Source organism: Rhamphochromis sp. 'chilingali', assembly GCF_963969265.1.
Source record: "Rhamphochromis sp. 'chilingali' genome assembly, chromosome: 5".
NCBI lineage: Eukaryota > Metazoa > Chordata > Actinopteri > Cichliformes > Cichlidae > Rhamphochromis > Rhamphochromis sp. 'chilingali'.
The window spans coordinates 32,553,538-32,697,716 of NC_137932.1; the positions used below are offsets into that span (position 1 = coordinate 32,553,538).

The 144,179-nt window shown below is 40.4% G+C and overlaps 5 protein-coding genes and 1 long non-coding RNA gene across 7 annotated transcripts; 4 read left to right on the forward strand and 2 right to left on the reverse strand.

The window, feature by feature from the left end:
• Positions 1–18,699: 18,699 nt before the first annotated feature.
• Positions 18,700–98,449, reverse strand: cdk19 (cyclin dependent kinase 19). The gene is made up of 13 exons (XM_080882374.1): positions 97,992–98,449; positions 91,564–91,639; positions 38,764–38,874; positions 38,305–38,445; positions 29,681–29,738; positions 27,240–27,371; positions 25,730–25,873; positions 25,574–25,643; positions 25,411–25,483; positions 24,897–24,994; positions 24,734–24,812; positions 21,379–21,621; positions 18,700–19,347 (listed from the first exon to the last, which is right to left on the reverse strand). The coding sequence occupies exons 1-13, from the start codon at positions 98,117–98,119 to the stop codon at positions 19,222–19,224; spliced, it is 1,479 nt and encodes a 492-aa protein (XP_080738500.1). The 5' UTR covers positions 98,120–98,449; the 3' UTR covers positions 18,700–19,221.
• Positions 67,788–72,218, forward strand: LOC308396526. 2 transcript variants are annotated; one of them, XR_013971588.1, is made up of 5 exons: positions 67,788–68,104; positions 68,802–68,867; positions 69,218–69,373; positions 69,826–69,918; positions 70,216–72,218. It is a non-coding gene; the product is annotated as an uncharacterized lncRNA (long non-coding RNA). The 2 variants fall into 2 exon arrangements; XR_013971589.1 differs by lacking the exon at positions 67,788–68,104 and adding an exon at positions 68,113–68,260.
• Positions 98,450–99,883: 1,434 nt separating the features above from the next.
• amd1 (adenosylmethionine decarboxylase 1) lies at positions 99,884–110,029 on the forward strand. Its single transcript, XM_080883271.1, has 9 exons — positions 99,884–100,221; positions 103,715–103,801; positions 104,400–104,526; positions 104,640–104,742; positions 106,295–106,337; positions 106,595–106,739; positions 106,826–106,918; positions 106,998–107,153; positions 107,492–110,029. Exons 1-9 carry the CDS (start codon positions 100,112–100,114, stop codon positions 107,636–107,638), a joined length of 1,011 nt encoding a protein of 336 aa, XP_080739397.1. The 5' UTR covers positions 99,884–100,111; the 3' UTR covers positions 107,639–110,029.
• Positions 110,030–112,376: 2,347 nt separating this feature from the next.
• Positions 112,377–119,893, forward strand: rpf2 (ribosome production factor 2 homolog). Its single transcript, XM_080883153.1, has 10 exons — positions 112,377–112,511; positions 113,410–113,542; positions 115,223–115,260; positions 116,266–116,305; positions 116,387–116,468; positions 116,746–116,822; positions 117,930–118,029; positions 118,714–118,816; positions 118,896–119,040; positions 119,559–119,893. Exons 1-10 carry the CDS (start codon positions 112,489–112,491, stop codon positions 119,742–119,744), a joined length of 927 nt encoding a protein of 308 aa, XP_080739279.1. The 5' UTR covers positions 112,377–112,488; the 3' UTR covers positions 119,745–119,893.
• A 6,705-nt stretch (positions 119,894–126,598) lies between these two features.
• Positions 126,599–132,564, forward strand: LOC308397594 (G2/M phase-specific E3 ubiquitin-protein ligase-like; the record flags this gene model as incomplete). Its single annotated transcript, XM_080883567.1, has 7 exons — positions 126,599–126,738; positions 130,197–130,292; positions 130,520–130,812; positions 131,104–131,327; positions 131,610–131,810; positions 131,925–132,115; positions 132,368–132,564. The coding sequence occupies 6 exons, from the start codon at positions 126,599–126,601 to the stop codon at positions 132,063–132,065; spliced, it is 1,095 nt and encodes a 364-aa protein (XP_080739693.1). The 3' UTR covers positions 132,066–132,115; positions 132,368–132,564.
• A 320-nt stretch (positions 132,565–132,884) lies between these two features.
• LOC308396884 (uncharacterized protein) lies at positions 132,885–135,336 on the reverse strand. Its single transcript, XM_080882518.1, has 3 exons — positions 135,091–135,336; positions 134,840–134,902; positions 132,885–134,488 (listed from the first exon to the last, which is right to left on the reverse strand). The coding sequence occupies exons 1-3, from the start codon at positions 135,190–135,192 to the stop codon at positions 133,376–133,378; spliced, it is 1,278 nt and encodes a 425-aa protein (XP_080738644.1). The 5' UTR covers positions 135,193–135,336; the 3' UTR covers positions 132,885–133,375.
• Between the last annotated feature and the right edge of the window lie 8,843 nt (positions 135,337–144,179).

Genomic DNA, 144,179 nt, shown 5'->3' on the forward strand with positions numbered 1-144,179 from the left:
TCATATGGTTTCCAGAACTGGTTTTTCATTTTAGTTTAGTAATTGTTGTTTAGAATGTAAAAATGTAGTTAAGTTTTCATTAGCTTCAGTAATTTGAGTCTTTTAACATTATAATATAGAGGGTATAAAAAAAGGTTTCAGTTTTTAGTCTATGTATGTTGGATAGAAAGAACTTGTGAGCCATGTATTGAGTGCTTGGGTAGAAAAGCACTATAATAAGAACCAGTCAGTTTGACCTTTTTTCTAATTTAAAAGTTTGCACCCACTTCTATTTAGTTAGTCATGATGTTTTTCACCGTGCCTGAAAACCATAAGCAGGTGTCCCTTGTAATCCTTCTTTTAGAACATAATTAACGTGGACCACATCTCACACAGTGTGAGCGAGAAAACAGACGCTTGTGGGAACTCGTGTGAAAAAGCACTGTGTATTTGTTCCTCAGCGAACTGGGCGGAAACATATGGCGTCTCGTGTGTCGGCGTAGCACAATGACTCACTCACTCACTCACTCACTCACACACACACACACACACACACACACACACACACACACACACACACACAAATTGTAGCCCCAGCTATCTCACACACACTGTGACCCCTTGACTCTGGGTCTGAAGCCCGGAGAGAAGAAATCCCCTCCAGTGGGAGAAGCAAACTGACAGCACAGTGCAGCCTCTTATCCTCTCTGTCCACTGCTCTCGTAGCTTTACACAATGCCTTCTACACTTTGAGATAAGCTGGTGGTAAACGGGGGGCTTTGTGTCAGGCAAGTGAATCAGCAAGAAAAATAAAAGGAGGAGAATCGAAATTCTTGAGAAGTCCCAGTGAATTCATGTGGTGAATGTGGCTTCAGTTTATTCCTTCTCCAGTTCTCCAAGCTGCCTAAGAAGTCGAAGGAACTTATAAACTCTCCTGCACACACTTCCCTCTACATACACACACTACACCAGTTCCATTTCCCTACATGTGTATATGCTGACACATATTACAAGAATGACAATGCATTTTTTTAGTCTTTTATTTTTTTTTAAGTAAGGCAAGCTTTGCACCTAACGGGCACCCAGCTGAGAGAAATCCACTATAGCAGCCGGTCTCACTCCTCAGATAGGCTTTTTGGAGCAAGAAAGCCGGCCACCCACAATCTTGGCATGGAACATGGACCGTTTGTCACGGTCTGAGGACAGCTTGTCATGGGTCAGTGGTTTAGATTTAGCCGCGCAGTAGGTCTCCAGCAATTATTCCCCTCTTAAGCAAACGTCTGTGCTTGTCCACCGGACATACAGGGAGGGCTATGCAGCAGCTCCAGCACCGACCAGTTCGACACAGTGTCATTAGGGACAGGGGGAACTGAGAGAGCGGGAAGCCGTCCCATTCTCAGATGTACAAATGTGACTTATGAAATTGCAAGTCTGAGCATCACGCTTGGATCACACTGAGGTTAAAATCAGCACAGATGCAATTATATGTTAAATACATGAGTCTATACCTTCAATCCACGCTGGTAGAAACGTATATTATATCTACTTCTTACATGATCATAAAGAGTACCTATTATGTTCATTTTATCAAATACATATTTTCTGTCTTTGATTCTGCTGGTAGCTCTGCAAGTAGCTTTGCATATTACATAGTTTCAAATAATCCTTATTTATCTTTCTCTGGTCTCAGTGCAGCCCCTCAGTTTATCATCTGTCTGTAACAACGTCATGGTTCTGCTTCTTTGACCCACTGTTTTATGTTTTTGGACTTTCAAGTTCAGTTTACTGTTAAATATCTTCTGTTTGATTCTTAGTTTGCTTATTGTTTAGGTTTTCACCTTCTGTGTTTTCAATCTTGAGGGTTTACTTCCAGTTACTGTTGTGTTTATTGTATTCCCTCTGTGTATGTCCTCAGTGTTTCCTGCCTTTCCTCTCAGTCTCAGTTCCCCCATGTTTAGTTTAGTTCTGTGCCTGCTTCCCACTTCCTGCTTTATTCTGCTGCCATTTGTCTCTTGTGTATTATGTTTAGCTTTACTTCCTCCCCTGGTCCACTCTGTCGATCATCCACACCACAAGTTTCCCCAGCAGTCTCTTTGTGGTCCCTTGGATTTTGTAGTTTTAATTCTTGGACTGTGACTTGGATTTATGTTAGGATTTATTTTTTTTATTTTTAATTTTTTTTTTTTTTTTTGGGGGGGGGGGGGGGGGGGGGGGGGTTATTAGCCAAAGGGAAAAAAAAAATCTCACTTTTGTTTTTCAACACCGTCATTGCGTTATGCATTCTAGCCCCTCATTCCTCACTGTCCACATAGTGACAGCTGGGTTGTTTTAGCTCCCTTTCCAATACCTTTATGCCAACTTTCTCTGTATTTGTGGCCCTTTATTAACAGAACATTTAAACAGCAGGTGGTTGCTTATCTGAGATGACAATTTTAGGGAAAACCAAACTCAGTGACATCATAGAGAGCCAAGAATAGAAAAAAAATGTCAACATATGCTGAGCTCATTATTTGAAACTGTACAAAGATATGACCAAAAATGAGGAAAAGCAGAATCTATCCCTTTTTTTGTACCTCTGATTTTTTTTTTATTAATTTTTTCAATTTCTCTAATAGAACACAGACTAAGACACAGTGAACCTATTTACAGTCTGGGCAATCACAGAGAAAAATATATAAATAGAATAGGTCCTTTTTAACATTTTGTGACACTTACCTTCAAGAAACTTTCAGTTGTAATAAATCTCAAGGTTAGAATGTGTGCATAGGCCTTTTAGCCTGGGCCTGACAGTTTAAATGCCTCTCACAGTACTCTTTCAGTATCTTGAGGTACATTTACTGAAATTACAGCTGTGTCAAGAAGCGTTGTGTGCAGGCAGGGGATGAGGACTCAAACGCAGACTTTACAAAGGCAAAAATGGGAACTCAAAAACACTGCATTATTGCAGGCTCAGAAATAATACAAAACCATGTCAAACCTAAACTGGGAGAATTCTAAGTGTACTGGGAGACACTGGGAGACACACAGCATGAGGGACAACACAACACTCACTCAGAGAAACACAGGGCTTAAATACACTGGGAAATAACAAGGGGAATGAGACACAGGAGGGGAGCACAGCTGGGAGAAATCAGACATAATGAGCCCAAAGGGAAGCGAAACTCAATACATTCGCGTAGGACACAGACCTTCAAAGTAAAACAGGAAATGTAACACAGATGCGGACTGACTAGGGGAGACAGAGCAACAAAGAAACACAGACACCAACATAAAGGAGGCACAGAGGGCAGCTACTAAACACTCAGAAAACTAAACAGAATACAAGAGACCCAAACACGCTACTGTAACGCATTACAATAACGCGTTACTGCCCATCTCTGGTCATAATACAAAAACCCTGAGACACAAGAAACTCAAAACACTGGGCCATGAGATCCAGGATCCTGACAAGCTGGAGATTTTGTACTTTTATGTAATATCTAAATCTGATGTGAATCTGAATAGACTCGTTTTTAGGGGGGCACTACCAGATAAGCCCAAGTACCCTTTGATCAACCCTATTAATCATGTTCAAGTGTTTTCAAACTGGATGAATAATGCAGTCAGTGGTTTCAAGCTGGAAAGAGATAAATGGAAGTATTAGCCTACTTGTAGCAAGGAATACAAGAAATATTAAAAAGTCTCTTTAGCCGAGATGCAAACCAGACAAGTCTTGAGCCAGAATGCCCCACACACTCCTTGAATCTATCGGCTCTTGCTAGAAGTAAACTTCTGAATCTGACAAAACAAGGGAGCTACTATTACGCTTGTAACACTGTGTGTGCTATTATATGCATGAAAATCTGTAAAAGAAGCTTAATAAGAATAAAGGAACTGAGTGATAACAACACAAACACAGTGTGGGCCTGTTTTGAGCAGAATGGACAATTTATTTCTGAGAGGCAATTGAAATGTCAAGGTCTGTGGAGTGTAAGCATCAAGTTGTGGTTGGGGGCTGCCCTGAAAGCAGACTGGGAGTGAGTAGTCTGATGGCAGAGGTCCAGGCACCGATCTCCTACCCATAAGGTCAAACTGACACTATGTGGATGAGTGCAGTACTCTCCAGCCAGAATTGAAGTGGATAGAAAGGACATGCAGCTCACACTTTTGTTGAGGCAGGGCTAAATGATCGCTATTAGGCTGATTATATTAGAAAAAGATTAGACTAGAAAAAGCACAGTGGCACGGTGATTAGCACTGTTGCCTACACCAATGTGATTCCACCACCTGACCTGCCTTTTCTGTGTGGAGTTTGCATGTTCTCCCCATGTTTGCGTGGGTTCTCTCCGGGTACTCCAGCTTCCTCCCACAGTCCAAAGACATGCAGTTAGTGGGGTTAGATTAACTGGTAACTCTAAATTGCCCATAGGTGTGAATGTGAGTGTGAATCATTATCTCTTTCTATGTGTTAGCCCTGTGACAGACTGGCGACCTTTCCAGGGTGTATCCTGCCTCTCGCCATATGGGATAGGCTCCAGCCCCCCTTGCGACCGTGACAAAGATAAGCACAAGAGAATGGATGGATGGAAGATTTTCAATCCACCCGAGAAATCTTCATTATGGAAGCTTTCTCACCTGTATATAGCAAACGTGCTAGCAGTGTGGCTCAATAGAGCCTATGTTCGCTGCACCACTATGGTCCAGATAACTGAGGCCCATGACCCTCTTAGGGACACTCCCAATAGGGCTTAAAATCTGAGACTCTCCACCAATTGCTTTTAGAACTAAAGAAGCTTCTCGGATGAGAGGTGAAATGTCTTCACAAAACTTCAAGTCCAGACACTTTTCTTTCCAAGCTCCTTAGATTACCAGCATGAGGCTAACACGCGTGTAGTTTTCAATCCTGCACTCCCAAATCCTAGATCATACCCAAAACCTCATGATTATCAGTGCCAAGTTTTATCCACTGACTGTATATAAAAGATGGTCATAGCCAGCACAACATCAGCCATTTGTTAGTAAAGTCCTGTTGTGCACTTTCATTATCACATCTTGGCAAATATTACAAGCGAAGTGTCTTGATGCATGCTCAATCATCCAGGTAAGTAAATCCCAAAAAGTTGATTCTGTTCATCTGGACGTAGCATTTTCAGTGGGAAAATGTTTTGTCACTCATCCAAGTAACTTGGTTTCCCCAACCTTATAAACAGCACATTTGCACAATGACTGAAACTAGCACCACTGAATGAACAATGGGCTGTGAGGTCAGTTTCTTGATCATTAATATGTAAATTGTCTTGACCATTGATCAACAGCAAATGATCAAAGACCATTGATTAATCGTCAATGGATGTTCTTCTGCTTCCCTGGCTGCTCTGTCTGGGGGATGATGTTCGCTCTGTGTTGTTCATTGGGCTAGTTTCAGTCATTGTGCAAATGTGCTGTTTATAAGGTTGGGGAAACCTGCAGCCAGCTGAGACTGAAGAAGTCACTTGGATGAGTGACGAAACGTTGCTTATGCTGAAGAGGCAGAAGGAAAATTATCAGACACTGAGACAGTCCAGAGCCTGTAGGAATAATCACCAGACAAGAATATGATGACAGAGGAATCTTCAGCAAGTGGGCGTGGCTGGTGCTGTCCAACTCTTCATTGTTGGTTGTCTGCCTTTCTCTCTCTCCAGCCACTTGGCACTTGTGATACCTGTTCTTCCCAGATGTGCTGTTGTTCCTTTGTAGTTGAGAGTACAACCTGAATGGATCTTGCTAGTTTCTGGGATCTTGAGTGGAGAACAGGCCATTCATTCCTTCGACCTCTGCTTCTTTCTCATACCTCTTCAGCCTAGTGGCCAAAGGTGTGAGCCTTTGTTTTGCAGTTTCCAGAGCTTCAGTTATGAACACCTTGCTGTACCTCTTATTCATCCGGGACCCGTCTCTCATGACTCTTCTACTCCTCAATTAACTGACACATCATTGTGGGCTTCCCTGATTTTGGTTTCAAGTCACGTTTTCCACAGGGGACTTTCTCTACATGCATCCTAGACCTTATACCCAAGTGCTATATCAGCCTACCATCAGTTGTCATGCTGTAAAGTAGGGTATTTTAGCATGGGAATCTATGGTAGTTGACTTGCTTTTAAAGCCAGCCTCATGTGGGGCACTAGAGGAACTGCACTTTTTGTCACTAAAAGACCAAAAAAGAAGGAAGGACAAACAAATTGTAATAATTTAGGAGAAGGTAAGAATAACTTGGTGACTTCATGAGAATATAAAGCTGTGTGACATGGCAGTAAGGGAACGTTTTGATTTTGAGGGATTTTGCTGCTTTGGATACAAGGTTCACTCTATCCATTCTCTCTCTGTGGCTCCCCACCCTCAGTCGGCTGGTGAAAGTGCAAACACTGTGTCCACTAAGGAGAGGAGAAGGAGGAGTACACCAAGACAGCAGTCTAACATCCCATGCCAGGCAGTGAGCCAGTCAGCATAAAGTCAGAATTGCCAATGCTCACTTCTAACCCAAAGTAAGCTCTGTTGCCTTAAAAATACAAACAAATCAGGTGTGAATCCAGTTCAGTGCTATATTTAAATTTATGCATGTTATAATCCCGGGTTGACTAAAACCAACCAACAAATTTGAAATGAAACGAAAACAGCTACTCATATTTGAAGTTGTGTTTTGCTGTATGATATGTAAAACATTTTGTTTTCATGGTGGTGCCTGTCTGATATCGCCAGCATACTTAGACAACAGGTTCATCCTGTTCACTGGAATTCGTACTAAAGGGACCCGTGCGTTAAAAGTGTCTTGTTCAGCAGAAACTAGGGCTGCATAGAAATATTGTAAAATTGTCATATTTTCAGTGAAAAATTGCCACCAGTCTGAATGAAAACCTGCCAATTAATTGATAAAATCAATGTGTAAATTTGAGAAGTTGTCATCCCCCCAAAGAGAATGGGAAATTCTGGGGATTTCTTTGTATGTGGAAGCCAAGCAAAGGGAAGCCATTTAGAATTGGGCATTTAGAGAGGTGGGCTTAGAGAAATAGGAGTTAAATTTGCTTGTTTTATGCTGTATCCCTTTTACCTCAAACGTCGGACATCAGAGCTGGAAACAATATCCCTCCCGAGTTCACCTTGTTCAGTAGTAGTAGTTGGAAAGCAAGTTAAACAGGCTTTGTTTTCTGCCTTAGCAAGGCAGAGGCATTCAACCATCAGTAGTGATACAAAGGAATGCTTGTTCACAGAGCATGGTCTGTGTGTGGCTTTTTTAGGGAGTCACAAATACAGTACTCTGGTACAGTATAAGTTTTGCAGTTTCATTAGTGTTTATGTGCACTGGTGCCGTCTTGGATTTTTGACTTTTTCTAAGTAAATGTAAGAAACCTGGATTGATTGGCATTCCAGTTGAAAATTTCAGCTTGGAACTCTTGATTTCCAACCTCCTACTTTAAACACAGAATTTGACCAGCCACTAGAGCAGGTGTGGGCAAACTTTTTGGCTCAGTATATAACTTGCCTTCGTGCTTGATTCCTGGATGGTAGTTTGTTGGATAAAGGTGTTTTGCTGAACCTGCAAACTAGCTGCTAATCTCTGAGCGGTAGTCGTGTGTTCTTGTGTCAACTGGTTGTTAGCATAATTAGCATGCTTGGTGGAAAAGTGACGGCTCATGTTGTATTCCTTTAAGACCGCAATGGTTTCTTGGCAAATACAGACATACGGCCTTTAACCAAACTTCTGTGAAAAGGTAATTAGTTGTCCATTCCTTGTTAAACACTCTGCACTCACTGTCGACTTTTCTTTTCTTTCGCCCACTTATTGTTGCAGATAGGTTCAGAGTAGTAGCAGAGTAACAACAGAGAGTAGCCCGGGCTATTGGTGGTACAGTTTTCAATTTTGACAGCGCAAATGAGTACTTAATTACAGTAACTTCATACTCCATGCCCCGCCCCGCAACTTCATGGCTTGAGACATGGATGAGACACACCAAACTTCAGCGGGCCGGAATAAAAAGATCAAAAGGCCGGAGGTGGCCCGTGGGTCATAGTTTGCCCACCCCTGCTCTAGAGGTCAAAAATGAAGTCACCATGGTAGTGACAAAGTGACTGCAGTTCCTCGAAATGCTGTTACGAATGGCTTGCTCTCAAGTAGATTCCCATGTTAAAACGCCCAACTTTACAGGTTTTGGCCTCTAAGGATAGCGTGCCCCTTTATTACAATCGTACATGGCAAACTCACCTGTTTAACCTTTATTAATACTTAAAGGTGGCAATGTGGCTTTCACTAACAAGCGACAGCTGTTACATACTGCCACATTCAGAGGTACATCGATACCTCTGAGCCCGGGGCCTTGTGTTTAACACCCCTAGTCTAGAAGCATTGGCGTGAGGTTAAAAGACACTGTGGCACTCCGCAATTAAAGGAACTCTCTCCCACCCTCCCACTAATGAGGATTAGACACAGTACGCACTATCAACCTGGAAAACAGCTTGCAAGACACAGAAGACAACTAACTAGCAAAGTAACACAGGAATAAAGTATACATTATTATTATTATTATTATTATTAAATAACAATAACAAGTAAATAAGGGGTCACATGGGGAAAAGACAAGAGTGGAAAGTAGTCAAATCAAATATAAGCAGTAACTGTAACTACAACTAAAGACTAAAAATAGTAAAAAAAAAAAAAAAGATGAGAATGTAAACAACAGGCAAATTATGAGTATAAAAGTATAAAATATTTATTAGTAAACAGAATATGTGGTTCTGTGAAAGAGCAAAAACACAAAACTCCATTACAATGTTGGGTCAAAAACAAAAAATAGTAATAAAAAGACAAATCTAAAATAAAAAAGTGGCTCTGCAAACTTGTGGGTAATATAATATATATAACCAACTGAAAATGTAAAAGCTGATCTAAATGTTATATATTATCAGTTAAAACACTGGTCTAAACTTAGCCACAGGGAGGCCAGTGCACTTCTAGTACCACTCCGAAGACAGGATAAATGGGCTGACAAAGAGAGTTTTAGAACATGAGTTTGAAATCAAAGGGGTGATGAGGAGGGGTTGGGTAGGTATGGTGTTAAGGAGATGTGGAAAGAAGAATGGAAATGGCTGTGGTGAATACATACTTCACGAAAAAGATGCAGTGTGAAAGTGATAAGAGACTCAAAGCTTTTGTTGGGAGAATGTAGCTAGGAAGGTTTACGAGATAGTACTGAGACCTGGCATGATGTATAACTTGGAAACAACAGCGCTAACAAAGGGGTGGTAGAGTTGAAGATTTTCATCGGAAGTAAGTAGGATGGACAGGACTAGAAATGAGTACATCAGCAGACAGCTCAGACTGAGTGGTTTAGAGACGACGTTAGAGAGGCAGGATGAGATGGTTTGTACATGTGCACAGGAGAGATGCTGAATATATTGGACAAAGGATGTGAAGGAGGACATGCAGAGGGTTGGTGTGACAGAGGAGATTACTTATAGATATACTTTCATTATTACAAACTGGGTACATCTATTTATATAAGCGATCACCTGTCTAAAAACATGCCAGAAATTAGAAGAACATTGAAGAACCTCTTCTAGCACACATGGTTTATTGGCCAGGTTTCACCATCTCACCGGACTTTCCTTTTGGCTTAGGCGTGTTCTGTTAAACGCTTATTTGATGCCAGGCCACGCTGTACATCAGTTATATTTACAGCACGCAATGTCTGTCACAGCAAGTTTTGTCATACTCTGTCAGTTGCATGTACATACAAGTCGTTGTCGGTGCTATTGAACAGAATCACTACCAAACCAAAGCTCCTGATAGTTTTAATTAGACCAAAGCATTTCTTCCTAAACTGAGTACAATCCCTTAGATAGCAGTTGCAAATTCTGAGAATTTATGCTGAGGTCCAGGGTCAGTTTGAACCCTGCCCGTGGTAGGGTTTAAACTGGAAGCTACACGTGTGGGATGAGTTTGCTCTTTAGTTGCTATTGCAGCACCTGAAGTAGGAAATGGGGCCATCTGTGTTAACACGTTCTGCTGAGTTCTCTCTGAGCCAAGTCATAAATTTCCCTCAAGTGGTAGCAGTAACACCGCAGGCTGATCTGTCAATCCAGCGCCTCTGCCAGAACTCGTGCAGCTGATGCCAAGTCTCAGCTTGTCTGCAGTGGTTTTACACCAGCAGCCTGTAAGGAGAACTGAATGTAGTGCTTACTTGACGCATCCTTTGGAATGTCTTGTTGGTTGGTACAAGTGTTTAGATCAGCCAAAGACATTCGCTCCAGTGTGTGTAACCCTATAACACCAGCAGGGATAGTAATTAGGACAGGCTGACTTTCTGCAGTCCATCCAGTCTTTACTTCTCCATAAATCAGACTAAAATATACTTTATCACTTTATGCTAGCACCCATCACCGCTGACATTTGCACACTATTGGCTCTTTGGCAGGATGCTTTGCAGGTACGGTATTGTCCAAAAGTCTTGAGCAACATGTGCAAACATACATGGAAATACAGAAGCCAAAAACAGAGTTTGTACAGTTCTAATACGCATAGAAGTCAATATTCGATGCAACCATCTTTATTCTTCAACACAGCTCCAACTCTTAGGCAGGCTATTCTTTAATTTCCATTTACCACACTGGTAAATGTAAGGTCCTTATATAGGAGCAACTTAGGGTTCAGCAGACTGGAAAAGCCAGGGATGAAATCAACCACCAACTGCACCAACCTTCAAGTTAGTAGATGACCTTCCCTGCCTCCTGATCCGCAGTCAACCCACTGCTTCAATGTTGTTGAGGTCCAGATTTTGGGGAACCCAACCCAGGACTGACAAAGGGCTGTTGTATGTGTTTTTCTATCCAGGTATGCTTTTACTGCATTGGCAGTAAGTTTAGGATCAATACCAAGATATGCCAAGTTTAACGCTAATATCTCTGGGAATCACCTTGTTGGTGGAAAAATACAGTTTTATACTTGTTATCGTTGGCATTTTTATAGTTTCAACTGAAGAAATAGGAACAAACTTGTGTGTTTTTGTGGCAGGCTGAGATTTAAAATCTTTGCTCAGTTGTCTGTTAAGTGTAGGTACAACACTGATTCATCCCAGGATTTCCTGCTCTCTACCAGAAAATCCTGAAAGAAAGGTGTTGGAGTGGCCTAGTCAAAGTCCAGATTTAAATCTGACTGAGATGCTTTAGCATGACTTTAAACCATCCACTCATGCTCAATAACTCTCGAGCAGTTCTGCAAAGAAGAGTGGGCCATAATTCCTCCACAGTGATGCGAAAGACTCATTGCCAGTTATCACAAACACTCGATAGCAGTTTTTGCTGCCAAAGCTGGCGCAACCAGTTTTTAGGTTTAGGGAGTAATTAATTACTTTTTCACACCCAGCCAGGTAGTAAATCAATAATCATCATTAAAACAGCAGGGAGTTTGAAATAACCATGCCTATTTGTGTCCTGAAGTGATGATGGTCAGCTGGGACAGGCACACATTCAAAGAATCAACATCCTAAACAGATTATAGCATAAAATAAGCAGATTATAATAAGACCGTTATGGTCCTATCTCTTATCATTTCCCTTTAATGAGAACAACGTCCAAACCATTGACTCATGCTGTTATTCAATATATGGGATGTTGGAATAAAAAAAATGATTAAATAATCAAATCCTTGATGGATGCACAACTTTGTGAACTGGAAAAACTCTAGGTCTTGTAATGACTAAGTCACTTAGGTTTATGAATATTGAGTACTGACATTAGGAATAGTCTGAAAATGATTCAGCAGCACATTAAACAGACACCCTCGGGTGCCGCCAAGTGGTGAATACTAACAGCTGCAACGTTGCTGCCCTGTCAAGCAGCAACTCTCCCAACAACTGCACAACGAAACAGATTCAGACAAAAGAGGCTTTTATTATAATAGAGGATATAAAATAAATATACATGACTTCTTCTCATTTAACAGTCATTTGTACAGTGAAATTTGGACAAGTTTGCTAAAAGCAGCTAAATAAATTTTTACTTTTTCGGATTTTCGCTTTTTCGCCGACCTATTGCTGCTTTATCTATAAACACTATGAAAAGACAATACCATTTAGGCCATATGTATATTTCAAACTCACGCTCACACGCACTCACGTAATACAGATAGAATGTCAAAAATGGACAGACACCCCAATCTGCAAAGCATTACTCTGATGTGGCTCGGGTGGGGGGGGTGGGGGGAGGTACTTTTTGTAAATACCCATTTTCAAAAACATTATAAACCTTCAAAAATGAGCTAAAGCTTTCAACAGGATGTGAAGAAACAGCTGCCATGAAAACATCTATGCAAGGTGTTAAAGAGATAACAAATGAAGTTCAACTAGGACCGTGCCGTACTTCCTTGCAATACCAATTTGTACCACAAGGTGGCGCAGCAAGTCAGTGTCACCTTAACTTAACCACCAGGCAAGTAATTATAAGCACATTCTTATTTACAATGGCGACCTGGGCAAAGAAAAGCCTCTTGAAAAAAAAAAGGTGATTTTTATTGAAAGCTTTAGTCAAAATTTGCAGATGGTAATTACAAAAAAGGTTTTTAAATAACAGTTACTTTTCTGCTTCCTCTCTAATCCCCCCCCCCACAATGGGACAGAGTGTCAGTGGAAACATTTTGTGATTTTTATGCCAATTTCTTTTCTTTTTAAAAAAAAAAGGCAAATGGCATCACTTCTTTCAACTCTGCAGATGGAGCGTCTGTCCGCCTGTACAAAGTGTTGCGAGAGCGACAGTAAGTGCTTATGTTCTCCATTGGAAAAAGACAGGCACATGCAATACTATCAAAAAAGAGGCGATGTGAGAGGACGGGCAGCCTAGAGGTGCACTAGATTTTATAAAAGCGTTGTACAAGTAAGTGTCCTTCCACACACACACACACACACACACACACACACACACACACACACACACACACACACACACACACACACACACACACACACACACCTACCTTCTAACTTTCATAGCACTGCCAGAAGTTTAGTGTCTAAAGCGAGACATTAAAAAACATTAAATACCATATTTTTTATTTACCACTAGATATTTTAGCAACGACAGTGCATTAGAAGACAATTACTATATCTCAATGAGAAGTCCTTAAAATGTTTTTTATGTACAGCATTTCAAAACATAACTGCGCTTCAGTAATGTGTGAGGACGATATCTATGAGCAGAGAAAACAACAGCCAATCCTGCATCAGGATTCTTTGCAGTCAAATCAAATAGATACTTAGCTGCTAACAATATGCTACATAGTAACAAGAAAAATAAAAGACTGACAGAGGAAGTGTGAAAATACAAAATTAAAACCCCATGACAAGTTTAGCTGATGAAATTTAAAAAAGAAAAAAAAGGCACCATCCACTCAAACTAAAACGTGGACCGTTAGTTATCATTCCTGTAAGTAAGGACAGCAACACTGTGGAACCAAAGCCAGTGAGCGATCACAGGCGTCGGCGTCACCTTCATTCTACTGTACAGTGAGGTGGTGTGAACACATTCAGTAACTAGACGTTCATTCCACGTGAGCTTATTTATGAAGAGGAAACAACCAGGAGCAGGAGAACTATGGTCTAGCGAAGGCGGGTCTGTCTGACAGAGGTCCCTTTCTATAGCTACTATAGTTAAGGCAGAGGAAATTCAAACATGGGTATTATTAATACATGTATGGAAAAAATAAATATGATTGTATACTATTCATATATATATGCATTTCTTTACAATAATTCTTTTAGAGTACATTTTAAAATGCTGTGGGGGGAAAAGGACATAAATGAGAGCTGTCTTGGTCTACTGTACTCAGTATTTCACAAGAAAGGAATACACATCACCCAATAAAATATAATAAAACCTGTCAACTGCAAAACCTAGAAACAGGTAAAAGCTTTAGTCTGGGATTTCTTTGCATAGGAGTTTGTCTTTTGCTGGAGCCTCGTGCTCATTAGTAATACTTGTGACACCTCGTTTGTGTGGAGAGAGAAATGTACAACAAAGAGTCTCAACATATCCTCACTGCTACTCACTTCAACTTCAAATACACACAGTAACGGGAGGCCAAAACCTTTGAATAACTGCTGGTTTAGATCCCTACTGTGTGCCACTGACCTCCCCCCCCAACCAGTGGATCTGTCTGCCAGTCTGTCAGAAAACAGTAGAAGTAAAGATGAACTAAAGACACGGAGTGCAAAAAGCTACTTCATCTGGACATTTCAGGTACAGGTGCATTCCTTTAAGTTTCTCTTTAAAGCTGCTATAATCAAGATTTTTAGATAAGCAAAAGCTTCAATGACCATGCTTCCCATTAAAGGGGCCACAAAGTGATGGATCCAGAAAGAATTATAAACAGTTTTATGGAATACTCAAAGACCTTTGAACTGTTTTGGTTTATTTTCATTTAAAAAAAAAAAAAAAAAGGCTGCTTGCATGTTTTTCTCCATGTTCGTTACCAAGGAATGGCAACATGTCCATTTTTTAACATGCAGCAAAAGCAACTCAGCAACACTAATGCCAGTGTGCCTTTTATGTGCACATTTTTCATACTAGCCTGGCAACAGGAAGGTGTAACCATTGACATGCTGACTGACTGCTAGCTTTCCAAGCTCCTCAGACTGCTGCTTGTTATGGTTTTTCAGCTAAGACACTCTCCGCAGACATGGTTTGGAAGGTGAAAGACATTTTGCTCATCTAATCACCTTCCAAATTTCTTGAAAGATTCATAGGGAGGTGTTACATGTTGCTTTATGTCCTCCTGCCCCAAGAGACCAAAAATATCAATTACTGCAGCTTTAAATGAGTTTAAAACATAAAGGACCCTGCCTTTGTGTCATGTAAACACTGAACAGTTCAGAATCGCTTAGCATGAAGAAAAAAAAAAGGCATAACTGGGAGATTTTTCTATGGGCTTTAGAAACAGGACACACATGCTCTGAGCGGCTTGTTTTTAAAAATGGCTGTGGGGAAAAAACCCACAAACTAAATTTGCAGTTTTTCCACATTTACATAATTTTAATAAATGCAGTTTAGAATAAACTAAATAAATAAAATAAAACTAAATACTATAATAAACAAAGTTATCTGAATCTAATTACTATATTTTTTAATTGAAAAAATTAACCTGGGTCTTTCTGGTTAGGGGTAGGTTTAGGTTAATCCAGCTGTTTTATGGATTTTGGTCTATTTAGCATGCTCACATTCTTCAGAAACCAAAGATATTGTGCCAAACGGGCAACAGTCCATAAAACCTCTAAAACTCTAAGCTCTGTAACTCTATACGGGTTATCAAAGACCTGTGGGACATTAACTGACATTATATCTTTGAATTTTGAAAAAGGTTTGATTTTAAACAGTATCCATATCTCATCTCATCAGATAATGTATGCACTAAAAATGTAGATAGTGGCCATTTACAGAAACAACCACACACTCAGATTATGCATGTCCTGTTTTAAATGAAAAACCCAGCAGTATGTAAATTTTCACACTTTTTTCACATTGTGGACAATTTTGACTAAAACTGTGACAAACCTACAACACTAGAAAGGACTTTCTCTTGTTTAAGAATCAACAATATTTTTTAAAAACATGATTTCAAACATATTTTAGGTCAAAATTTGACATGAATCCTGTTACAAGATCCATCCAGATGCACTTTGCTTTAAATAAGCATAATTTAGCAGAACAAAATAAGCAGAACTGAGACTACCCACCTATCTGCAGTTAGTATCAATGCATGAAACATAAAGCCTTAAAAAAGTTCTATTCAGTGGTAAAATTCTAATGATGTTGCTAATGTAACGCGGGTGGGTACTTTTAAGCATCAGTGAACCATAACTGGACACAGAAATACAATTATTTTCATTATACACACATATCTTGCATGTTCTGATTAATAAAAAAAATCCCTAACACCATTATCTATTTGTACTATTACAGCTTTGATAAGGACAGAGGTCCAGTTCTCTTTCCAGCCACAAGGTGTCAGTGTTTCCTAATTAAACTGCAGGTCACACGTGCAATAAACACAATGTCTCTTTTCCTCTGTATGGGGGCAAATGCAGTTAGTCAAATAACTGGGTGCATTCTTTAACACAGCATGCAGGGTGGTCATTCATGATGGAGCAAGTTGTCAGGAGGATATGAAAAGAGAAGACTTGCTCTTACTGTTGTATTGTTAGTATTATAACCCGTAAAATTAATACTAGAAATGCTTTTAGCAAAGTTTACTGTAAGTATCAAAGGTAAACATACCGTATGAACTAGTTCATAGTGTTACATACTGTGTAGGTAGCATTTTTTTTTAACAATATATTGTGGTGCAGATAATAATCTGCATAATAATTTTAACTAGTCCATGCTGCGCATTGCCACTTCTAACAGTGAAAAACAGCCTCAAAGACAATTTTGTATGTGAACAGATCCCTAATAACTTTTCTGTAAACGCCTGAAAGAAATTCTGAAAAGGAAAATCCCCATATAAAAAAAAATCAGATTTTCAAAAATACTGAAGACAAATTGGTTTGTGTTTAAAAAAATAAGATATGATCAATATGATCTTCTGAAATGTAATGAAGTATTACTTGAAAAAGAAGACTTTGTGCTTAAGGAAGAAAAACAGATTTGTGGTAATGCAGCCATTATGTTTTGCTCATTACCAAGAGTTAGATAAAAACACTGATATCACACTCATGTCTGCAGCAAAATTTAAAAATGTTACTACCAGCCCATCAGTTTAGCTTAGCATAAAAACTGGAAATAGGGGGAAACAACTAGCCTGGATCTTTTTTTATTTTATTTTTGTTATTAGTATTATTGTATTTATTTATTACAGGCTACAAGCACATTTTAGCTCATAAGTTAGCATGTTATACATCACTAGTTTGACCTACACAAAACACTGAAGTTTAAAGTGTCATACAGATAAGTTGTTCTAAGAAGTAGTTTAAAAAAATAAATAGTAAACGTATTAAAATGTCCACATATAACATCATTAGCTTAAAAAAAAACAAAACCCATGAGCTTAAGAAAAGCTGTTATCCTCTAATAGCCCCATGCTAGCTCTCCTTTAGTGTTTCCAGGATTTATGCTAGGCTAAGCTAATTAGCTACCAGGAATGGCTCTACACTAAAGATACAGGCAATGTTGAGAATTATATTGATTATAATAGTAATATAGTGGTAATAATAGTAGTTGGCAGGTTGCGCTACTAACAATGTAATACATATATTGTGACATTTATTGTGACTTTTTCACTTTCTACATTTCGGAAGAACAATTTTGCTGAATTTCTAGCACTGAAAGGCATTCATGTCTCACAACTTGGCTTGGTACCACCCACATGATAGACTCAGGTTGCACAGAGCAACATACATTGATTTGACTAGGATGAAAAGCGTTGTCAAAAACACCAGTCAGAACTTGGGTGAAGGGGTCCCAAATGACTGGAGGGTGTCTCAGTACAGACACAGGCTCCATTGAGATTGACATTCATATTTGACCCAACAGTTTTGCTGTCCCTTGTTCATAACGATATTAAAAAAAAGGCAATTCCTGCACAGGGAACAGGAGTACGGCAACCCTGGGAGTGTTATACACTACAAAACTTATTTAATTGACATATATACTATATTCAACACTGTGCTCTGACTAGAGAACTACTAGTCAGAACACAGAGGGTGGGAGTGAGCATATCAACCTGGTCATTTAAGTCTCAGCGAGAAACTAGAGTGTTTCCCTCACAGCTTCTTCAATTGTAGCACTTATTAAATGTCCTTCATTTCACTTTTCTCACAAGTTGATTCATTAATTCAAAATGAACTCAGACATACAACGGGTTGTATACACTGGATATAAAAATGTAAATAAGTTGCTCATACCTCCATGCATGTACTAAAGAAAGCACCCATTGTCTTTGAATGTACCCCAGTCTCTACCTGCATACTCAGTGTGGCACCGCAAGGGTGATATGGAAGAGGGCGAGCCTCACATTTGTTCCAGCTCTTTGCAGATCGGTTCAGTGGTCAGTGCAGTTCTAGTAAGTAAAAGGATAAACAACATGCATAAAAAACATACTGTACACACACACACGTGCACACGCTCATACACGCCCACGGGACAACAGAGATAACAATAAAATCTTAAAAAAAAAACAATCTGACATCAGGCAGTAACAGTCTCAAGAAGCATATGTCGGAGGGGGGGAAGCGTACTGTTTAGCTGCCCTGTACGATTATGCGCATCTTCAGAAACCTTAAATGTTTCAAGGGTCCAAAATAACACAGGTGTCACAGCAAAGTGAAAACCAGCGAACAAGAACGCACTCCGGAGCTGCCGGCCACCAACAAGAGGTGTCAAAACCTCCCGAAGACACTGCCATCACAGAAAGCAAAGCTCAGCTGTTAAATGGTTCTTACTTCTAAAAGTGATGGCGTGATCACATTATACAGAAGCTGTAAAAAGACAACTGCTTTTCTTACATTCCAAATCCAAATCTAGATAAACACTTCTAAATATAGAAACCCTATAATATCAAGATTTAAGTTAATTGTTTTTATATTTCCCTGCAATGACATCAGCTTAAAAGCTGAGGTTTTTTTTCTTTGTAGAAACTTTTTTCTTAAAAGGTTGGGTTTAGCTCAAACTTTAGCTTATCGTCATTTGATTATCCGTGATAATTATACACTAGAGATGACAGTAAAGTTGCCTCACATCTGATCGCTTCTGTATGTAACAATATTTATAATGACAAGTTAAACTTGAAAAGTCTAGCAAACGAGCAGGAGAAAAAAAACTCAAATAGAAAAAGGTGCTATATAATATACTTGAACACAGCTGCGATTCTTCCTGGTGAGGAACGTTGTGTTTGTAAGTGCCACGGTTCTGAGTCTGTGTGTGAGACGCCTTGACATCTATCTTACACCTTTTTTTTCCCCAGTCGATTTAAAAGTGTTTCAACGCGCCGATGAGGCAGAATTTGTTTTCTCATTGGATTTCGTTTGGTTCCTATGTTCATCAGCCTTCGTGTTACAGTGCCGCTGAAGGCTGTCGGGCGAAAGGTCAAAGGTGAGGGCAGTTTGAAAAGAAGGATGACTGGAGTTGGAATGATGTAATGAAGGGACAAGGGTCCAACCGGGACACGGGAGCCGTGGAGCTGAGGTTGTTGAGGGTTGGCTGAAGACAAGGAGGAGCTTGACTCCTCTGCTGGTTAGGGAGTGACAAGGATCCTCAGTAACGGTGGGTCTGGTGGGAGTACTGGGAGCTCTGCTGGGTTGATGATGAGTATCCCATGGTGCTCTGGGGTTGAGTGGAACCTTGGACATTGCTTTGGTAACCAAGGCGGGAGCCAGAGTGCTGAAAGAGAGAGAGAAGTGGAGACGCAGTCGCTAAATCACCAGACTTCTTATTAGCAAACATTCAAACGGTGACTCTGGAGGTGTGCAAAATATTGTGTTTTTAAGGCTACATCCAGACATTGCGCTAATGAGCGCGACTTCCTTCCAGATTCAGTTGTCTGCAGCTAATTAACCTTTCCTCATAAGCTGTTTTCCACATGGATTTCAAAAAATTGGGATTATGATATTTCCCTGTGTGTTCAGTGGCTCTGGGATTATTTCACTAGTAATGAAAAAAAAAAGTCTCATTTACACGCTTGGAGACATGGACTGTAAAAAGTACTGGTGCTGAAATTTCAACGATCTGGATATTGCTTTGAGAATCTGAGACCTCAACTGTTTGCATGCCTCCATATCACAGTTGTGGGTTCTTGGCTACACTGTTCTAGATTAGGGAAATGATCGGTGGGTGGTGCATGATGGAATATATGTGGATAGAGATCAATAAAGGGAAAAAGTAGGACACTGACAGTAGCAGCTATAGCCACACTCGTGATGTGTCTGACCACTGCGACAGTTTATTTATACATCAACTGAGGCCTGACAGCCACCAGCTGTGTCACTTGCAACTAGGCATATCTCTGTATGCAATATACTTGTGTGCCTCGCTGATACAGAAGCGGGAGAGGTCAAAGTGGTCACTTAGATCACACCGTGCTCTGTTAAGTACTGACACATGATCTCCCTGCTCCTGCGGTCATGTAACGCTCAAACCTGAGCTAACCCCATACGTTGCTGATTAGTCGCTGATCACATTTATTTTCTGCAGCAGTCGGGTTCTCCTTGAAAGTCAAAATATGTCATATGCCAAACTTTGGCATCCAGCTTTACTTCATCACAGGCCGAGAGCTGTTGTCTCTTTGGCCTCGTGATAAGAGCTGAGCCGGCGATACAGGAGGCGCCTGAGCAGAAAACAAAAGCTCACAGGCTCCATTGTGATTTGATATCAGCTCTGTACAGTCCTTATCATTTAAACAACATCTTGTTGTTGTCTGGTATCTGAGTGTTTGAGTATACATTTTTTAGCCTGCAGCCCCCTGTAAGCATTCTCAGCCCAACAACATGTTGGTTCATGTCTTAATACGTTTAGATTTCCCTATCCTAACTGCCTAACGCAGGTTTTTTTCCTTCTGAAGATCATGTCAGTTTCTTAAAGCACGTACTTGCAATCAAACTGAACTCAAACAGGAGTTTGGAGTGTCTCATTTTCAGTGCTGGAATGGTACATCCTGCTGTGGTCGACCTTTTATGCTTTTATATATATATTTTTCTTCACATATACTGTTACACTGTGGGATGTTCATATTAAACAAGCCTTCAACCTGCTCTAAACACTAGGTTTAAGACAGTTTTTTATGATCGTTTCAGGGTTCAGGTACTATGAGCACAGAAGCTGCACTCACCTTCCAATCAGGACACAGTTAGTTTGAAGGGACGAGGAAGACAGCTAAAACAGCTTGTTTCAGTCAGATGATAAACTCACGTTTGTGCCAGAATAACACTACAAAGGAGAACTTGGAACTCATGCACAGCTACTCATGCAACTAATAGAGTCCAAGAATGAAAGTCTGGAGCAGGAGATGATTATAATGGACTCATTTATCGGGCAATCGTGGCTCAAGAGTTGGGAGTTCGCCTTGTAATCGGAAGGTTGCCGGTTCAAGCCCTGGCTCGGACAGTCTTGGTCATTGTGTCCTTGGGCAAGACACTTCACCTATTGCCTACTGGTAGTGGTCAGAGGGCCCGGTGGCGCCAGTGTTCGGCAGCCTCGCCTCTGTCAGTGCACACCAGGGTGGCTGTGGCTACAATGTAGCTTGCCATCACCAGTGTGTGAATGTGTGTGTGACTGGATGTGTAAAGCGCTTTGGGGTCCTTAGGGACAAATACAGGCCATTTACCATTCATTTAATAGAGTTTTAAAGTACAGACAAATGAACAGTTTCACCAGAAAATGTTGGTGTTGGTGTTTGTTCTATAATATTGTACTGACCTGGTAATCTGACTGTAGCACCCCAGTGCCTGAGGAGGCCCCAGAGGGTCCGATCCGAGGTTTCTTGTTGGGTGGCCCCTGGTCCTGACCGTGCTGTAGCGCTGCAGTGGTGGCCCCCGTGGCTCCGGCGGTGCCGTTGGTTTGAGCAGAGCTCTGCTGGGAGGGGGCCTGCTGGGCTGCTGTCTGCTGCTGGTTCTGGGCCTGAGCCTGGCCAGTTGTCTGCTGGTGCTGCTGGGTCTGGTTCTGCACAAAGACACACAAAGCTGAAAGTGGGTCGGGATTTATGGAGTGGACTAAAAGCGAGTGTGTGGAATGATCTCGGGTTCTTGCTGAAAACAAGAAACCAAGATTTTGCTCTATTTTTAGCTGTAGGTTGTTCTTTTCTGCATCTGTGACCCACTTTCCCACTCAGATGACTGGATTGAAATGCAGCTCAACATGAGTTTAGAGTTTTAAGGACGCATTAAAAAAAACTTAAGTAGACCACAAGAAATGTTAACCTAATGAGCCAAAGGAAGGAAGGAAACGTATACTAACTCATCTGAGGATGAGACAGTAAGGATAGCTCATATTCTCTGTCTGTCTATATTGTTAATAAAGCAGCTATTACATATCTATTTCCATGTTTTGAGAATCTGTTGCCCATTTATGCTGCTGGCTCAGGCCCTAAAGCCCTAAGTCTGGTTTCAAGTTCAAAAATCGAGACCGCAATGACGGACCAAAATCATTGTTATGGTTTCTGCCAGCAGCCATACCCCAGAGATGCCCCAAATGGCCCTTGGATGTGGATGCGTGGCTGAGTTGAGGGAATGAGACACCCTGTGTGAACAGTTCAGTCCTTCCTCAGGTGATTATTAAATATGGTTCACAGAAATCTGCAGCCAGTTTCTGGTGCAAACATTCATTACGTTCTGGCTCATTATGTGGCAATTATGTGGTTTAAAATTTAGTCAAAATTTGAAATTTGGTGTAAAAATTTGACACAGTTGTGAATTTATCAGTTTATGGCTACAATTCAGGAATTCAGTGTGCAGAATGTTGACCTTCAAGCCACCACGGGGCTTTTAGGGTCGCAAAAATGCGCTGATGGGAGTGGAAAGTTCTGAGGCGATCCCCTAACAATCCGCTTGTTTGTATACAAAAATGAAGGCGGTCACATCAACAATGACCAGCATTCTACAAAGAACACGGCAGATTACAAGCATATGAGCTACCGTGAGAAAGTGAATAATGAGCATAGGCACAGGTTTCTTTCCAGAGACAGCATAACACCATGAAATCAGTCAGTAGGGACCCAGTGAAGAGTTGTAGGACACAGCCAAAGTTTGGCACTGCACTCACAGCTGTGACCCCTCCAGCGGCACAATTATCTTTCCTCCTTTCAATCCAAATAAATGACACCCCCTAAAACACCATCAAGCACAATTAAGACAAGCAGAAAATTCTGTGCCACAAACCTTGGTAAATCAAGTAACAAGTACTTTTCTTTGAAAAAAGAAAATAAAAACATCCCATGATCGGCTTACAGTGGGTTGAATTTGTCAGTTTGCTTACTTACAAACAAACAAACAGTCTCTAATTTTTATGGTTATTTCATTTTAACAGAGACAGAATATCAACCAAAAATCCAGAAAAGCTAGAAGCTGATTACATTTACATTTCCCTGAGTGAAATAAGTATTTGATCACCTAGAACCCAGCAGGATTTCCCATACATTGCACATGTCCCCGTGTGTCCACAGAATCAATGTCTTCCATTCCAGCTTCTCTGCCACCATGAACAAGAGCAAAGCAAAGATATCAGACTTGCACAAGGCTGTCACCAAGAAGCTTGGTGAGACAATGATAACTGTTGGTGCGATTTCTTTAAATGGAAGAAATATAAAATAATTTTCAGTCGTCCTCGATCTGGAGCGCCGTGCAAGATCACGCCTCATCAGGTGAGGATGAAAGATGGTGGATCAAAAATATCTGAAAAACTGCATTTAGTCAATATAATGGCAGATATAGTGGCTAGTGTATTTTAGTATGAATGTACAGCATGATGCGTAATCCTGCATGTAATTTCATAAAATCAGCAGCTTTCACTTCAGTCTGCAATCAGCAGTTTTGGTGTTGTACTGATTTGGAGCAGCCAAATTATTTTGTTTATGTTGTCTATTATTGATTGTGCATGTCCACACTTTATGCTGACAGGAAGTCCAACCAAAGCAGTGCAAGCCGAGCTCCTCAAACACTCTGTTCTCTGGTGTAAAGCTCAGATCTTTTCCTGCCAGCAGCTACCAATATGATGTAGGAACAGCGGTCACATGGAGCCATCGGCCTCTGCCTCAGTGCTCACTCTCTCATTAGATTTCACAACAAAAATCTTATCTTAATCTTAGCGCCTTTGAAAAAAGGCTGCGCTTTTTAAGCTACATGCAAAGCAACAATGAAACACAGAGCACAAGGACGGTCAGCCTCCTCATGCACTTCTGTACACCGTGTACAGTGTGTCCCTGCCTCTGGCAAAGTCGCCGCTAAATGCCTGCGCTGAGTTATTACACTGTAAAAATAACTCAAGGGACACTGTTGACTCAACTAAGATACTGCTTTCTAAGAACCAGTAGTACTATAACCTCATATCACTCCAGTAGATAACAATATCTGTTCTTTATGGCTGAAAGGGAAAGTGCCTGGACACATTTGGAGCTACCACTTGGAATAGCAATAGTACAATCCACTAGTGAAAAGCTGTACATTAAGACTTTATCAATTTAACAGTCCCCAAAATTTCTACAGAAAAAGCCTGAAAAATAAATGCAAGACTTTGTGAGGTGGGACAGCCGCGCATTAACCCATAAAATACACCAAAAACTGCCACATTAGACCCCATTGACAACTAACTTAAGATGGGACGTTAAGTGAACTGACACAATACCGATCGATGTTTTAGTTTCTGAAAATGTGACGGTACTTTTTTAACCATGCAGATACTGCAGGCAGTATATATACCAAGAAGGGTTGTCCAAATATCTATACTCTAGTGCTGAACATTAATATCAGCTTAGGTATTCGCACATTAGCAGTGCCACAAACTGTGCCGTCTTCACACGCAGCTTCGCACAGCACTGCTGCAGACAGGCGGGGACACAGCCCTTTCTCTCACTAACAGCTTAGCACATGAACAGTAGCACAACAAAGCATCTCAAAGACTGACATCCCAATCTTTATGAGGATGTTTCTGAGGTGTTAATGTAGCCATGTAACTATTAGCAATAACCTAAAAGCTGCATTCGCCGCCAGTGAAGTTATCTGTAAGGCAGCGGCTAGACTGCCTTACAGTCTAAGGCACAGGATAACTGGATAACACTTACCTTTTCTGTTTTCTCCTCTGGCTCGTCTTCATTAAGAAATTCTCGTTTGGGGTAGGGGATCTGACAGCCAGCAAACACACTAGAAGAAAACAGATGAAATTAGTGATTGAAGCACCAACACGATTGTGTTGATTAAAGTTTGCAAAAGTTTACTAAGGCTCACTCAGTGGTTGGTAATGGGTCCTCTAGGAAGTACGGGTCCTGCAGCGCCTGCTCTGATGTGATTCTTTTAGTCGGGTCCATTGTGAGGAGCTTTTGGAGCTGAAGGCAGAAAAATACACATGGTTACAAGATCTACACACACACACACACACACACACACACACACCTGATCAGTGTACGATAGGAAAATACAAAAAGGTGGGGGCTTCCTGATTAGTGGCCTTTCAAAATAAGACGATTTTATTAAGTAGTAATAGTATTAGTATACGTGTTTACATAGTTATACTGTGTGCACCTGCACCTCATTTGGGGAATAACAGCCCAGTCCATGACCCTTTAAAGTTTATTACTTTTAAGGTGAGTTTAATGGTTAATTAGTTAGCAGTTACAGTTAGGTTTGGTCACCAGGAAATGGACATAATGCCTCTAAAGTAACTGAACTAAGATATGTGTGTGTGTGTGTGTGTGTGTGTGTGTGTGTGTGTGTGTGTGTGTGTGTGTGTGTGTGCACTTACCAACAAGAACACCTTGCTGTCTGGTTTCACTTTATGCTTCTCCATGTATTTGATTAAGCTGCTGTTTGCATACCTGTTGGATGACAAATGACAGCATATGTGATATTTCATTTACAAGTCTACAAGCTCCCCAATTATAGAGGTCATTAGAGCGGCCACCCACGTCGTCCTCCTGAAGTCTTTTTGCAGTGTGGGGTACTCTGGCATCTTCCTGATGTCTTCCCAGTCTTTATCTGCGAAAGACACAAGCACGTGACTAAGTTAACACTTTTATCGATACACTAAACAATCTCTTGTATATGTGTGTGTGTGTGCAGACCTGCAGGGAAACCCATGACACTAAATATCCTGTCCAGCTGGTCGTGATGGAATGGGTTACTGGTCTTGATGTCTTCCTGGCGACAGTGAAAGATGGGCTCCGATGTTAGCAGCTCCGCAAAGATGCAGCCAATCGCCCAGATGTCTGAGGCACGCACACATGTAAACAGACAACACTTAGTCTCAGTATTGTGGAGATACACTAGCTACAATGGCTAAATCTTCCTGGATTACAGGAAGTCATTTTTTTCTGCTGGAATATTGATGTTAGTGTTACTGCTTAACTACCTGCATTGAAAATGCTACGTCCAGATGAACAGAATCAACCTTTTGGGATGATGTGACGTATTTATTTTTCTGTATAATGTTTATAATGTAGATTCTGCATTTCTCTGTAAGCGTGACCTACCTAAACAAAATTTCTTACCAATTCTGTTTTTTTCCTCATTATTAGAACTGACAGCATACACAACTGAAACTAAACAACTGTATGTTGCACAATTTTCTCTCACTGAAACAACTGAAAATGAAGTGTCCTGCTACTGGAAAGAGGTGCAAAAATGTAATGAACACAGGCTGCTGTATGCTCAGCTCTACCTGGCATGTTACCTTTCCAAACAAAAGAAAAAGAAATGTCAGTTACACGCATCATTTTTCCAGTATGTTTATAACTTCACCAGATAACCAAATATCGACAGTTTTCTCTTTTTCACTCATCGTCATAATTTTAGCCACGTTGCCTGAAATTAGAAAATGTCAGCTGGATGATTTAAGCATCTGTCTTTTCGTTGCAAACATTTTCATGGTGGTCGCTATTTTGGAGAACTTTTACACTCACGGTGAGGATCCTCCACAGTGGTTGTGACACAGTGGAGTGCATCTATTTGCTTGCGCTGCCCTGCACGTTTTGTGCATGCGTGAAATGGGCCGCCTCATAATCGGACACACGTGAGGCTGACCGGCCGGTCACCACACAGGGCGGAGAAAGCTGGAAAATCAGCTGATTCTATACTCTGGCCAGCTGATTGGTGCATGTCTGGGGTTTTTTTTTGTTTTTTTTCCATTTCCTTGTTGTACTGCATTATTTATTATGTATTTTCAAAGCCCGACTAGGAAGAGTTGTTGGCTCCTCTTTTAAACTTGTTTGAATTAAATGTTCTGTTTTTGTATGTCAAGACACTTACATGTTACGTGATGTGAATACAATGCAATGGTGAGTCATTGCTAACAGCCTAAGTCGACTTCCATTCAATGGACTGACGTGGGAAGATGTAAGATACTGAGATTATAATGGAACATGTGCTCCACGATTGATTTATTCTGATGATGTCCATGGATTACATGAGTACTTTGAACTTATCAGCTGTGCATGTAAACCAAGAGACCCTGCTTCTAAAATCACAGCTAATTCTGTCAACTAACACAAACCTGATGCAGTTAAGCAAACAGCCAGGGATCAAAGTCCTGCCTTGGTGCAGAGCATTACGTTTTTTTCCATCTGTGTGACTCACCAATAGCTTTGGTGTAGTGCCGGGCCCCCAGCAGCAGCTCCGGGGCCCTGTACCAGAACGTCACTACCACGGGGTCAAGGTCCGCCAGCGGCTTCAGCGGAGAGTTGAAGAGTCTGGCGAAACCCATGTCAGCTACAGAAGGTGCGAAAGAAGATAGACGCAGTTAGCAAACAAAGGCATTATCAGATAGAGATACGAATGCATGTTCAAGGCTGCTGTCAGAGCCACGGGTTCTAGACAGAACCTCGGGCGTCTCTCACACCGCAACTAAATATGAAACATCCACAACTGTAAAGCTGAACAAGGCAGGCTTTTAATGTCAAACCACATCTGTTCTACTTAGCATGAAAAGACAGTATTCTTTCCTTTTAGCAAAAAAATCCCTTGCTAAAATGGTAATGTGAGAAATAGAGCAATTTCCCACTGTTAAAAAAGTACCTTAACAGAAAACATAAAAGTTACACATAAATATTTAACTCTGCCTCATTCTAGTAAAGATTAACAGGAAACTGGCACAAACAGATTCTCTTCCTGTGTCTTTCTAACAGACAGCAGAATAAGGTACAGCTCCCCTAGAACCTGGTCAGTGGTCTGTGTATGGCTTTTAAATAGCCAGTCACAAACACACACCAGTGGCTGCAGAGATTACAAGTTTTCCTGCTGTTGCTGCTGTCATCTTGGATTGTGGAGTTGGGATTGGAAGGACTGCTATTGCAAATTGGAATTCCGACTTCCCACTTCGAATGGAGCACACCATTAAGCAAGATATGCTTCACTACCACCATGAGTGAGCAGTGTCCTTGGCTTATCAATCAAATGTGGTTAGTTTCAAAACACCAGCATTCTGTTGGTTTGAGTTACATCAGAGAAAACTTACAGTAAGGATAATCAAGCACCACAATAATGAGTGCACTCTGTCAGTGCGCCCCAGGGTGGCTGTGGCTACATTGTAGCTTGCCATCACCAGTGTGTGAATGTGTGTGTGAATGGGTGGATGACAGGTTGTGTAAAGCGCTTTGGGGTCCTCAGGGACTAGAAAAGCGCTATACAAATACAGGCCATAATATGGAACGTAAATCCATCCTTATCAAATTAGTCATGTTTAGATGGCAACAGCATGAGAAGAAGAAAATGTGACACTGTGTAGCTCAAATACAAATGACAGACTAAAGTCAGCCTATTCTGAATCAGCTTTATTTCCACTGGTGAAGTGGGGGACATGACCCCTCCACATTTTACATTCACCTCTGTAGCTGCCACTAAACCTGAGCAATCACCAAGAGCAAGAGTTCTGGGGTTTTTTTCAAGTCACATTTCTGGGATCTACAGAAGTGGGATTATAGTCTTATATGGATACCACAGATGGGTAGTCTTATTGTGCCAACTTCTATATGCGCAGTAAATAAATATGCTAATATTGGACAATGCTAATTGGACATTTCACTGTTTTTTTAATGACTTTAAAGATGCATTATACTGATCATAGAACTGATCACAGACTGTATGTATAAGATGGAGGTAGCATCTGAGTCTGAAAATGGAAAGCCTATACAGAAATCCTTTAAATCTGCATTCTTTGTAATGGCCAGTAGGGGGCAACTGGTTGGTTGTACAAAGAAGTTGATGGGAAAACACTTCTCGGCTGACCTCAGTAAACTCTGAGGTCATAGAATGAGTGAGATGAGATCATGATGAATAATGTGCTCAGTTGCCAGATTCAGGTCTTACTGAATATAATTAAAATGTTAATTAGAATTAAAAGTAAAACTTGTCACTGACACTGTTCTTGGATGAGCCTTGTACAGAGTTTTGCATTTGCCTACTAATGATACTAATGATGATGATGATTCATAATGAAACGTTCACAGAAAATACAACACTGACTGTAAAGCAATATCTACAGGAACAAGTAAGGCTGAAAAAGTTGTTCGCTTAACCAACGTGCATTCAAATACAATTATAATGAATGTGATTTCTGATACTTAGTTCACATTCTCCTAAAAAATGAATGAATGAAAGTTGGAAATGAATAAAATGAACATCCTGCTCCATGTAACTATTAAGATATTAAACATATTTATTAAACCACAGCAGCCTTGTGGCGTTCATTCAAGTAAAACTTTTACCAGCACCAGTTGCAAAGACTCTGGCTGCACTGGAACAACACTCTATGCTATTACTGGGAGTACGGGGTTTAAAAATAGATGCCAGCAATGCAGCATTACCCTTCAACACTCCCCTGGCCAGCTGGCTTATGCAACAGGACTGATCTGAGCTTCCTGTCAGCCTCTCTGGACAAGGTTAAACGTTGTAGCTATCAGACAATCAAACACGTCAACAACCTAATTGATCCACTTTCGTGCTGACACAAGTACCTAAAGGTTGTGTAAGTTTCAAATCAGTCAAGCAGTTTAAATGATGTTTTTTTAAATCTACTTTACCAATTTTAACTCTTCCTCGTTCGGGGCCTTCCCCCATCACCAGGATGTTAGCTGGTTTCTGTGGGAGAAAGAGACAGAACATTACGAGCTGTTGCGTATACTAAAAATCACTCTGTTTTTAACTTGGAAGTACAATAAATGTAAATGGTTCTAACACACAGTTGGACTGATAATACGTTCAGAATACCCGTGGTTCCCTTTGCAGAAACATGTTGAGTGGTTATTGACTGTCCTGTTTTTGTAATGAAGCACACAACCACATGACTATGTCAGTGAGCCATTTTCCGGGAGTGCACTTAAGCCAAGTGATCATACACCCAGGAATGGAGTCAAACACGCTCAAGCAGCTGGGTGTGTTCATCTGGTTTCCAGAGAGAAACTGGAACCACACAAGTTCCAAGAAGTAAAAGCTTTGTTAGCCAACCAAGCTGACTGCCGCCACTTATGTGGACACAAGCCATAGCCCAGCACATGCTGTGGCTTTTCAAATCACCCAATTGATATTGGTATTTAAAATCCTATATTAGTTGTTAGGCTGAGTACATTTCACAATAACAGGAGAACAGGTTGAGTTCTTTTTTGTTTTTAGGTCCAAGCCTTAAAAAACATCCTAGACCAACGATGTTAGGTAGTTCAGAAGCATTCATTTAGATGATGTTTAACCACCGTTTAACCACAAATGTTAAATTTTAGAACTGTGAGTCACTCACAAAAGTGCTGCAAGGTTCACTTTGGCAAAGAACAAATCATAAACAAATTAAATTAAAATACAATGAACAGGTGAGGAGAACTAAAACACGTGACGTGAAGTTTTTCACAGATATAGTCGTTTGATCCAAAACTGATTAGTCCTTCTCCTGACCACTTTCAAGTGATGAAATAGTGCGAACTGAACAAGAACACTGACTTCCTTTTTTAGATTTATTTTTGCCTTTGTTGATAGGGCAGCACAGAGAGTATTCCATTCAGTTTTATATATATATCTGGCACCAAATCCCAACAACAGTCACCACAAGGCACCTTATATTGTAAGGTAAAGACCCTACAATGATACAGAGAGAGCCCAGAGAAAGCACTTGGGCAAAAGTGGGAAAAAAGTATTTTTGTAAAGATGTTATTACTAAAGGCTACTAGAGTAGCTTTGCATGATTCACTTCTCGGAATAATCCCTAGTTATCTTATACTGGGCCTTGGTGCAGTCCTTCAGTTCATTCTCTGCTTGAAATAAGCTGATCTAGCCTAACTTTCTTTAAGGCTACACTCACTTTAAGCAACTTACTCACTTGTTGGCAAGTGGGCCTTCTGTGGGAGGCAACAAGTGCCATGTGCCACTGTTGATCATATTAGGGATATCCCCTCTATGATGTCACACAGTGCCAAGCATCTCCCAAACAGAAAATTAGGAGGCTGTTGGCTCACACACATTCAGACGTCAACATGTGAAACTGGTCCACTGTGTAAACAGTATATAGCTGGGATGGGAAATAGGGAAATATTAACCTATTACATTTTCACTTAGTAAATATAACAGTAGTTACTGCAGCACAGCAAACTAGACGCTCAACGTTGACATTTAATTAACAAATTGTTAATTTTATAGTGTTCACTGGATTTTTCTGAGCCTGTTGGCTGACGGCGGTTGCTTACTCCCCCAGCTGAAAATTAGATGGATCAGAGTGAAATTAGGAGGCCCCTAAAGCTGAATGGCCACCAATGCATACAACACCCTTCAGAGTCACAGGATGCATTGCTAAAATGAGTAATTAAAACAGCTTTGAATGCTGTTATCTGTGTTTTCCTCTTCAGAAAGGAATGTGGAGCATGAAGAAGTGTGGTTCAGGCTTTTGCCACAGGGCTCGCGGCACAGCATCTAGGACGCAACACATGAAGGCCGATGTATTTTTCTCACTGCTCTTCAGACCATTCGCTAACTCAACTTCTTGCATATAATTTGCAGTTGTAAGCACAGTGGTTTTAAGTCTCTGAATTACCAGAGGATATAAAATTCATCGGAAAACCTCTGTACGTTTTCTCAGAGGGCAAATAACATCAGTGGGCCCCTGTTTTTGAAGTTTACCTTGTCGTGCAGTAGGATGCAGTAATGCTTGTTGTCAAACTGTCTCCCTGGGTGTTTGAGTGAATGTGAACCCTCTGGCTTGGCAGACTCAGATCTGACTGGCAAACGTATTTTGTTGCCATAGAAACAGCACAAATAATGAGATCTGCTATTCATGCCCACAACATGACACCCCCACGATCGGCAAACACAAAGACAAGCGTCTCTTCAAAGGCCCGAGGAGTTCAGCCCCTCTTTCAAATTCTAAACAGACCTAAGTGAATTAATATGCCTAGCCTGAACGTACTCTTTTTTCTTTTTTTTACCTCTTGAATGTTCTGTAAAAGACCTGAGTGAGTGCCAGTGCCTTCAAAATGCAAAATGAGCATGCAAAAATGAAGTTTGATGTAAATAAGTTCACGTGTCTAATGGAAGGAAAAGCTGAAAAGTAGAAACATGAGTGCAAGAGGGACTGTTTCAAAGAGCAGCAGACCACAGTGATATAAGGAGATGTAATAAATTGATTGAAATATGCACCAAAGTTAGTGAAGCATGCACCAAATTCCTTTTCACACCCCCCATATTAAGATTTCCCTTCAAATGCAGCCAGTGAAATTAATCAGTTCCATTTGGACAGTTTCATAAATGGATCGGGAGCCAGGGGAAAATAAACACTCTCCGCCCCACAGAGGATCTGTAAACCCAGTCCTTAGGGACGTGGCCCTCTTTTACAAAATCATTTACATCTTTGTATCAAAAAGTAGGCCACTTCAGGAGCCAAACTTACACACTTACGTAACAGAGTGGGCAAGCTGATAAACAAGCTGAAGCGAAAGGTGACAGCCTACAGGACTCATCAACGACCAACTGTCCAGATAATGAAGCCCCTTTGAGCTATTAGTGCAGTATGCAGTAGTATTAAAGCATGCTTCATCCTTTCACGCAGCCAGTTGGTTGGTTCAACTCTCGTTCTGCTTTTCCTCAAGTAGCTGCTGTTTGTTTACAGTGTGTGGAGTGAGAGTACTCAACCCCTAGGAGCAGTGCTTGGCAACAGCGGGGAGGAAGAAGTCTCATTTAGCCAGAAGGGACCTCTGTCACAACCAGGGTTAGGGAGCACCAGGCAACCGTTTCGAATAGTTGTAGGGTGACGCAAAATACAAGGGGGAGGGAAAAAAGCACTGTATTAATACCAATGCTGCTACAATGAGATATTACTCAAGCTGACAAATCACCTGTAAACAGAGTGAATTAATAACACGCAGACTGCTGAAGCAAGGCAGCGATTAAATCTGTCATGAAAATATGAGGAAATTTGTTTGGTGATAAGGCATTAAGGCTGAACTTGGAGAATTCAAGCCTGACTCATGTTATCATTTACATCTAGACCACTGAGATAAGAGGAAATGCACGCCTGTCCAGGAAAACATTCAGGTCATCTAATTTTAAAAAAAGAACTTGACCCTTGAAAGTGAGCTTTATTAACCCCAGTCCAGTAACAACGCAACGTGAAGGGAAACCAGATGATCCGACGAGGATGTTTCTGGGATTTTGATTAAAAGAGGCCTTCAGTATAAAAAAAATTCCAGGAGTAATGTTAAAACTGAAATAAGAAAACACAGCTGAAACTGGGCTACGAACAGAACACTTCATGGTCCGGCTGTACCAAATGTCATATTTAACCAACATTGCTTTAAGTTTTTGTTAAATCCCTGTTGCCACAATTCCTTTCCCCTTATGTCTTATCCTTTCCTCCTCCACTGAGATTGGGACTAAGATGTGAGGACAGGAGTTGAGGATGTACAAGATTAGAAAAAGGGGGTAAAAACAACTAAGAACTACTGGAAACCACAGAGACCAGAACACAGAAAAGGAAATAATTGGTGTAGAGTTCTTAAGCTGAAAGTGCATCTGACCTACAGCAGACATTTGTTTAATCAGTGTGCATTCAACGAATAAGTCCTACCAATAGGAATCACCAATCAGACAGTCATGAAGCTCCTGTTTTAAAGAAATATGATCAGAAATTATCTTATGTTTGGATCATTTCCATCATATTTCAATACAGCAGAGCTAATTGCATGCTACTAGCAGCCCAGATATTTTGAAAATTCAGATCTGGCTCTAGTCAAACTCTCTTGCTTTTGGACACTTCTTAAAATCTTAAAAAGGTAAAACAACAATATCTTTCCATTATTAAAGAGTTTATATATGACACATAAACTGCAGAAATAAGTTAGTTTTAGTGCAAAACACAGATGCTGAGTACAGATTACATTGTTTTACTCGTGTCACTGGATTAAATACCTCTTGGTAATAATAGAAGTAAATGAAAACTAAAGCAAACTTCTCAGTGCAAGCACACACGGTTCACTTTCCCACTTTAGACACTGAAAAAAAAATGTGGTTGTGTAGAATTCCACGCCTTGCATGATGAGTTTCTTACAGCCACCCACCCAGTAATATGCATGTAGTATAGCACTGCTGGTTACTATAACAGATGACCTTCAGTAATACCCTAACACACACCACCCCTCTCTTAAGTGATTATTGGTACAGTCCATGGAAATGCATGCCTTTTGCTTTGGCTTGCAGAGTCAGGTTCTTGAATCAGCTATCTGTGCAGAGCGGTGGGCTTGACATCATCTTACATAAGACGGCAAGCACCTCTGATTGGGGGGTGGGGGGTGGGGGTGGACGACGACAGAGGAGTAACTGCAAGAGTAAATGGGGGATGGGCTTTGTGACAGTGCAATGCACAGTACATGGATGCTTTCCAGAGAGTCAGAGCATGCTACACTCAAGCACAAAGACATGCTTATGCAACAGCAGAACTATTGCAGCTGTTAAAGATACAGTGGGCAGGAAAACCGTTCCCTGTGTGGCACAATACATGTCTGCTCCTCCCCTCGCATGTATTCACAATACAGCTCATGGGAAGACTTTCACATCTACTTAGACAGCAGTAAGAGGCCTTGGGTAGATTTTTCCATAACGTAGCATCATGTTTGCTACGAGCAGTCTCTCTAATTTCAGTTGTTATTTCTCATGCCCGCGCAGAGACCCGACACAGAGCCAGGCACCTGCACAAAAGACGCTAATCTCACCGATGACAAGAGACAAGAATGAAATTTACGAGTGAGGTTATGTGGCAACAATGGCAGGAAGCCCTGGCAGAGAGACAGCAAAATAACGGCTGCAGCGAAAATAATCGAGGGGCCGGAAATGTTGGTGTGTAGATAAGACTGGTGTGACCTTAAGAGAGCCAAAACATCCACACAGCTACTGTAAGAGAATTCATATTGTGTATATTATGAACTTTGGTGCTTAAGGTTTCCACAAATTTACAAAGTGCTACAAAATAAAAGTCTGTACGAAACATCCTGACACGTTATTTTAAGAGCCTGTCTTTTACTGAAGACATGTTTCAGGCTCACAGAGTCAACATTAATGTTACTACTAACACTTGTGTTTTTCCTACTATGGCAACTGCTGTGAGCAACAGAGACTACTAAAGCCATGCTGGCACACTGTGAGTGCATGATTTGATGGAGGGTTGCTAGTTCAAACACACTACAGCACAGCGTATACTCGGCAGCTCTAACTGGTTGTTTCACCTTGTTTTATTTCTTGCTGCAGGCCTAATCAAGGGAACAAATAACGAAAACAATTGTAGTTTGCTGTTCTAACACCTGATTTATGCTTCAGCAGTAAGTCTACGCCATAATCTACAACGTAAGCTGATGTGCACCCTCATCAGGTTGTAGCACAACATTAGGTCGACGCAGCCCGCAGCTATTGTGATTGTCCTGTTCAGCAGTGGCGATTCTTCCTGTGCACTTCCAGCTACTTTTTCACTGCAGTGTTTTAATTTATCAGTAACAGAATAATAATTATCATCTCAGTAAAAGGAATTATAAGGTTATCGGTTCTTAGACTGTCACTACAATCAGCTGTGTCTCCAGCAGGGAAAAAGTGGCACAGTTTACATTACTTTTATTTTTATTACACTATAGAATGAGAGCGCGATGGCAAAGTGGAGACTGCTCCAGGACAGAAACAACTGCTAACACCTTACACCTGCACAGACAGCATGCTAACACTAAGTTAGCCAAGAGCCCAGAGTGGTGTTAAAGCTGAGTAAATGCTGACCCCAGCCCAGCACTGCGATAAAGTGAGCCGTCATTTGTGGCGAAATCAGCCACTGCTGAACTTCAAAGGGTAACAAACTGAAGCCTGTAGCCTCCATTTCTACCTGTTCATGTTTCTAAAATAGAATCACTCTGGTGATCGCTTTAAAGTGCTGGTTTTCATCTTTGCTCTGTGCTGTCGGCTTTGTTTTCATACCTAAATTCTAAGAAAAAAGATCATGAGTCTACTTATATAGGTAGATGAGGTGTTGGTGTGTGGGGCTGTAGCCTGTAGGTTTATATTGTTAAAGAGAGGGAAGAGAAATACCTCCAACATCCACGAAGCATGTAATGATTTGCATGAGTGTAACGTCACTGATATGCTGCTTAGAGATGGGGGCAACTCGCAAAGTGGAGCCAATGAGGATTGATAAGTGATATTGACAATGGAATCGGAATTGCTAAATTCCTATCAATTCCCATCCCTCCTTGTAAGGAGGAATTTAATACTACCGTGTTTTGTATTTTATCTAAATGGTCTGTTTCATAGGATTCACACAAAGAATCCTGAATTTTGTTGGAGTTGTTTGTTGTTGTTTTCTTTTCTTTCTTTCTTTTTTACCCCAGGGTCTTGTTTTTAAGGTGTGATTTATCTGACAACTGAGGCAAAGGCCACTGTATACAACATAACAGCAAATATGGCATGTTTCTGTTGAGTGAAGTGAGGGTGTGCAGGATTAATGCCGGACTAAGCAAACAGATGATGAAGTCAACTAGAGCAGAGGCTATGGATAGCTATAACCCTCAGCAAAGACACTATTCATAGATTTAATCCTGACTGGTAAAAAGGTTGGCCCGAACAAAAAGAAACATCAAAGGAGAAAAAAGCATGAATGAGGACAACAAACAGCTGCTGCAGTGGACAGTTTACAGCTTACATGCTGGGACCTTCTCATCATAGGTGCACATGAGTACGTCAGTGGGCTGTCCACAGTACAAACACATGTGAGGAGCCATAACATGACTGGCTGAGAACACAAACATTTATGGTCTCGTCACTGACGCATTTACAGCATCCAAACTGTAGAAACTTTTATAGATACCTTGTGGATCACCAACAGACTGAAATACCTACTTGATCCGTTCAGGTTTGCATAATGTGCTGTCAAGACACCACATGACTACAAAGGATCGTTTGGGATTACGTAAGAGTTGACAACCGGACATAAAGAAAACGGAACCCATAGACAGATGCTTGAACTGTTTGGGAGCTCTGCCCTTTGACTTCTGAACCTGATTTATCTAAAGCCAAAAGCTTAGCTAACTTTCGCTTAAACAGTGTAATCTCAGTGAGCCAGTCTTACCAGAGCATTATCTGGAAAAAGGACTCAGTGCAGCCCATCTGACGTCAAAGCAGCAATGGCAGTAATCAAATCAAAGTTTCACCACATAATCTGCTGTTTGGTTAATTATACTTTTTCATCCACAAGCAAAAGTGCACATGGTCCTCAGTGGTGAGTGACAGATGCAGGGAGGCAGAGAGAGGCAGGGGAGATGCACTTACAGATGGGCTGTGGGAGTTTGCAGTGCTGAGTCATATGTTGGAAATTGTTCCAGTTCTGCTTTTTCTTTCTTTAACATGTGACAGATCTGTTTTCTCAGAAGGTGCCTGGAGCCACGTTGACTGGTTCTTTTCGGTGGTACTAGCATAACAAAATTGTATCTCCAAACAGATTGTCAGAAATCAGGTAATATACACAGCGACCTCCCTTCAACCAAAGCCCTGTGGGAAAAGCGAGGAGAACAGAGTCTCACAGGAACCACGTGTGTGTTGGAACCAGGTTAAAGGGTAGACGGGAGTCAGAAAGCACTCAGAGTTCAGGTCATTGTGCTTCTTCCAACAAATAAAATCATCATAACACATCACACGAAGACATAACAACGAAAGGCAGTGAAATAACACAGCTCTGCTCGGTGGAATCGTTCCGTGGGAACGAGTTCTGTGAGCAGTAGATATAGTAGAGTGGACAGCCTTCAGATAAGAGGTTCAGATATTTTCTCCCTAAATTTTCATTCCTAACAGTAAGATAGTCACACTATTTTATTTTCATTTCCTAATTGTTATCTAACACCTGTTGCAGGAAGGTTTTACTTCCAGTATCAGTGGATTTTTAGCTTTTCAAACTGCTTAGCTTTAGTAGTTTGAGCAGTTTGAGTTTGTTTTTTTATTTATAAAAATACGTGGTGGTGGTGGGGTTCTTTGTTGTTTCAGATAAAAGAAGGAAGTATGTTATTATATTTAACTTCATACCTAGCATTTCCTTTCAGTTTCTCAATTTTAATAACCTTGGTTAATCACAATGCCTTTGGAAACATATGTATGGAGTGGGTAAGTGTCTGTAAAGGGAAATGAGAGCACTGAAGCTAATATAGCCACTCACCAGATCCCTGTGGAGCACCCAGTTGGCATGGAGGTAATGGATCCCATCCAGGATCTGATACAAGAGAGACTTCACCATCCCTCGGGGCAGCTGCATAGGCTTCTTATTGGCCTTGGAGGCGCGGTGGAACTTGATGATGTGCTGTGAAGCAAAGAAAGGGTTTGCCTCACTTATGCATGCCTCATCAGATGGAATAAACACAATATCTACAAAACCACCTCCAGTTGTCTCCTTTTCATACTTTCCCCAGAGCACCAAAAATATGAGTGAACAAATAAAACATTTGTAACAATCCAGAGACACTGCGGCTGCTGTTTATACACAATATTAACGGTTTAGGGCACAGTGCTGAATCTTAATGTAAACATCATTAGGTAACCGTTTCTGTAGCACGAGGTTTTCTGTCATTCATTAATCATATGAACAGTTCTTGCTAGAAGTAATGGCGCAGAGACTCACCCACAAGTCGTGTTCGGCGTAGTCAAAGAGGAGCCAGACCTTTCTGTCACTGTGGGACAGGAACACTTTCTGGAGGGCGATCACATTTGGGTGTTTCAGTTCTCGTAACAGCTGGAACACACAGTGGAAAGGTCTGATTAATGTTTGATGTCAGGTTTGTGCATCACATATGCTCATCTGATAACGATGTAACAAGTGGCGAAAAGCACAAAATCAAGAAATAAGAGCTGTCGTGACAGAAAAAAATGTTAACTTTTGCATCTTCAAGAAAACAGCAAAAAGGAGCCGGAGGAATAAAAGTAAAATGGTAGACAAGAACAAAGTGTCGCCTGTCCTCACACACCTTAAATAATCTTGAATTGCCCCCAAAAAAGACAAGGGATGATGGGTAATTACATTATCGTGCCCTTTAGACAGGCCCACGGGGGTGTTTCAGTCAGCGAATAGACTGAATTCAAACATGACTCTCACCTACAGGGTGAATTACTCATTAGTGCATGCTAACATAACTGTTTTTGTCATTCACCTCCATCACAAACAGAGAATAAAGTATTCAGATGCACACAGTGGCTGACCTGAAACCAAAAGGTAAATATCAAGGAAATGTACTGGGGAGTAAGACTAAACACTATGAGAACACATTTCTGCCATAAGTAGTTTTTTGTTTTTTGTTTTTTAAATCAAACACCTAAAAGGAGGTACAGCTTCAGCCCTCTAATTCACACTCCAAGAGTAACTAAGGCTGAGGCTAAAATACTTCACGGCTTTCAAACTGGGTCATACACTCACAGGGAAAAGCTCTAATTTCACAGAGAAACCACTAACACAAATCCACAGTTACACTGCTTTCTGAATAGGACTGTACTACTATTACCTTCTTAAGTCATCATATAAAGCATCTTCATTTAAAAAATTGCTATATAAATATATATATTAATATTTATATGGTCATGTGAAAAAGAATGTTGTCACAGGACTTCTTGCACATGATTGAACAGCAGAACCATCCTTTACAACATGGACGAATTTAACCCCACTCTCCTTTAAAACATTCCTTTAGTTCACTGCAGACTGCACGGTGGTGTTTAACAAGTCCTTTTCACATATCTGCACCTACAGCTTGTAGAATTTCAAAAATGTTTGTTTTGACACTTGCAGTCACAGTTTGTCCCATTTTCTGTTTCAGAGAATTACAAACATTTTAACAAGTTCCACTCACACACACACACACAGACACACTTGATACAGATTTCTCGAATGTAAAAAGATACAAAACTAATCTTTCATTCGTCTCTAGTTTGTACTGGACGTCTTCACATCACTTCACATGTATTTATATCCTTGTGGGGACATCTCATTTACATCATGCTTTCCCTAGCTGATTACCCTAACCATCAAAAATGAATGCCTAACCTTAAACATTTCCACATCATTCCATACCTAAACCCATTAACACCTGACCTGTCCAGAGGTTCAGTCAATGAGCTCGTCAATAGCTTCAATGCTAAAATGTTAAATGTTATGGACACAATAGCTCCCATTAAAGTGAAGGTTATCTCTGGAAGGAAAAAATCTCCATGGAGAAACTCCACACTGGTGAAAAATAAAAAAGGAGACTGTAGGAAAGCTGAGCGCAGATGGAGAAAAACAAATCTCCAGGTTCATTATGACATCTATAAAGAGAAACTTCACAACTATAATTTACAACTGAGGAGTGCAAGGAGGTCCTATTTCTCTGACATCATCACTAAAAACAGTCATAATGCTCAGGTCTTATTTTCTACAGTTGACACCGAAAAACTGTTTAAACACCATCAAACAGTTTCACCCTATTAACAGCAAAGACCTGGAGGACATCTTAGGTCAACTGAACTCCTCCTCTTGCTGTTTAGATGTCCTGCCAACAAGTTTTTTCAAAAAGGTCTCAAAGACTTTGGAGTCAGACCTGTTACTGATCGTCAACCTTTCTTTAATGTCAGGTGTGTTTCCAGAACCACTAAAAACTGCTGTAATTAAACCTATACTGAAAAAGGACAATCTTGACAAGACGCAAATGAACAACTACAGGCCGATCTCAAATCTCCCATTTTTAAGTAAGATCATTGAAAAAGCAGTTTCTCAACAGCTCAATTACTTCTTAAAACAGAATAACTGCAGGTTTTAGACAGAACCACAGCACTGAAACCGCTCTGACCAAAGTGTTTAATGACATATGTCTGAATACAGACAGTGGAAAAATGACAGTCTTAGTTTTATGTCTGTGAAGGTTCTCAGTCATCCAGGTCATTGTAGTCAAAGGAGCTTGCAAAGAAAAGCGTCTGGACTTCTTTAAGTTACTTGAAGACATTTCACCTCTCATCCGAGAAGCTTCTTCAGTTCTAAGGTCAAATGGTGGAGAGTCCCAGATATAAACCTAGTGGGAGTAACCCCCCACAGAGGGACAAAAGGACCCCCTGATGATCCTCCAATCGCCTGAGCCAAGGTGTGAAACTGGGTGTGGGTCCCAATCAGCCAGAGTTTCGGGTGAGTTCATTGTGAAATCTGGCCCCACCTTATCATGCGAATTCCTGAGATCAGATGGCCCAGGATGTGAGTGGGCGTTAAGGCGTCTGGGAAGGGAATTCAAAACTGGATTATAGATGGAAGAGAGTTGGTGTCGTAAACCACCGCCTCTTTTCAAAGATGGTCGCTCACAGTGGACATAGATGGCTTCTTTCACTCCTCTTTCAAACCATCTGTCCTCTCTGTCCAAAATGTGAACATTGGCATCCTCGAAAGAGTGTCCTTTATCCTTAATATGCAGACTTTAAGAACGCCCATTTAGGATAGCCGCACGTTTTGAGTGCGGCTATCAAAACGTGCACAACACAGAAGAGCCACCTCCACAGGACAAGACTCAGCAGTCCATCTGCATCTTAATACTCCCACTAGGTTTATATCTGGGACTCTCCACCATTTGACCTTAGAACTGAAGAAGCTTCTCGGATGAGAGGTGAAACGTCTTCAAGTAATTTAAAGAAGTCCAGATGCTTTTCTTTGCAAGTCTTAGTTTTACTGGATCTCAGTGCAGAATTTGATACAGTTGACCACAACATATTACTCGACTGGAGAACTGGGCAGGTCTTTCAGGAACTGTACTAAACTGGTTCAAAACATACTTAGAAAACAGGAAATACTTTGTATCAATAGGTAACTTCACATCTGAGCAGACAAGTATCGCATGAGGAGTTCCCCAAGGTTCCATCTTGGGACCCCTTCTGTTTAACATTTACATGCTCCCACTGGCACAGATTATAAAGAACAACAAAATAAACTATCATAGCATAACTATGCAGATGACACACAAATATATATCACAATGTCACCAGGAGACCGAGGCCCTGTACAGGCTCTTGATAAATGCATTGAGGAAATTAATGACTGGTTGTGCCACAGTTTTCTCCAGCTAAACAAAAACAAAACTGAAGTAATAGTCTTTGGTGCCAAAGAAAAACAATTACAGGTCACCAGAGCACTTCAATCTATACACCTAAAAACCACAAACCAGGCGAGAAATTTGGGTGTAGTGATGGATGCAGACCTAAACGTAGAAAAACACATTAAGACAATAACAAAATCGGCTTACTATCACCTCAAGAATATATCACGGATAAAAGATCTGATGTCTCAACAGGACCTGGAAAAACTAGTCTATGAATTCATCTTTAGCAGGCTTGACTACTGTAACAGCATCTTTACAGGTCTACCTAAAAAAAATCAGTCAGACAGCTGCAGCTCATTCAGAACTCTGCTGCTCGAGTCCTCACTAAGACCAAAAAAGTGGACCACATCAGTCCAGCTCTGAGGTCCTTACACTGGCTGCCTGTCCGTCAGAGGATAGACTTTAAAGTTCTGATGCTGGTCCATAAAGCTCTGAATGGTTTAGGACCAAAATACATCAGTGACCTCCTGACCCAGTATGAACCTCCCAGATCCCTCAGGTCATCTGGATCCGGTCTTTTATCAGTTCCCTGAGTCAGAACCAGACACGGAGAAGCTGCATTCAGCTTTTATGCTCCATATATCTGGAACAAACTCCCAGAAAGCCTCAGATCACCTGAAACACTCAGTTTATTTAAATCCAGGTTGAAGACTCACCTGTTCTCAGCTGCATTTGAATAAAACACCAAATCCACACTTTTAAGCTTAAATTTCAAAACTTACATTTTAACTACTGATTTTATCTACTGTTCTGATTTTATCTGTTTTTTTAATCAATTTTAAATCATGCTTTTTATTTGTTTTTGTTTTTAATGTCTCTGTGAAGCACTTTGAATCACCTTGTTGTTGAATTGTGCTATATAAATAAACTTTCCTTGCCTTGCCTAAACCTATCCCTAACCTAATTGTAACCCTAACTGTAACTGTAACTAAAACCGCATTTTGAGTATCAAAAATGCCTTCAAACTGGGAACTGGGATTTTGGTCCCCATAAGGGCTGTTTGTCTAGTATAGTAAACTTCTAATTTCTGGTACCCACAAAGATATTAATACACACACACAATGCTCTAGAGATTATAGCTTAGTCTATAGATACAATTTATAGATATTCCTTAAATGTCTCAAATACAGCTCATGAGCAAAGAGGCAAAGAGGACAACTCTAAGCACTGAATGTGACAGTGCTTGTGTTGTGGGTTGGAGTGTTTTCAAAAACAACTCATTCAAACTACATGAACGAGTAACCAAAATTTACAGGACACCAAAGATAAGAAAAAAGAAATAAATACACCTCCAGCTCTCTTTGTGACAGTTTGTGTTTAGACCATTAAAGTGTTGAAAGGTTTTTGAAATTTTTTCTTTTTTTCACCGCTCTTCAAAATCCATCTGAGGCTTCAGACTTAAAAACCAAAATTAGGTCTAGGGAAGCATCAATCCCACTTTTTTAGTTCCAGTATAATACAGATGACAAATCAGCAAAACACGGTTTAAGCTTGATGTTGACTTAAATATAAAGGACTGATTATCAGTCTCTTGCTCAAAGATGTCGGATCAGTATTGGAACCCTCTCTTTGTGGTCCCACTTTAGTTGGGTAAGTGGTTAGGAAAAATGATGGATCAATTTACATATTAACTCATCATATTAACTCAAATCACATTCGCTTGACCTGATATATACAAATAAAATTATATTTAGTGATATTTGCATTGGCTAGAAGTTTCAGGGACAAAAGTGTGATTAGTGTGAACGGCTGGCTAACGCAGTGCACATTTCCACATCATTCAAGCGCTGCTACTTTAAGCAGCTCATTGATTTCACTAACTCCCATTTGGACTATCCTATTTGCTGACCCATCATGGACAATCCATAATCAATCGTAGGGCTGCTCAATTAATCGAATTTTAATCACAATTACGATCTGGGCTTTCAACGATCATTAAAAATGACTGAGCTGATTATTAGCCCCTCCCTCATTTATCCGCGACACCTTAAAGGCCGGTCTGTGAAAATATTGTCGGGCATAAACCGTTCCGTGGCGCAAAAAAGGGTGGAGACCGCTGATTAAGAGGACCCGAGGGAAACTCGGAAAGCTAAGCAGAAGTTATTTGGAGAGGAGAGTGACTGCCTTGGTTGAAAAGAGGGGTAAAAAAAACCTTCAGTGGTGTTGCACACTATTTTATATTATTTTTTTAAAGTCATTATTCAATACATTGTTATTGTTAACCCTTTAAAGCCGGTCAGAGCTGCACGCTCCGTTTTGTGTAACTATTTTTAAATCCCTGTAGAACCTGAACCGTGTAAGCTAGCGCAATAATATTTTTTGCATATTAAACCGAAGGAGTTGTACTTACATCTTATGCCATCAGCTTGTCCTCGGTCACGGTTTCCTTCCACATATAGCTTTGCAAAAATTGCATAAAAAGCGCTTGCAGGAACAAAAACATAATATTCCAGAAACACGCTTTGCCGATCTGATCAGCTGTTCCTAACACAGTGAAACAGGCATCAGCGCGAACTATGGCATGTCTGCCATTTCCTGCCCGAAACCGGAAGTGACGTCATTTTCCCAGAAAATGTAGTTTTTTACTTGTAGGCCTTAAAAGCCTATACTGGTGTTTTTATAAGTCATGTTTGACTTTTCTGAATAGTTTCTGTGATGCTTAGAACTCGAATTGCACTGCTGGAAATGGTTTATTTTGATGCACATGCTGTTTTCTTTGCAAATTTGCATCATAGGATTGTTTTTTTGTTTTTCCTGCAGTATATAAAAATTGGTGTATCTCCAAAATAAAACTATGAAGACACTCAAAATAAATTTCCTGTTGTTGTAAACTATTTTTTGCAACTTTTTTGTATTTAAAGTTTTGAGGGATAAATCTCTTAAATTTCTCCAAGTAGAAGTATATGTAAAAAAACAAAAACAAAAACGATTTTTAATTGTTTTGTAGTTTATTGCACTTTTTTGCAATTAATGTAGTTACTATGGACTTAATGCATATATATTATTAAAATATGGGCTATAACAGTTGTATAGCAACTTGAAATGCTCCCACAAATGGCACTACACTATTAGGTGTTATCCTAATAACAAACCGTGGGTAACACAGGAAGTCAAAGCTGTCCTCAACATGAAGAAGAAGGCTTTCAGGAGCAAAGTGAAGGAGGAGATGAAAGCAGCACAGCGGGAGGTGAAACGCTGCCTGAGGGAAGCAAAGGACACCTACAGGAGGAAGGTGGAGCAGAAGTTGGAGAGGAACAATATGAGGGAGGTCTGGAATGGTGTGAAAACCATCACAGGCCACAACACCAAGAAAAGCACAGTGGGGGGGACTGTGGAGAAGGCAAACGAACTCAACAACTTCTTCAACAGGTTTGACCAGCCCACAACCCCCCCACCCTCACCCTCACCTTCACTACAGAGTCCTCTCCCCACTCTCCTGCCTCCCTCGCTTCCCCCCCTTCCTGACACCATGACACCCCCCTCCTCCAATCCCTCTCTCAGCAGCAAGACATCTCCCCCCCCTCCCCTCCTCCCAAACATCTCCCAGTGTCACAGTGGATCAGGTCAGGAGGCAACTGAGGAAGCTTCGCCCCAGAAAGGCAGCAGGCCCAGACAAGGTGTGTCCTAGGATGCTTAAGGCGTGTGCTGCTGAACTTGGGGAGCCGCTACAACGAGTCTTCAACCTCAGTCTGCGACTGGGGAGAGTGCCCGCCCTATGGAAGACATCCTGCATCGTCCCGGTCCCCAAAAAGAACCGGCCCAATGAGCTGAATGACTTCCGACCGGTGGCACTGACGTCACATCTTATGAAGACTCTAGAGCGGCTCTTCCTCAACCTCCTCCGACCACAGGTACAACATGCCCAGGACCCACTACAGTTTGCATACAAGGCGGGTGTCGGAGTGGAGGATGCCATCCTGTACCTCCTACACAGAGCCCACTCACACCTGGATGGGGGAAAAGGCACGGTCAGGATCCTGTTTCTTGACTTTTCCAGTGCCTTTAATACCATCCGGCCCTGTATGCTTCAGGAAAAACTGAACAGGATGGAGGTGGACCCCTGCCTGGTGGCTTGGATCTCCGACTACCTCACCGACAGACCACAGTACGTCAGGCTGAAGGACATCACGTCTGACACAGTGGTCAGCAGCACAGGAGCACCACAGGGAACTGTGCTGTCCCCTCTTCTCTTCACCCTGTACACCTCTGACTTCTGCTACAACTCTGAATTATGCCATATTCAGAAGTTTGCAGACGACACAGCCATCATGGGGTGTATCAGGAAGAGAAGTACAGAAGTCTGGTGAGGAACTTTGTCGCATGGAGTCACACAAACCACCTGCAACTCAACACCTCAAAGACTAAGGAACTGGTTGTGGACTTCGGGAGGTCTAGAGCAGGTCCACTGCCGGTTCAGATAGAGGGGGAGGAGGTGGAGGTGGTCAACAAGTACAAGTACCTCGGGCTGTGGGTGGACAATAAACTGGACTGGTCATGCAACACAGAGCACCTGTATAAAAAAGCCCAAAGCCGACTGTACTTCCTCAGGAGGCTGAGGTCTTTTAACATCTGCAGGAAGCTCCTGAGGATGTTTTACCAGTCAGTGGTTGCTGGAGTACTTTTCTATGCTGTGGTGTGCTGGGGGAGCAGCACAGCAAAGAGGGACTCATCCAGGCTGGAGAAACTGATCAGGAAGGCTAGCTCTGTGGTCGGCATGAAGCTGGACACTCTGGTGACAGTGGCAGAGAAAAGGACATTAAAGAAACTGCTGGACATTATGAACAATGCTGGGCATCCTCTACACACGGCCATAAACAATCAGAAGAGTCTGTTCAGTGACAGGTTGCTTCTCCCCAAGACAAGAACTAACAGACTTAAAAACTCCTTTGTCCCACACGCCATCAGACTGTTTAACTCCTCTCTGGAGGGGAGAGGGAGGGGAAACAGGAGGACAAAGGAGGGGGGAACAACTAAGCTGTAGTGCCTCTTCACCTCACTGTACAATACCTTGTGCAATACTTTTTGTAAATAGTCAACAGTGCAATAGACTCAATACTTGAAATGTGCAATTCACTTGTATTTTTATTTTTTATTCCTATTTATTCTATTTATCCCCTTTGTATATTTTATTTATATTTGTCTCTGTATTTATATGTGTGTGTGTGTGTGTGTGTGTGTGTATATATATATATATATATATATATATATATATATATATATATATATATATATATATATAAAAAAACACCCAGCACGCCCCTGCGGGCGGTTTATCCTTTCAAGCTCGGGTCCTCTACCAGAGGCCTGGGAGCTTGAGGGTCCTGCGCAGTATCTTAGCTGTTCCCAGGACTGCGCTCTTCTGGACAGAGATCTCCGATGTTATTCCCGGGATCTGCTGGAGCCACTCGCCTAGCTTGGGAGTCACCGCACCTAGTGCTCCGATTACCACGGGGACCACCGTTACCTTCACCCTCCACATCCTCTCGAGCTCTTCTCTGAGCCCTTGGTATTTCTCCAGCTTCTCGTGTTCCTTCTTCCTGATATTGCTGTCATTCGGAACCGCTACATCGATCACTACGGCCGTCTTCTTCTGTTTGTCTACCACCACTATGTCCGGTTGGTTAGCCACCACCATTTTGTCCGTCTGTATCTGGAAGTCCCACAGGATCTTAGCTCGGTCATTCTCCACCACCCTTGGGGGCATCTCCCATTTTGACCTCGGGACTTCTAGGTTATACTCAGCACAGATGTTCCTGTACACTATGCCGGCCACTTGGTTATGGCGTTCCATGTATGCCTTGCCTGCTAGCATCTTGCACCCTGCTGTTATGTGCTGGATTGTCTCTGGGGCATCTTTACACAGCCTGCACCTGGGGTCTTGCCTGGTGTGATAGACCCCAGCCTCTATGGATCTTGTACTCAGAGCTTGTTCTTGTGCTGCCATGATTAGTGCCTCTGTGCTGTCTTTCAGTCCAGCTTTGTCCAGCCACTGGTAGGATTTCTGGATATCAGCCACCTCCTCTATCTGCCGGTGGTACATACCGTGCAGGGGCCTGTCCTTCCATGATGGTTCCTCGTCTCCCTCCTCTTTCTTGGGTTTCTGCTGCCTGAGGTATTCACTGAGCACTCGGTCAGTTGGGGCCATCTTCCCAATGTATTCTTGGATGTTCCTTGTCTCATCCTGGACTGTGGTGCTGACACTCACCAGTCCCCGGCCCCCTTCCTTCCGCTTAGCGTACAGCCTCAGGGTGCTGGACTTGGGGTGAAACCCTCCATGCATGGTCAGGAGCTTTCTTGTCTTTATGTCAGTGGCTTCTATCTCCTCCTTTGGCCAGCCTATTACCCCAGCAGGGTACCTGATCACGGGCAGGGCGTATGTGTTGATGGCCCGGATCTTGTTCTTACCATTCAGCTGACTCCTCAGGACTTGCCTGACCCTCTGCAGGTACTTGGTGGTTGCAGCCTTTCTAGCGGCCTCTTCATGGTTCCCATTTGCCTGCGGGATCCCCAGGTACTTGTAACTGTCCTCTATGTCTGCAATGTTGCCTTCTGGTAGTTCAATCCCCTCAGTTCTGACTACCTTCCCTCTCTTTGTTACCATCCGACTACACTTCTCCAGTCCGAACGACATTCCAATGTCATTGCTGTATAGCCTGGTAGTGTGGATCAGTGAATCGATGTCTCGTTCACTCTTGGCATACAGCTTGATGTCATCCATGTACAGGAGGTGGCTGACAACTGCTCCGTTCCATAGTCGGTATCCGTAGCCAGTCTTGTTAATGATCTCACTGAGGGGGTTCAGGCCTATGCAGAACAGCAGTGGGGACAGAGCATCTCCTTGGTAGATCCCGCACTTGATGGTAACTTGTGCTATGGGCTTGGAGTTGGCCTCTAGTGTTGTACGCCACATCCCCATTGAGTTCCTGATGAAGGCTCTTAGGGTCCCATTGATCTTGTACAATTCTAGGCATTCCAGTATCCAGCTGTGGGGCATTGAGTCATAGGCCTTCTTGTAATCAATCCAGGCAGTGCACAGGTTGGTCAGTCTGGTCTTGCAGTCTCGGCTGATTGTTCTGTCTACCAGTAGCTGGTGTTTTGCACCTCTGGTATTCTTGCCAATTCCTTTCTGTGTCCCGCTCATGTATTGACCCATGTGCCTGTTCATCTTAGCCGATATGATGCCTGACAGGAGCTTCCATGTAGTACTGAGGCAGGTTATTGGTCGGTAGTTGGAGGGGACCGGTCCCTTCTTGGGGTCCTTGGGGATCAGGACCGTCCGACCTTCAGTTAGCCATTCCGGGTGTCTCTCGTTAACTAGCAGCTGGTTCATTTGTGCTGCCAGACGCTCGTGGAGTGCAGTCAGCTTCTTCAGCCAGTAGGCGTGAACCATGTCGGGCCCTGGTGCTGTCCAACTCTTCATACTGGAGACCCTTTCTTGGATATCTGCCACTGTGATGGTTACTGGACCCTGTTCAGGGAGGTCGCTGTGGTCTGCCCTCAGATCCACTAGCCACTGAGCATTGCCGTTATGGGTTGCATCCTTCTCCCATATGCTCTTCCAGTATTGCTCCGTCTCCAGCCTTGGTGGTGCTGTTCTCTTATTATTATTGTTCCCTTGCCACTGAGAGTACACCTTTGCTGGTTCTGTGGAGAACAGCTGGTTTATTCTCCTGCCTTCTATCTCTCTGGTGTACCTCCTCAAGCGGCTGGCCAAGGCTGTGAGTCTTTGCTTGGCAGTTTCCAAGGCCTCAGGTATGGCCAGCTTGCTGTATTTCTTAGGCACCTTATTTGTCGCACCTTTCTGCAACTCTGTTAGTTGGCTAACCTCCCTCCGTGCTACTTTGATCTTGCCCTCTAGCCTCCTTCTCCATGGAGGGTACTGCCCCTTGTGGCTGTTCAACTTGTAGCCAAGCATCTCACTGATCACTGCTGCCGTATTGTAGATCAGCTTGTTAGTGTCGGTAATCGTGGTTGTAGGTATTGCCCGTAGTGCTGCATTAACATCATCTAGCAGACCTTCTGAGGGTACTTCACGTAATCTTGGTAACCGGCTACGGGGGATCCAGGTTTCAAGCTTGGCCATGATCCTATTTTTCAGGTCAGTTCCTCTCGCACTCAATGATCCTTCTCCTATCGCACTTGGGGCTATGTACCCAATCTCGGGTGGGGGTGATGATATCTCCCCCCTGACCTGGCGTCCTGACTCCTCCTTGCCGTAGCATTTGTGTTGTACCTCGTCAATCTCTAGCTGTGAGAGCAGTCCCTTCTTTCGAATGTTGGAACACTGAGCTACTAGTTGTTTCGCCGTCATTGTGGATGTTGGGTATCGAAGAATCCATAGGTCCCTCATCCTATTCATGTAGCCCCTTCCGCCGGGGTTACTTGCGTAGTAGCATTCCAACAACGCCCTGTTTTCGTCTCTTGCCCACCGATGCCTTCTCTTTCCAGTAGCCCACTTTTCGTCAGGGTGCCCTGGTTCCTCAACACCTGATGCGGACCTTGTTGATCCGGGCGACGTCCGAGCCGGCATGCCTTCATATTTATCTGTCTCGCTCATGTCTGCGGTAGGCTTGCTTAGCATAGGGGGTCTAGCCTTAGGACCCTTACTGGATACAGACGCCCCAGGCAGGAATCGAACTTGCGATCCTCTGTTCCAAAGGCGTGTAGTTTAACCACTACGCTATCCAGCTGCATATATATATATATATATATATATATATATATATATATATATATATATATATATATATATATATATAAAAAAAAAATTCTGTAACTGTAACTTCGGTCGTTGCTGTGCTTTTTTTGGAAGTCGAATTTCCCAGAGGAACCCACCCGAGGGATTAATAAAGTTCTATCTTATCTTATCTTACAACATGTAAAAAAAAAAAGCTCTGGCGGACTTGGTTCTATAGTAGGTCGTTAGGGTTAAATAAATATCGTCAAATAATCGAGATCTCAATTTCAGTGAAAATAATCGTGATTATCATTTTTGCCATAATCGAGCAGCCCTAATCAATCGTGCCCTTTAGACAGGCCCACGGGGTGTTTCAGTCAGCGAATAGACTGAATTCAAACATGACTCTCACCTACAGGGTGAATTACTCATTAGTGCATGCTAACATAACTGTTTTTGTCATTCACCTCCATCACAAACAGAGAATAAAGTATTCAGATGCACACAGTGGCTGACCTGAAACCAAAAGGTAAATATCAAGGAAATGTACTGGGGAGTAAGACTAAACACTATGAGAACACATTTCCGCCATAAGTAGTTTTTTGTTTTTTGTTTTTTAAATCAAACACCTAAAAGGAGGTACAGCTTCAGCCCTCTAATTCACACTCCAAGAGTAACTAAGGCTGAGGCTAAAATACCTCACGGCTTTCAAACTGGGTCATACACTCACAGGGAAAAGCTCTAATTTCACAGAGAAACCACTAACACAAATCCACAGTTACACTGCTTTCTGAATAGGACTGTACTACTATTACCTTCTTAAGTCATCATATAAAGCATCTTCATTTAAAAAATTGCTATATAAATATTAGGGGTGCAACGATATTCGTATCAATATTGAACCGTTCGATACAGTGCTTTCGGTTCGGTACGCATATGTATCGAACAATACAACATTTGTAATTTATTTTATCAATTTTCCTTCTGACGATGCTGTCTGTGTTGAGCGCTCAGTGAATCTGTGTTCGACTACTCCGCCTAGGCTGCACTGTCGAGCGCAGATCCACTGAGCGCTCAACACAGACAGCATAGTCAGGAGGAAGAGCGCAGGGCAAGCTAGCGAGACAGAAGTTAAGCTCTCCTTGCAAGATGGACCTCCCCCACCCTCATTCAGATCTGGCGTTTGGAATTATTTTGGTTTTCATGTGACGTATGACCCTGAAGGTAAGCGAGTCATGGACTAAAGTAAAACAGTATGTTGGATGTGCCATGCAATGCTCAATTACATTGGTGTGAACTAGTGTGTTAGCGCAGTTAGCTCGTTAACGTGTTGGCCGTCTAGCCCCATGCACGGAGCGATCGGCGGTAGCTCGTTAACGGAGATTTGCCGTGTTGTGGCGTTAAGGTCATTTCAACGAGATTAACCTGAAAGCACTAGTGGGAACACAACGAATATGACTGCACATTTACGCCGACATCATCCTAGTGCAAAGACAAGTGGAAGCAGAAAAAAAAAGCAAGCATGCTACTAACTTTAGCCGAGTCATTTAGACAGCTGTTAGCACATGATTCTCCTTATGCTGCTGAGAATATAGCCCAGAAGAAGCGGATAGTATAGCTTTTATTTTGGAAAGAGCCATTTCTCTGTAATAAACTCTCTTTTCCAAAGATGAGTGATTCCTCAATCAGATACAGGGCTTGCAATATCGCTAGCCCGACGTCCCGGAGCTAGCGATTTTTTCAGTCGGGCTACCAAAATCTATCTCTTCCCTGCCCGTCGGGCTATTGTAGGAAAAATATATGTCAATGCTTTTGCATTCTTTCGGAAATGTAGCTGGGTAATTATGTCATTGGCATCGGTGAGCCACTGTCAATATGTGACATATTGAAATCGCGTTTGAATTTGCGCTAGTTTTTTTGCTTTCACTTTGCAATCGTGCGAACTGTGTATAGAGAGCGACAGCACTGATCTGTGAGTGATGATAATTTGTGCACCAATTCCTCTGACATCGTCTTATTAATTGTTAGCTTACTATGCAAACATGACAAGTGAAATCTCCCGCAGCTTAAACATGTGAGAGGTTGATCGCGCAGAGAATCGCTGAGCTTATGTGAGTGCGTGTGTAAAAGCATTTCAGTTCTGCTGAGCCAAATAAGACAGGTCAGGGTGAAGAAGTGACAGCCAAAGAAAAGCTTACCACAAAACGGAGAAGTTATGACAAATCAGACTATAAGGCAAAAAGAAAGTGCAGCTTTATGGTTTCATGGACAAAAGAATTTCTGTGGCTGCAATATGATGAGCTAAATAACCAGGGCTGCACATAAGTGGTCCGCAGGTGCGCATTCGCTGTCAAAATAAAAAACACGCACAAGGGTGAGGGTTAAATTTAAAAACTGTACTTTTGAGTTAAAATATATATTTATAATTTTAATAAATGACAAATTAAAAATGCATGAACATTTTTTTGTATCGAAAAAATATCGAACCGTGACACCAAAGTATCGAACCGAACCGAACCGTGAATTTTGTGTATCGTTGCACCCCTAATAAATATATATATTAATATTTATATGGTTATGTGAAAAAGAATGTTGTCACAGGACTTCTTGCACATGATTGAACAGCAGAACCATCCTTTACAACATGGACGAATTTAACCCCACTCTTCTTTAAAACATTCCTTTAGTTCACTGCAGACTGCACGGTGGTGTTTAACAAGTCCTTTTCACATATCTGCACCTACAGCTTGTAGAATTTCAAAAATGTTTGTTTTGACACTTGCAGTCACAGTTTGTCCCATTTTCTGTTTCAGAGAATTACAAACATTTTAACAAGTTCCACTCACTCACACACACACACACACAGACACACTTGATACAGATTTCTCGAATGTAAAAAGATACAAAACTAATCTTTCATTCGTCTCTAGTTTGTACTGGACGTCTTCACATCACTTCACATGTATTTATATCCTTGTGGGGACATCTCATTTACATCATGCTTTCCCTAGCTGATTACCCTAACCATCAAAAATGAATGCCTAACCTTAAACATTTCCACATCATTCCATACCTAAACCCATTAACACCTAACCTGTCCAGAGGTTCAGTCAATGAGCTCGTCAATAGCTTCAATGCTAAAATGTTAAATGTTATGGACACAATTGCTCCCATTAAAGTGAAGGTTATCTCTGGAAGGAAAAAGTCTCCATGGAGAAACTCCACACTGGTGAAAAATGAAAAAGGAGTGTGTAGGAAAGCCGAGCGCAGATGGAGAAAAACAAATCTCCAGGTTCATTATGACATCTATAAAGAGAAACTTCACAACTATAATTTACAACTGAGGAGTGCAAGGAGGTCCTATTTCTCTGACATCATCACCAAAAACAGTCATAATGCTCAGGTCTTATTTTCTACAGTTGACACCGAAAAACTGTTTAAACACCATCAAACAGTTTCACCCTATTAACAGCAAAGACCAGGGGCCTGTTCTTCGTACCGCGCTAAGTGAGTTAGCTGGATGAGATTGTTGACGATTTCGCGTGATCCTGGATCGTTCGGTTCCCCGAAGCCCATCCGGGACTTGCTGTCATAGCAACAGAGCCGTAAGCGTAAACCTGCTGGGGAGCAGGTTTACTTTATGTAAACAGGATTAGATCGCGGCCACGCAGGTATGCCCGCGTCATTCATACGAAAGCAACAGCGATATTCCACCACTGTTTCACCATAAATAAATAACATCAATGTAACTAAAGACAATGCAGCACCTGATCCATTTATTGATTTCACACAGGTCATTTCCTAAAAAAGGGAAATGTACTATTAACATTCTATTACATGTATGTGATTATTACAGATTTAATTCATATTTCAGAGTAGCAATTGTAAATTACTTCGTGTAATCAAGATGAGAGACCACGGCTATAAAAGCGAAGGTGGATTTGGGAAGTCTGTCGCAGCCATGTCCTGTCCGTATACGCGAGCCACCCATTGCGGAAGGTGCAAGATTGATAAGGAGAGTCCTCAGAATTCAGCGTATATTGCGGGACAGACAGGATCCTTTAGCTCAGCGCGACAGTGTGCTCATAGAGAGATATCGATTTTCCCGTGAGGGTATTATTTACTTAACCAACTTGTTGACGAGGGGGTGCAGGACCACCACCTGTCTTTTGTTGCTCTGCCCTTTTCTTGGTTGCTGTTATAAACAAACAGATTATTCCAGGGTCTCTTTCCAAGAGACTAAAAGCAATATAAGTGATAAATATTACCATTCTGTAGAATATTCTTATATTTCACTTTTACCTGTTCCCATGTTCTAGTGGGTCCTGTCGTGGCTCTAATGTGAAAGAGGATAAAATATAACATATTATAATATAATGTAATATAATATTGGATAATATAGTGTAATATAATAAATCTACCCTACCGCCTACTGGTGTTGGCCAGAGGGGCCGATGGCGCGATATGGCAGCCTGGCTTCTGTCAGTCTGCCCCAGGGCAGCTGTGGCTACAACTGTAGCTGCCTCCGCCAGTGTGTGAATGTGAGAGTGACTGAATAGTGGCATTGTAAAGCGCTTTGGGTGCCTTGAAAAGCGCTATATCAATCCACTCCATTATTATTGTTATTATTAAATTACTTATGAGTTTAATTTGTCAGCAACTTCCTGCCAGCCCTCGCTCCTTGCTTTTGCAGCCTTTGCAGTGTTCCCTTGCGTTCTGATTAAACTCTGAAACTCCTGAAATCCCTCACTCAAGAGTTCTTGCTCTGCTGCCGAAAAATACCGAGCCGAGCGCGCTCCGTCGACATTTTCGCCGACCAATCAGAGGGTTGCCGATCAATGTTTCTACTATCGATGCGTAGCCCCTTTTACGACACCCAGTGATGTCACATTACTGCGTCCAGCTGTACTAATCGTCAACAGCAGGTGTGTTCGGGGAACCGGATTAGCGCGCTCACGGTTAGCGCGATGGTTTGGTCTTGGATGTTTCATTTGATCTTGGATGTAGTAAGCGACATACGAAGCACAGGGCCCTGGAGGACATCTTAGGTCAACTGAACTCCTCCTCTTGCTGTTTAGATGTCCTGCCAACAAGTTTTTTCAAAAAGGTCTCAAAGACTTTGGAGTCAGACCTGTTACTGATCGTCAACCTTTCTTTAATGTCAGGTGTGTTTCCAGAACCACTAAAAACTGCTGTAATTAAACCTATACTGAAAAAGGACAATCTTGACAAGACGCAAATGAACAACTACAGGCCGATCTCAAATCTCCCATTTTTAAGTAAGATCATTGAAAAAGCAGTTTCTCAACAGCTCAATTACTTCTTAAAACAGAATAACTGCAGGTTTTAGACAGAACCACAGCACTGAAACCGCTCTGACCAAAGTGTTTAATGACATATGTCTGAATACAGACAGTGGAAAAATGACAGTCTTAGTTTTATGTCTGTGAAGGTTCTCAGTCATCCAGGTCATCGTAGTCAAAGGAGCTTGCAAAGAAAAGCGTCTGGACTTCTTTAAGTTACTTGAAGACGTTTCACCTCTCATCCGAGAAGCTTCTTCAGTTCTAAGGTCAAATGGTGGAGAGTCCCAGATATAAACCTAGTGGGAGTATCCCCCCACAGAGGGACAAAAGGACCCCCTGATGATCCTCCAATCGCCTGAGCCAAGGTGTGAAACTGGGTGTGGGTCCCAATCAGCCAGAGTTTCGGGTGAGTTCATTGTGAAATCTGGTCCCACCTTATCATGCGAATTCCTGAGATCAGATGGCCCAGGATGTGAGTGGACGTTAAGGCGTCTGGGGAGGGATCTCAAAACTGGATTATAGATGGCAGAGAGTTGGTGTCGTAAACCACCGCCTCTGTTCAAAGATGGTCGCTCACAGTGGACATAGATGGCTTCTTTCACTCCTCTTTCAAACCATCTGTCCTCTCTGTCCAAAATGTGAACATTGGCATCCTCGAAAGAGTGTCCTTTATCCTTAAGATGCAGACTTTAAGAACGCCCATTTAGGATAGCCGCATGTTTTAAGTGCGGCTATCAAAACGTGCACAACACAGAAGAGCCACCTCCACAGGACAAGACTCAGCAGTTCATCTGCATCTTAAGGATAAAGGACACTCTTTCGAGGATGCCAATGTTCACATTTTGGACAGAGAGGACAGATGGTTTGAAAGAGGAGTGAAAGAAGCCATCTATGTCCACTGTGAGCGACCATCTTTGAACAAGGCGGTGGTTTACGACACCAACTCTCTGCCATCTATAATCCAGTTTTGAGATCCCTTCCCAGACGCCTTAAAGCCCACTCACATCCTGGGCCATCTGATCTCAGGAATTCGCATGATAAGGTGGGGCCAGGTTTCACAATGAACTCACCTGAAACTCTGTCTGATTAGGACCCACACCCAGTTTCACACCTTGGCTCAGGCGATTAGAGGATCATCAGGGGGTCCTTTTGACCCTCTGTGGGGGGAAACTCCCACTAGGTTTATATCTGGGACTCTCCACCATTTGACCTTAGAACTGAAGAAGCTTCTCAGATGAGAGGTGAAACGTCTTCAAGTAACTTAAAGAAGTCCAGACGCTTTTCTTTGCAAGTCTTAGTTTTACTGGATCTCAGTGCAGAATTTGATACAGTTGACCACAACATATTACTCGACTGGAGAACTGGGCAGGTCTTTCAGGAACTGTACTAAACTGGTTCAAAACATACTTAGAAAACAGGAAATACTTTGTATCAATAGGTAACTTCACATCTGAGCAGACAAGTATCGCATGAGGAGTTCCCCAAGGTTCCATCTTGGGACCCCTTCTGTTTAACATTTACATGCTCCCACTGGCACAGATTATAAAGAACAACAAAATAAACTATCATAGCATAACTATGCAGATGACACACAAATATATATCACAATGTCACCAGGAGACCGAGGCCCTGTACAGGCTCTTGATAAATGCATTGAGGAAATTAATGACTGGTTGTGCCACAGTTTTCTCCAGCTAAACAAAAACAAAACTGAAGTAATAGTCTTTGGTGCCAAAGAAAAACAATTACAGGTCACCAGAGCACTTCAATCTATACACCTAAAAACCACAAACCAGGCGAGAAATTTGGGTGTAGTGATGGATGCAGACCTAAACGTAGAAAAACACATTAAGACAATAACAAAATCGGCTTACTATCACCTCAAGAATATATCACGGATAAAAGATCTGATGTCTCAACAGGACCTGGAAAAACTAGTCTATGAATTCATCTTTAGCAGGCTTGACTACTGTAACAGCATCTTTACAGGTCTACCTAAAAAAATCAGTCAGACAGCTGCAGCTCATTCAGAACTCTGCTGCTCGAGTCCTCACTAAGACCAAAAAAGTGGACCACATCAGTCCAGCTCTGAGGGCTTTACACTGGCTGCCTGTCCGTCAGAGGATAGACTTTAAAGTTCTGATGCTGGTCCATAAAGCTCTGAATGGTTTAGGACCAAAATACATCAGTGACCTCCTGACCCAGTATGAACCTTCCAGATCCCTCAGGTCATCTGGATCCGGTCTTTTATCAGTTCCCTGAGTCAGAACCAGACACGGAGAAGCTGCATTCAGCTTTTATGCTCCATATATCTGGAACAAACTCCCAGAAAGCCTCAGATCACCTGAAACACTCAGTTTATTTAAATCCAGGTTAAAGACTCACCTGTTCTCAGCTGCATTTGAATAAAACACCAAATCCACACTTTTAAGCTTAAATTTCAAAACTTACATTTTAACTACTGATTTTATCTACTGTTCTGATTTTATCTACTGTTTTTTTTATTCAATTTTAAATCATGCTTTTTATTTGTTTTTGTTTTTAATGTCTCTGTGAAGCACTTTGAATCACCTTGTTGTTGAATTGTGCTATATAAATAAACTTTCCTTGCCTTGCCTAAACCTATCCCCAGTGTTGGGTAAGTTACTTTAAAATAGTAACTTAGTTACATTACTAGTTACTTCTCTCAAAAGTAACTCAGTTACTTCAAGTTACTCGTTACTTTCAAAGTAACTAGTTACTAGGGAAAGTAACTTTGGTTTTACTCAGAATTCTCTTGTTAATGTGTTTCTTCCATAACTTTGCCAGTCTTCTAGCTTGCTTACTTGCCACAAGTGCACTGTGCCACCTACCAATAGAAAGGAAAAGATAATGTGCATATTTCCACGAGAGAAATCCCACGCCTGGACCGTCATTGACTGCTGCCATGATTCTAGCCTACGTCACAGAGTCATGTGCGCCTTTTACATCCAACACAAAAACTGCAGTCGTGGTGCTTTCGATTGTACTCAGAACTTGGAAATTCTGCCTTCTGAATAGGAAGATGTAGGTAACACCAGACTGCAGATGAGCTACATACAGAGCTGGACTGGGACAGAAAATTGGCCCGGACATTTTGACTAGAGACTGGCCCACCATCATAGGAAAAATCATAAAGCCTTTGAATGAAAATAAACACTGTTGTGACAGTGATGTTCACTGTCTTGATGGTATATATGCATCAATCTATCAATCGTTTGTTGTAAGATTCAGATAATTATTTTTTAAAAGCTAGACATTTTAAATGAGAATAAGAAAGAAAAATATTTCTTTGTGCCCCCTTTTCCCTGTTAATGCCCTGGCAACACTTTGCTAGATCCGCCCCTGCACAGTTACCAGCTGTCAGCTACCTAAAAAAGGATCCTGGGGTTATTTGTCTCTCAGAAACAGTTCATAACTTCCCTTCAACTCATTCATGTCACCTAAAAGGTAAACCTGTTTCTCCATCACCTGTTCAGCTCTGATGATCCAGTAAGGACATCTCCTGGTTTCATCTTCATGTTTCCCTCTCACCACATATCCAAACCGACATCCTGACCAGCAGCTTTTTTACAGCTGTGGCTCCAGCAAACATCAGCTGATACTAGAATTTAATATTAAATAAATTCTAACAATAGCTGATCAAGCTTAAACGTGCTGCTGTTGTTTAGCGCGACATCCGCTGGTTTCCTCTTTCTGGCGCAAAGTGAGCGATAAACAAACAAGAGAGCCGATCAGCTGATCATTGATCAGTTTTCATGATTGAAGTAGAAACGGGAGAGGGAGGGGGGAGAATGAAAGAAGAAGAGGCAGCTGTGCAGCAAAGACACAGAATAACTCCAGCTTTGTGCCTTTTTCATTGTAGCTGAATTACGGGACAAACTGTTCCTTTTCACCTCAATACGAAACGCGTAATATTTTCTCTGAATACCAGACGGGACGGTTGGCAACTCTAATAACTTATGAACAAAATAAAGTGCAACATCATTAACTTCATAGCACCACCCAGCTGTATAGAAACTCCGTCATGCTAGCTAGCACGCAGTACGGAAAAAGTCAGAATAACGAAAATAAACTGCACCTAAACCTGGTTCATATCTGACCCAGAGAGACTGCAGGTCATAACTTCTTACCTGAAGTTCAGTTCACACTTGGACCGGTGGCCGCCTCGGGTCTCTTTTCCTTCTGCGTCCCTTTTCCTTCATCCACCTGCTGGCCTCCACCACTTGCTAATGTTACTGAATCTGTGGAAGCTCCGCGATAGCCACCACACGAAGTAACGAGTAACGACCCTATCTAAATCCCAGTAACGACTAACGCGTTCCTGATTTTGGCATAATAACTAGTTACCGTGCTCGTTACCACAATAATAACGTAGTTACTGTAACGCGTTACTTAATAACGCGTTAGTCCCAACACTGCCTATCCCTAACCTAATTATAACCCTAACTGTAACTAAAACCGCATTTTGAGTATCAAAAATGCCTTCAAACTGGGAACTGGGATTTTGGTCCCCATAAGGGCTGTTGGTCTAGTATAGTAAACTTCCAATTTCTGGTACCCACAAAGATATTAATACACACACACAAAGTGAGAGAAGTCATATAGAGCCCAACGGATTTTTGGGGGGTTCCTTTTTGTTAATGAATTTATTTTCTGGTCTATATAAGCTAAAAAAAAAATTATTTTATCCAAATTGACGGCTTCAAGTGTCTTCTTTAACTCAACAAACTGAAATAAGTAAGGTTTCGATTTATGTATGCCATGAAGCAAATCATGGATTACAGCACACACAGCTAACTACCTAAATCAACCACAGAAGTATTCACATGATCGAAAATGGATAATAAGATTCTACCCAGTAAATACACATCAGATCAATTAGAATATTTCTCACTATACCCTCAAGGTAGGCAAGAATAGCTCTATCTCAGAAAACGGCAGAGAGGGGTACAATACTGGAATTGTATCCAGGCTATTTGGTTTTGCCTCATATGGGGAAATGAGGTTTGTGTTTAATAACAGCCTTAATCCACATGCTATAATGGGGCATTGTGATAGTAAGCTTGGGCTTAGGGCTTGAATCCCCCCATGCACTACAGCACCACTTTAAACCACCACTTAGGCCGCGTGCTGAACGAGGCAGACCCAGTACGACTTTGTGATCACTGACTCTATGCGAGACCACGGTTAAACACAAAGTCCATAGCTGACACAGATTAGAGACTATGGGCTAACCCCTGTATTATTTAATAACCCACTCCCATAGGTTAACTCCTGATGATTTTGATATGTTAACTGACAGCTGGGACAGACTCCAGCCCAGACGTGGAGAGGTTGGAGCATGAAGCAATGGCTTCATGGTAACTTGTTAACTAGTTAATTTAAACAATTATTTAGCAAAAGTTGTACAAACACAAAAAATACCCCCCAAAAGTTTCCTCCACAAAGGAAAAAAAAAACATGACAGAAGCCACATTTGCTAAAATAAGTCACAAAATACACATTATCCTATTTACATTCAACATATCAGCACTTAAGTGAGGTTCAGGCTTAGCTTACACTTTAGACACATTGTAAACAAACACAGCATCAAATGGACGTGTGCTGTATTAATCCCTGGCTGCTAAAATCTGCAGGCCATGCATCCTTGGCCAAGATGCTAAACTCTGATTGCTCCCAATTCATTCATCGTGTAAGTCTGTGTGAATGTGTGTATGAATAAGACTTGTTATTTAAAGCGTTTTGAGTGCTCAAAGAACCAGAAAAACACTGCTAGCAAGTAAACATACATGTAAACAATGCAGATTAGCAAACAGCACAAGCTATACTTTTATAAATGTTTGGCAAGGAAGAAAATGTCCCCAGTGTGTTTGTAAAGCCCCAGGGATACAAACATGTTCTCGTGAGTAACCAGGGATGTACACACAAAAAATTTGTCACATGTTTGCCCCACAATAAACCTGGTTGGTAAAAGAAGATTTATGGATTCATGTTGATTGACACTGTCACCTCAAGAAGGTTCCTGGTTTGAATCTCCTGGTAGTCTAACTTCACAATTCACAAAGGGAAACTGGTTCTTGAGTGTCACAGGTCACAAAACATTGTTCTGCTCATCTGCTGTAGGTAAGAATATACTGCCAATATCTGAGTAAAGGAAGTGGTTGACGGTGTAAAATTTACCAGTCCAAACACCATGGCCACCCTTCATTGACCCACTATCAAAGGCAACATGAAGTAACAACCATTTCTCTACTTGGCTTCACATGACAGGAACAAAACAGCACGAGATGCACTGGTGTATGTACAAAATATGGTTATCTCTCGTGTAAATAAAGTTTTTCACAGGGAGCTTCACTTTGCAACCTGCTGACAAAATAACACAGAGTCCTGGGAAAACACTAACACAGGTCACAATCACGCACGTCTATAATCCTGGGAGAAATCCAGAGGTCCTCTGGGAAAAAAACTTTAAATTGCAGAAAATCTTGTGACCAGGCCATTTAGGCCACACGTGCTGGGATGGTGGGCTCGCCCTAAATCGTCACCACATTGAACAGCTTTCTGCTGCAAAAACCTGCTGATTTTAAACTCACTGAGTATCTGAATAAAAGCTGAACTACAAACTTTTGCCCACATTTCACTACATAAATTGATCATTATGTGTAAAGTAAATGGGAAAAAGAGGGATAAGATAAGATAAGATAAGATAACCTTTATTAGTCCCACACGTGGGAAATTTGTTTTGTCACAGCAGGAAGTGGACAGTGCAAAAGTTATGAGGCAAAAATTAGAATACAATAAGAATAAATACAGTACACAACTGTACAGAATAGAATAAAATAAAATACTATATACAGTAGAATAAAATAAAATAAATATACAATAAGATAAAAATAGAATACAAATACAAATACTATATACAACTGAGTAAAAATACAACGATGACAGAAAGGATTATTGCACTTAGTATTATTGCATATGTATGGATGTGTGTGCTTGATCAGTTAAAGTCTTTATTATGGAGTCTGACAGCAGTGGGGAGGAAAGACCTGCGAAATCTCTCCGTCCCACACCGTGGGTGCCGCAGTCTCCCACTGAAGGAGCTGCTCAGTGCTGTCACAGTCTGCTGCATGGGGTGGGAGATGTTGTCCATCAGGGATGACAGCTTAGCCGCCGTTCTCCTGTCACTCACCACCTCCACTGGGTCCAGAGGGCATCCTAGAACAGAGCTGGCCCTTCGGATCACCCTGTTCAGTCTCTTCCTGTCCCCAGCAGAGATGCTGCCGCCCCAGCAGACCACGCCATAAAAGATAGCAGAAGCCACAACAGAGTCATAGAATTTCTTCAGGAGTGGGCCCTCCACTCCAAACGACCTGAGTCTCCGCAGCAGGTACAGCCTGCTCTGCCCTTTCCTGTAGAGGGCGTCTGAGTTATGAGTCCAGTCCAGTCTATTGTTCAGATGAACACCAAGGTACCTGTAGCTGTCCACAGCCTCAATGTCCATACCTTGGATGTTCAGTGGTTGCAGTGGAGAATGCTTGTGCCTGCGGAAGTCTACCACCAGTTCCTTGGTTTTACTGGCGTTGATCTGGAGGTAGTTCAGCTGGCACCAGTCCACAAAGTCTTGGGTCAGACCTCTGTACTCCTTGTCGTCCCCATCAGTGATGAGGCCGACTATTGCAGAGTCATCAGAGAACTTCTGCAGGAAGCACTGGGTGGAATTGTGGGAGAAGTCTGCAGTGTAGATGGTGAAGAGGAACGGAGCCAGAACCGTTCCCTGTGGGGCCCCCGTACTGCAGACGACCCTGTCCGACACACAGCCCTGAGTCCTCACATACTGTGGTCGGTCGGTGAGGTAGTCCAGGATCCAGGTAGTGAGGTGATGGTCCACTCCAGAGTTCACCAGCTTGTCCTTTAGAACCGAGGGAAGAATGGTGTTGAAGGCACTGGAGAAATCAAAGAACATGATTCTCACAGTGCTTCCAGCGGTCTCCAGGTGAGCGAGGGAACGATGTAGGAGGTGAATGACGGCATCATCCGCTCCAATGCCAGGCTGGTAGGCAAACTGAAGTGGGTCCAGTGATGAGCTTATTAGGCGCCGAAGCTGAGCCAGGACCAACCGCTCCAGGGTCTTCATCAGGTGGGATGTCAGAGCCACCGGCCTGTAGCTGTTGAGGTCCTTGGAGCGTGAAGTCTTTGGCACTGGTACAACACAGGAGGTTTTCCAGAGCTGTGGGACTCTTCCCAACCTCAGGCTCAGGTTGAAGAGGTGCTCCATCACCCCACACAGTTGGTCCGCGCAGGACCTGACGACCCTCGAGCTGATGCCATCTGGACCCGCTGCCTTCTTGCCATTAATCCTCCTCAGTTCCCTCCTAACCTGGGTGGTTGAGAGAGACAGGCTGGAGCCTTGTGTTGAGTGTGTATTGGATGCTGTTGTTGGGGGTGGGGGGGAGTGAGCAGGGTGAATAGAGGAGGTGTGAAGTGTCTGAGGTGGAACAGCAGCAGTGGGGGTGGGTGAGTCTGCAGCCGATGTTGCAGACTGCCTCATGGCTGAGTTAAATCTGTTGAAGAAATGATTCAGTTCATTTGCCCATCTCACATCCCTCCCAGGCAGAGAGTTCTGCTGTTTGTGGCCCGAGATGGTTCTGAGGCCTCTCCAGACTTCACCAACGTTGTTTTGTTGAAGCTGGTTCTCCATCTTCTGCCTGTAGCTCTCCTTCCCATTCCTTATCAGTCCCCTCAGCTCTCTCTGCACCCTTTTCAACTCCTCTTTGTCTCTGGATTTGAAGGCCCTCCTCTTCTGCTTGAGGACGGTTTTAATTTCTGGGGTAATCCAAGGTTTGTTGTTGGAGAAACACCGTACAGTCCTGGTAGGTACAGTGTTATCCACACAGAATACACAGAACCAAAGATCTGACTGTTTGGCCTTCAAAGTGAAATAGGTCAAAGAAAGAAAAGCAAAACCCACTCAGTGGTTTCTAAATATGTGAAGCTAAACCAGATTTAGTCCACTTCGAACAAGCTCACCCGAGAACCAACTGGGTGCACGTCATTGAGCATCACATGACATTTTGAATTTCCATCTATTCTGCATCTGACGTCTAAGACAGGACATCTACCATTGTCAGCAGTGGGTTAGAATGAAACCATTGCTTTGTTTCTAGTGCAGCTGTTATTCAGTATCTGGGATCACATTTCTGTAAACCACTCATAGCTCTGTTCCAAGAAATCAACTTTTAGTTTCACATTTTACCTAAAAATGTGGTTGCATGATGGTGGCATGAGTGGTACTGCTGCCTCACAGTAAGAAGGTTTCTGGTTTGAATGTGGAACTGGTACTGTGCAGCTACACAGCACCAAGAAGTGCTTGTTACGGGTGACTGGTGACTGGTATTTGTACTTGGTAGGGAGCTGGAATGTTTGAATTCCTACTGCTAAACATTATTATGACTAATACTGACTGACACATTCTTTCGAAAGACTAAACTAGAATTAATCTGATAGATTTCACCTGACCTCGATGGTCTGTTTTGGCTACATCTCAGACTTCACATTAGTGTCTCAAAGTGCATAACACTGACAGAAGGTTTGGCGAGCAACAAAAGGCCACAAGAAAAGCAGTTGTGCCCTGGATCTTGCTGCTTGTGAGGACTGAATAACCACTTTTCTTGTGTGGCTGGCAGGCAATAGATCCACTTCAGGCTGCTTCGTGCCTGCCACTGGTTAGAGACAAACACTGCAACTCTGTCTACGGGGGGTGATGGGCCGGGCCTTCTCCCTCCACAAAGAACAAAAGTGGCGGCTACAGGCTGAGCCAGACGGCAGCAGAGCAGCAGCCATTTGGTGTTCTTACAGTATAAATACTACTGACTAGAGAGTAGGATGCAGCTGCACCTATAACTAATGATGCATCACATCAGAAGAATATTTCCTTACCACAACAACAGCTGTCCCTGTGCATGTATGCTCTGTGCTTTACCAGGTTTTATTTCTTTAGATGAATCTTAATCATGAAAGAAAAGCCACCCCTTTCGAGGACAGCAGGACACCAGCACTCATTTTGCCCCTAGCAACCATCAGCTACCAACACCCTGTACAAATACAACTAAAGTATGTTCCTGTTTGCACAGCGATTGCCAGGACTGGCCGACGTGGGCCAGAAAACACACAAGCCCGTCTCATCAATAAGGCAGTCAGAGATTATAAAAGCCCATAATATTATATTTCTACCCTTCAGCCACTTTATTACTGTGGAATGTTCTTGGAGTAGATCATTATTACTGCGTGAACGATTGCACACTTATCTAAACATGAAGGAAGGCTAACGAAAACAAAATAACATCCTTCAGTTATATTATCTGGCGTCTGTGTGCCCACAAGTGCTGCTATGCCAGAAGGGAATGTTTATGAGGGCAGGACATTTAGCTAAACAAAAGCCATTGTGACCCAACAGGGGAAACAGCTCGTTTTATGGAAATAATAAAATCCAGGAACAATGTTTCAATTCATGAAGGTCAAACATAATGAAGGGAACAGATGTGAAACAGCAGGTGGGTGAAAATAAATAAGCCATGACAGATTTTGGCGCACTTTGATAAAAATTGGAACAAAAAAAAGAAATTATTTCATATTTTAACAGAACCATACTTGGCCGTTACTTATTCAGTTTTTGCTATGTTTTGCTCATCCACCAACAACTGTTCACTGGCTACTTACTTTGTAAGTATTTGGTAATAGACTACAAAGAAACTCAGTCATAACATCATAATATAAAAAGACTGTCAGAGCTGTTTACACCTCCCCATTTCTCCAGTTCCTAAGATAATGACTATGAGAACAGATTATAATTAAAAGACAATCTGGCTAAGTGAACACAAATCATCTTATTTGCTGAGATGCTATTATCTGTCAACAAGAGAAAACATAACACATTTGACTCAACAAATAAAATTTAATATCAGAAGTGTATCCTGTGCTGGATTCATTTGGGGGTTCCTAAAGTTTACGCTCAGCTTCCTGACCATACTTAAAGTGCCAACAGACTCGGCCAACCAATGATGCTGTACCACACTGCCCAGATCTATCATGTTTTTGGCTTTCTTTGTCACCTGTGACAAGAAGGCTTTCCACAGAGAGCCCTTAGTAATGTCACAGAGAGGTGACATACCATACCATAATCAGAACTTCATTTACCCAGTAGATTTAACACCCTTTGTTTTTGTTTTTTTAACTTGGCCTTTTCAGCTTTATTTGATAGGGACAGTAGAGACTGACAGGAAACCAGGGGGAAGACATGCAGCAAAAGGCCGCGAGTCGATTCAAACCCAGGCCAGCCGACCATAAACCAATGCGGCATATGGTCACCTGGTCATCCCACTGAGCTAAACCAGTGCCCTGTAATACCCATTGTTAATAGAATAGGCTAGTTCGGCGCCCAGCGTGAGCTAATGATTCTATAGCCTTCACATGTGATCCTTTAAGGTGAAAAACTTGAGTACCTACACTCAAAAAAATGAATGAGGTGGATTGTTCAGTGTATATTAATTATTTATTTTCATTTTACTTAAAATATATGTTTTTGTTAAGTTAACATATGTTTTTCTAATCAAGTCTACGTAATTGTGTCTATTATTCAACGTACATAATACTAATGTGTTACTTGATCGCATAACATTTAAGTTAAGTCAATTAGGATCGATATACCTTGTATATCCACAAGGTGGCAGTAATGCAAAAACAGTTGTAATGAAACCGCGCAGAACAAGAAGGTTTCACGGCTTGTGCCTGCTCATGCGCAAGACTTCAAATTTAACTGAAAAAGGCTGTTTTGGCGCCAAGCTGCTGTTTCTTTGAGAGGTAAGACCACTTTTTTCTTTGACTATGTTGTGTAGTATCTATATGTCCAGCATGGTTATATTTTGCGTTTGTCTTACAAGACATGTTATATCGTTTGCGTGTGCTTGTTTTACATTAGTTTTACTGGGTCCTGGACATGCTTATTTTGTGGACTGTGTAAGAAACATTTTTATTGTTTTTTGTTTTATTAAGGGATTAGCTACAGGGGTTCATGGGGTTATTCTTTCAAGGGGTTATTTTTCCATTTGCTTTCTTGGGATTCCTTTTCTGTAATCCGAGAGTCGGAAATATCGAATAGGATAGCAAGGATAGCATAAAGTGACATTTAAAATCCAAAAAGTCAAGGGCGAAAGCCACTGTGACACCATTGTTCTGCTCTATCAGTAATCTGTATTATGTAAAAATGGTCTGTAAATACAGCATGTTTCCTAGCGGAGTTATACATATCAATGTAGTTATAAATTACAGTTTGTGAAAGTACACACTTAATTTTTTTAATAAAATTATTCAAGACATATGAGTGGACAGACAATGGAGGTCGACAGACCTGGTGATAATTGCTTCTATAGAAAGTTAGCACATGGCAGTGTCAATCTCTTGCTTTTCTTCTGAGTAGTATTTTATTTAGTTGTAATTCAAACAATAATTTGCTTCTTGAAATTAAGGAATTAATTTTTTTTTTCTTTATAAATCTCAGATCCTGCCTTTACCTGCTCCCTCCTATACTGATGTGGTGTATGTGGTATTGCTGAGCTTGTATGTGGTATGTGAACTGTTATACTTTTAAAAACAAAACTGTTTTATAAGTTAAGTTTTCTTTTGTGACCCATCCCATGCCCCTGTTATTTCTTCTCCACATCTGAACCATGGTAAAGGTTGCAGTTCAAGGGCCTGAGGCATGAAATTCTTTTCAGATCAGCTGTGATCAATATTTTTTGGAACTTGATAAATAACAATAAAAGCTGTAATGGCTCCATTAGCATTTTGTGTAAATGTTTGTGTTAAAATTATAGCTTTAATGAGGTCTTACTACATTAGTTTTAGTTTGTATATGTGTACATATAGTATGTATATTTACAGTACAGTATGTTGTGTTTGTTGACATATTTTCAGGTGGAAGCAGAATATGTGAGGATTACTACTGCTGCACATGTTCCAAGGCTTTTTACACAACTTGACCAATACACTGACCAGCTCATAAAAGTCTTCAAGAAAAAAGGAGGCGTTGCAGGGAAGAAAATTAGACAAACTTTGGCCCCAGCCACACAGGTGCGTTATTCTGTTGGTAGCAAAATATTATGGCTAATAAGATCATTTTCAAATTTAAACAGCTAGTGTATGGTAGCTGCACAGTGCACTTACATTTATATTAAGCAAGACAAAGTTTGGTACTCAAAACGTTGGAAAATTTAAATTACCTAAACATATGTAAAATCTGATCCCTTGATTTAGGTTAAACCAGAAGTGAATGTTTTTATGTTATGTTTTGAATGCAAAAAAGATGATGTATTAGTTTGTCTTTACCTCCATTATGGACATATATAATGTGGTGGAAACCCTGCCCAACAGGTTAACTATTCATGTCCATGTGATGATTAGTTGGTCTTGTGTACATGTCTATCTGTGCAGTGGATATGTCATTCATTTTGCGTATAACGTGAGTTTCTGTCATCCTAAAGTATATCTGTTTTCTCTTCCTGTATCTCTGCCACTCTCTACAGAAGGAAACCATTGAAAAGGGGAGGGAGTGTGTCCTCAGGGCACTACCTTTTTACCTGAATGAAGACCCAAGCATCCTCTTCAAAGAATAATTGGTTGGTAATTTTAGTTTAGTTTTTTATCTGTATTAAACCAAATTTTGAATAACTAATGTTGTTGCATGTTGTAATGTTGTTGTTGTTGTAATTTGCATGGAACCTGTTTAAATGTTTTGGGAAATCTTCTTGTATACCCAAACTATTTATATTTATCGTTGAATCTGTAGTCTAAAATAGTGGCGCACTGGGGTGCATGTTCCTAATATTGTGTTTACGTCATTAAAGGGTAGCTTTGGCCCTTTTTCTTTCTTTTTTTAAAACTGGATGCCATTTTTCTATGTTTTTGTGTCTAAGCTACAGCTGTTCAGAGGGAGCTGGAACAAATTACCCTTGCTATCTTTACCATCGAAAGAGCTGATGCCAGCACTCCTCCAGCCGATGTGGGTGTAAGCGCCAGACGTCTGCTTTATATTTTTATTTACGATTGAGTTCATGTTTGTTTTATAATTCATAGATTCATTACATAAGTCATCTTTTCAGGATTAATAAATGTGAAAATATATGTGTTTACATAAAGTAATTTTAAGTCACTGTTTTGGGATTGGAACCTAAAAGGGGGTACCTCTCACTTTAATTATGTAAGTGCAATAGTAGCATGAAACCCTGTGTGAGAGGGAAGGGGAGGAGCATGGACAGAGAGGTTAGGAGTCTCACGGTTTTCTGACCGTGTGCACAGCTAGTTCTGGATAACTGCTATTTTTTGGAACTTTCATGCTTTTTAGGAAGGAGTTCATTGTTACATCTTCTGTTTGTAATAAATAAACAGTCTTCAAATCATAATGCAACTGGAAGCATTTCTTTTGGAAACCAGGAACACGCGTCAGCCATAGACTCTTCTTTTTTGAACTTGGTTTATTGGAAATTACCCTACAGTGGGTATAACCATCTAGTGTGTCCTGCATGACCTGGAAGACCTGGCCTCTGCATGTGCACTCTTAATGGGTGGGATATATGCACTGAATCTCAGTTAACCTCAAGACTGAAAGCTAAGAGACAATCAAAAGTATTGAGATTTAAAGGATTTAATTGAGAGATGATACTGCACCAGAAATGTTGAAGGGTGGTGTGTATATTAGCGTTCAAGGCATATTGTTATGAGGTGGAAATATGTTCATATTCAGTTTGTGTTACATTGTGTGCATTGTAAAGGTAATTGCAATACATACTAAAATTAAGGGTAAGTTAGGAGGTTGATCTGATATCCTCGTGTTGGTGTTGTTCCCAGATCATCATACTAAATGTTGTTCCAGGATCAACATTGCAAGTGACCAATCAGAATGTTGTGACGTCATACTTTTGCGACTTCGGGAAAAACCGGCGTAAAACAAAAAACTGTACTTAAGCTGCGTGAAACCGCCTCTGTCCGCCGATCAACTGACCCTAACCCTAACCGTAACCCTTTAATAAACAGTAAGCAGAATTGATATTGTCCTTGCAACATTGGAATTTCATAAATGCACGAATGGCTTGGAATAGAATAACGTCACAACAATGTGATTGGTCACTTGCAATGTTGAACCTGGAACAACATTTTCATGATGGTCTGGGAACAACACCAACACGAGGATATCAGATCATCCAAGTTGGGAATGCAGGATGAATGTATATTTTGTGGACTTTTAAAGACGAACAATTGTTTCCATGTTAAAATGTTTCCATCTGAAGTTTTTTGCCCAAACACTGGTAAAATAAATGTTGACAGTGGCGAGTGTTAAATGGTTACTGCTGTGCTGTTGCAAAAAAACTGAACGCTGACAAGCTGTTTTATTGTTAGACCATAATGTTGGCATGTTTTGTTAAAGTTTTATTTGGGATGGTGACGTAATTTTCTTTGATTGCTAATATCAGTGGACTATTTATTATTATTATTATTATTATTATTATTATTGTTGTTGTTGTTACATTTTTTTTTTTTTTAATTGTGGCTGTTGAGGTGGACACTTCACTTTGCATTGTTAAAGGAAAGCACTTCATTGGCATTGTGTTACTGGACTGACCCTAAGCAATCATTGCAAATAGCAACTTTGCTATCCATTTTAGACACTAAAAGAAAAAAACACTCACAGACCTTACTAGCATCACATGTGCATAACTCAAGTGTCATCTTATCAATGTGTTATGTGATCTTCAATGCGTTTTTTTTTTTCTTCTATTTCTGGTAGATACAGACATTTAATTTAAAGTCTTGATGTTGCATCTGTCTACATACTGTTAATTACTAACCCTAATGAGCTGTTGTGTTTTATTTTGGACTGGGTTTACACAAATGCTCACTGAATGTGTTGGCAATAAAATAAATTTAAAAAAATAAGTTGGATGTACTTAATTCATTTGTGTGGAACCTGTTGACAAAATAGATTTATGTAAAACTAATTAATAAAGCACAAGGTGGCTGAAAATATAATATTTGAATTAATCTAACTTAAATTTAACATTTTACGGCCACAAATAAGAAATGTGTTGAAGTAACTAATCTAAACTATCTAACCTGAAAATATATCATCTATGTTCATACAACATAACTTGATTTAGTTAGTCTTAAATATGTCTTGTTAATCTTAAGTAGTTTTTTTAAATTAGATGAACTAAAGATTTTTGCTTTAAACTAACATAATTCAATTTCGTGGAACCTGTTGACAAAATAATTTTAATTAAAGTCAACGTTTCATTTTTTTGAGTGTACACTGTAAAATGTAATATTGTGTTTAATTAAAAATATTAAATAGGCTGAACTCAGTTTTTATCAATTTGTTATTAGAACTCGATTTAAATAAGTTACCAGTACTTTTGATGCAAAAAACGGTGATAAACTCAATTTATTTGAGTTGTCTTAACTTAGAAAAACTAAGTATGATGGAAGTTTTGCTTCTCAGTGCGGAAGGATGAAAGATGTGTTTTGAAAATGCCACGTCACTACCGTCCTCCTCCCTCGCGGATCAGTCCGCATGTTCATGGTGCCAGCGTTTGTTATGGAACATGTTGAGCAAACCTGGAAAAGCTCAGCTCAGGATATTATTGTTGTCATTGCTGTGGATCTTTAGCTGATACACTGACTTGGTGAGTAAATGTTTACTCTTATTCAAACTGATTTTGTGGCTTCTCTTAGTTTAGCATCAGGTTTATAATCTTGCTAGCTAGTTAGTGTTAGCCTAGCATTGCTGCTGCGGCTGGGCTCATGTTACTTAAAAATTAACACCACAGCCTTAAAAACCTTACATAAAACTATGTCTGTGAAATTTTCTGTTGATTGTTTGAAATAAAAAAGGGAGATAAGAGCCCAGACAAAATTCTTCGGGAGGTGCAGCCGTTAGGGGTGGGGTAGGGTGTGGGGGGTGTTTTCAATCCATAGCCATAACTAACTAATTAACTATATATATATGCAACGATATTCGTATCGATATTGAACCGTTCGATACAGTGCTTTCGGTTCGGTACGCATATGTATCGAACAATACAAAATTTGTAATTTATTTTATCAACTTTCCTTCTGACGATGCTGTCTGTGTTGAGCGCTCAGTGAATCTGCGTTCGACTACTCCGCCTAGGGTCGACAGTGCAGCCTAGGCGGAGTAGTCGAACGCAGATCCACTGAGCGCTCAACACAGACAGCATCGTCAGAAGGAAGAGCGCAGGGCAAGCTAGCGAGACAGAAGTTAAGCTCTCCTTGCAACATGGACCTTCCCCACCCTCATTCAGATCTGGTGTTTGGAATTATTTTGGTTTTCATGTGACGTATGACCCTGAAGGTAAGCGAGTCATGGACTAAAGTAAAACAGTATGTTGGATGTGCCATGCAATGCTCAAGTACATGGGTGGGAACTAGTGTGTTAGCGCAGTTAGCTCGTTAACGTGTTGGCCGTCTAGCCCCATGCACGGGGCGATCGGCGGTAGCTCGTTAACGGAGATTTGCCGTGTTGTGGCGTTAAGGTCATTTCAACGAGATTAACCTGAAAGCACTAGTGGGAACACAACGAATATGACTGCACATTTACACCGACATCATCCTAGTACAAAGACAAGTGGAAGCAGAAAAAAAACAAGCAAGCATGCTACTAACTTTAGCCGAGTCATTTAGACAGCTGTTAAGATAAGATAAGATAACCTTTATTAGTCCCACACGTGGGAAATTTGTTTTGTCACAGCAGGAAGTGGACAGTGCAAAAGTTATGAGGCAAAAATTAGAATACAATAAGAATAAATACAGTACACAACTGTACAGAATAGAATAAAATAAAATACTATATACAGTAGAATAAAATAAAATAAATATACAATAAGATAAAAATAGAATACAAATACAAATACTATATACAACTGAGTAAAAATACAACGATGACAGAAAGGATTATTGCACATGATTCTCCTTATATGTTTAATATGCTGCTGAGAATATAGCCCAGAAGAAGCGTATAGTATAGCTTTTATTTTGGAAAGAGACATTTCTCTGTAATAAACTCTCTTTTCCAAAGATGAGTGATTCCTCAATCAGATACAGGGCTTGCAATATCGCTAGCCCAACGTCCCGGGGCTAGCGATTTTTTCAGTCGGGCTACCAAAATCTATCTCTTCCCTGCCCGTCGGGCTATTGTAGGAAAAATATATGTCAATGCTTTTGCATTCTTTCGGAAATGTAGCTGGGTAATTATGTCATTGGCATCGGTGAGCCACTGTCAATATGTGACATATTGAAATCGCGTTTGAATTTGCGCTTGTTTTTTTGCTTTCACTTTGCAATCGCGCGAACTGTGTATAGAGAGCGACAGCACTGATCTGTGAGTGATGATAATTTGCGCACCAATTCCTCTGACATCGTCTTATTAATTGTTAGCTTACTATGCAAACATGACAAGTGAAATCTCCCGCAGCTTAAACATGTGAGAGGTTGATCGCACAGAGAATCGGTGAGCTTATGTGAGTGCGTGTGTAAAAGCAGCAGGATATATATTTGACTACGATGACCTGGATGACTGAGAACCTTCACAGACAGATATATATTTTAGTTCTGCTGAGCCAAATAAGACAGGTCAGGGTGAAGAAGTGACAGCCAAAGAAAAGCTTACCACAAAACGGAGAAGTTATGACAAATCAGACTATAAGGCAAAAAGAAAGTGCAGCTTTATGGTTTCATGGACAAAAGAATTTCTGTGGCTGCAATATGACGAGCTAAATAACCAGGGCTGCACATAAGTGGTCCGCAGGTGCGTATTCGCTGTCAAAATAAAAAACACGCACAAGGGTTAGGGTTAAATTTAAAAACTGTACTTTTGAGTTAAAATATATATTTATAATTTTAATAAATGACAAATTAAAAAGGCATGAACATTTTTTTGTATCGAAAAAATATCGAACCGTGACACCAAAGTATCGAACCGAACCGAACCGTGAATTTTGTGTATCGTTGCACCCCTAGTATTTATGAAGACGATTTGTAAGACTGGTAAACTTACCTTTGTTTGTATGATGGTCTTTCGTTCTACACGGAGCATTTCAAGGTCCTGTACCCATCCGTCGGTAAACTGTACCTGGGCTTGTTGCAGTGACCTGAAGTTACTAAACTTCATGAGTGTATGCACTCACTCCAAGAACCGTATAATTATAAATATGAGCGTGCTGAAAGTTGGGCAGCACGCTAACGTATTTTGTCCCTCTGTGTGCTCGTAAGGGTCTGACCCTTTCACTCCTTTGATTTTTTTCCTCGTATCTTTTCTTTGCCTTTTCATCGAGTCTGTCTTTGTACGGTCCGGCATTGTTCTCCTTCGTTTTGTACATACCTTTTTTGGGGGGCAAAGAAAAACCAAGAAGGTATTGGAACCGGAGAATGAACGTTTTGCGGTGCTGCAAATGCTTGCATTTGATGCGGTACTTGGATTGTTTTGCCACGAGTTCCCGGCATGCAATGCGCGAAAGTCATGTGGTCTGTCAATCTCTATCATACCATTCACGGTAATACCGGTGTAATTTTGGGCAACAATAGGAAAATGAAATATCGCGATAGAATATGGGTAAAACACGCATGCGCAGTGCCTATGTTTACATACGCACATGGCGGCGACGCAGAATGAGAAGAGCGAAAGCAGATCGCTAAATGGAACGGATGAACCAGAATTGGTTTGTAAAAATGCTGCAACTTCAGTGGTGTGGAGCTGGTTTAGCTTTCGTCCGTCAGATACACAACAAAGCACTATTTTTGGTAGAGCATGCTAGCGTGCCGTCGTTATTACCGTGTTGTTTGGAAAATACAGCACACTTAAAATCAATCCTTTGATTTTTCTGAAAATCGACAGTGCCCCTTATAATCCTGTGTGCCTTATGTATGAATTCTGGTTGTGTTTACTGACCTGGAAACGATTTTATGTGGTACACGGCGCTCGAAAATCTGTCAAATGTTTTAGTACGACTTTGCTAAGCCAACCCACATCCACTGCCACTGTACTTAAGGGAAGTTAAAGACTTTCTTCTGCACTTACATTTGGATCGCCTCGATCCATGATAGTCATTCAGGAAGTAATGCCTCGACTGGAAACAAGCCATCCTTAAAATAATACAACATTCCAGCTCATGTGTTGGAATGCAAAACAAATGTGTTGTTTAAATTAGAGACTGCACTTGTGACAGAACAATAAATATATTTTATTTTGATCATATAAGTAAGTACAAAACAAACTTGAGGTAGGCCTAAACTTATTTTCAGAATAATTACATCTGAGACTTTCATTGTAAGATTATAACAGTGATGGCAATATAATTGATGGTTGTTCAGCAGAACAGTGCCCAGTATGTTGGCTGTTATACTTTGTTGTGTTTGAAAATAAAAGTTGGGCTCATTTTAACATCATTACAAAAAGTGTTGTTAATTATTTTTAATCATATTCAGGTTACCACAAATTGTCATCTTAAGTAAGCTTTACTTAGTTTTTTTGAGGCAACGAGTTTCCTTAATTTTGAGTTCTGGGAACTACGGTAATTAGATTTTACAGTGTACCTAATGCCTAACATTGGCAAAACACTTTGTTTCAACAGTGTTTTTTAAGAAAAAAAAATGGAACAGGAACTTAAATTTTTTGCAGAGGTTTTTTGCACCCTTTACCTGTAGGGTTCTCACCGACTCTGCAATGGTTTCTATAATTTGACCTAAACGGCTGGATTGGTTAAAGCTTGCCTGCTTACAATCCACGTGTTCCTGATTCTCAGCAATGATTTAAGTAAATACATCTGCCCACCCCCCAAAAATTATGCCTCCAAAATATAAAAATAAGAACCTGCCACTATTTGTTAGGCAAATACAACCTAAAACATCAGATACAGTTTAGATTCAGTTTCATATATTTTTTGACGCAAGACAAAACTTTTGTATTACACTCCATATTCTGTAGTTAGCGAGTAGTTTATTACGTTCACCTAACTGACATCACAAAATGAAATGTCAGAAAAAATACATCAAGAACTGCCAACTTGTTCTTAAAATAATGCTTAAAATATTAATTAGATATAAATTTCTCAGTGAGACATTTCTAGTAGTTTTGCATTATAATATTGTTCAAACAGTTCAAAACCAAACCTGACCCAACCCTGTTATGCACAGTCAAGAGAATGCGTGATAAGAGAATGGTTCTCTCAATAATAAAACAAACACAGCAGCCGACAGTCTGGAGTTCACTGCTGCATGCAAAAAGAGAAGTTCCTGTTTTTCATTCTACCTGCACTCCCTCCGTCCATAAACCCCACCGTATTGAATTCAACGTACACAGGCGAGATCATCTCTGACAGCCAACCAGCAGATTTACCCAGGTTGCCCAAGCATTATCTAAACACAGACTGTTTATGTCACACAGGTTTAAAGCTGTAGAACCTTAGTGCCATGTTATGCAACCTGCGGCCTGTGTAGAGCTGAGTGTAGGAACTCGACGCTTAAGGAAAAGAACCAGCATGGACTAAAAATTGCAGGTTTCACTTTCTTGATCTACATCAGAACCTGCTGTGCTTACTCCTTCAAATATTGATTTCCTGAAGGTTTTCATCATCACCTAAATGGATTATTTTTGACTTTCACCTCACCATCCAGAATAGAAACAGAAAGCAGACTTGGCATTCATGATAAGTAGTGGACATATCCGGAAACAGTCTCTGAGACAAAAGGCCAGACTGTAGAACCGGTTTCTTAGGAGAACGTATTTATTTATTTAGTAAATATTGTTTCTTCACGATGGAGCTGATCTTTATCTGATGTTTCTTTCTGATGCAAGCATTTTATTTCTTAGCAAGAACATATAGTTTTATTAATCTTATAGCATTTAGGCTATAAACATTTCTCTTCATTATAAACACTGTCAATGTTGTTAGTTAACATGTACTCGTTATCTCATGTGGATTAGCTAGCTGTGACAGTATGCCCCTTCCAGCATTAGCTCAGAAAGTGTTTACAATTAAACTAACAGTATATAAATAAGAAACTTTATGTCCTACTCCATAGGGCTGGGCCATATTATACCGTTCACGGTAATACCGGTATAATGTTAGGCAATGATAGGAAAATGAAATATCGCGATAGAATATGAGTAAAACGCGCATGCGCAGTGCCTTTGTTTTCATACGCACATGGCCGATTGTTGAGTGAAACAAATGAACCAGAATTGGTTTGTAAAAATGGTGCAACTTCAGTGATGTGGAACTGGTTTGGGGTTTGTCCGTCAGATACACGGGAAAGCACATTTTTTTGCAGAACATGGAAGCGGCCGTCGTTATTGTCGTATTTGTCGGACTAAGATGCTCTTAAATCTGGGAGTAATCTGGGTCCTAAACTCCGTATACTTCAAGTCAAACGAACACTGCAGCATCACTGAGCGTTAAAAACTGTCTAAATTCTTTCATCTTTAATAAAACGATCAGCATTGCTGCTTTACCAGGTGTAACTATGAAGTTTAACTTCCAGGCATCCATTAAAACAAAATTTATTACATTTAACAGAGTTAGAAGTTAGCAGGAAGCTAGCGGAAGTTAGCTCGCTAGTTTCGCTAGTTACCTAAGCATGATATAGCATGTTCTGACTGAGAGATTTCTGAAAAAAATCAAACGTACAGCTCTGCTATCACTTCCAACATAAATGAAGACAGGAAACTAAACAGCAGTGACGTTTGTAGGGTTACTGAAGTTGGTCTAGCTGGTATATAATGATGTGCGACGTAATCGCTAGCGACACAGCTATGTTAGCATAACATAAACGGTGAAGCTGGAGGATGAACACTAACACTTTTCCACTTATAAAAGTTAACGTGAAGGTTCCTGATAGTTGGAGACAAATGCAATCGCATGGCAGGATGCTGTAAACGGACCAAACTTCAGTCAGGAGAACAACTGAGATAATCCATCCACAATACGAGGTTAGTCATTAATATACTGCAACAACATGGGAATAGAGCAGCTGCCAGAGAATTCAACATTAATGAATCAATGGTACAGAAGTGGAGGAAGCAAGAAGAATGAGTTTAATAAAGTTTGATTTATGTGACTGCTTTGTTTCGCTTAATGTGCCTTATAATCCCGTGCACTTTATGGTCCGAAAAACACGTACTGCACACTGCAGTTTAATGTTGCAAAGCACCTCTTTTTAACTTCAGTGGATATTATACATGGTTATGCTCAGGATATGTCAGCCCATTTCTACTGGAAATGCCTTTTGGTTAAACTTTCAGCAAGGAATTTGCATTTGCACTGTTACATTTTTATAAAGCTTTAATGTACATAAAAACCAGCTTCTTGTTTAAGTGAAAATAAATGGAAGGTTGTCTTTTTGCGCTAGTAATGTTGTGGAGTTGTATTTTGTCTCGCATCAATTATATCGTCAGTTCTATCGTTATCGCAAATTTTCAAATATATATCGTGATAAATATTTTTGGCCATATCGCCCTGCTCTACTACTCCAGGGGAAGTAAGGGAAGTTCTAAACTAATAACTGAATCGGATATCGATCCAATCCAAACTGGCAAAGTTGGATCCTATATGTACAGTCAATTAATTCAGTTCCTTTGTACGGTAATGGTAAGTAAATTCACCCTCTGTAACATTAGGACATAATAAAACCGGCTCTAGTTCTTACCAAAATAAACAGAACCTGTGATGAACAACAAAACATATATTACACATGACAAATACCACCAATTATTGCCGTTTCATGAGCTTTGCACAGTCCAGCACTCGGGTGACTTTTCTGGGATGACTACTTTTGAGAAGATTGGTAATTGTCTTGAGTGTTTTTGATGTGTGAATGATCTTTCTCAGTGCAGAATGATGGACTTCCTGTTGTTTGGGAATGGCTTTATAATGCTTCCAAGAATGATGCACAACAACAGCTGCATCATGTCTGTCTTTCCTGCTTCCAATCGTATTAGCACACACCTGAATTCTCCAAAACTGCAAACTGCTAAAACTTCTGCTTTTATATAGGCGCTCATGCGGAGATTCAGTTAATCAAGTGCATTTGATTAACAGAACATGGTTGCTTTTATTTTCTTAATTCCTGTGGAAGCAGTAAGGGTGTTCTACTTCTGCATTTTGTCTTAATTTCTGTCCATCTATCCATTTCCTTCCACTTATCTGGGGCAGGTCACTGGGGCAGCAGACTTACCAGGGAAGAATTTTTGTTAAACACAAAATTACACCATGTAATCTGCCACGTTCAGTTGTTCATCTGAGGTTATAGGTACCCAATTTTAATAATGTCATGATCTGTAAAACCTTTGAATTGACAGAGGCTGTACTGTATACCGTTTATACCACACAGCAACAGAAGCACACCAGCTGCTATCATAGCACAGAGAGCACGAACAGCTGTAAGATGTTTCACTCTAGCTATATAAACTTTACAATAGAGAATATTTTTAATCTGATTTACAAATGAGCTAAAATGTCACAGTGGATTTCAAACGAAGCAAACCTAACTGTATAATATTTTTCTGAGGATAAATTCAACCAGTCGAAACAATCCAATCCAAAACTTTACATCGACATGAAAAGACCAAAAAGATCATGCTCATTATTGCTCCAAAACCAAAAACATTTTGCAGCTAAGCCAAGCTCTCTCCTCCCTTCCTGTCTCAATTCAACTTCATGCAGCGTGCTAGTTAATGAAGTGCACCGTTTGCTAAACCAAGCGAGGTGGTGGGTTGGAAGGCACAAAGACCCCTTTGTTCTGCTGGGAAACTCTCAAATATTTTAAGCAAGACAAATTTATGGTGCAACATTTAGTAGACAAGTGATGTGAGGCTTGTCCTGCTGAGAAATAAATGTAACTTACATCCTACTACTTACAGTCTACAGTCTAACATCTACCTACGTTAGACCATATGACTGCACTATTATTCAGATAACCACAAAAAATAAATACATAAGATCTGATCAAACTTGTGGACAACTCAATATAAATCTTCTGGTAAGAAGGTTGTTTCAATACATTTTGTTGCATGGCTTAAAAAAGGCTTGATAACAAACAGAAACTGTGTGCATTAGCATTATTCTGTGAACCTTCTGACATACTAACAATTTAATAACATTAACATAAGTGTAGAAAACGATAATTGACAGGTTTGTATACTTTTGGGGTACTTGAATGCCAGAGAATTCAAGAAAGAGCTACACTCACTTCTGTACAGAGTGAATGTGACACTACGCTCCATACAACAATGCTGCTGATTGAGTTTCACTGTGCTCTTAATGTTTTTCCCACTGTTTAGTGTTAAGCAGAGGAACCTCCCCACTAAACCCTTGATTATACCCTTTTGCAGACACAAACAGCTAGAGAACTAACAGCCAAGCAATCATTTCTGTTATACTTCCTATTATACCCTTTGAACTTTAAGTCTACTGCCTGGTAAAAAGTATTGTCAATGTTGTTGTATTACAGAGCAAAAAATGCAAAGATGGAAAAATGATTGGTATGATGTACACAAAGTTAAACAAAAACTGTTAAGAGAATTCTGTTGGAAAAATAGACACTCACCAGCCACTTTATTAGGTATGCCTCTTCAACTGGTAGTTAACACAACTATCTAATCATCCCATTGCAGCAGCTCGGTGCATGTGGACATAATGAATAAGACCTGCTTAAGTTCAAATTGAGCGTGAGGGAAGAAAACAAGGAGCATGAGTCCAGAGCATTTCATAAACAAGAAAACAGTTCAACACAGAACCAGATCCATCACGAATCCACAAGAAAGTTCAGGGGGCGGACCATGCGGACGGCAGCGGCGGCGACGATGAAACAATTCTGGGGGCCGACCGCGCGGACGGCAACGGTAGAGGCACCGGTGGATCAAATCCGGGGAGTGGCCATGCAGAAGGCAGTGGCGAAGGTGACAGAACAGGTCCAGAGGCCGGCCACGTGGAAGGCAGTGGCGGCAGTGGCAGCGCAGGTCCGGAGACCGGCCACGCCAAAGGCTGTGGCAGCGACGGCCTCGTTCAGGGTGCCGCCCTCTACGCTGATGACGTCCGACCAAAGGCCTGGAAAGTGGCCGGCGACACTGAGGTGGCAGTTGGGGACCTGAGGACGGCGTGGCCCCTGCAGCACCAGGCGAGGCAGAGGCTGGGCCAGATGAGGTAGAGACAGAAGCTGAAGCAGAGGCTGCACCAGGCAAAGCTGAAGCTGATGCAGGTGAGGCTGATGCGGAGGCTGGGCCAGGCGAGGCAGAAGCTGATGTGGAGGCTGGACCAGGCGACGCTGAAGCTGATGAAACTGCTGCTGCAGGCGTGGATGAAACTGCTGCTGCAGGCGTGGATGTTGCAGGTGGTGGAGCAGCTGGTGGCTGGACGGGCTCCTCGGGCCCCCCCAGCTGACGAGGAAGGTTGCTGGACGGGCTCCTCGGGCCCCCCAGCGAAAACAGTCACAGAACCAGCGGGCACCAGGGTCCCTGGCACACACAGGGCTGAACCAGCAGGCACGGGGGCCTCTGGCAGGGACAACACAGAACCAGCAGGCGCACGGGCCTCTGGCAAACACAGAGCAGAACCAGCAGGCACGGGGGCCTCTGGCAGGGACAACACAGAACCAGCAGGCGCAAACACCTCTGGCAGGGACACCTGTAACTGAAGCTGCACTGGGCACTGGCTCTGCCCAGGCAGCGCTGGCACGGAGCAGTTCTTAGGGAGCTGCTCAATCTCCAGGGGTCCAGAGTCTGCTGGGGACTGAGACCTAGCCTCTGGTGAGGCCCTGGAGTGGCTAACTGCCCCTAAGACAGCTATGTTATGGAAAACACCCTGGGTAGGAATGAGATTTTCTCCCTGCATAGTGGTGGGGAATGGCTGAGTGGCTGGTGGTGGTTGAGGTCTAAGTGAAGATAGGGATGGCGTAGGTCCTCCTGAGTCTCTGAAGCATGGTGGCTGGAAGAGCTTAGAGGAAACAGCCTGTCTCAGAAGCTTCTGTTCTGAGTGAACAGATAAACAACAGTATTTTGCAGGCTGGCTGAGTTTGCCTGGGCTCCAAGCAGAAACAGGAGGCAGAGGCGGCTCAGCTAAGCTGCCAGCGGAGAGAGGAGTGGGCTGCACTAGCTCAGTAGTCTCTGGAAATGCAAGCTTGGCAGCAACAAGCACAGTTTTTTAATTGAATTTTTAGTCACTGAGTTACTCGTCAGTTTATTTGTTTTAGTTCTAGACTCTACAAGAGCATGAACAGAGTTATTTGTGTCTCCTAAGATGAAACCGCCCCCCTCGGATGGGATAGAGGACGCGTTTTTGTCACTCACCCCAGCCGGCTGCTCAGAAGTCCCAGAATCTGGCTGAGTTAGGGGGTGCCAGCGGGGTGAACGACGTTTCCTCCCTGATGAGGGAACAGAGGTGACGGAGGAAACTGGTGATGGTGGAGCGATGAAGGCTTGCTCCTCCTCCTCTGACCATATTGCTGCCAGGAAGGAGGCCGGTGAGCTAGGCTCAGAATGGCACGAGGAGGAATTCCGTGGCAGCCGTATTGAGATTCCCCTCTCAAATGGCAGTCGCCGGTGTGTAGTGGAAAGCTCCGTGCACCGCTGCTGCTGCTGTGGGGGCTTTGGGACAGAATACCGGGAGCGGGCAAAAGCTTGTAGCACCTCCTGGGCTTCGTGCAGCTGGTCCGTCAAGCCCATAAATCCCTTTAGTGGACGCAGATGAGGATTTCCCTCCAGGATCGCTTCGATAGCGTTAATCCCAACTGCCATTGCCTTAGCGTCCTTAGTGTGGGAAATCCACTTGACCAGGCTGTGGATGCGGGACAGATCACACTCCCGGGATGAATCCGCTGGGTCCAGGTAATGGTCGCGTTGTTCTGTCATGGCTGTGTACCGGCAGGCAGGGAGGAAGGACCCAAAAAGCAGGATTCAGTTAGGCGAAGTTGAACTCAAAGTAAACAGCTTTTGCAGGTTGCAGATTGAACAGGGGACAAACTATACTGGGAAAGTATAAACTAACAGGCAGATGATCAGGGACCAAAACACAGAGCATAGACTGAGGGTGAGTAGACATTAACGACGCGACACTGACACAAGGACACACTGGGCTTAGATACACTGAGGGAGTCATCAAGGAATGAGAAACAGGAGGGAGACACAACTGAGAGGGTTTGGGCTAATGAGACACGGGGAGCAAAGCTAGACACACTGACATGAGGCACAGCCTTTCACAATAAAACAGGAAACAAGAAACAGACACAGACTTGACACTGAAGTGAACCTATACTAGACACAAGACACAACCCAAGAACTAACCCCTCACAAAGAACATAGAATAATACTAATAAACAAAGCATAACAAAAGGATCAGAATAAAAACCATAATACAAAGGAATGTAAAAACTGAAAATGCTGGGTCCAAATGACCCAGGACCGTGACAATCCCCTGAGCAGCAGTTTATGCCAGAGATCAGAGAACAGCCAGACTACTTCAAACTGATAAGCTGGGAACAGTAACTCAAATAACCATTTGTTACAACTGAGGTATGTGGAAGAGTATCTCGGAATGACAAACAGCACTTGAAGCAGATGGACTATACAATTAGGGAGCCACACTGGTTTCACTCCTGTCAGCTAAGAACAGGAAACTAAGGCTACAATTTACATAGGTTCACCAAAATTGGATGACCATCTAAATTTGGTTTGAACAAAGACTTTTTGTATTTACCCACTCAGTGATTTTCCATTGATCAAAGGCCTACCAGACATCTGTATGGTAACCAAGCTGTTGTTTCAATAAGGAGAAGGCTCTTCTTCACTGACATTTTACTGAATTGTGAAAAGTTGTGTTTAGAGAGCTACACAATGTTCAAACAAATTACAAAAAATAATATTTCTGGACAGTGGACAATGGTTCATGTCCCATTTGAGAACTCTGTACTCTCCAGTGAGTGTTTATTCTATGTGGTTTGGATTTAAAGAAAAAGGCCCGTCACAACAAAATTAACCATGCATCAATATATGGCAAGTATAGCCTCAATACAGCAGTTACTCTGGCATTGACAAACAACTTTGCTTTGACAAAAGACCCTCACATTCTAAAAATGCAATAATTAATATTTGATTAAAAAGTTAAATGTTAAAAGTAGATTGGAGTACAACCCATTAGTTGGTCACTGTGTGCAAGTTTCCCAAAATGATAACCAATGTTTAAGGAGGAGTAGCAATGCGTTTGAATAGTGGATTAACCGACAGAGAGATGACAGGTAAAAGAATGAAAGTGTGTCTATAGCATAAGCTCATTGGTATTTGGCCAGATGAGCTAAAAATAACAGAATGCCTATTATACCCATTCCAAAGACAACATTCTTAAACTAACCACCCAAAGACACTGTGTCAGTTTTTGTCTGATCGCCCCTTTAATCACTTTAAAGATTTCTCCCCTCGAATTAAAGAGATCTGAAGTACAAGTGCAAAACACACAGATCATTTGCATAATACTTGTAATGGTTTAAATCCACTGAACAAACAACCAGCCAAGTTTCATAGTCCACGCTCTTGAACTCTTTCAAAACCCTAACGTTCAGTTTTCCAAAACTGTTCACTGCAGCACAGAACTATTGTAGAAAATGTTGGAAAATAATTACTTGTTAAAATTAATCATTACAACTGTAAGAAAAGCAAAGGCAGCCTAGCAATATTTCGCCCCAGGAGACAGAGACTGTTATGGTCTGATCTGATTATTCTGGAAAAGAATGCTGTGACAAAAGGATATATCCTATTTTTAATTTTCCAGATATCAAAAACAGAGCAATTTTATCATCAGAGGAGGAGTAATTATGAAAGGGATGATTGTTCTTCCAAAGCTTGAAAGACAAAGCAACACAACTGTATCCTTTTAACCCACTAAGCTCCACTTGTGAATGAAACATGACACCCAGTCAGATCTCCGTGAGCAGCCAGTTCTGCAAGTAAAAAGAATGGTCCAACCAAATTTCTAACAAGACTCGTTTCACGCACGTCAATGTGAATTGTTGACCAGAGAGGTGTGACTCATCAATCATCACTACGCATCAAAATCGCAATTTGACTATTCCAAGGATGTGACGCACTGCTCCACACCCTGTTTAGCACAAAACTACAATCAGGACCAGAAAGAGAGATTGTTCAGCAGGCATGCAATCTGACACCTGCTGAAAGGCAGAAACTGACAAGCTGTGAGAGGACAGACAGAGAGAAATACAACTGGCTTTTGCATAACCAAACTATCTAAAAAAACAAGGGACCCTGAAAATGTAAAATCAGAACTTAACAACTGGGACCTGCTCTACCAAGAGAGCTTGTGCAGTCTTAAAATAAGTAGGTCTTAATTTTTTATCATCCACCAGATTGCCAGTAAACCACTTACACATACAGTACTCAAACAGTAAGGAACAAGATCACCATAGCCTCAAATATTGCATGTTTCTGTGCCGTGCTGAAGGCTGTCTCTTGAACAGGTCTTCTTTTTCTTCCATCAATAGTCCCCAAAAACCACAGTTCACCATATTCAGTCCATAATTTTACAAAATTGTATGTGCTTCAAATTTTTCAAAATGACAAATTACATGTGTGATAATTTAAGTTTAATTTATGGCTCAGCCTCCCTGGGAAAGTCTATGCCAGGGTCCTTGAAAGGAGAGTCCGTCTGTTAGTAGACCCTCAGATACAGGAGTAACAATACGGTTTCCGTCACGGTTGTGGAACACTGGACCAGCTCTTTATCCTCTCGAGGGTACCTGGGAGTTTGCCCAACCAGTCTACATGTGTTTTCGACTTGGAGAAGGTATTCAACCGTGTCCCTCGAAGTGTCCTGCGGGAAGTGCTTTGGGCGTGTGGGGTGTTTGGCCCATTGCTACAGGCCATTCAATCCTTATACAACCGTTGCAAGAGCTTGGTCTGCACAGCCAGCAACAAGTCGGACTTGTTCCCAGTGGGAGATGGGCTCTGCCAGGGCTGCCCTTTGTCAGCGATTCTGTTCGTAATTTTTATGGACAGAATTTCTAGGCGTAGCCGAGTGGCGAAAGGCTTCCACTCGGGTGGGCTCAGAATCTCATCTCTGCTTTTTGCAAATTATATGGTTCTGTTGGCTTCATCGGGTGACGGCCTCCAGCTCGCACTGTAGCGGTTCGCAGCTGAGTATGAAAGAGAATCAGTACCTCCAAATCTGAGGCCATGTCCGCAGCTGGAAAATTCATACACCCACGTGCAATAATTATGATTTGGAAATATATATATAGTCAAATTGAGCATATGAAAATTTCTAATTCTAATAGATCTCCTCCTCTACAGGGGTTTAAGGGTACTGGACTGATAATGGTGGTCAGGTTTCTTGATCACTTCTAATGTTCTACAGATGTTAAGGTTAACAAAGGACCAAAAATTCTTCATTGCTGGTTGGAACACCTAAAATATATTTTAGGGGTATTTTTAGAGGTATATTTAAGAAAGAATATTTTTAAAAGCAGTTTTTACTACTGAAGAGGACAATACATATAGGGCAAATAAATGATAAAAAACTGATAAATAGTTGAGGACACAGAAAGAGAAGCCTCCACAGTAGGATTTAGGTCACAGACCTCTACATATCCAACCCACCGACAACCAACCAAAGCTGCAGACAGTCATCAATAGACAGCTACCGCTAGATCACCTAAAAAAAAAACTTATTTTACTTTTTCTAGGTACTTTTTCATATCTGTTGCATGGCTGTCCTTCTGTCTTTTTTTCTAAAAAATCAGTGCCAGTGCCAGGAAGATGACACCAGGATGGCACCATAATCCTTAAACCAGTATGAGAGGGTTTAAGTTCTATATAAAAGCTCTACAGCAGTTTCCAAAATGACAAAGATTAGTAACTACTTTAACTTGCACAGGTGACATTGTGGAGTAATGCCAGTACAGCAAATTTTTGACACTCACTGCTTCAACACATTCATGTAGCCAGAGATGTTTTACTGTATATCAAAAATCTGACAGAGGCTAATTAACGCAGGAAGTTCTCCAAAATACTAAAGGAGGATTCAGGGTCATCTGATCCAACTGTAACTATATACTTAATCAAAGAAGAAAGTTCTAGGCCAAATCTTAAAAGTAGAGAGGGTTCCAGTGTACTGAATACAAACTGGAAGCTGGTTCCACAGAAGAGGGGCCAGAAAGCTGAAAGCTCTACCTCCCATTCTACTTTTAAATAGTCTAGGAACACAGTATAGGGCAGAGACCATCTGCTAACTACCTTGAAAAACTAAGAGCAAGCGCATTGTCATGGTCCTGAGTCTGACGACTCAATGTTTTGCGTTTCTTTATAATATTCTGTGTTCTTGTTTATTGTGAATTCTCCCTGCAAGTTGCTTTCTCTCGTGTTCAGGTTTGTTGTTTAGGTTTTAGTTTTCCCAGTGTAGTTTATGTCTAAGTTCGGTTTTTCGCCACACTCTCCTTTTGTTTGTTGTCACTCGGGTTCTGTGTCAATAAAGCCCTCTCACTTCACTGCATATCCGCATCTTGGGTCCTTTGTTAAATTCACACGGCTTGCCCCGGGAACCCGTGACACGCATCTGGGAAAAAGAACCATTCATTTTTAAAATAATCTCACTCTATTTTTTCAGAAGACTGTATATCCAGTAGATATACAGTAAAACCTGTTCTATGTTGACAGATGAGTAAAATGCAGTGGAACCAAGGTCTACAAAATCCCCACGCCAAAGAGTGAAAACCACATACTATACGGCTGAAAGCTGCTGTCCTGGGTTCGAATCCACCCCGCAGCCCTTTGCTGCGTGTCCAAGCTTTTTTTTTTTTTTTTTAAATAAAAGCTCAGTGTAATAATACTGCACGTTATTTAAATCAAGTGGACTTTTTGAGCTTTTATGTACAGTCGACATGTCTTAGTAGAAATCTCACTTTCATTTAGTGTAGTGTTATATCAGTTTTCTTTGTAAAAAATGTACACACTACCCAGAACATCACAGGCAAAAAGAGGAACTGAGAACATGCAACACGTTGTTGAGTGAGTTTAAATGTTACTGGGTGGCAAAGGGGCATGGAAACTACACTGAGTTTGGTCATTACTGATGGATATGCAGGTGCAGAGTCATTTACTGTGTTTACAATATACAGTGCTCAGCTCGCCTCCAGCTGACCATGTTATACATGAAACCAGAGACCTTTACATAACAGCTCACCAGCCTGTCTGGCCACATTCTGTGTCTATCGGCAGGACTTGCTAAGTGACATACTGACATGCACTCAACCAACACGACGTCCCCTCTACTCACCTGACAGAGTCAAACGTGACAGCTGGCTACCGAATCTTACAAAGTGATTATAAAAATAAATAAACACGTCTATTGTGTGAAGCTTTATGCAGAAATATTGTAAACTATCCAAGTGACATTGTTTTGTCATTCAGTAAATGTACACTGCAGCTTCTTTTTAAGACTGAGAGAGTGGCACGCCCATATTGCTCACATGATGGGGGGAAGAGAATCTGACAATGAGTTAGAAAATTTTTGATAAGAAGGTACAAGTTGTTTTCTTTTTACTTCTTACAGGCAACACTGATGTTTTTCTATTGCAGCCTTGATCATGATCGTGGTGATCATGTGGTGGAGAGTAGATACACCTATGGTATAAATTTGAAACGTCTATGTTGCTTCAATCTTGAGTTATCACATTCACAAACTGCCGCAGGGTGACCACAATAACCCATCAACCTTTTACTGCTGAGGGATAAAAAAGCATTTATTATATTCAGTAAAATATTATTCTGCACATGGCCTCTTTATCAGTGGCATGGCAGTGAGGAGAAAATAAGATAAGAATAAAAATCCTTGAGTAAGCTGTAGAAAATCAAGTCGATAAAAACTTAAATTAATCAATTCTGCACCTTTTTAAATTGTACAAGATATATTAAGGTGTACAAACCACAGGTAGTTACAGCATCAGTCTGACCCGTTAAATATAATACGATACTTTATCTACTGAAACTTTGCCATTTTAAGTTTACTTCACAAGTAAAAGGGTGAAAACCACTGTTAAATAGATCTAATGAAGTGTTAAAAACATTCTTTATGAGAAGAGAAAATGCTTCTCATGGTTTTATGTGTGCAAGCAGTACATTTGTGGAAACAGTGCCAGTGCTAGCATCAATGTCATCACTTACCCACTTGAACTATATTCTATTACGTTTCCTTTCTACTTGAAAAACATGCCCCAGTTCATTAACAGCTTCAAAACGAAATGATCAATATGACCATCTTTGGGCTGTATGGATTAGAACAACTCAGGAGACTTTTCAGATAAAATACTTTATTTTACTTTATTTCTTTGACCTTTTTAAAATTTACTAAATCTGTCAGCGATTCTGATTATAATGAATCTGTTCTGAATATACTGAGCTGCATCTCTGCCAAGTTTCATTCAACAGACATGAAGCAAAACAACGCTACATTCATTTTAATTTTAGCAGCCGCGGGTTGACCCTTTACTAACTTTACTCTGTGTTTTAGTAGCAGACTGTACCTGTTGTTTGTAGGGAACTAGAATCAAAACTACAAAGGAGCATGTATCTCTCTATCTTCTGACCAAAATGGTTACCAGTTCTTACTGTCTGTTCTCCCTTTAGGAACTTCAAAGCAATCACTTAAAATCCTCATCTTGGACAAACTCTGATACTATTCTATATATAATGCTAAAAGAAACATCCAGACTAAAGAGTCTGCTTGAAAATATTGGGTAAGTCTTCACAGGGTTTTGTGATATTTGCTGATGTTTATCTCTGCAGCAAATGAAGTCATCTCGACATCTACCAGGTCGCTGGCAACCCATTTAGGGTTAGGGTTTTTCACAAGTTTCGTCTATGATAAAAATGGACGTCTGTTTGGATTAACCAATTCAATTTTATTTATATAGCGCCAAATCACAACAACAGTCACCTCAAGGCATTTTATATTGTAAGGTAGACCAAACGGACACAGTCTTGGCATAACAATCGTGTTGCCAAAATGAATGTATTGAACTCCATGCGAAATGTAACATCTTCTAGTTTCTGAAAATTAGCCTATTTAGCAAGTAGCTAAAACAAAAATATCCTTGACATAACATTTATACTAAGCAATGACTTAGTGGGTGTTAAGAGGTTGAAGAGCCTGAGAACAACATGGTCATGTAAGGCCTTAGTAATGAAAACGGTAACTTACAGCAATTTCCCTGCAGGCAGACATTGATATTCCAGTGCCTTCTATTTGTTTCAGTGCATACTCCTTCTCATCTTTCCTGTGGTGAGAAAAAGAGAAAATGAAGAATATTAGAAGATGGCCAACAAAAAGGCTTTTTGAGGGTTTGATTAGTAAAGGAGGTGTTTTGCAAGGAGGATGAGGACAGCAGAGGGCATAAAAAACATCCTGTGGTTCAAGTTCCACAACTGCCATAGAGGAATCCATGTTATTAGTGATAGCTTTTGGCAGCAAAGATCCATTAGTTCCCTGCAGGAGTGCTCCCTAGGTCTGGATAAGTGCCCCCAGTGAAATTCCCCTTGATGCAGGGACGAAAACTCAAACTACACACTGACACTTCCAAAGCTCTCAGTTGGCAATTTTCCTCTTTTTGCAAGGTAGTCATTTGCCGTTGTGCATCAAATTTGAGCATGAAAATCAGTTAATAAGTGAAATGTGAGCCCGCAGGGCCGAGCACTTTCAGCAGACCAATATTGATTATTTGAGATAAGCAGAGTTCCGGTTAAGGAAGCCCAGCCTGAACACAGAGCAGTGAAGAAAATAAGGGCTAAAAGGATTCATAAGTCTGTTTACAATAAGCAAAGAGGCATGATTAAAATGTAAACACACTCAGTGGACAGTGTCCAATAACAACTTCATTCAGTGAGCAGCCTGCACAGATCAAAGAGGTCCTCATGGTGGTAATATCAAACACTTTTCAGCCTAATTTGCATTGGAGATGGTCACGGATTAACTGGAGCTCTCAGGCACACATCTCTAATACTAATTAAGCTGCACAGATGCTCAAAACAGCTCAAACATTTAATCCTTTAGTCTATAAAAAAAATTGCACATTAATATAATCAATTTACTCAATAAAACAGTTTATCCACTCCGTAAACCAGGACAAACTTACAGAGCTTGACATATAAAGATGGATCCAAACACTGTAAACCCAAATCTATATGCTTGAAATTTCAATTTTATGTCAGAAGATGAAAGTGATTATGAAACAGGTTCACTGTTTTATAGATTAAGGAAGCCCCACTTAAACACATTACACTATTAACATATATAGTGTTTATTTCTACTGTGTGCGTCTTCTGTAGTCTATGTAGTGCCCATAGTGCCCTCCATGCTTGCAGTACTAATTATGAATGTTTGCTAATAGAGGTGAGAATTACCAGATATCCCAAAATACAATATTATTACAACACTTCACTCACAATACAAGACTATTGTTATTTGTAACCTTATTAATAACATTATCGACATTTAAAGTGCAAATTATGACTTCAAAAAACTGTCAATGTCACAATCTATTCAAAAGTGGCGGTAAAGGTGCAACAAACTCAAGCTTTGGAAAACCATTACCATTGGTTGCTGGTCACCAAATGAAATTTTGTTGTATCTTTCAACAATGACAAGTGCGTTATCACATTGTGAAAAAAGCCACCATTTTTGTTCTAGCATGTGTGTGACTGAGCCATTGGCTTGCTCTGAATAACTGTGTCCAGTGTCTGATGGTTTTTCAGTTGAGCCAATTTAATGTAACGTAACGTTAGTCAAACAAACTTACATTAAATTGGATGGTTGTGCGTGAGATGAAACCTCTTCTTTGAAGTACTCCCCGAGTATTTTAATTCATTCATAACACTGATATTTGGCATCCCTATTTAATAGATTATTGCCATACAAAATATTGCAATACTATGCTGTATAGTTTTTTGTAACCCCACCCCTGTTAGCTAAATTATTCCACATGCTTTTTTCTGTCCTAACTGAAACATTTGTGTTGACTTGATAAGCAAAAGTAACTGTAACTATCGAGTGTATTTGGCAATTTGACAAAAAAATTTAATTCTAAAAAACGTTTGATCGAGAGTTTAAAAAAACAAAACAAAACTTGGGTGTGTCCCTCATGATCTGCCTGCTAGACGTTACTAATGAGACACCCTACTCAGTGTTATCCATGGTAACTGGTCGGTGTTGTGGTTGTTTCTCCAAGTTGGTCGTTGTCTTTTTTCTGAGTGTCTTAAATATATGCGCATATATCCATACAGTATATGCATCATCTCCAAAGCAGGAGGGTTTAAGCCATGTGGCACATCAGCAGTAACTTCAATAAATATCAGTTATTCACAGCCCAAACAGGCACTGTCAGATCTACCGTAGACAGTCAAAGAAAGAGTCACAGTTTTACACTCACTATTATTTGCATTTCTGCACCATGTTCACATATGGATACATTTTTGTATGACAGACCTTTAACCTGTATGTCTAGATTGCACGGCGGACTATGTTCACAGACAGTGATCTCTGGAGCTCCTTGGCCCATACAGTAATTTTGTGAGACACATCCATCAAATTAAAAATGAACATTTTCTTCATGAAAGAGCAAAATGTCTCCGTGTAAATATCATAATTCTATGCTGGATTCTGAATTCAATGTGATCTGAAAAATCACTACATTCTATTTTTAATGACTTTTTTGAGAATATGCAAACTGTAATATTTTATTATATTCATAACAATCCCTGAAGTGATTGTTCTTTTGGTTTCTATGAAGCAGGCCCAGAGCACTCTGAGGAGACACACCACTGACTATCAATCCTTTTCAAATCGGCGATACATTGCCCCACAACACCCACAGGGCGAGTGTTGGCTTATCTGCTCAGGCCCCTTCAGGCCAGCGCACAGATCTTGTGATGGTGTGCGTGAGCCAGCTCCGTCTGCCTCTGCCATAATGTCTCTACGGTTCACGTCTTCCTCAAAATTTGGAGCTGCGGTCTGGTGCCCTGGTGACTGGCTCTTAGCAGATAATAACACCCTTAAAATACACACATACACAAGTCAGAGAAAATCAGCACTGGTAATGTCTGAACAAAGGTTTCTTTGGACCTGAACTGCTGTGATTTCATAGAACATTGTCACAGTACACCCACAACAGATTGTACCAACTAGTGGTCTGTTCTCAAAAGCCATACAGGATACTTGTAATGAACCCACTGGTACAACTCACAGGAGCTGACCAGAAGCAAGACAGATAAAGCACTAAAAATAGCTATAAAGAAATGAACAAAACTTTGCTTTTTATGCTCTTTATCCAACAGTCACGGTTAAAAGAAATTTCAATGACTTCCTGACCCATACATGCACCATGAATTCCTTCCAGGACTAACTTTATGGCACTGTAAAAACATGCATCCATCACTGATATAACTATCTATAATGTAGTTATTAAGACACACTGAGCTGTTGGTGGGACGTGTTCCACTTGTAAAAAAAGCAAAACTGGATCTTTATACTTCCAAGACACAGCATTTTCACATGACAACAAGGCCCCTTAGGCTCCTTAAGCTTTCTTAAGTTGAGAAAGCAGCAAACAATGAAAATTATCCATTACTTTAAATTCTGCTGCAAAACTGGGGTAAGTCATGAGTAACATTTTGGGTACTGGGAAAAGGAGGCTTTGCTAAGCATTAACAGGTTCACATTTCTGGGAATTTATAACGCTCTTTATTCTCAGGGCCTTTCATCCTCTGAGGGTCAAATCCAACTGTCTGTCAAATTTCTGAATGACGACAGCTCTGTCAAGAACAGAAACAACGACCACATTCAGTATTTTAAGTTCCCGTCTTGGGCCTGGATACATTTATTTTTCAGACCTTATGGCGGACTGGATTATAAAGCACACTGTCGATGAACGTGTCTGTTTTCATACATAAGGCGCACCGGATTATAAGGCGCATTAAGCAAAACTAAACCGTCAAATTTTACTCAACTCATTCTTCTTGCTTCCTCCACTTCCGTACCATTGATTCATTAGTGCGGAATTCTCTCGCAGCTGCTCTATTCCCATGTTGTTGCAGTATATTAATGACTAACCTCATATTGTGGATGGATTATCGCAGTTGTTCTCCTGACTGAAGTTTGGTCTGTTTATAGCATCCTGCCATGCGATTATTTGGCAGGATGCTATTAGGTGGAAAAAAGTTAGCATCCATCCTCCAGCTTCACTGTATTTACATAATGCTAACATAGCTGTGTTGCTAGCGATTGCGTAGCACATCATTACCAGCTAGCCCAACTTCACTAACCCTACAAAAGTCACTGCTGTTTAGTTTTGTCTTCATTTATGTTGGAAGTGATGGCAGAGCTGTAAGTTTTATTTTTTTCAGAAATCTCTCATTCAGAACATGCTATATCATGTTTACGTGGAAACTAGCAAGCTAACTTCCTGCTAACTTCTAACTCCGTTAAATGTAATAAATTCTGTTTTCATGGATGTCTGGATGTTAAACTTAATTGTTACACCTGACAAAGCAGCAACACTGATCATTTTATTAAAGATGAAAGAATTTATTATTGAGTTTATAGTTTGGAAAGCACTAATGCCCCCTTAGTTTTACATGAACTCGGCCCACTAACTAAAGCAATACCAGTGGTTAATTGTCTACTTTATGTTACTCCATCGAACTATTGGCTAAACTAGAGTCAAGTAGCTTAACATTGCTTTTAGGCTCACTTTGTTTAAATCCAACATATCTACACTGCTGATAAAGTTACAATATTGCAATATTAACAAACACAGTGAGGAAGAAACAGTCTAACTGACTGATCTACAAACCTAAACTGTTTCAGATTTTAAAGACACTGAGTGATTGTAAAAGTTTTTAATACATCAATTCTCAAAGTACGTGAAGAAGAAAAGGCCTTCTTTAACAGCTTGGGTAAATTTTAATTTGATTCTATTACAAAGATTTTAAAATGTTAATAATAATTGTATTATTTGAGTTGTCTATAGAGGTTATGGCCACATTAGCATTATCACAGCAATACAGACAAAACGTTGAAAGAAATAAAGCTAATAAAGCTTTAACTTTATTTCATGTTTTTTAATCTCTTTGGAAAAATACAAAATATATTTAAAATACAAGTGCATGGAGGTGCAGACATTTTATAACCATAGCTATACAAACATGAACAAAAAACAACTGTTTTATGTGTATTCTTAACCAGTTATGAATATTGACTTGATAATGGCTATTATAAATCTGGAAAAGCTAGCTGTTCCCTGTGACACTCCTTTTAGGTTGGATCTAATTGGAGTGATACTGTTCCTACTGGTAATAAAACAGTGTTTAGCTTTGCTATAACAACACTGACAATTCCATTCCATTCCATTTTATGTATATAGCGCCAAATCACAACATCAGTCACCCCAAGATGTTTTATATTGTAAGATTAAAGACCCCACAGTAATATAGAAAAAATACCCAAAAATCAAATGACCCCCTTTGAGCAAAAAGTGGGGGGGGGAAACTCCCTTTTAACAGGAAGAAACCAGAACCAGGCTCAAGGAGAGACAGCCATCTGCCATGACTGGAAAAAACAATTTATTTACATATTTACTTTTTTCTTCTTACACCGGATTGTATATTTGTACATTTTTATACATGCTCTTTATCTCACTGTACAACTGTATGGTGACAATAAAGGCATTCTACTCTATTCTATTCTAAAACGAGTAATACATGGGAAGAAGTCAAATTGGGCCATCTGTATAATAAGTTCATCTAATGCTTAAAATTAGTTTCTCCATCTCAGATTTCGAGAAAACTTTATGACAAAGCATTTGGAAGACGGGGGCAGCAAAATCAGCTCTTAATGCACTGTGCCCTTGGTTAACGCTGCTTTTCTTGAATGTAATTTTTAGATCAGAGTGATTAACCTTTTGGCTATCGTACAAATGAAACTTGTAGTATTCAAATACGAAGCGCACTGGCCAGATTCTGCCACTTTTTTGGACTGGGATTTTGCCAGTTTGCATAAGGAACATTGACACCGTTGGCACAGCAGAGCAGAAATGTGAGAACATATCTGTCCTGCTTTCTGTTGCTGATATATACATCGTGGTCACACGCTGTCATATGCTTGTCAGTGAGTGTAAGCAGCAAATGGCAGAGAGAAAACAATGTGTGTCAGAAAGAGGGAGAAAAAAAGTTTGGCACTCCACGATGCTGAAAACGGGGCCAAGAAAAGCCGCTCAGGTGTCACTATTGCGCGAAGTGACGATAGAATACGATAGAAGCTACCTTTGCTGCGACCGCCGACAGGACACTTGTCAGAAAATAAACAGCACCGCGGCTTTACATTGTTGTTTGGGGGTGTTGGGGAGGAGGAGGAGGAGGAAAGGGGGGAGCTCTGAGGTTGGGGACGGAGGTGGTGGGGGGGACCGTTGGTGAGTGAGTGCGTTACATGAAAACAAAAACACAGAGACACGGGCTATCGCTTCGGGGAGCTTCAAATCGAACGCCCCGTTCAGCACATAACCGAGGCGTGTGTTCACAAAATGCATCCCGCGGTCAGTTTTATGTCAGCATACACAATAACGTTCACGGTTATCTTACCCGTCTTTGCGCTTAGCTTTATAAACGTGCCCGTAGGTGCCTCGACCCACTTTGCAACCTTCATATTCGAACAGATCTTCTACTCTCTCTCTCTCCGCCGCCAGCTTTGTTTTGAAGTCGTAATCCATTTTAACCCATAAATACGCCTTAATTTACAATAAAATAAAATATTAATTATAACATGCATTAATTAAATAATCTGGTCGTTTTATTCCCCCACCATTTCCTTGTTTGGGATTTTGGTCTGCTCCGCTTAATGTTCACTGGCTCGTTGACGTTTCTAATTGGCGCGCGTGGCTCGCTGGGTATGGTAGTTCTTATGAGCAGGCGCCGCAGTTTGCCGCGTTGTCAGGCAAGCTATGGCAAACTACAACCCGCGTTTCTCGCTGCTGTTCGTTGCACTTTGCGTACTCATGAAAGCTCTTCAAAAATGCGGCCGTCGGTGGTTTGAGGTTACCTTTTTTTAACGTCACGTAAGATGAATAAATAAATGAGCTAAACGGATCCTCGTTATCTGGATCATCATCATCATCATCATCATCATTATTATTATTATTGTTATTGTTATTATTATTATTATTATTATTATTATTATTATTATTATTATTATTATTATTATTATTTTTTTAATGGTCATAATAATAATGGTATTGCAAAAGCTGAACAACTGTGTACATATGCAGTGTATTCATTTAATATAGTTAGAGTGACCACTTCCCACCAAACTCAATGTGATCCGAAGGGTATGGGACCTATTACAAATTGTTTAAAGATATCAAGTGCTATGTGTAACTTAAGGATATGTGCAAACATCCTGGGTGTTTCTGGGGTTGTTTTTTCGGGGGATAATATTAGTTTTCCAACTTCTTAACTGTTATTTTAGCTGATGTTTTTTCTGATAAGCATCTAAGGGTTTAAGTAGGTCGCTGCATCTCTTTTTAAGACACAGTTTTCTTTAGAGATTTAGATTCATTTTTTACTTTTGTGAACTACAGTCAGCCAAAAAAAGAAAAACAAGAAAATTGTTTAGTGCAGTTAGTGGTAAACATATGAAATGTCTTCCATAAATAAAGGTTATGAAAAAACAAAACATCATGATGGAAGACCCTTGCCTTCTATAATAATCGATAGGTTTTTGACATGCACACACACCTGTATATGTAGATGAGTGACGTCATGTCATATGTATGTGATTCATACTTAATTACTGTCATTCTATTGGGTGACAATTGTATGTGTGAGTTCCCACTGCCCGGAACACAATGAGATGAGACAAGTCCTGTAACACATACAGTAGATATGTAATATCCTTTGGGAGTTCTTTCACCTGTTTTCCTTCTATAAGTACACTCTTTTGCTAAAACGAATACCTGCGCAGTCCAGTTTAGTTCAATCCAATTTAACAACTTGGTCATATTCTCATTTAAGTGGTTTATATCTGATATTCGCAGTTTAATATCAGTATTATAGTACCATTAAGTGAAAAAAACAAATTATACAGCTTAAAAAAGAGAGAGCGTACATACGAAAAATTAATGTGATAAGTAAACACAATGGCTTGTGTTAGAAAAAAAGTTATGTAATCGTCGTGAACAGAAGAAAACTTATCAGAAAAGGACTTTTACACGAACATGCCGTCAACTGTCATACTGGCCTTCGTAAACTTAAATCCAGATGTCATGTAATGTTGATGTTGCTGTTTATATATATATATAATTAGTATGTATTTCCAGAGGAAAGCTACATGCAGGCGGAAAAGTTTCATGACGGAAGACCCGCCTTCTATTATAATTGATAGGTTTCTGACCAATCACAAATCCCAAGATATGGCTTCGCGTTCAGATTGGCTCGAGGTGAGGCTTACGTAGGGCTATTGCCAAATAAAAGCTCCGCGCGGTCTCCATTCAGCGCTTACACAGTATGGCCGGCGATATTAGCTAGCGCTCGCTAACGGTATTCTCTGCTAAAGGGAAGACGGTAACTCAAGCAAATCAACTCCTGGATTGTTTTAAGGACTGAACCTCGCGAAATAATAACAGGTCGAGGAAGGAGTAATTAAGCTGTAAACGTTATAAACGACGTTGTAATATTTTTGGTTGTTGGGTGTCTGTTGTCTCACGATGGAAGATAACGGTGCACATTTCTTCGAGGGGACCGAGAAGCTGTTGGAGGTGTGGTTCTCTCGGCAGGATGAGACCAAAGGAAACGGAGACCTCCGTACCATCCCAAGGTTCGTGTTACTTGAGTGTCTCCGGGGCAGTGTCAGTCCACAGCAGCCTAGTGGTACATGGACAGAAACACCGGCTACATGCACGGCTTCAGTGGTCACTTTTTGAGATGTATAACAACTTGAATATTGTACAGTCCCGTTTCCGTTTACACTGTATTCCTTATAGTTATTAATCCACCCCTTCATAGACGGCAAGCATTGAAGTGAACCAAATCTAACCGTGGATCCTTAAGCTGGGGAGCTAGCTAACGTCGCCATTGGAAAATGGACACCTCCCCCTTTTAACAGTGGCTGAGTCATTCATTCTTCACCCTGGGAGCTTGCGGTAGTTAATATATTCAGCTCCCATCGCTTGTTTTTGCGAGATGATTTGTCGCATGAGGCTTGGACGCCACCATGACAGCCAATTTAGAGCTACTTCATTTAAGCTAGTCCCTAGGAAAAAATATTCAAATTATCAGCCGTCTCCTGAATTCTCCGACGCTGAATTCTCAGACTGCTTGTGATTTAGTGATGAGGCGATCTTATTGTCGTTATTTGCCAATTGCTATATATATTCGTGCTCGTGTGCACTAAATTGCTTGGGCTTTGTAATTACATATGCTTTATTTTTTCCTGCGTCACTCTACAACGAGGGGGGCATGTGAGACATGTGGTCGTCCGTTGTCACCGCGTGCCTTGCTGGCACGGAAATAGATTCAAGTATTCCAATTCCACCTTTATTTTATTTTTTTTAAATTCTTTACTTTTTAAGGCTCATAAGTGATTGGGGAAAACCGTCAACCTTTCCCTCTGCCCATGCGGTTGCTAAAGGCTGGCCCCAGGTCTGTTACCGCTGTCTGTTTAACCAGAGAGAAACTGCGTAAAGTCGTGTTCACGTTTTCGGCCACGCGGTGCTCTCGCTCCTAGTTGCTCTGATTGGTTAGAGGGTTCCCTGTTACGTTGTGCCGCGGGGCACTTGGTTACGTTTAAAGACGGGGGGGGGGGGGGGACCCGGGGCGGCATGGATTCTGAAAAATCCATGTGGGTTCAGTTCTTGTGAGAAATTCGGTTTTTGCTTGCTAGCAAAATTAGCTGGTTTGAAATGCACGTTTTAAACAACCTTTAACAAGGAGAAACCTTAAAGGTAGATTTGTACCGTGTGTCATAATAATTTTTTGCTTCCCAGACTTTAGTGGAACTTGTCCACTGTAAAACAAATAGATTGTTTAAAATCACCTGGGTTATGTCACCTATAGAGGTAAGAATGGTACTGATTCTTTAATGTAAGGTGAGAGTAAGTGAAAGTGTTAATGGTGTCCACTGCCTTTGCTTAGGGTTTTGTTTTTAATTATTATTATTTTTTTTTTTTTCTCTGGCAGTGTGTCATTTCATGACTGGTTCAAGGAGGCCAAATCATCTCCAGTGATGGGTGACTTTTTCTGGTTAATGACCAGATCAGGGGCTGGTTTGACAAGTGCATAACCATTGGAGTAAAGGAAAGCTGGCATTAATTTACAGCCAGAGGGCAGATTAACGGCTCAAAGGGACACCGTCAGTGGATCAGACTCGATGGACGTTAGCCAATGTCCAAATAAGACCACAAGGGCATCTGATTCACAAATGTGAAGCTTGCTCACATTACCTCTGCTGCCACTTGTCAGGGTTCAGACTGCATACCAAGCACTTCCAGTCATTGTAGGGGAGACTGGTTCATAAAGTCATAGCATATTCACCTCTAAACACCTGAGAAATTTACTGTTCCCTGTGTTCAAGCCATCCAGTAAGTGACCACTTTTCTGTCTGATAAGTGGCAAACGTTCCAACATGTGCTGTCTTGATCAGCCATGTGTTCATAATCTCTGGGATGCATGAAAACAGGTTTGGCGCTTTGCTTTCTTTGAGGAAAATATGATCTTGTTGCACAGCTAGAAATAACCTCTGGTGTCGATTTCTCACCGAGGCAGGAGCTGACACAGCTTGCTAATGCTTGGCCTCTGGTATGAAACTGGGAAGTAGGCATGTCGCAACAGCTCTGTTATGTTGCGGGAAGTGATCGAGCTGAACTGTATCCAGACATACCTGTAATGCCTTTGTTCATCTTCCAAATACACTGTTGACATTACTTAATCATATTATATCATTTGCAGAGTTTAGATGGTACTATGATATACACCCATTCTCATCAGGCTTGGCCTTGATGGCAAACTAAAGATGTTGAGTCTTTGCATTAAGGACAATGCCAAAGAGAAGCTGGTGTATAACAAAGCCATCTTAAAGGCACATCGCCTGCATGGCCAGATTTAGAGTAGCTTATAGCATAATTTAGAGTTTATATCATCTTGCTCCAATGTTGGTCCTCGGTGCAGGACCTTTGTTTATCTTCTGAGACGTGCAGTTTTGAAATCATTCACATCCTTTTACACAATTTTCTTATGCACAAACTAAAAACCAGATTTTTAAATTGGTGGTGTTTTGGGCTGGAAGTGTAAAAAAAACAAAACTGTTTACTTGTTCATGTGTTGACCTTATTTGAAACTTGATATTGGAGCACATTTGACTCCGTGATACCATACCTAGCTCTTTTGCCCCCACCCTCTCAGACGAAGTGATGTTCACAATAGATGACGTAAGCCTGTCACTCTCTGAGGACAATGTTGTTAAGGGATTAGATGAAGTGTTGTTTGTGGTACTGGAAGGTAGTAAACATATTTGTAGTTTAGTTTCTTGGGCCATTAGGCCCGAATACAAAAGGCTGCAGTGTGAACTGTATTCTTGATTTTGTTGTCTTTAGAACAATGTCTGAGAGATGCATTGTTTATTTGTGTTTTGTGTGAGTTTCCTCAGTCATCTAGTTCATTTGTAGATTGACCATGTAGAAAGGAACATAATTGGGTCTTGCATTTTTGCCCACAGCCTTTACGCATACTGCTGCAGTCTGGTTACTGAGGGGCATTTCTTTTTGAGAGGTTCTCTAGAAAAGCCAGTTTCATAAAGCATTCATTGAGCTGCTGGTATGCTTTCATTGAACACTTTATTTCTTGGAACGTTTGTCTTGCAGCCCAGGCCCCCACTGTGAATGGGTTTGGCTGCTGTTCCAAGGTTGTAATGTGACCCAGCTGTCTGGGTGGTGTCCGGGGTGGGGGGGGGGCCGAGGCAGCTGCTAGAAGGTGTGTCTGCTGTAGGTGCAGAATAAGTCCACATTACCCTACAGCCATCTGCACATGGTGGAAAACACATTTCAGTCTGAACAATACCTCTATTGATATCATCAGTATTGTATGCCCAGAGCATACTCTGGCACTGAAATTGTTATATGCACTTACTTTTTCAGTGTAAAGACTACAGCAAGCTTCATAGACATTTCTGTTCAAAATCCTGAAAACATTTCAAACTTGGCCATGTTACATAACCATCAATAGTTCTTTCCTGTAGTGGGTGCCACTTTAAAATGACCTCAAAAGAGAACAACTTTGTCTTTGTGTGCATTTAACTTGTGTTCTTTTTCTTTCAGGTTTGAGTGGGACAAACTCTTGGAAAATGTGCATTGTTTGATAATAAGTGTGACAAAGACTGACAAGCAGGAAGCTTATATACTCAGGTGAGTGCCTGCTCAATACCTGCAGAAAGTCTTTCCAACTAGACCTTAACCTAATTTCCATTAATGACAGTCTCAGGTGTCAGTATGGGCATGTACTCTACATGTCACATGCAGTGCTTATATGAATGTGTAGTTGTGTTAAGGTAGGCCAAGTATGAGCATGTCAGATAAAACTAACATGAAGCTAAAACTGAAGCCAGTAAGCTTAACTCCTCTTGGGTAATCAAACAAGTATGACAAGTTGAATGGGAACTAGGGTGTGGCTTTTTCTCTTCTTCCTTTTGCTCACCTGTCCACCTTTTTTCCTTTCCCCATTAAAAAGGAGAGAAAGCCTTCACTGAAGTTTTACCTTCCCCATTACTGCTCTGCAATGTAGTAAGGTGAAACAAATATAGAAACGAATACCGGACCTCTATTACACGCATCAATAGTAAAATTTCATTTTACGAATGAGTAGCTGAGGGGCTTGGTTTGCTCATTTTAGGTAAATATTACAAAGATACCAGGCTTACTTAATCATCATTATGTATCATAGAATATAATGAGGAAAACAATGCTCTGTGGTTATTGGTGACTAACTCCTTTCTTGTCTCTACAGTGAGAGTAGCATGTTTGTCTCCAAGAGACGTTTCATTTTGAAGACATGCGGAACCACCCTCTTGTTGCAAGCACTGGTGCCTCTGCTGGAACTCGCCAGGGAGTACTGCGGCTTCGACACCATTGAGGTTAGACTGGTGTAGCATTTGCATGACAAAGCTTATTTCATCTCAATCTGAACGAGCTGTATCAATGAAGCTGATTAGTTGCGTAGGTTTATTCATTAGTGTCTCGTTTGCAGAATTTCTTCTACTCCCGTAAGAACTTCATGAAACCAGCCCATCAAGAGTTCCCTCATCGAAACTTCCAGGAAGAAGTGGACTTCCTCAGCCAGATTTTTCCCAGTACGTGATACATGAAACTCTGAAGTGTGTTACACACGCAAGTAAAGGGTAGGGCTGTTCGATATAACGATATATATCGGATGATGATGATATAAAAACGTCTATCGTTTCATTTTACGTTATGTTTCGTCGTGTCGCAAAATAAACTATTTACGGCAATATTTTTTTTTTCATCGTTTTGATGGTCACTGTAGTGGCTATATTAATTTCCTAAAGTTGATATTATTTAATATAACCACACTACAGACAGACAAGCGCCTGTTTTTATGCGTTGTCGTTAGTAACAACGACGGTAACACCATCGCGTGTCCGCTTGTTTATGTTCCACATAAACCTTTCACAATAAATCTCAAGATCCTGTTGAGACTTTTCAAAATAAACTGAATCACGTGAAAGAGCAGATTATTTACAGATGAGAAGTAAAAAAGAGCCGCCAGGTGCTTAAAAAAAAATAATCCTAAGACTCAATTGTTAGAACAGGCTTTTCCCCGCAGCACGCCGTGTAATAAATACTCGCAAAGAAAACGTCGGCCGTTACAACTTATGTGTAAAAATGTATAGTTTCATGCATCGGTTAAAACACTTGACTCCGGGTACATGCCGCACAGCTGGAAACACTTCCCGCAAGTCGAGCTGCCAGAAATTCACAGAATTTATAGAAAATGTTACATTTTTGTGATTTATATTGTTATCGGGACGATAGAATTCTTATATCGGGATATGAGATTTTGGTCATATCGCACAGCCCTAGTAAAGGGTGTTTGTAGCACAGTCTGTTAAATCCCTGACGCTCTGAATTTACAGCTGGAAAATGCCCAGGGCAGTTCCCGGTTTATGGCTGCTCCTGGCAAACAATCTGCTAGTTGTTTAAACAAAAAGCTGGACTAGTTGACAAATCTAAAAGACAGAACTCCTCAACCACTACCCCCACAAAAAATTGAAATCAAACACACTTTAAATGATCAAAGTGAAACGTTAACCAACAAACACTTCATGTGTTAGCTGTATTAAGCAATTAGCACATTCCTCATTGATCAAACATAATCTTAGCAGTAGGCTTCTCCTATGCTAACATTGACAACTTGGTTTTATAGTTTATTCTGACAACACCAACATGCAGCTTTTTAGCACAAAAGAACTACAGAGCAGCACTGCTTAACATAGCTGTCATGTATTTACCCTCATGAATAAAGTAATAAAACTGTTTGGCACTGACTAGCGGGGTTAGCGAACATTTAAATATCCAATCATAAGACACACCCTGATTTTGATTAATGCAAATCTTAGGTTTGTTTTTATAGATCAGGTAATCATGTATCTGTGATCATCATCTCTACTCAAGCTGTTTTAATCATTTAAGAACAAATGTTGCTTGTAATATTGAGACTATGGAGTGCATTGCTTATACTATAGCTGTGGGGACAATGAAATTCAGTATTATCACAGACTGTAATTCTGTGTAGCTTAATTTTATCATTGTGGGTTCTCTTCAGAGCTGCCTAATGTTTTTGTTGATTATAAACGGTAACCATAACATTCCCTCCTTTTACAGATGGTGCAGCCTACTGTATGGGACGTTTGAACTCTGACTGCTGGTGAGCATTGAAATATCCCACATTGGCTTAATATGCTAATAGCTAAGATGGTCAAGATTTTCAGTCATGAAATATAATTAAATATTTGTGGTTTCTGGAGTTCAGCACTTGTCAGTGAATGTTGGTAATGCCAATTCATGAGGGAGGTGAAAAGCCTTTAGTTTGAAAGGATGTTCAAGGCCTCCTCTCATAGGTAGCAGCTCCATGCATTGTCCAGGTTTGAAAATCTTTAATGCCCCCTTGCATCTCTCCCACAGGTACCTGTTTACTCTGGATATGCCAGAGTACTGGGAGAACAAGTGTGCTGATCAGACGCTGGAAGTTCTGATGAGCGACCTTGATCCAGCCATCATGGACCAGTTCTACATGAAAGACGGTGTTTCCGCAAGTGAGGTCACTCGTGTAAGTTTTCCCCCGGTTTCCCCCTCAGAACAAGCATGTGGTAGTAGTTTAACCTTCGTAATCACGGTCTCGTTCTGTTCTCGCAGATGAGTGGAATTCGTGACCTGATTCCAGGTTCTGTGATTGATGCCACAATGTTCAACCCTTGTGGATACTCGATGAACGGGATGAAGACTGACGTGAGTGGCATTTTGTTTCTTCATCATAGTTGCACGCTCAAGCAAATCAGTGATGCGACTTTGCTCATTTTCCCCACAGGGAACCTACTGGACCATCCACATCACCCCAGAGCCAGAGTTCTCCTACGTCAGCTTTGAAACAAACCTCTCCCAGACATCATACGATGAATTGATCAGGAAGGTTGTGGAGGTGTTCAAGCCAGGAAAATTTGTGACTACACTCTTTGTCAATCAGGTGCATTTCAAATCCAATTTTTGCATCTAGTCAAGTTTATTTATAGAGCACATTTAAAAACAACCAAGGCTGACCAAAGTGCTGTACAGTAAATACAGATAAAAATACAATAGAACACAATTTCGTAAAACACCTCGCTGATCAAATAAAAAATAAATAAACAAATAAATTAAACCTTTCTAAAAGCCAATGAAAAGAGGTGAGTTTTAAGAGCAGTTTTAAAAGTTTCTAGGCTTTTGGAGAATCTGACGTGAGGAGGTAAACTGTTCCACAATCTACCCGGGGGGATTTTAAACGGCTTCCTGTAAAGTGGTTTGTTTTTGTTTTTTCTCCTGCAGAGCTCTAAATGTCGCAGTGTCTTTTCTACTCCCCCAAAAATGGAGGGCTACAAGCGCCTCGACCGCCAGTTGGCTCAATTCAACGATTACAATTTTGTCTTCACAAGCTACACCAAGAATCGCCAGCAGAACCAGCAGCAGAGCTGAGGGTCGAGGATGAAGAGGCGCAAAAAACGTGGCGCCTCGGCGCTCCCACGTTGCAATGCGCTTCACCACAGAGTAGCGAGCTTGTCATCATCGTCTCTCCTGTCCCACCCTCCCCGCTGCTGCTGTCACCATCCAGATTGTCCTGGTGTCAGCGATGGCGCTGCTGCCCCTACTTTAACTTCCAGTTTGAGTTGTTTGCATTGTTGTACCCGTGACTTAGATCCCTTGCATGAAAGCTCTTTTCTCTGTTACGATATTCTAGCCCACTCTTGCTGTGATCTTGAAGTGCATGTAGAGGTATTAAACACGCTCTGTTTCAGGCTGTCCACCTGTGCCCAGTACAATGGTCCCTTCCTGCAGGTGTCCCCCCTCATTCCCCACAGACAAGGTTTCCGCCCACCCTAGACCAGGACCCTGACGTGCTCAGATCAGTCCGCCTCTTATGAGCATACTTTAGATCTCATCCATTGGTTTAAACTTCAAATTGCACCCACCCACCTAGTTAGCATGACTATTTCTCTACTCTGTTACTGAGTTTATTTTAAAACCCTGTTTACTCAAGGTACTTGGAGGCAAATCACCTCAGCTCAAGTTGTGCTGAGCTTGGGCATTGTGGGATTGTCTTTGAAATGCCATCTTGCTTTGATGTTGCACTAAAGGTTCAAAAGTTCTCATCTTATTGGTCAGGTTTTGTTTTTTGGCAGTTTTGTTCTTTGGTAAACTTTCAGCTTATACACTTCAGATCTGAGCTTGAACATTTTACATTGGCCCACATCTGTAGGAAGCATCTAGATATTTCAACCCAGTCATGCAGCATTCACAGAGGGTTTTTTAAAAAAAAAAAACAAAAAAAAAACCCTGAATGTAGCACAGGCCGTGCAGAGCGGCTTGCTCGGCCATCTTTCGAATGTACATTTCTCTGGAAAGAAAGCCTGGAACAGGTTTGAGCTGAATGTACGACTCCAGACAACACGCTCACAATGCCCTCTGCTGACCGGCCATTGTTCAGCCCCAGCCCACCGAGAGCCAGCCCTCCTGGCCACTCGCACTGTGTTCAGCTCTGAAAGGAAATAATGAATCAGACACTTTTTGCTTTAGTTGCCCACCAAAGCATCCCCCCAAACATAATATCCACCCTGTCTCTTTCTGCCACATACAGAGATGTAAGCGCACAAAAGAGGCCCACTAGTCTGAGCATGCCAGGGTGGTCCCAGATCATTCCGCATATAACACTACATAAACTGCCATTTATGAAATTTATTGTGCCCTCACTTTTTTCTTTTTGTCATTTGGGTCAATGCCCTTTGTTTGCAAGGGGAATCCTGACACACTGCATGTGACTACTAGTGCCGTGTTGCTCAACAGTGTAATGTAGCGCTGTCTCTGCTGTCAGTGTGTGTGCTTCACCTTCCTCTTGTTTTACAAGGTGAAAGTTGGAACTGCCCCAACCTGGTACATGTTGGATAGGTGGTTTTGTTTGTATTTTATTCCCCCTTTTGTTTTGGTTTTTATTTTAATTTTTTTATAAATTTCATGTACCTGTCTAACTCTTATAGATTTCAGGCTTCAGACAGGTGCTAAAAGCAGGAGAAGTTTCAGTCTTGTTTGTGGTTTTGTTTTTATTTGATACCCTACTACAGCTAAGGTTTAGCTTCTCCTGCCAGAGAATGCTGTTAGAATCTTGCAGATGTGATAGTTTTATCCTGATTTCAGCACTTGACATCATCTAAGGAACTTAGCATGCTAGTCAAGCTAGCACTTGGTAAATTTATCTATATAAGGGCAGGAATTTTGAAAAGTGTCCCTCTAGTGTGGCTACGTGGCTTTTTGGTTTTCTTTTTTTTTTTTTTTTTTTTTTTTTTTTTTTTTTTCCTTCAATTTAAGATTAAATGACTTGTAATGGTAGTCTGATTTATATTTTTTAAGAATTTCCATCTAGCAACAGAAATGGTATGCTAGCTGTTGGATTAAGTGCATTTCAGCCTTGTTGGTGTGGATCGTTGGTGTTTTTATATGGTGATCTCTATTTTGCAGTTTAATGGTAATTGAATTTTATACAAAATATTTTGTATTTCTGCTGCGGACCAATTTTATTTTTAATTTTTTTCTTTCTGCCCTTTGGTTCTAGATGTTTTTGTGAAAACGATGTTCCAACAAAGTTACTTGAGGGATGACCTTTTCCAAGTTGACTAGATCATGTTATCACTTTACTTTGTGAATTCAAGGAAACGGAAGCCAGGAAAGCCTCCTGCTTGTGAGGGTACAGTTGCAGGTTGTACTGAATGAGCAACTTTGCTGTTCTAATTCATTTATCTGTTCTCTGGATGGTCAAGATGTGCTAAATATCTGTGCTATGAGCTTAATGCTTCAATAAAAGATACTTAAATGTGAGATCTGTGTGCTTTTATTTTGGTATCAAGACCCTGTAGGACTGACTGCATCAGAAAGCTTTAAAGGGATGGTTAAGTGGGTTTTGGTGTAGTTTGTGCAAAAATCTCAAGACCTAATGTGAAACAAGCTGCTCCCTACTCTAATACACTGATTAGACCTAAATCACAGGGGATCTCTCCTGGTCATACAGTGCAACTGGACTGGTGGTGGGGGGGCACACAACAGTGGCTCCAGGAGGAACAAACTGGAGCTGTGTGTGAGAATAAGCTGCTCTACAGTAGAACAGCACAGGGTGCAGTCTTCATTGACATCCCCTCTAGACCCCCCCCCCCCCCCCCCCCCCCCTACCAAAAACAATTTCCAGTTTGATTACGGTGTCAAGTATAGGTTACTGAAAAGAGGGTAAAATTATGCCTGGTTAATATCCTGCTCTTAACCCTAAAAACGGGTACATATGGAAACAGATTTTGAAATCATCTGTTTGAATTGACTGGAAGCCCCAAAATGGGGCATACAACAACAAAAGTCTTCTATAATTTTAATTTTTTCAGAACAGTCTTTAATTGTGATTAGTTTAAATTTATTGATGTTAAGTAAGAGACCTGATGCTTTGTTTTGTTTTTAGCTTAAGGAATTTGGGTGTCGTCCTTTAAAAAGAAGGCTCTGTGCTAAAATCAATTCTTGCCCAGGTAAAGAAATTCCTTTAATGGGATTATTATTAAATATTTTTTTCTGACAGCCCAGAGGTGAACCAACCAGGAGAAAGAGATATGGGAAATTGAACAACCTTAAGTTTCTTATTGTTCTCACAGCAGCAATGAAGTTACAACCAAATCTAAATTTATTTATAATTCAGGTTCAAGGTTACTTTATTTATACCCGTAGGTAGATTTGCTTTACAGAAACATTATAGCATTTGACACCCCTTCACAAAACGCACACCTATTTAAACACATTTGGTAATAATTAGACAAGATGAATTAAATCAAAAAACAGTTATTAAGTTAAATGATGGCGGCATATCTGCTCGTGTTTGTATAGAGAATGAATAATAAGGGCGATAAGACGCACCGTGGAGGAGAACACTGGGTCAGGCAGCACACCATTTATTCTCACTCTTCGTGACTTGTCAGTTAAAAAGCCTAAAATCCAACCCAGCAGGTTTTTCCTGATTAAATTTTTTTTAATATAATTCTATTTACATACATTATTATATAACATAATATATAATAATGTATAAAATATCACATCACGCAGGACCTGTCATGGTCCTGTCACATCAACACCGTGGTGAAAAAGGCCCGACAGCGTCTCTACCACCTCAGACGCTTGAGAGACCTCCAACTGCCCTCCAAGGTGCTCAGGAACTTTTACTCGTGCACCATAGAGAGCATCCTGGCGGGAAACATCTTAACCTGGTTCGGGAACAGCACCATGCAGGACAGACGAGCTCTACAGAGGGTTGTGCGGTCAGCTGAGCGCACCATCCGCTCCGAGCTCCCTGACCTGCACTCAATCTACAGCAGGCGGTGCTGGACCAAGGCCAGGAAGATCGTGAAGGACCTCAGCCATCCCAACAACAGACTGTTCTCTCTGTTGAGGTCAGGAAAGCGATTCCGCTCCCTGAAGACCAACACAGAGAGACTGAGGAGGAGCTTCTTCCCGCAGGCGATACGGTCTCTCAATCACACCACCACACAGTACTGACCCACACATACAGTTCTTACACACACACTGGACTTTCTGGACTTTGGTTTTGCACAACACTGGTCACTATATTCTTCATTTCCGGTTAATACTTGTACAGCTGCTGTTATTGTGTATATATTTATTTATATTTAGATTTCTTCATACATTCTTATATAGTTCTATATTGTGTATTGTGTATTTTGTTGTACAGTTATTTTATTTTCAACTTTAATTTATATATTTTATCTTATTCTTCCCAGTTAAATTTACCCTTCATTCTAATTTGTGTTGTACAGTTATTTCATTTTTAACCTTAATTTATATTTTATTCCTTCCTAGTTAAATTTACCCTTTTTAATTTTTCATATTTATTTCCTATCTTATTCATAGCCTTTTCCTTTTTTGTTTTCTTTAGGTCACGAGCAGTTGTCCAAGCATTTCACTACATATCGTACTGTGTATGACTGTGTACGTGACAAATAAAATTTGAATTTGAAAATTTAGTCAAGAGGCACTCTATTCCAGGAGATTTTTTGTTTTTGGAGTGAGAAATGACAATCTGAACTTCTTGTACAGTCTGATCAGATATGGGGATGGGATCTGCCTTCAGAGTTTAAAAGGCCATCAGCAGATGACCACTTGATGGCAGTATTTTGAGTTGGGTTTCTTTTGTTAAATATGATCGAAGAAGAAAATCGTCGCTCTTGTCGTTTTCACGTGTTTCTTAATTAGTGTGGTCGTTAGCGATTAGGAATAAAAATACATATACAATGACGCAGTTGGATTCTGTAATGTAAGTGTGGACTCTCGCTTTGGGGGGCCTGGGAAGTGTTGCTATGTATCGTTTTATGAATGTGCTGTTTATGGCAAAGCTTCTAACCTTTAGCTGTCGGCTAACTGCAACTAGCTCCGTCGTGGAATCGGCATGCCTCTGTGGCATCTCCCTGTGCCATGCCTCTGTGGCATCTCATTGTCCGATCTTCAGATGCCACAAAGGATTTGGAGACACCCCATATTTCTACATAAGCGCATAATCAAATCGATTTCCCTATCTCTCAGCCTCATGTTCGTCTTTAATGTGCTGTGAGATTAGTGGTGTTATGCCTAAAATTCAGGGTCTAACGGTCTGAGTTACACTCGATTTGAGTATTTTATGTTTAAGGCAATCATATTAATATAATTAATAACAAACTCATTTAAATGTCTTGTTTTTGTATCCAGTCTCTCTGCTGAAACTAAACTTTTTAAGGTTACCATCTTACTTTCAGTGCATTATGTTTTGGTACATACTGGCATTGCATACAAGTTTGGTTAATATTTCTTCAGCGCTGTGCACATAAAGTCTCTATTCTAAACATAGCATTATTCTTAGGCATCTATTAATGTATTGGCAGATGTATTGATTCACATCAGGGCTGCTCTCTGAAACAATGCTCTAAGTTTTAAGATAGTTTGTTGTCAAGCTAGAAGACATTCAGACAGTGAAGTTATTTTATGAAGATGATTTCCCCGTGTCTCTGAAAGAAAGAGGAAGATCGGAAACAAGATGAACAGAAACAATATCTGTATTGGCTAATTGACGTACATTTTTAGGTCATCAACCAATCAGAAATACCGGTTTGATTTTCTGATAGTTTGCCTTGTGTGCAGTTTGTCATCTTTCTTATATTCCCTTGTGTTTTCTTCCTCAGAAAACCGAAGACAAAGCGCTCAAAACGCTTCTTGGAGAGCAGAGCACCCAAATTGACTGAAGATGTGAAGAGTGCCATGATTATGAAAGGAGGGAACACAAGTCAGACCATCACGCAGGCCCTGAAGGACATAGTAAGTCACAGAGGAGCTGTGTAAGGATGGAGTTTGGCATATTTGTCACACTGACATGTTTCAGATCATCAAACAGATTTTAGTATTAGACAAAAGCTGTCCAACCCTACCTGGCTCTATGTGGAAAAAGCCCCACCCACAATTGTTTTCACACCTGTAAATGATGAGTTCTTACACTTGGATCTATTCCTAATGATCTGGTTTGTTTTTGCACCAAATGCCTTACTACAAACCACATGAGACTGTTCAGTCGGCTTATTGGCCAGATGTGTCTGTGGCAGCAGGAAGAAGGTGCTATGTTCTAGACTATTGGAGAACACAATACTGCTAGGGGCTAGCCCGTACAGACCTTTGCACATCTATAGTTCCTCTACAGGAGGTTTTTTTTATTTATTTTTTTATATTTTTTTTAGCTCAGACTTGTAACATACACCTGGTAGTTGGTTCAGATCGAGGTCGGATCATGTTCACACTGTAAACGAACCACTCTGGAGTTCGCTTGGAACAATAACAAGTCCAAATCTGCAAAAAACAAACTGCACTGAGGGGGGAAATGAACAAGAGTTTGATCGAAATAGCCTAAATAGCACAGGTGTGAAAATACTATTAAATTAACTATGATTAACCAAGTTCTTTGGAAAGCTGAGTTTAATTTCAGATAACCACACCCAGGCCTGATCACAGCCAGAACAAGACTTTTAGAGTCTATCTGAAAAAGTGAAGCAGGCTAAAAAAATCTCAAGAAGTAAGATATTGTGCCACGATCTAAAGACAATCAAGAACACAGATTGACGCCTATCAGCTTGAGGCTGGACGTTAGGGTTGGGTGACTGGCCGAATATATTGACTCTCGACATAAGGCTAAGCCCATCGTTGATCGTTTTTACAATTTATTTATTTATTTGAGTAAGTTAAATGGTTGATCTAATAGAAGCAGTCAACAGGAAAAATTAACCCATCTGGAGCACAGTAAATCCCTGAAATGAATCTGTCAATGCATTTCGGGCAGTTTGTCCAAGGTTTGTTCATTCTCCGCTCCAGATGGGTTGAGCGCGTTAAAAATTTTAATCGTGTTAATAGTGATGACCGCATTAACGCTGACAGCCCTAATTTCTTGGGGGGGAAATTAGTTGGAGTTCTTCTGTGTTGTAAATGTGCAAATCAGTCCGTGCATGATTACATTGCTTTGCCCATCAAAAAATCTGCACATGTGCAAATATATTGCCCATCATTGATTATTGGACTGACGATTGTCGGGTATAAACTTTTGCATATCGCCCAAGCCTACTGGACGTGTAAAATCCATGTGAATATTTGGTGTGTTAAAAATATTTTACTCATCTGTTCTTAAAGCAGCTGTTCACGCCGACGGTCTAATTTGATTTGATTTGATTTTATTGATTACCATTCAAATATCTCAGTGAAGACAGAACAAAGATCTACCACAAAGCAAGAAAGCATGAGACAAGGCTAATCAAAAGGTATTGGCTGAAGCATTTGCTTATTACGCCAACCCTTTTAACATTTCACTGGATGAATCTGTGGCATTCATTTTTTCCAAACTGAGATCAATTTTTTAGATTTTTTCCATCTCACAGTGCGTTTTGAGGTTTGTTTGTTTTGTTTTTTAATGTGTAATTTTTCTGTATATTCATGCAAGTACATTTGTTTCCTTCACAGTATTCCCTGAAGAAACCCAATGCTGTGCTGTACAAAAAGTAAGTGACATATCCACTTTGTTCCTATAATAAATGCTCGGGTTTTATTTGATGGAACAGGTTTATCAGTTCATCTGCTTAGTGTGGGTCGTTTCTAGATATTTGAGCTGGAAAAACTTTGAATTGTCTTTTTGGTCGCTTCAGATGATGACTGGGAGGTAAAGAATTACACTGGTAGTTGTATTTACATCCACATGTTGAACTTGATGTCACATCAGAAGGCGCGAGCTGCCTTGTTGGTGTCGTTTGTCATGAACCGTATCCTGGCAGAATGTGATGATGCAGTCACAGTTTGAAGACGCGTGTACGGTCATGCTGGTTTTTCCCAGTATTTTGATGATATTCCAGTATAGACGCTTGGCGATTGTCAGATTATATGGAGGGAAACGTTGAAGCAGTTTGAAAAGATGAGACCTCCTGAAAAAAAAAAAACGTTGGAAAAAAGGTCTTTAAAAGTAAAACACAACACCAGTGTCTTTGCTTCTGAGTTTGTCTGCTTCTACTTCTTCTTCTTCTTATGTCAGTGCCAGTGTGGCAGTTATGTGGTGAGTGGTGACACCTAGTGTCCAAAAGAGTACTGCAGCAACTACCTATACCTTAACGGGGAGTTTAAGCAGAAGTGGCTGTGTGATCACGTTACTGTGGCTGTGGAGCAGCCTAAAACGGAAGACCAAGCCTGCCTTTTTCATATTTCATTCAGCTGGTGTATGTTTCTCTTGTTGGTACTTCTCTAAATCCTTGATTTCAGACCATTTCTGTTCTACTCTTGGCTCTGGGAGAGAATGAATTTCTCTCATATGGTTGTCTCAGGCACACAGCAGCTCCAGACATCCACTAAAACCTAATATTTTTAAACAGAAAACCAATTAGGATAAAAGCTGGCATAAAGGGAGCTAAAAGGGCTTGTTTCAGACAGTGGGTGATCATACAAAGCTACTGGTCTAAGAGTGAAGTCCCCTACAGTGTCTGTTTTCTGTCTTGATGGTGTCTGTGTACGCTTTTTAGAAAGAACATCACTCGGCCGTTTGAGGACTCAACATCACTGGTGAGTGCAGAGGGGCGATGGTCCTTTTCAGAGTTTTCACCAGTGTTGCTTTTCTTGTTAATAATCTAACATTTATTTTAGGAGTTCTTTTCCAAGAAGACAGACTGCTCCCTGTTCCTGTTCGGCTCCCACAATAAGAAACGGCCCAACAACTTCATATTTGGTAAATTTAAACTTTCTCTCTATCAGTTATATCACTTAATATATATACAGCAGCTATAACATCTGTTTTCAGGTTTTTACAAGATACTGGACTGTCAGTGTCTCGTCTCACGTTACACGTGTTTTATGTTTAGCAGACTATCAGCATAATGCTAGTGAATACTGGTCTGCAGGTTTTCAGTAAAAAACATTTCAGTGTAGAAGATGCTCTGCAAAGAAAAGGTTTTCAGATTTTGAATTGACCCAATCAAATAAATTGTTCGCTTGTTTGTTTGCAGGTCGTCTATTTGACTTCCATGTACTTGATATGATTGAACTTGGAATTGAGAAGTACGTCTCCCTGAGTGAAATTAAGGTAATGGTTTCAGTCATACTGTGTCTGGCTAGGGAGTCATTTTGACTCATGGTCACAGTCATTTCATCACCTTGTTATTTTCCTCATAATGTAAACTAGAGACCAAAACCTACCTCTGCGTGTAAAGCTAAACCATACAGCTATCACACATACATAAAGACGCGGGTGCGGCCGTGAGCATAGTGACCATTACAGCAGGGATATTGAAAAACTATTGCAAAACTCTAGAAATGCACGACTGGCCGACACAACACATGATGTAATATTAAAATCGTCTTGCGACAACCACAACACAGGCGACAGCAGAATGGCACCGTAAGGTGTACTTAGTTTTTCCATACTGCTTCTGCAATTTGTTTCACATTTTGTTACATAAACAGTGACACAGTGTAATATTCATGGATTGTTGTTTACCTACCAAGCCTGGACCAGATCATTGATATTATTTCCTGATACGTAAAACCTTAGAGGTTCTACTTTCTTTCTATCATAATTGTACATTCACCAAACCAATGAGGAGCCTTGAGTTCAAACACTCTGAAACAACATAAGGGAACAAACTGTCGTGTTCTTGAGACTACACCTATCGCTGCTTCACTCCAATAGTTTCCATCATTTGTAAATCTCTTGTGTTACCATAACCACTCTACAAGCACCCGAGTGAACCTGGTCAAAGTACAAATCACAGTCCATCCATCCATTCGCTTCCGCTTATCCTTTTCAGGGTCGCGGGGGGCGCTGTAGCCTATCCCAGCTGTCATAGGGCGAGAGGCGGGGTACGCCCTGGACAGGTCGCCAGTCTGTCGCAGGGCCAACACACAGGGACAGACAACCATTCGCACTCACATTCACACCTAGTGGCTATTTAGATTATCCAATTAACCTATCCCCACAAGCTGCATGTCTTTGGACGGTGGGAGGAAGCCGGAGTACCCAGAGGGAACCCACGCAAACACGGGGAGAACATGCAAACTCCACACAGAAAGACCCCGGCCTGATGTTGGAATTGAACTCAGGACCTTCTTGCTGTGCGGCAACAGTGCTAACCACCGTGCCGCCCACACAAATCACAGTCTCCTAAAATAAAGTCTTTGCTTTCTGTTCTAGGCCAGTAAATGTCCTGAAGGAACCAAACCAATGCTCGTGTTTGCAGGGGACGCTTTTGATACAGATAATGAGCACAGACGTCTGAAGAGTCTGCTAATAGGTACTCACACAGCACACTAAAAGTGTTAACCGGTCTGATTCTGATATTGTGTTTTTTTTGTTTTGTTTTTTTATGTGCTTTGTGATGAATGAATTATGAAAACTCAAATTATTGGTGCTGGTTATATATATATATATATATATATATATATATATATATATATATATATATATATATATATGTATATATATATATATATATATATGTATATGTGTGTGTATATGTATATGTGTGTGTATATGTATATGTGTGTGTATATGTATATATATGTATATGTGTGTGTATATGTATATATGTGTGTGTATATGTATATATATATGTGTATATGTATATATATGTATATGTGTATATGTGTATATATATGTGTGTGTGTGTGTATATGTGTATATGTGTGTATATATATATATGTATATATATATATATATATATATATATATATATATATATATATATATATGTATATATATATATATATGTATATGTATATGTATATGTATATGTATATATATATGTATATATATATATGTATATGTATATATATATGTGTATATGTGTATATATATATGTGTATATGTATGTATGTATATGTATATATATATATATATGTGTGTATATAATATTATTATTATATTTGAGGTGATGATGATGTGTAATTGATTAGTCTGTTTATTTCTTCTGTCTCAGACTTCTTCAGGGGTCCCACTGTGCCTGCAGTGCGTCTGGCAGGTTTAGAACACATTTTGCACTTCACTGCCATCGATGGAAAAATTTACATGCGCAGCTACAGGTGCTGAAACTGTAATAATTTAGCGAGAAAATTTGAATGCCGACATCCAGAACTGAGATAATGATGGGTGTAATTTCAGGTCTCTGTTGAAGAAGTCTGGCTGCCGGACGCCGCGGATCGAGTTGGAAGAGATTGGACCGTCATTTGACTTTGTCCTAAGGAGAACGCATCTGGCTTCAGATGACTTGTACAAGTTGGCTCATAAGCAGCCCAAAGCCCTGAAGGTAAATATGAATGGACATGTTCCTGACTGTCTTAACATCTCATTCTGACAATCCTGTGATGAAACAGAAATCATGCATGTCCAACCCTGAAGCTAGTCCTGGCGAGGTGCTCGAGGGCGAGCATCGGGTGGCCGGGCCTTAGCCTATGTGGATATGACTGTTTGCTAGCTTCCTTGACTTCTCAGTGGATTTGTCCTTTGGGCATGTTGACTCGTTCGTTTTCTACTCTATTCATTTCCATTTCCATATGAGCAAAGCCCCTTTCAGCCTTATTATTCAATCTTTGAAGCTCCTTGTTTCACCAATGAAATGGTGTCCTGGTTTAAAATATACAGAGATGCTGCTTTTCTGTTCTCGTATGAATGATTCCAAATATTCAGTGTTTGTCCTGAAGATGGCGCCAGAGGAAAGACCACATGGTTGCCAAAATCCTGCACAGATACTAAATACTCTGTGCAGCCAGTGTTCAAACATGCTAAACTTTGTTTTAACTCGTCTTCTCTTTTACACTACTTCAGCCCAAGAAGAAGAAGAACATTTCCCATGATGCCTTTGGCACCAAGTTTGGCCGTGTGCACATGCAGAAACAGGATCTGTCCAAGCTGCAGACACGGAAGATGAAGGGTCTAAGGAAGAGGAGGGGCGAGGTGGTCACAAAGGAGCAGGAGGGACAGGCACCCAAGGTGGCCAAAGTAGAGAGTTGAGGCAGACTTTGTACGCCTTTTGGATACTTCTATGATTGACCGTGTGTCGCCAAACCCTTGGTAAAATGTTTTTTACCGGGGGTTTGTTTTTTGTTTTTTAAATGTGAAATAAATACTCCAATTGAATGTGTTGTTGTACCTGCCTACATTCTGTTGTATTGTTTATTACGTGCACATATCTGGGCCTTCTCTTAAGCTTAAATATTTAAGCCAGTGATGATGGAGGGTTCAGTAGATCAGTAATGTTTTGCTCTCGCAAAGCTAGTAATGATTTCTTTTCAGACTAAGTTTGTTTCAGTTCTTCGAAAGACATGACAACATATTTATATGAAGTTTGATGATGCAGGCCTGGAGTTATTTCCCTCTAAGGGGCGATCGTGGCTCAAGAGTTGGGAGTTCGCCTTGTAATCGGAAGGTTGCTGGTTCGAGCCCCGGCTTGGACAGTCTCGGTCGTTGTGTCCTTGGGCAAGACACTTCACCTGTTGCCTACTGGTGGTGGTCAGAGGGCCCGGTGGCGCCAGTGTCCGGCAGCCTCGCTTCTGTCAAGTCTGCCCCAGGGTGGCTGTGGCTACAATGTAGCTTGCCATCACCAGTGTGTGAATGGGTGGATGACTGGATATGTAAAGCGCTTTGGGGTCCTTAGGGACTAGTAAAGCGCTATATAAATACAGGCCATTTACCAGGCCATTTAAGTGCAGTATATTTTCTCTTCCTGGGGGTTTACTTTGTAAAACTAAAGCTGATTATAGTTTCTGAAAGTGTGCTTTGGCAACATCTTGCTTGCATTTTAGTTTTGGTTCATTTCCCGCATTTCTACAAGGTGACATGTAACAGGACAGTGGGGTTCAAAATTCTGAACATTTTACTTCAGAAGTTAATACAACCCCCACCCCAACACACATGATTAGTACTCCGAAGAGTTTTTTTATGATGTCACAGATTCTTGTCCCTCTCTCCTTTAAATTGTGCATGGGGTTGAGGTCAAGTGACAGTCAAGGACATTCTTTGGTCCTTTTTGATCTTTTTACTACTTCAAAAAGCTTTGGAGTGTGTTTGGGCTCGTTATCCTCCACAGAGACACAGATCAGATGGTGGAACATGTCTGTGGAGAATGAAGTGAAGTGTTTGCTCAGGGTGCAGGTGATATGATGCAGCTGTTTGACTCCAGAAGAGACAAACACTCCACAGTGAACATTGCCAAAGTTGTCTTGGTAATGTTCATAACACTTTGAGGCCCATGTCTGCAGTGAGGGCAGCATTTAATGTTTGACATAGTCATACAGGGTTCTATTAAAAAAAAAAAAAAAAAAATTCCAACAGTTCCAGAGTGTTCAATTATTAGTGTGAATGATTGAAAAGCATTCACACTATGAATAAAGTTACGTTGAAACCAAGCACACCATTGTTTTTCTTGTGACATTATAGTTTGATGTGTCACATGGCCCTCTTCCTATTGAAAAAAACAAAAGTTGTATCCAAGATGGCCGACTTCTAAATGGCCACCATGGTCACCACCCATCTTGAGGAGTTTGCCCCCTCACATATACTAATGTGCCACAAACAGGACTTTAACATCACCAACCGTTCCCATTTTATTACGGTGTATCCATATAAATAGCCCACCCTGTATATCAACATACATTCACATAGAGCCACCATTAAAACTTTAAAACGAAGCCAAGACATTGAACTATTCAGCTTGTATTTATCGTTTTATTTTAATGAAGTTTACTTTAAGTGTTCAGATTTGTACTCCTTTTTATTTGACTACATTAAAGTAATCAAATAAAGACAGTTTTGATAGAGCTCCTGATGTCAGATGGTAGGTTGGGCTTGCCAGAGGTCGTGCGTTTTCTCAAGTCTATTTTCTGTGAGACAAGTTCTAAAGGATCTTCTCGATGGCACAGCGGATGTTGGTCAGAAACACTTCATTTCCCTTCTTGTTGAAGTGAATTCCGTCCTGTCCGAATAGGGTTTCGTCATAATATCTCAGGGAGGGATGTTCAATGATGAAGCCTCCAAAGGAATGAACTGCCTTTCTCATGATTGAGTTTACAGTTTTTTCGCCCATGTCCATCATGTACTTTGGATTTCTGTACCTCCGCACTTGGCGTTTGTTGATGCAGGAATATAGGATTGTCATACAGGGGATCCTTGCATGCAGTTCAGTCAAGTCTTTAGTCATTGCAGAGGAAAGTTCCTGGGCGGATACGAGTCCCAAGTCGTTCCCGCCTGCATGAATGACCAAAATATCAGGTGGACTCTTTCTGGACATCAACTCTGCATCAAAACGAAGAAGGACGCCATCCCAGCGCATCCCTGTTTTTCCAAACCAATGAACATTGGCATCAAGTCCAAAGTTTTCTCCAAACACATGGCGTGCTGCCCATTCTCCTCGCTTTATGTAACTTGAGCCGATGATCCATATGTTAGGTACCCTCTTCTGTGTCTTGCTCATTTCAGTGTGACTGCGGGGTCTCTCTTTAGAGAAACGCCGTTGCTTCTTTGCTGTGGAGAAGCTTCTTTTGTCATCAAGTCGATCCTCAACTTCAGATCGCTTTCTTTTTGATGCAAGTTTGTTGCTAGTTAAAGCAGATTGATCAACCAATGATAGTTTCATCACACTGGGTGGACTTTGCACTCCAGTGGAGAAACTGCTCCGTACTTGGCTTGTAGACACTGGCTGTTGGGTTGGATCATCTTTTAGGCTCAAAGCCTTCATCATTCTAATGATGGTCTTCATCCAAGATGAAGAGTATTTCTTTGATAACCCAAGCATGATATCACAGCAATGACTTCAGGGACTTTTAAATACCTTTTGTCAAGACGTGTGAGAATTGCAACTATAAGCTCCGAACTGAAAAACAACAATGAAAAGAGTTGAGGTTACAACCTCTATTTAAGGGGTTTTGAAGGTCTGTCATGTGGAATTCCTTTGATGTCATCTGCACCTCAATGATGTCACAGAGTAGACCCGCTTTTTTGTATGCTATTTCCTTTATCACCATCAGAGATGGGCAGTAACGCGTTACTGTAATCCGATTACTTTTTTCAAGTAACGAGCAAAGTAAGGGATTACTATTGCAAAAACGGTAATTAGATTACCATTACTTTCCCGTAGGAACGCTGCGTTACTGCGTTACTAAAACCGTGATTTTTTTTTGCGAGAATGTCTCATGACAGTGAGGTAAGCAAGTGCGACGTTCGTGACAACAGCTGTGTGCAGATCAACAATGGATAATATATCGAGTGCAGGAGAGAGTATGAGCGTGCAGCGTTTAAAGTGTGGAAGTACTGACCTTACTTTGAGTTTGATTCCATAAAAAGTGACAAAAACATTAGTGTCCATTGTGCGTGGGAAGAAAACTTCTTTTTACAGTGAAAAAAACCCCTAAACTTCCAAGCAAGCACCGAGTGTGCAACGACGTAATGGGAAACTCACAGAGAAACTCACGGATTCTTCCACTGACCGCCGCGGCACACCTGCACCAGGGTAAACCTCCGCCTACGCCACTCCTGCTTTACAGGTGAAAATAGAGCAACAGGACCGCTAGTCTTTGATTTTATTTATTTTCTGCTGTGTTTTATTTGCATCTATTTGAAAGAGTGAGTGTAAACACAAAAAAAATTAAAAATTATGTGCTGGAATGTGCAGAAAATAGGTTTAAATATTAAAGAAATATCTTCCAGTCAGAGAATGTTGCATATAATTACATTTATGCTTGATGCATAAAGTGAAAAGATTAAAACTAATAAAACAAGTTTTAAAAAGGGACCTTTCCATTTGATTACATTTTGTATGATGGATTATGTAGAAAAAGTAGAATTGGACTGAAAGAGCTATCGCTTTATTACCTATTCAGGTTGTAAATCATGTTTTTAAAAAGTAACTAAGTAATTAATTACTTTTGAAAATAAGTAATCAGTAAAGTAACGGGATTTCTTTTTTGGGGAAGTAATCAGTAATTAGTTACTGATTACTTTTTTCAAGTAACTTGACCAACACTGATCACCATTCAACTTAGAAAAACCATTCAAGCACCATTAGATTTCTCTTCTTTTGGAGATGTGTGCTTGTATTTTTCTCATTTTTATGTTTTTTTTAATTATTCAACTTTATTCAACAAAAAATTTCCATGTAATTCAAAGGGAGGATCTTCAAATTCTCATTCAACTTACTCCTCTTTCAACTCTAACTATAACTATACTTCCACATATGTTGACCTAGAGACACCATTCAAAAACTTTAAAATGGAGTCAAGACATTGAACTTTTCAGCTTGTATTTATCTTTTCAATATCTTTTATACCTTTTCTTCAGTTCCAGTTTACGTTTCGTGCTTTTTTCACCCATTTCAGAATTTATAATGGGTGTATATGGGACGGAATATTAACGGTTAGAGTGAGAAAAGTCAACTGCTAGAGTGGGAGCAGGGAAAATTTTTATCTTAAAATCTTCTCTTTAAACTGCTGCTGTGTCCACAGCGTTTGATCTACAGTCATCATTTTACCCTCAAAACGTAGCCATTGTTGCCCTCTTTCATCCAATGTTATTGTTATTGTAGTAGATGTTATGGTTCTTTCATAAATGCCACCAATACACAGCCTCCTCCATGTAACTCTTCCATAGAGTCCAATGTTAAAATGGCTCCAAAAATTTGTCTGAAAATCAGAAGTACAGGCTGTCTTTACACTGTCACCACGTCCACATTATAAACTCCACAAGCATGAAAACTGAGAATTCTGTAGACTGGACATTACTGGTACTCACGGTGAAAGCATTTTGTCTATACAACTTGTAGTTTTTTCTTCAGAAGCATTTGTTTCGGGGTCACGTTTCTGTTTATTTGAAGCAGCAGAAGAGAGGCACGTGTGTGTGTGTGTGTGTGTGTGTGTGTGTGTGTGTGTGTGTGTGTGTGTGGTGCCACTGGCTGGAGTTGCTATAGCATCCAGGCTCACACCGCCTGCTTAATGAGCTCTCTGTCACTCTGCCAAGAGAGCTGCTGCCTATCTTGGCCAGGTCTCCCTTGAAAAAGAGGTTTTTAATCTCAATGGGATCTTCCTGGTTATTAACCTGGTTAAATAAAGGTTAATAAATAAATAAATTAATTAATCTTAAAAACTTCTGTTTCAACTGCTGCTGTGTGCACAGTGTTTGCTCTACAGCTATCATTAAACGCTCAAAACGTTGCCATCGTTGTTCTCTTTCCAACAGTGTGTCTTCCAAAGCTCAGAGATCTAAACTTTTTAAACTGTGTGGATCCAAGTAGAGGGATAACCTTCTAGCTGACCCATTGAAATACATGGTATTTTCAGTCAGGAGTTTATCTCAACAGCAGAAAAGACCCCACTTTTTAGTGATTAAAATAATATGAATTTTTAATATTCATTCAGATGTTTTCTGACTCTGAATTTTCTTTAGTCATTAGTCAGCTTTTTCAAATATAGATTTTAAACATGTTCAGCTACTTTTCAACTCCTGTGTGAACATCAGCTTTCAACAGTTCTGCACTTTTGTTTTCAGGTGAAAAATTCTGTATTTTTCAGCTCATTCAACATTTTCAACTTAAGATTCAGCAAATATTTCATTTCAGCTAAAAACATTCAGCTATCAGCATTCACACAGCAGATTCTTCAGAAAATGCATTTTCTAGTTTTTATTATTATTTTATTTTATGTATTTATTTTTTTGACTAATTTGAGTCCCCCTCATTGAGGTGGTTTGCCTGTACAGTGGTCCCTCGCTATAACGCCGTTCACTTTTCGCAGCCTCGCTGTTTGGCGGATTTTTTTTTGTGCAATTTTGCATGCTTTTTTTTTTTTTTAAACAGAGCATTGTGTCCTGCGTCCTGATCAGCTGTAGATCAATCAATCTCCTCCGTGCTGTGTCTCCTGTACAGTACAGAATGCGTTCAGAATGCTTGTCAAATGTACATAAATCTTCGATCGCTAGCAGTGTGACTCTGAATTGCTGTACTGTATGTTTGCAAGTTTTCTCCCCAACAAACACTTTGTCGACGAAACGTTTTGCACCGTCAAAGGCACCTGCGGTAGCACCCAAAAGGCAGAGGAAGATGCTAAATATCACACAAAAAGTTGGACTTCTGCACATGCTAAAAGAAGGTAGAAGTTATCGTATTTTTCGGACTATAAGGCACACCGGATTATAAGGCGCATTAAGCAAAACAAAACATAAGTCAAACTTAACTCATTCTTCTTGCTTCCTTTACTTCTGCTCCATTCATTCATTAATGTTGAATTCTCTGGCAGCTGCTTATGGGGCGCCGTTTGTAAACTGAAACATGCCGAAATTAACAGCAACATTTTTCCACATTTAGCTCTAAATCTTACAAAAACATGTTTTTTCGAGTCATTTTTTTACAACATTTAGTAAAATATTTGTAACTTTTCATATTTAAAACAGGATTTTAAATGTTAAATCTAAATGTTAAATGTTAAATCTAAATGCTAAATGTTAAATGTAAATATTATATTTAAATGTTAAATGTAAATGTTATATATAAATCTAAATGTTAAATGTTAAATCTAAATGTTATATATAAATCTAAATGTTAAATGTTAAATCTAAATATTATATATAAATCTAAATGTTAAATGTTAAATCTAAATGTTATATATAAATCTAAATGTTAAATGTTAAATCTAAATGTTACGGGAAACTAAATATTTAGCTAATATGCAAATTTATTGTACGGGTCAACGGAAATACCAAAATAAAAGCTTCAAGAAAACCTCCCGCGCTAAAGTGTACCGGTCGCGGTCAGGTTCTGTGTTTGCGCTCCTCTTACGGTCACTTTTGACTGCCATGAGCTGCTTCGACTATTCCCTACCAGCATGTCCAGCGATTTAGCTGAAAACATTGGAAGAGCCGTTTTGTCGGCCATCCAACGATTCAGCGGTAATGCACCCTCGACCTCACAAACACACCTGGACCAAGTAGACCTGCCGTCTCCACTGGGATACCATACTGCTCGGTAGGCCTTCTTACACATATCATTTAATTCATTTATCATGAAATTTCCCCTTGTGGGACTAATAAAGGTATGTTATCTTATCTTAGCTGACTGGTTTTGATATACAGTCAGGTTCATAAGTAGTTGGATACAGACACATTTTCTAATGTTGCTTCTGTACATTACCAGAATGAATTAAAAATGAAACTACTCCAATGCAGTTGAAGTGCAGACTTTAAGTTTTAATTCAGTGGGTTGGACTAAATGAATGCATAAAAATGTGAGGGGGAAAAATTAATTTGTAAACACAATCCTATCATTTCAGAGGCTCTAAAGTAATTAGACAAATTAAATAACTGAAAATAAAATGATAATTTCTATTACTTTATTCAAAACCCTTTGTTGGCAATGACAGCCTTAAGTCTTGAAGTCATGGACACCACCAGATGCTGGCATTCCTCCTTACTAAGGCTCTGCCAGGCCTTTACTGCATTGGCTTTCAGTTGCTGTTTGTTTGTGGGCCTTTCTGTCCTAAATTTAGTCTTCAACAACTGAAATGTATGCTCAATTGGGTTAAAATCCAGTGACTGACTTGGCCATTCAAGAATATTCTATTTCTTTACTTTATTAAAGTCATGGGGTGCTTGGACTGTATGTTTTGGGTCATCTTCCATCTTTATTATTAAATGCTGCCCAATCAATGTGACTACTTTTAGCTGGACTTAAGCAGACAAGTATGTCTCTGAACACATTCAGCTGCTTCAGTCCTGTGTCACATATTCAGTAAACACTACCAGTGTCACTGGCAGCCATGCACGCCCAAACCGTCACACTGCCTCTGCCATGTTTTACAGATGATGTGGTATGCTTTGGATCATGAGTCGTTCCACCCTTCTCCATACTTTTTTCTTGCCATCATTCTGGTAGAGGTTGATCTTGGTTTTATCTGTCCAAAGAATGTTTTTCCAAAATTTAGCTGGCTTTTACTAGATGTTTTTTTTTTTTTTTTTTTTTTTTGTTAAGTCCATTCTAGCCTTTCTATTCTTGAGGCTTATGAGTGGCTTGCACCTTGCAGTGAACCCTCTGTATTAGGGCTGTTCGATATGACAATATGAAAACATCTATCATTTCATATTATACGCTATCATTTGTTCTGTGGTGTCGCAAAATAAATTTTACGTCAATATTTTTCATCGTTTTGATGGTCACTGTAGTGGCTGTATTAATTTCTTAATTTTCTTTTTTCTGTTATGTTCTCTTTGACCGCATGTTGTCTGTTCACAGTAAAATTTTCAAAATGCAAACACTACGTCTCAAATCAATTCCAGGCCTTTTATCTGCTTAATTGGTAATGACATCATCATTTTAATATGGATACCCTAAATTAAAGCTGAGTCTGCACATCATGTCCATGATATAATTTTGATTGGAATATGTTTCAGTAAACGGGCAACAAAATAAAACTTGTTAGGGTCCAAATACACACTGACCTAATTGCAGGCCTTTGCTACTCTAATTGAGTGCTCAAAGCACTTTTATACAACAGATCTCATTTACCCATTCACAGGCACAGATTAATACAAGCACTTTTTCTGTCCAACATTCGCACACAGTCATAGTCGGATAAACTCATTGGGAGCTCTAGATTAGAGCACCTGGGAACTGAATCACCAACTTGACCAACAATCATCAAATGCTAATCTACAAGATACAAAAGGTTCAGTTTTCTGTGTAATGGGTAGACAATAGTAAGATGGTCTGAGTCTACAGTTTGTTTGTTTGTTTTAATGAACAGATAACAGAAACCTTACGGATGTATTGTAATGCATAGGTGTCTATCTGTGTTTGAATTCATTTCAGGTTCCTCTTCCATCAGTTCCTCAAGCTCATGCTACGCGCTCACATTTTGTGAGAAAAAACAAGACCTGCAAACACTATACAAAAGATGTTGTGTGCTTGCCCTTGTCTTCAGCATCAACGTTTCTCATACCGAGAGGAGATTCACGAGCAAAACTAGCACAAGATGGCCTTATTGGGAAGATCTCCTTTACATCTGACTGGTCTGAAGCACAACTTAGAGAAGAAATAGCAGCAATCTTCAGAAGAACATTTGCACTGTCAACTGGCCAGACATTCCCTTTTGAGTATTTGAGTACAATTAGAGGATGTAAACGACTAATGAAACCAAATGTTTCTAGCAGTTTTCTTTGGGGTGGCCAAGAAGTTGGCTCGATTTGTTCCACCACCTGCCTCTATATAATGGCAGGGATACAAAAACCTGCACAGGTAAACATTTTATATTGCAGTGCAGAAATATTTGTCTAAAAAGTGAGTCTGTTCCCTTAACATAATTTTATTAATTGTATTAATTAATATTGCAGTTTCAGCAGGTGTAAACAGTTTTTAGTGCAGCCATGTGCCTCTGTGTTACCAGTGATTTGGTGCAACTGTATTTGATTTTATGTAGAACATGCTTTCTTTTCCCTCAGGAGGAACCAGAAGAGCTGTCTGACAGTGACTTTGAAAGTCCAGTCTGCCGGAGAAGACGAGGTATGTGATGTGAATGAAAACCTAGTGAGGTTCTAAGCTCGATGACCAGTTAGATTTTGTTACTGCAGTGCGTAATAATTCCTGGGGGGTTTGTTTGATGAGAGCATCGTTAATTTGTCCGATTGGGGCGATCGTGGCTCAAGAGTTGGGAGTTTGCCTTGTAATCGGAAGGTTGCCGGTTCGAGCCCCGGCTTGGACAGTCTCGGTCGTTGTGTCCTTGGGCAAGACACTTCACCTACCACCTACTGGTGTTGGCCAGAAGGGCCGATGGCGCGATATGGCAGCCTCACTTCTGTCAGTCTGCCCCAGGGCAGCTGTGGCTACAACTGTAGCCTCCACGTGTGTGTGAATGGGTGGATGACTGGGTGTGTAAAGCGCTTTGGGGTCCTTAGGGGGGACTAGTAAAAGCGCTATACAAATACAGGCCATTTACCATTTTAATGTTTACGAATTATCACAGGTGATTACAGCCAAGGAGGAATATGTGCCCAACTTTCACTTAAACTAATATAAGGATATATAAAGGCTGTTAACATTATGAAGCAAGTCATGCTGACCTTCTTTCCTTTGTTCAGTGCATCATGCGTTGTCTACAACACCAGGTGAAAGTGAGGCCAAGCATCAGGAAACAGAGAGCTGCATTCAAGAGAGTGAAAATGAAGGACAGGCAGAGGGACAGCAGATGTTTCCATATAATGTGGCAGAATTTGTGTAAGCTGTTGTCTAGGGGTTAAAGAAATCCTTCATTTTAGATGTTGTTTAGGATATTGTTTTGATGCAAGTTTCCAATTTGCATGTTTGGGGTTTTTTTGCTGAATGACTGCAACTTTAGGATTTACATTTAATTTTTTTTTTTTTTAATGATGTAGTGTGAGAAATTCTTCAAGGCTGACATGTTTTATGATTTCTAATATCTCTTATCTACTTAGCCCTATTTTTCTGGAGGAAGATGAAGCTCTTGAAGAGGCAATTCAGCGTAGCCTCCTAGAAGAGTCTGATAGACAGAGTGAAGTTCATATTTCAAGGTAAGATTTGAAAGTAACCTTTGATAATTGAATATTTTATTTGCATCTTTACTTGCATCATTTTTTTGCAGTTACACAATTACAAAGGTAATTGCTCATTTCTGACTAATTTAATATGGACTATCACAACATAATTATATGTTGTAACTCTGTGCACTTGAGTCAAATGTACAGCAAATTTCCATTTTTCCCCAAGATCTGTTTGTCATTGTCCCTTTTTTATATAGGTCTTTTAAGAAGCTCAGCAAAGAAGAAATTGAAGGTCTTCTTAGAGCTCATAGTGAGAAAGTCATTACACCAGGAACAAGACAACTCCATATCAGTCGAGCCAATGTGTGGTCGACTGCTTTGCGTCAGTTCAAGAGACCCAAGTTTGCAGAAAGCTGTGAGATGCTTTATGTCACATTTGCAAGCGATGAACATGATACAGAGGAAGATGCTGCTGACCTTGGGGGGCCAAGGCGGGAGTTTTTCCGTTTACTGGTGAAGGCCATCTTTCAGGACAGTGGTGCTTTTGAAGGTAATAGGATTTCACAGTCAAACTAACTAACTTACTTACTTACTCAAGGCCTAAAGGCTTGTTGACGACACTCGTTTTTATAATGTTACAAACGCAACAACCACCTGATCTGAACATTGTTTGACAGAACATTAACAAGTTAATAAATGACTACAGATAATAAATCTGTTATGTTCTGTGTGTCTGAAACAGTAAAAAAAAAAAAAAAAAGTAATACATTTTTGTCTGTCAATCTCAAGATATCAGTTTGGGGTCTGTACAGAATATACTTTTTTGTGTGTTATTTTTCAGCTACACCAAATGGATGCACACTGAAATTTAACATCCTACACTTGCAAAATGGAGTATATCGAACCATTGGCAGGATGTTGTCCACGATAATAGTGCAAGGTGGAGAAGCACCTGCCTTTCTCTCTCCACATGTAGTAGACTACATTGTGTCAGGAGACATTCTTCAAGTACACCTAACACCGGATGATATAGGTGACCCTGAGTTAAGAGAGAATCTGAAAAAGGTGAATTGCAATATTATAACAAGAATATTGTAATATTTCCTATATTCACAAGTCTTCTGGTCTTCTTTTATAATATATAATAAATACACTTTTGGTTATTAGAGGCAATTCCATGTATTATATTTTCAATTTGTTTCCTTTTTGTTAAAAAAAAATATTGGTGAAATACAGCCAAATAAACCAAAACAAAAACGTTTCGAGTCCAATTAAAATGAACCATCTGCAGTATTTGTGTACACTGGTAAAAAACAAACATTTAAAGTGTTTTTCTTAAATATTTAGGTTGTAAATGCAACAACTCAACATGATTTGGAGGAAGCAGTCAGCTGCTGCGACTCATGGCGATATCAAGTTGAAGGTCTTCCACTCACAATCACCATGGCCAATAAAGATCTGTTTGTGAAAAATGCAGCTCTATACCTTGCAGTTCTGCAACGGCAAAGCTGTTTCGATCAACTAACTGATGGCTTGTCCTACTATGGAGTGAGAGTTATATTTTTTCTGTATCAATTGGTCATTATTTTATAATCATTTAGAGTGAGCTACTTTTTATATTTAAAACTGGAATTTAACCATTATTTAAACTTTTCTGTCTAGATTTTATCACTCCTGAGAGAGAACCCCAGTTTGCGTGTTCTGCTTGACCTATCGGGGGGAGGACAAAGATCTGACAGCCAGTTTAATTGCTGGGGTTCTCAGGCCAAGCTATTCTGTCCTTGGGAGCAACAGAAGAGTTAGAGAGGAGCTGATGGTGGTCAAATTTCGGGAATTTCTCCAGTGTGTCGAAAGTAAGCAGAAATTCACATAATGTAGTCTGGCCATGAAACAATTCGGGACACTAAAGTAAAACTTTGTCTTTTTATGTCACATGCGCGCACACAAAACAGGAATAAAGATGTATGATAGCTTACAACTGACAAGCAAGGCAAAGACAGAACCTCTGTATTTTTTATAAAAACATTAGCCATCATTTAGTTGTTAGCTCAAGCTTTAACTATTTTAGTGTCCCCAGGTTAACGGTGGTTTTTCTTTGTTTTTAGATGAAGAGCTGAGAGACTCACTTGGAGAAAGGACTCTTACCAAGGATGAAGAGGCATTTGTGAAGGCTTTGAGGCCTGGTCACATCTTGGCTTTTGCCACCGGGAGCAGCAAGGTTCCAGCCATAGGTTTTCAACCAGCTCCTAAAATAACATTCATTCACGATGAAAGCAAACATCTCCCGATTGCACACACATGTGCAAATGACCTTCAGCTTTTTGTGAATGAAACAACAATGGCTGATGATGATGCTTTTCATTACTGCTTCTTAGTAGCACTCATGAATGGAGCTTTATTCAGCACCATCTAAACATGTTCCAAAAAAAGTGAAATTAAAATGGTGGGTTTGTTAACTCTAATCCTGTTCATTAATTGTAGTTTCAAGTAACTTTGCTTCATACAAGATAGTTGAAATAAATTCTGACTGCATTTAATGTTGAAATGTAATAATTTTCAAAGCTTCAATAGATTTATAAAAATGCTAACTCTGTATTTTCAACGACAAATCAATAAAGTCACTGGTGTAATACAATTTTATTAAGCTTTTCTTTTTTAAACAAGGACACTTCAAAACAGTTTATGCACAGAGTATACTAAACATGCTTTGTAGAACAAGCCAGGATTACTTAGACATCTAACAGCAACATTTATTAAGACTATTGCAACTTTACAATGATTAAAACAATACTGTAGATAATCTTGTGAATTGATTTAAAGACTGACTGTTCCGTGTTGATAATTTTCACTGTTATACTGTATTACAGTGTGAATTTGATCTTTACTTCAATCTGAATAACTGGTTTTACCCATAAACTAAAAGTGGTTGTAGCCTTCTGAATAGCCTATGAGTCACTGTCAGTCATTAACTCTGAGTCCTTATGTGGCAGGAGGCATCACTGCTAGAGGGGAGGGGCTTCTGCAGTAGTACAAAAACTGCATTTGCTGTACAGCATTTAAGAATATTAAGTGTCATCACTCTTTAGAACATCGCTGGTATCCTGTGGTTGAGGTCACACATTTACAAGTTTGTTAAAAATATACTGCTGTGTTCGTTGAAACAATGTTTTACCATTATTGTTGTCTTCTTCAAAAGGGTGAATGCTTGTATATAGCTCTTGTAAATCGCTGTCATTTAATGGGACAAACCTACTTTCAGAGTTTGACAAGGAGGGTATGGAGACCTCTGCTGTAGAAAGTTCTGGGTTGTGACGATGAGACACATGAGTTCCGCAGGCAAAAAGCTGGATGGGAGTTCTATTACCTTCAGTGGAAACAGAGTGATTGTTATATCCAGCTTTGAATTCCTTCAAAGTGCGGTTGATTCGTGGTAGAAACACATAATGAAGGCAAAATAGGTCTGTTGCATTTTCTAAGTCTAGGATACCAAGTGATTCCAATTCATAAAATATAGGTGCATAAATGCGGCTACAGTTGTTGTTTAAGTCTCGGTTGAAACGCTCAATCCTCTGGTTGTGCACAGAACTTCCCATTAAGACAGAGCTTTCACCCCTGCTTGCTCGCATGTCCTCCCAAACCTGAGCATTCTCTCCTCCGTGATCAGTCCTGATATGCAGGGGTCTGCCAAATTGTCCAACAGCTGCAGTAAAGAGGGCTTTCACAGTCTCAGCTCGATTATTGCTGGAGCACCGAAGAAACATCAACATCCTGCTGTATCCATCTATTGCACCATGAACAACAAACTTCCAACGAATCAGTTTGTGATTTCCATCTATGTGCCATATGAAATTTGGATGAGGCACAGAATATACTCGCCGAGCAACTGCAGTTCTTCTCCTGGATAGAACACCAGCCGAGTCCACCCTCCGCAGTGACTTTCTTACGCGCCATCTTTGAACCACTATGTTTTTGGAACGCAGATGACCCATCAGCATCACTTCTCCAACATTTGGATGTTCAGTTTTTATCTGGGACACTATCTGATCTAACTCATGGTCACTGATTACATTGAATTTTGACTCTGAGATATTATAGTCTTGCAGTAACTTATACAGAGTGGGCCTGGAGATGGAAAGGATAGATGCAGCTTCAGTAAAAGATGTTTTCAGGGAAAGAACATTTTCCAATTCCTCTTTGGAAATCTGAAGCCTTCCTTGGTAACCATCCTAGAACACGGCACAGAAAATCTCAATGAGCACAATTCTATAACAAAAGATGGGTAATTTGAGGCAATTGTACTGTGACAGATTAGCTAGAGTAATATTTTATCAATAGTTTTAAAATATGAAAGTGAGCAATCAAAAGACACTTCACAGCAAAAACAGTAATAAAATATGACGTAAAACTTGTGAATGTTGTTGGTGGTGATGTGACACTGCTAGTGATGGACCCCTAAGAAGATGAAATGTATGTAGAATCAGAATCATTACTTTGACAGGATTTAATTTAAGGTGACATATTACACCAAAGAAAAAACAAAAATTAGTCAGCTAAATGATATGTGTAAGAAGGCCTACCGAGCAGTATGGTATCCCAGTGGAGACGGCAGGTCTACTTGGTCCAGGTGCATTGCTGGATTCCTAAGGACACATTCACATCAAGAACGACTGTTACCTACCTACCAAATAAATAAATAGAGTTGTATGATGTTCGATCTCTGTCTGCTGCCTACCAAATGAAATAATTGAGGACTAGCTAAGTAATTTAGCTTTGCTAGTTTTGCTAACACTGCTATCAACCCGTCCAAAATGCTATACAATAAACTTACCAAGTGCTGCGGCGTTTGTGAGGTCGAGGGTGCATTACCGCTGAATCGTTGGATGGCCGACAAAACGGCTCTTCCAATGTTTTCAGCTAAATCGCTGGACATGCTGGTAGGGAATAGTCGAAGCAGCTCATGGCAGTCAAAAGTGACCGTAAGAGGAGCGCAAACACAGAACCTGACCGCGACCGGCACACTTTAGCGCGGGAGGTTTTCTTGAAGCTTTTATTTTGGTATTTCCGTTGACCCGTACAATAAATTTGCATATTAGCTAAATATTTAGTTTCACGTAACATTTAGATTTAACATTTAACATTTAGATTTATATATAACATTTAGATTTAACATTTAACATTTAGATTTATATATAACATTTAGATTTAACATTTAACATTTAGATTTATATATAACATTTAGATTTAACATTTAACATTTAGATTTATATATAACATTTAGATTTAACATTTAACATTTAGATTTATATATAATATTTACATTTAACATTTAACATTTAACATTTAACATTTACATTTAAATATAATATTTACATTTAACATTTAACATTTACATTTAAATATAATATTTACATTTAACATTTAGCATTTAGATTTAACATTTAAAATCCTGTTTTAAATATGAAAAGTTACAAATATTATACTAAATGTTGTAAAAAAAAATGACTCGAAAAAACATGTTTTTGTAAGATTTAGAGCTAAATGTGGAAAAATGTTGCTGTTAATTTCGGCATGTTTCAGTTTACAAACGGCGCCCCATAGCTGCTTTATTCCCATGTTCTGGACCTGAAAACAGGGTTTTGATTTTTGGTTTCGTTCTATAATACTGGACTTACTTTTCTACGAAGGTTTGAACTTTAAGAGTGTTTAAACAAGAAAGAAAAGTGTGAAAATGTTCATGCCTGTCTGAGAAAAGAGTATAAAGTGTATAGTGAGGGGTTTTACAGCCTTAAAACATCTATTATAATTGTAAAAAATAAAGCTGGCTTCTTCACAGATTTCACCTATCGCAGGTTATTTTTAGGATGTAACTCCTGCGATAAACGAGGGACCACTGTATTTCCAAAAATAGAGCTGGTAAGTTTTTATTTATTTATTTATTTTAGTAGACCAGCTCAGAAGATTGCATTGGCTTGGTTCCTGCAAGAAAAAAGCCACTGGGGATTTTCCATCGTCTTTGGGATTCATACAGACAACAAAATGATTTTATGTCCCTTACATATTTTCACAAATTGCATAAAGGAAACTACAAGAAATACAAAGCTAAGATAATGCTACAAACAAGCTACATATAATCTATGACTTTAATGTCACCAACACAAAGCTCTGGTGTTCAGCTAGAACAGATTTCATTTTCCCAATAACATCTGTACATGCACAGATGGACGTATATGGTTGTGGAAACAGCTCTGTTTACACAGACTGGCTGAATTTTCCACCAGGTTTCGTGTAGCTTTGCTGACAGAAGTTTCTGACTTTCTGACAAAGTACACCAAAGTCCGCTGATTCACCCAGTACAAGAATCATGCTTCTAATCCACCTAGTTTTTGAGTTACACAACGTTTTGTAACTCCAAAAAACGCCGTTTTTCGCCTCTCACCGCGATCTCATTCTGACTGCTCATCACCCTGTTTTCCAGGCGTTCGCTCTCTTTCCCAGTGGTGCAGTTGGTAATGACACGGGTCTGCAATCCAAAGGTCGTGGGTTCGATTCCACCTTGTTCAGCTTTTTTTTTTTTTCACTACAAATTAGTACACTATCACAGACCAGTAATTCATATTGATCATTTATTACAATTCTGAAAACTTTTATGATTTTACCATCTTTTCTAATATGGACCTCACATTCTTGTTAACACTCCATGGCACAAATACTGTTCCCTTTAGGCTCTGTGTATGTGTTTGTGTATCAATATTTCTCCCATTTTAAAGTATTACTCCTCCATAATTGTATTCCTGCTAAATCAAAGTACTTTTACTACAATTTATTATTTCTGCTCAATCATAGTATTTCTGCTAAATCATAGTATTTTTGCCAAATCATGGTTTTTGTGCCAAATCATAACATTTGTGTTATGTTATAGTATTACTACTAAGTGAAGGAATTTCTGTCATGTTACAGTATATGTGCTGATTACAGTATTTCTGCTAAATCATAGTATTTCTACTATATTATATTTTTCTTTCTAAATATAGCATTTCTGCTATATAATTGTATTTCTGCTATGTTATAATATTTGTGCTAAACCAGAGTATTTGTGCTAAAACATAGTATTAATTTAAAATTACAATATTCATAGTTCATCACAGTGTCTCTGGTAAATCACAGTATTTCTGCTATGTTGTACTATTTTTCTAAATCATAGTGTTTCTGTAATGTTTAAGTATTTTTGGCTAAATATATTCTTTCTGTTATCTTATACTATTTCTCCTAAATTCTTGTATTTCTGAGAAGTTATCATGTTTCTGGTAAGTTACAATATTTCTGCTAAGTTCTGCTATGCTATTGCATAGAGACACCATTAAAACTTTAAAACGAAGCCAAGACATTGAACTATTCAGCTTGTATTTATCTATTTATCATTTTATTTTAATGAAGTTTACTTTAAGTGTTCAGATTTGTACTCATTTTTATTTGACTACATTAAAGTAATCAAATAAAGACAGTTTTGATAGAGCTCCTGATGTCAGATGGTAGGTTGGGCTTGCCAGAGGTCGTGCGTTTTCTCAAGTCTATTTTCTGTGAGACAGGTTCTAAAGGATCTTCTCGATGGCACAGCGGATGTTGGTCAGAAACACTTCATTTCCCTTCTTGTTGAAGTGAATTCCGTCCTGTCCGAATAGGGTTTCGTCATAATATCTCAGGGAGGGATGTTCAATGATGAAGCCTCCAAAGGAATGAACTGCCTTTCTCATGATTGAGTTTACAGTTTTTTCGCCCATGTCCATCATGTACTTTGGATTTCTGTACCTCCACACTTGGCGTTCGTTGATGCAGGAATATAGGATTGTCATGGAGGGGATCCTTGCATGCAGTTCAGTCAAGTCTTTAGTCATTGCAGAGGAAAGTTCCTGGGCGGATACGAGTCCCAAGTCGTTCCCGCCTGCATGAATGACCAAAATATCAGGTGGACTCTTTCTGGACATCAACTCTGCATCAAAACGAAGAAGGACGCCGTCCCAGCGCATCCCTGTTTTTCCAAACCAATGAACATTGGCATCAAGTCCAAAGTTTTCTCCAAACACGTGGCGTGCTGCCCATTCTCCTCGCTTTATGTAACTTGAGCCGATGATCCATATGTTAGGTACCCTCTTCTGTGTCTTGCTCATTTCAGTGTGACTGCGGGGTCTCTCTTTAGAGAAACGCCGTTGCTTCTTTGCTGTGGAGAAGCTTCTTTTGTCATCAAGTCGATCCTCAACTTCAGATCGCTTTCTTTTTGATGCAAGTTTGTTGCTAGTTAAAGCAGATTGATCAACCAATGATAGTTTCATCACACTGGGTGGACTTTGCACTCCAGTGGAGAAACTGCTCCGTACTTGGTTTGTAGACACTGGCTGTTGGGTTGGATCATCTTTTAGGCTCAAAGCCTTCATCATTCTAATGATGGTCTTCATCCAAGATGAAGAGTATTTCTTTGATAACCCAAGCATGATATCACAGCAATGACTTCAGGGACTTTTAAATACCTTTTGTCAAGACGTGTGAGATTTGCAACTATAAGCTCCGAGTTGAAAAACTGTTTCTGTTTATTTGAAGCAGCAGAAGAGAGCCACATGTTTGTGTGTGTGTGTGTGTGTGTGTGTGTGTGTGTGTGTGTGTGTGTGTGTGTGTGTGTGTGTGTGTGTGTGTGTGTGGACCCCACTTTTCAGTGATTAATATAATATGAATTTTTAATATTCATTCAGATGTTTTCTGACTCTGAATTTTCTTTAGTCATTAGTCAGCTTTTTCGAATGTACATTTTAAACATGTTCAGCTACTTTTCAACTTCTTCTGTGTGAATGTCAGCTTTCAACAGTTCTGCACTTTTGTTTTCAGGTGAAAAATTCTGTATATTTCAGCTCATTCAACATTTTTAACTTAAAATTCAGCAAATATTTCATTTCAGCTCAAAACATTCAGCTATCAGCATTCACACAGCAGTTTCTTCAGAAAATGCATTTTCTAGTTTAGTTTTGGTTTTTGCAAGTCTATTGTTTATGGAGTTTTTTCTACTCTTGCAATAAAAGCAGCCTCTTTGAGTTTACTCTTCCGTCTGAGTGTGCTGCATTTTGGGTCTTACATCCTGCATGCCTTGACAATAGCAAACACGAAGCTACAGTAACATGCGATTAAAACACACAAGTGTGTCTCAGTACAATTCTTCTTTTGTTCCGCCACTTTAATGTCTTCTTACAAACGCTTTGGTTGCGTTTTGTGAGATTTCATTTTTGTTTTTTCTACTTCCTTTGTGTTTTATGTGCCTTTGCAGCATGTTTTATGTGCTTTTCTTAAGTAATAGACTATGTGCACGTTAGCATATGCTACTTCCGGTGCGGAAACTCCTGTGGGGAGCTTTGTTTCCGGTGTCCTATTCGCGCCTTGTTTACGGTCCAAAAAAAGTTAAGCAAATGAATGAATCAAGCGGCGATTTACATTTCTATAGATGTCTTGGGCATTTACCCAATATATCTGTAAATGATGTTCATCGACTTGTCGATATTTCCCCCCGCGCCTCAGAGCAAAAGAGAAAAGGGATTCAAATGTTATATTTCTCAGTATCTGTAAACAGCGGTCCCTTGTTTATCGTGGGTGTTATGTTCTAAAAACAACCAGCGATAGGTGAAATCAAGTAGCCAATTTTATTTTTTGATGGTGCAAAACGTTTCGTCGACATACAGTACTGCACTTCAGAGTCACACTGCTAGCATCAATGCAGCGATTCTGTACTGTACAGGAGAGACGTCACGGAGGAGATCGTCTGCAGCGATCAGGACGCAGGACACAATGTGATGTAAAAAAAAAGCATGCAAACTTGCACTAAAAAATACACGAAACAGCGCGGTGAAAGGTGAACCGCGTTATAGCGAGGGACCACTGTAATTTTGAAGGTAAGTCACAACATATCCTTCGTAAATACTAATGTATAGAATAGAGATGGACCGATCCAATATTACGTATCGGTCCGATAGTGATGTAAATTACTGGACTGGATATCGGAGAGAAATAAAAAATGTAATCGATCCGTTAAATATCAAAAAAGCACCTCACAAAACTTGCGACATGGCATAACTCTGCTCATAACTGTAGCACCTTGCAGCAGTATGCCTCACGTGATAGAGCGGCTGTGTGTATTTGTAGCCTCACTACCAATCCGGCATTTCATCTCTGAGGAAGTGATCCCAGAGAGAAGTAAAGCAAGTGTGTAAGTTCATCTCTGAATGTTTGTAAAGCATTGCCGTGTTAAGCTTAACAACCAATATATGGAGCGACTGCCTCTTCTCTCTCCCTCCCTCTCCTGTTGCTACTTCAATCATGAAACTGCTTAATGATCAGCTGATCGGCTTTTCTGTCGCCTGTCCGTCTCTTGTTTGTTTTTGGCCCACTTTGCACCAGAAAGAGGAAACCAGCGGCTGAACAACAGCAGCACATTTAAGCTTGATAAGCTGCTGTTAGAATTTATTTAATATTACTTTCTACACCAGGATCCTTTTCTAAGCAGCTGACGCTGGTAACTGTGCAGGGGCGGATCTAGCAAAGTTTAGCCAGGGGGGCCGATAGGGCATTAACAGGGAAAAGGGGGCACAAAGACATGCTTTTCTTTCTTATTCTCATTTAAAATGTCTAGCTTTTAATAAATAATTATCCGTATCTTACACCCAAAGTTTTAATCTGATGTAAAATGTATAGAAATCCATTACTGTATACAGTGTTGGGGAGTAACGGAATACATGTACCGCCGTTACGTATTTAAAATACAAAATATGAGTAACTGAATTCCGTTACAGTTACCGTTTAAAAAGGTGGTATTTAGAATACAGTTACTTTGTTGAAATAAATGGATTACACGGCGGTATTTTCCTGTTTCATATTGTGGCGGGTCAGGACTGTTTGGATTTTGTTTGATAGCTATGTTCTGTTGTTCCAGGCGGCAGCGTTACGGTTGCCATGGTGACGCACTCTCTCTGCAACTGTGTGTTTCCTGGGTGAGAGAGAGTGCCTTTTTGCTGTTGTTGTTGTTGTTGTTGTGCTAAGCTAATAGGCAGAATGCTACAGGCATAGCCCTAAAGAATGTAGCCTCATTGGCAGTGTAGTCCGTGCTGCAGGGAGAATGGACCGCCATACAACAACAAAGTAAAGCTATTTTTCGGCTACGAGCCCGACACGGAACCCGACGTATTAGCCAGAGGTCCCTTTACTACGGTTCGGAGCCGCGGACCTTCAGTAATAGTAATAAATCACACAGCAATAGTACATTCATGCAGTTGTAAAAAGCATGATAATATATTAAATAATCCAAAGTATTCAGAATACGTTACTCTCATTGATTGATTGATTGATTGGTAATTTATTTCAACATGTGAACAATATACAAGTACATTTAGAAAAGAAAATAAGAGAGAAAAAAAATACTATACAAATTACATACAAAAAAACGTTGTGATTAATTTACATGTTGAAAGGGAGTGGGAAGAAGTATACACTTATTTAATCCCACCCCTTTGCCATAAATTATCAGTTAATATTTAGTCAGCTTCCTTACTGCTTCATTGAGTAACGTAACGCAATATGTTACAAAATACATTTTGAGGCATGTATTCTGTAATCTGTAGTGGAATACATTTTAAAAGTAACCTTCCCAACACTGACTGTATATAGTAACTATTAAGTCTAATATATCCTAGTAAGCTATAGTACTTTTTCCTTTGGGAAGGTATGATCTGTGCAGTCTGCAATTCTGTTGAAAATATTTAATCTATTTAATCATTCTTGAAAAATAATTTATTTCTGGGCATTTTTTTTCCACACTGCATCAAATCAAAGTTGATTACGTCAATTAAGCATCATGAGGTGGAGGGTGGTTCCTTATTTTTTTATTTTTTGCTGGGAGTTTTAGAACCCTATTAGTTAGGTTGCTTACTCTTTAAAATACCAGAATAGGGAGGATGGAGCAGTTTTAAGTTTATTAGATTGATCAGTATTGCTGAACTATGAAATATTTTGGGTGCAGTGTATTTTTTGCATACAGGTATAACAGAATAGCTTTAGTGTTTGTTTTTTTTAACTTAAGTATGAACTTACACAAAAAGCAGCAAGATAAAAACAAAACAGTTTTATTGATTAAAAAACACACTATATCGGATTCATATCGGTATCGGCAGATATCCAAATTTATGATATCGGTATCGGATATAAAAAAGTGGTATCGTGCCATCTCTAGTATAGAAACCCTTACCAGCAAACACTCATTTTTTGTGTGGCTTTTTTTCACGGTTTGTTAACATGCTGTGTAGGTGTGTACTTGACTAGCTGATATCGACATGACGGGGGAAACATCTGGTTTGACTATTCTTCACCTGTAGTTTGAATTTTTGCCTGTTTAAATCATAAGACCAGTCACTATACAGAGATGTGCTTCTGAATGTGGATGATGTGTCTTCTGATTTTGTAATGCAGTTCTGCTTGTGTTGAGTGATGTAAACAACTGATCGATCTAAACTCTTTAAACGTCAAAATTGATCATTAGATTTTTTTGTGACACAACAGTGGTGAGTGTTCCCACCTTCTGCTCTTTGTAACTTAACGCGATCTTTATGTTTTCGAGTTTTGGACATGATTTTGGAGTATATCTTCGCAGTAGCGATTGACCACAAAGTAAAGCTACTGGAAATGTACAACCCTACATCCGGTCTCAAACCAGGAAGTTAGCATTTTCTCGTGCACAGGGTCTATTAAAGGGGTGGGTTTTTATAATCGATTTATCGATTAAAATCGATTCTGGCTTGGATAACGTAAAATCGATTCATTAAAATCCTGAATCGATTTTTTAATATAAATTTATTTTGCCCGAAATGCCAGAATCTCTGGTGAAATCTCACAAAATTTCAACAACCACCAAACAGCTAAGACAGTAAATGAGAGCAGGAACACAGATTCTGCACAAAGACTTAAACACACAGCGCAACCAGCGGATCAGAATCAGTTAGATGTCGCCCTTCTCACGGTCGGGGCTGAAAGCCGACAGCTCGCTGATCCTGATGTGTTGGCGGGTCCGTGCTTTGTGTTCACGCCCTTTCTAAAGCTGTTAGTTTGATCTCTCTCCAAACAATATTGACCGAACCAGCAGCAAAATAAGATCCAAACTACGCTTCACATAAACATCGTCATGTATTCACTTTTCACTTTTACTGTTTTGCTTCCACCACGATACACAGCTCTCTCTCTCTCTCTCTCTGTACTTCATTATTCGCTTGCTTGTTACGCACAAGTCTACCATTGTTTACAGGCTGTCGGCCGAGGTTTTTTTTTCCCCGTTTTATATACTTCCGAAAAGAAAACCTAATTTCTGCCGTTCAATACTGAACAAATTTAAACTTTTTAAAATTATGCAAAATGCAAAACGCTTAGCCGTGTCTCTAATAAAACCGTTGTAACTTCAGAGGTGATGTTCATTTGTTGATTGATGGTTTTCTTTCGTTTTTGATGTACTGCAGAATATTTTTATAAAATCCCAGGCCAGGAAAATCACCTTCATGTTTTTCTGTTTTATCTTCTGCTACTTTGACACAAAGGCATCTGCTGTGATGCTCACACCTTTGATAAAGTCTTGCATGTGTCAGCTTCCTTTTTATAGATACAAAAATATGTGAATGTACTGATCTGAATTATAATATTTCTGACTGTCAAAATTTCCCAGATTCAAATCGAATCGAATCAAATCAAATTAAATTGAATCGTGGATCGAATCGATTTGGGACCTTGTGAATCGGAATTGAATCAATTCTAGAAATCAGTGACGATTAGATTAGATTAGATAGATTAGATTAGATGAAACTTTATTAATCCCTCGGGTGGGTTCCTCCAGGAAATTCAGTTTCCAGT

Excerpts from the sequence above, each read along its gene's own strand:
- rpf2 (XM_080883153.1), top strand. The coding sequence starts at position 112,489 with ATGACGCAGTTGGATTCTGTAAT. Across the intron at positions 116,469-116,745 it reads GCCCAACAACTTCATATTTG|GTCGTCTATTTGACTTCCAT; the intron begins GTAAATTTAAAC and ends GTTTGTTTGCAG. Across the intron at positions 118,030-118,713 it reads TCTGAAGAGTCTGCTAATAG|ACTTCTTCAGGGGTCCCACT; the intron begins GTACTCACACAG and ends CTTCTGTCTCAG.
- amd1 (XM_080883271.1), top strand. The coding sequence starts at position 100,112 with ATGGAAGATAACGGTGCACATTTCTTCGAGGGGACCGAGAAGCTGTTG. Across the intron at positions 104,743-106,294 it reads CCTCAGCCAGATTTTTCCCA|ATGGTGCAGCCTACTGTATG; the intron begins GTACGTGATACA and ends CTCCTTTTACAG. Across the intron at positions 106,338-106,594 it reads CGTTTGAACTCTGACTGCTG|GTACCTGTTTACTCTGGATA; the intron begins GTGAGCATTGAA and ends TCTCTCCCACAG.
- cdk19 (XM_080882374.1), bottom strand. The coding sequence starts at position 98,119 with ATGGATTACGACTTCAAAACAAAGCTGGCGGCGGAGAGAGAGAGAGTA. Across the intron at positions 91,640-97,991 it reads AAAGCTAAGCGCAAAGACGG|GAAAGATGAGAAGGAGTATG; the intron begins GTAAGATAACCG and ends TTCTCACCACAG. Across the intron at positions 38,875-91,563 it reads CTGCCTGCAGGGAAATTGCT|CTGTTACGAGAACTGAAACA; the intron begins GTAAGTTACCGT and ends TGTGTGTTCCAG.
- LOC308396884 (XM_080882518.1), bottom strand. The coding sequence starts at position 135,192 with ATGTCCAGCGATTTAGCTGAAAACATTGGAAGAGCCGTTTTGTCGGCC. Across the intron at positions 134,903-135,090 it reads CACAAACGCCGCAGCACTTG|GAATCCAGCAATGCACCTGG; the intron begins GTAAGTTTATTG and ends ATGTGTCCTTAG. Across the intron at positions 134,489-134,839 it reads CTGGGATACCATACTGCTCG|GATGGTTACCAAGGAAGGCT; the intron begins GTAGGCCTTCTT and ends GCCGTGTTCTAG.